Source organism: Schistocerca serialis, chromosome 6, assembly GCF_023864345.2.
Source record: "Schistocerca serialis cubense isolate TAMUIC-IGC-003099 chromosome 6, iqSchSeri2.2, whole genome shotgun sequence".
In the NCBI taxonomy this organism is placed as follows: Eukaryota; Metazoa; Arthropoda; class Insecta; order Orthoptera; family Acrididae; genus Schistocerca; species Schistocerca serialis.
The window spans coordinates 420181004-420325182 of record NC_064643.1 but is presented as its reverse complement, the minus strand read 5'-3'; positions in this window follow the sequence as shown (position 1 = coordinate 420325182).

Sequence of the window (144179 nt, the reverse complement as noted above, 5' to 3'; positions counted from 1 at the left end):
ATCAACACAATTATGTTGTTTGGAAGGTAGGAGACGAGATACTGGCAGAAGTAAAGCTGTGAGGGCCGGGCGTGAGTCGTGCTTCGGTAGCTCAGATGGTAGCACTTGCCCGCGAAAGACAAAGGTCTCGAGTTCGAGTCTCGGTCGGCGCACACAGTTTTAATCTGCCAGGAAGTTTCAACACAATTATGTGTCTATACTTGGGGACCATGACCATCCTACATGCAGGTTGTAATTCCTCATCCTGAAGGCATCTCCCAGAAGGACAATGCAACATGTCACATAGCTCACAGGACAGTGTGTGGTAGGAAAAGAAACAGGATGAGTTTAGCGTTAACCCCTGGCCACCAAAGCCATCGGATTTAAGTACAATCAACAACCTGTGGAAAAGCGTCTATCGTACTGTGTACATCATGGATCCTCAGCCAAGAAACCTAGCGCAGGTGTCCACTTTCCTGTAGGTACCTTCCGGATTATTATTGACTGTCTTCCTTCACATCACGTGCTACAAAACGTGGTTACTCAGGATTTTGAGAGTAGGTCAAATTAATGTGACAGGGGAGGGTAGATAAAATCCAATATTTGCTTATGCAATTTAATTAATGAGCTAGTAATGCAGTTGTTGAAGGTAATTTTTCCTTTAAATACTATACCGCAAGATTTACAGAACGTGGAATAAGATCATGTACTGATTTAATCTCTTTCTGGTAATCATCACCTACAAGTGGTGGCGTAAATACTTCGATTTATTTTTTTGTGCCACGCTTGATTTAAGACAGAACACAGCCCAAAATTATTTATTTTCCTCATCTGTGATTCTTCACAGACACACACATGCATCGAATAACTGATGCTTAAAACATGCTTGCGAATTCTAATGTATGTACTCCAATGCTATTTCCGCGCTTAAATAATTAAATATGACGTGCAAATATAGGAGTTGGTGCTACATGTTAGGACAAAATGATTGATGTTAGCGGAGTTACTACGCTAATCGGGTAAGCATGTAAACAAACAGGCAGTCTGAATCACTGTAAGAAGGTAATTAATTAGGCCTATTCTTGGTGTAAGTCACAATTCAGCCTGAAATTAAATATATCCCATTGTGATTGTTATCAAGCACCATTTTAGGACGGTAAGAGACAGCGCATCATGGTTCAAATGGCTCTGAGCACTATTGGACTTAACATCTGTGGTCATCAGTCCCCTAGAACTTAGAACTACTTAAACCTAACTAACCTAAGGACATCACACACATCCATGCCCGATGCAGTATTCGAAACTGCGACCGTAGCAGTCGCGCGGTTCCGGACTGAGCGCCTAGAACCGCTAGACCACCGCGGACGGCAACGCATCATGTTCCACACAAGAAAAATGTAATCGATCGTACTGAATGACACTTTCTCTTTTGTTACAAATGGCCCAGGCATACAGGAGTTATGTTTCGTAAAAACTTTTAACGGAGGTTAATCTACATCTACATGACTACTCTGCAATTCACATTTAAGTGCTTGGCAGAGGGTTCATCGAACCACAATCATACTATCTCTCTACCATTCCACTCCCGAACAGCGCGCGGGAAAAACGAACACCTCAACCTTTCTGTTCGAGCTCTGATTTCTCTTATTTTGTTCTGATGATCATTCCTACCTATGTAGGTTGCTCTCAACAAAATATTTTCGCATTCGGAAGAGAAAGTTGGTGACTGAAATTTCGTAAATAGATCTCGCCGCGACGAAAAACGTCTTTGCTTTAATGACTTCCATCCCAACTCGCGTATCATATCTGCCACACTCTCTCCCCTGTTACGTGATAATACAAAACGATCAAATATTGATCAGTTGGAACTATAGTTCCAAGGCTCCCTAGGGAGTTTTATATGCTCTATTCCTACCAGCGAGTGAATGACACCAACATTTCATAGAAACACGATGTGTGAAAACACATCATTTTTCGTAATACACAACGAGAACCTCTCCTATGTTTACACAACCAAAGATGAAGACGGAGATGAAACGCCTGTAATGAAGACTCAGGAGTAAGACCATTTTGATAAATCGAAAGTAAACGCTCTGATAAGATTATTATCAATTATGGACTACGAAAATCAAACTAAGGTTGGTTATCATGATATGCAATTAAGATTTCAGATCTCGAAAGTTGTATTATATGTTCGATTTTGAGTACAAAACACACTTTGAGAGAATTGTGAACCGTCAAATTAAATAATTCCACATCTTAATTGTTTGTATTTCTTGATAAAATACATCCAGCTTGCTTACTGGAACTACTGAAATAACTTATAGTTTACTTTACGAGACGAGCATAGTTCAATCTTTGTAGCGTGGATTAACTCATCAAAATATATAAAACGGGATTCCAAAAGACAAATGAGTGCTACTACTGATCTCTAGATTTTTCCTAGCAGGTATTAAGTATATGGATCGAAACCTCCAGAGAACGACGGCCCAGAGAAAGTTGTATTGACTTTTCAGATTTTGCTGAAATCCGTCTCAAAATTTCGTGTTCCAGTGCCACCCGTTATGCAATTTAGATGGTGAAAGCTATTTATTGCTTCAAAACGTATATGTTCCATGATAACTTTCAATTGACACCTCAAGCATATAAAACAAATTGTGGCTTTTGTTTTTCTCTTAGTTTTGAGGTAGACGACATATTTTTAGGACAACTTCATACATTTTTACAGCAAGCCGATACAACTTTTCCTGCTGAAACACAACTTTTATCTTCACATTTTTAAATTATGCATCATCTTGATAACGTCACACTTCCATGGCCCTTTAGCTCATATGACACCACCAACGTTCAAGGTCGTTAATGACATCGTTAAAAAAATGCCTTCATCGGTTGATGAATCAAGAACCTCTGTATCCAAATACAGGGCTCTCTGATGTGCAAGCCAGCACTTGAGTGGTAGGCGGTTGTGCAGGTGCCGTTCATCCTTTTGTCATTTGCCATTTTCCGTTCACCATTTGTCATTTTTCCGTTATTGTTTCCCATATGCTCTACGACATTCACTGACTGTTAACGACTGTTCGAGCATTAATGGTTGCAGATGTTTGACAGCAATGGTCAAATTGTCTACAAGTGTCAAGGTGCGTTTCATTACTACCACAGATCACAGGCAACAACAACTGAAAACCCCCACCAGCCTGCATTCATCGCACGATGTTTGTTTTGAGTAGCCATTCGCTGTTCTTGCTAGCAAGGTTGCAGCTGTTATGCATTATTGTTCACTTAGCACACACACATGTTTCGAGCAGTCATTCTCGTGGATAATGGTTTATCGTGGTGTAGTGGACATGGACTTCGATCTGGCGTTCTCGACCTGGCGTAACAAGAAAAGTGATTCATCCCACTAGGCAACAGATTTTCGCTGACGTACGATTCAAACTTGATTGTCTCATGCCCACTGCAGTCTTAATTGTCGCTGTAATATCATCCGCGCGGGAACACGTAGAGGTCGTCTTTCGTGGAGCGACTTGTTTGTCAATGTGCACTGATCGGTGCAGTCTGAAAAGCTTGTGACTTCACGAGCATTGTACTACATCATTAGGTCAGCCACACCGCTGCCTCTTCTGCATTCCACAACTGGCATTCCTCCGGCTTCCACGTGCTGTCATAAGGCGTGGAAGTCTAGCACCTTGTTGCCGACTTGAACCACTTTTCTTAGGTGCTCCAGGCAGAATCGTGAAAACACCTGTGCTGTTTCTGAGATGCTCATTCTCAGACCCTGTGTCGTAACATTGTGCACCTTTGTCAATTTATTCTTCAATCTGCGGATCTTATGGTTGTGAGAATGATTTTCCTATTCAATTCTGGTCCAATTATACAGGGTGTTACAAAAAGGTGAGGAAACATTCCTCATACACAAAGAAAAAAATGGTTCAAATGGCTCTGAGCACTATGGGACTTAACATCTGTGGTCATCAGTCCCCTAGAACTTTTAACTACTTAAACCTAACTAACCTAAGGACATCACACACATCCATGCCCGAGGCAGGATTCGAACCTGCGACCGTAGCGGTCTCGCGGTTCCAGACTGAAGTGCCTAGATCCGCACAGCCACACCGGCCGGCCTACAAAAAGAAAGAAAATATTTTATGTGGACATGTGTCCGGAAACGCTTACTTTCCATGTTAGAGCTCATTTTATTACTTCTCTTCAAATCACATTAATCATGTAATGGAAACACACAGCAACAGAACGTACCAGCGTGACTTCACTTTGTTACAGGAAATCTTCAAAATGTCCTCCGTTAGCGAGGATACATGTTTCCACCCTCCGTCGCATGGAATCCTTGATGCGCTGATGCAGCCCTGGAGAATGGCGTATTGTATCACAGCCGTCCACAATACGAGTACGAAGTGTCTCTATATTTGGTACCGGGGTTGCGTAGACAAGAGCTTTCAAATGCCCCCATAAATGAAAGTCAAGAGGGTTGAGGAGAGCGTGGAGACCATGGAATTGGTCCGCCTCTACCAATCCATCTGTCATCGAATCTGTTGTTGAGAAGCGTACGAACACTTCGACTGAAATGTGCAGGAGCTCCATCGGGCATGAACCACATGTTGTGTCGTACTTGTAAAGGCACATGTTCTAGCAGCACAGGTAGAGTATCCCGTATGAAATCATGATAACGTGCTCCATTGAGCATAGGTGGACGAAACTAAAATGAACTCTAACATGGAAACTAAGCGTTTCCGGACACATGTCCACATAACTTTTTTTCTTTATTTGTGTGTGAGGAATGTTTCCTGAAAGTTTGGCCGTACCTTTTTGTAACACCCTGTATGTTTTCCTTACCACGGTCACGTGCCAGGAACAGCAACAGGCGCCAGTCCCTCTATCAGGTGCAGTTGCTCGCTCAGCAACTGTTCCAGAGTAAGCATCTCGGCCTACAAGGTCTGAGCATTCACACAAGGTGGGATTACTAGTGATTGGGAGCTCCAAAGTTAGGCGCGTTATGGGACCCCTTTGGGATATGACTGCCAAAGATCGGAAGAAATCCAGTATGCACTGTGCCTGCGTACGGGGAGGATTCATTTCAGACGTGGGAAGATTGCTTCCAGATCCCGTGTGCAGCACTGGTTGCCAATAACTGTAAGTCGTGGCTCATGTCGGTACTAACGACGTGTGTCGCTTTGGATCAGATGAGATTCGGTCTGGCTTCGGGCGACCAGCTGAAGTTTTAAAGGCTGCCTGCCTTGCTTGCGAGGTGAAGGCGTAGCTCACCACCTGTTGAATGTTCGACAGGATCACCTATGGTTCTTTCGTACATAGCCGAGTGGAGGGTCTGAATCAGAGGGGCAGACGGCTCGGTGACCGTGTAGGACGACTTGCACCATAGTGTGGTGGGTTACCTGGTTCCGCTTATTACATTAGGGGTCCAAAGCATACAGGAAGCTGCTAAAGATATAACGCTGTCTTTGAGGAGTGAATTGTTCTGTTTTTTGGGTTAGCGTGTGTCTGGAAACTACAGAGAGGACGTGAGTCTAGAAGTACGCAGGGCGAGTCAAACGCAGGAAGGTAGACCTAGCAACAATCGGTTCTGTAGCTGTAAACTGTACTAGCTGTGCTGGAAAAGAACCAGAGCTCCAGCTGCTAGTGGAAATCATTGAAGCTCAAATCCTTATAGGTACAAAAAAGATAAGTTGAGCTGAAATTGTTACAAATGACTTGATAGTGTTTAGAAAGATAGAGTAAATACAGTTGGTGGTGGACTGTTCACCGCAGTCAGGAGTAGTTTAACTTGTAGCGAAATTGAAGTAGATACTTCTTGTGAGTTTGTATGGGGAAAGGTTATACTTGCCAATCGGAATAAACTAATAACTGGTTTACGGATGCCCCTTCCCCACCCACTCCAAGACTCAGATGATATAGTTTTCGGAGAAAATGTCAGTCTCATCACAAATAGGTACCTCACTAATACAATTACAATTGTTGTTGACTTCAATTTACCCTCGGTATGTTGGTGAAATTACATGCTTAAATTCGGTGATAGGCATACAACGTCGTCCGATATCAAACTGTAAGCTTTCTTGAAAAATTAATTTGAACAATTAGTTCGGGAGCCCACCCCAAGTGTAAACGGTTATGAAAACATACTTGAGCTCTTAGCAACAAATAGTCTTGAGCAAATAGGCAGCGTCATTACCGATACATGGATTAGTGACTACAAGGTTGTTGTAGAGAGACCGAATGCAGTAACATCTAAACCCACCAAACACAAAATCAAAATACAAACAGTTAAAAAGACAGATAAAAGTTCGCCTGACGCCTTCATAAAAGACAATCTCCACTTCTTCCAATCTGACTAAGTAACAATAGATCAGATATAATTTAAATTCAAAGAAATGGTATCGACGGCAATTGAGAGATATATACCAAATAAATCAATAATAAATGATATTGATCTCCCATAGTACAAAAACCAGGACAGAACACTGCTGTAGAAGCAACAAAAAAGCATATCAAATTCAAAAGAACGCAAAACCCGTAAGCTTCACGAGATGCTTTAAACAGTTTCCACAAAGAACCTTTGTCTCGAAAAGTGGCAGAAAACCCTAAGAGTTTCTAGTTGTTGGTAAAATATACCAGCGGCAAGACGCAGACAATACCTTCAGTTCACGATAGCAATTGTTATGTTCCCGACGACAGTGCCACTCAAGCAGAGTTACTAAACAGTTTCCGAATTTCCTTCAGCAAAGAAGATGAAGTAAACATACAGAATTCGCTTCAGGAACAAATGTAAACATAAATAACTCAAAGACAGATATTCCAGGTATAGCGAAGCAGCTCAAATCACTGAGTAAAGCGAGGCCGCCAGTCCGGATTGCACACGACTCGTTTTCCTCTCGGACTAAGCTAATACAACAGCTCCATATTGAGCCACCACATACAACCGCACGTTCGTTGAATGATCTTTACCGAAAGATTGGGAAGTTGCACAAGTTACACCAATACCGAAGAAAAGAAATAGGAGCAATCTGCTGAATTACAGACATCTGCAGTAGGAGTTTGGAGCACGTACAGTACTTGAACATTATGAACTACCGCGAAGAAAACGATTTATTGACAAATAGCCAACAATGATTCAGAAAATATCGTTCTTGTCAAACACAACCTGCTCTTTATTCTCACAAATTAATGAGAGCTGTCGACGAAGGACGTCAAATTGATTTCATATTTTGGATTTCCAGAATGTTTTCCACACCGTTCCTCACAACATACTTTTAATCGCGTGTCTATGTTGTATCGTCTCAGTTTTTCAACTGGATTCGCGACTTTCTGTCAAAAAAGTCACAGTTAGCAGTAACTGACGGGAAGTTATCGTGTAAAACACAAGTAATATCTGGTGTTTCCCTAGGAAGTGTTATAGACCCTCTGCTGTTCATGATCTACATAAACGATTTAGGAGATAATCTGAACAGCCCTCTTAGACTATTCGCTGATGATGCTGTCAATAGATGATAAAAACCAGCTGCAAAATGATTTAGACAAGATATCATGTGAGGTGGGAAAAGTGATAATTGACTGAAAAATGAAACGTGTGAAAGCATTCGCATCAACACTAAAGAAATCCGCTAAATTTCGGCTACACGATAAATCACACAAATCTAAAGGTTGTCAGTTCAGCTAAATACTTACGGATTACAATTAAGAACAATTTAAAGCAGAACTATCACACACATAATATTGTGTTTTTGGTGTTCCCGTATTTTTCCCAACGCCTGCATATAATATGTTTTCTGATCGTATATACTCGTATTTTTACTGTGGATATCTTTACCAGGGCCTACGTCGTTCTCGGTATCTTGTTCACCTCTAAAGCTTGGCGGCACTGTCATAATCCGAGTTTTTAATGGCAACGGCCGTTCAAGTCTACACTCGCATGAATGGGTACGATTGCGTTTTGTGCGGTCTGTTAGGCCCAATCGGATTCAGCAGTTGTGGCGCATAGCGGGTACCAGTACACACTTCTCGTTGCATATGAGCCTGTTGTATCCCTGCACGAAACACTGCCGAGGCAGCGGGTCCTGTCTGACTGTCTGAACCGGAGTATCGCAGTATGAGGAAATTTTATATCGGAGACCTGAAATAAATAAATAAATATAAATAGAAAGAGAAGTCGGTCACTGTCAAAAATAATAAAAATAAAAAGAGAAGTCGGTCACTGAAATTTACTGATATTGACTTTGGCAATTTTAAATGACTCTTGCTTCTTCAAGTTTGCAGGAAAACTGACGCTTCGTTGTTGAAAGCAGATGAGTGGTGTCAATGTTCCCAGCCACATTAGAGAAGAGACTGCTTAGTTCACATACACTCCACTACAATCATTAATTCCGAAGCGCTGATAAAAACACACCTCATTTGATTTTGGATTTTTTCGAACTGTTCTTTCTGAGGAATATAATTTTCAGAGACGTTAATTTAATAGCGCTATTGTCGTCTTTCATTCATTCATCAAAAATTTCTTGCACACTGTTATCATCAACCTCTTCACTGTTCGAATATTATTTTAATATCTGGTCAGGCTTCTTAACTTACTGTGATACCTTGGGCTAAAGAGAGTCTACTATAACTTTCGATTAGGCATAACTTCTTTCACTTTCCATCGAACATATCTTGTTAATGAAAAATTGGATTGTACTACTGAGGTTGGGTGGGAAGGGGAGGGGAACGCTGCAGTCAGCAGAGTATAATCTTAAATATTTTACAATAGTTCTAATTCTAATGTTAATAGATGTTAGGTAATTTCTTGTTCCTTATTAGTATCACGTCTGAGTTTCTTTTAGTTCAATTGACTTATCCGTGGATGGGAGTATAATTATTGTTCAACGACCAGTCAACGAGTAGGGCATCCTGTGTGGCAAGATCGAATAGGACGAGGATGTGAAAGGAAATTGGCTACGTCCACTTTTTTTAAAAAAAAAAAAAAGAAAGACAACCACTGTCTCTACATTCTGCTGTATCTAATTAGTCGAACGAGAGGAAATACACACTGATGAGTGAAAACAATACGATCACTGCTGATCGTGTCCTCTCTGTAGTTTCCTGAGACCCTCTAATGTAAGAAGTGAAAAATCCCCTCCTTACTAACCTCGTGACATGTGTAGCAGCGCCGGCCGGTGTGGCCGAGCGGTTCCAGGCGCTTCAGTCAGGAACCGCGCGACCGCTACGGTCGCAGGTTCGAATCCTACCTCGGATGTGTGTGACGACCTTAGGTTAGTTCTGATAACCTCAGATGTTAAGTCCCATAGTGCTCAGAGCCATTTGTGTAGCAGCTTCCTGTGTGCATTGGAACCCTGACCTATTACATCTCACCAGGTAACTCACCACACTATGGTGCAAGTCGGTCTATATGGTCGCAGACCCCGAACTTGGCCCTGTACGAAAGAATTGTAGTTGGTCCTGTCGAAGATGCTGCAGGTGGTGAGATACGGCTTCATCTCGCAAGCAAGACAGGCAGCCCTTAAAACTTCAGCTAGCTGCCCGAAACCAGACCGAAATTTCCTGATCCAAAGCGACATACATCGTTAGTACCGACATAAGCCACGACCTTCAGTTGGGTGCACCCTGTGCTGTTCGTGGAATAGCTCCTGAAGTCCGTTCAGCTGACAAACTGGGGAGGCACTCCGATCAGCACCATGGAAAATCTTTCGCCGCCTGTCACACCTTAGAACGACCATCCACTTGACCACCGATGAGGGGTCATCTTCAGTGCGTGTCCACCCTGATAGCTGAATGGTCAGCGTGACAGACTGCCACCCTAAGGGGCCTGGGCTCGATTTATTGCTGGGTCGGGGATTTACTCCGCTCAGGGACTGGGTGTTGTGTTGTCTTCATCATTATTTCATCGCCATCCGGCGCGCAGTTGCGCATTAGCAAAAGCCTCAAGCTTTGAAACCAAAGGAAACACCACCTGGAGCTATGAGCGGAAGGTCACCAACTCAGCTTGCATTTGACTCAGCACTACAGACCCTGTTTGTAGGAAAGAGAGCAAAAGTCTAAATTAAACAGTTATTAGACTGGTAGACGATGCCAAGTGAGCATTTACAAGTGCAGGAAATTAAATAACTAAAATAATAACCACACATTTAACTGAAAATAAGTCAGTTTTGTTTGAAGGTCATAAAAATATATAACAAACGAACGTTTTGTCAGCCTTATCAGCAGCTGGAACTCAAGGCTCTCTCTTGCTCATTGTCGAACCAACACTGTATTAGCGAAATGAAATTTCGTCTCACTACCTGACCATCTAACATTTAAGGAAGTCTGTTGCTTGACACACTTCCTCGTCATGATCCTCTGGCAATCATTTTGATGCCTTTTGGACATACAAACCACATGGCGCCTGTTTTTCAAGATTTTATCAATACACTCTGATGCCATGAAGTAATTTACAAAGGTTCAGATTGAAGAATACTGAATACTCAGTGCCAGATATCACGAAAAAATCCACACTCGCACTCATTTACGTATTGTCCTACAAACAAACTGTTTGGTTATATCTACATCTGCATTTACATCTATGGTTTACGGAGAGAGCGATTGGAGACAAGCATCTACGTGAGCATAATTTGTTTTGCGCTGAATGACAATTGTTTATCCCTGCACCAAGCGTCGACCCTCTGGACGCCTTCTTGCATTTTGCTGCAATTTTCAAGCAATCCAGCTTCACTGTATACAGTAGCATCATCCGCGAAAAGGCTCATTTATATATGTAAATTTCCGGGAAAAAATTAGTACACTCTTTTGGAGGTTTCCAATTCAGTCAATATGTATTGTTGCAACAGTGCGTGTGGAATACCTGAAATGATTCCATTTACAGATAAACAGCACAAGCGGTTCTACAGTACCTGATCTATGCTGAAACACCCATATTAGTGTGTGGTGTAGCCTCCACAGGCGGCAGTGCAGGTGCTGACCATGGCATCCAGTCGATTGTACACATGGCGAATACCGCCCTGGGATATAGCCTGCTCCAACTGTTCACGTATTTCTGACGAGTCGCTTCTTGTCCCAACATACCCTACCTGTGCTCGATTGGAAACGAGTCCTGAGATAGTGCTGGCAAATGAAGCTGCTGAATGCCTTGCCGATGACGTTGAGTTCCACGGGCAGTGTGTGGGGCAGCATTATTCTGTTGGAACATCCCATCACATTCCTGTTGCAAGAACCGAAAGAAACGTGTCTAACAACATTCTGCACATATCGAGCGCTGATTAGCGTCACCTCCAGAAACCTAGTAGGTGAACAAGAGTTGTAGCATATCCCATCCCAGACCATAAGGCTTGGGATGGGGCCAGTGTGCCTCGGACGAAAGTACTCTACGAGACAGAGCCCACTAGGTGTACTTCGTATGCCCAAATGGTCATCACTTGCATGTAGGCAGAATCTGCTTTCATGGCGAAGGTCACAGTGCGTTACCAGTCGAGTTGCGCTTGTTGATGCTGTTGCATGAGAGGAAGACAGGCTTGGGGGAGGGGAGGAAGGTGCATGCCCGTAGTCCCACTGCTAATAACCTGTTGGTAACTGTACGATTTGCCACGGTAGCCCTCATAGTACGGCGATCCTGGCGGGTGTCTGTACTGCGTGGACGTCCAGAAACACATTTACGGCTGTATGAATGTTCACGTGACCACTGATACCAGCATAGATGCACAAGTGACGCAGTACGTCTAACCTATGTGGTAATTCTCCGAAAGGACCATCCCACCACTCGAAAGGACGCAATTCGACCCCTTACAAACTCGCTTTGTTGGCTGTAGGAAGCACGAGTACGTCTCTGTGGCATGGTTGACTCCTTGCTTCACACGTTTGCACCACACTGAGCCATCTGGCTGTGAGCATTCCTTATTAATGGGTAGACGCAGATGGTGTTCTAGGAGCTATGGCACTTCACTATCTGCTGGCGGACAGATATCGGTAAATGTACTACACCCCTGGTGGTCCTCATCGGATCAAAATAGAGGCCGTCTTTCTAGTTGTACTATCCTTTTCCAGAACTGTATGTAGTAAAAAGTAATGGTTCTATAGCACTCTCCTCAGGTACTCAGAAATAAGTTTTAAGCCTCAAGATATTCTCTCCCTTGGGAATTACAGGTTGTCGTTTTTACTTTTTACTAGAAATTCTTCAGTGCACTCATATAACTGGCCTGATATTCCGTAATCATTTCCCTATTTCCTTCATTCGACAGCAGCGTGAAATTGTATCAGATGTCTTTGGGAGGTCGTGGAACACGACATCAACCTGGGCTCCGATATCTATTGATTTGTTGCCCTCGTTGACGAGGAGAGCGAGATGTGTTTCACATGAGCTTCCTTTCCAGAAAACACGTATATTCCTACAATGGAGATTTTCTGTCTCTATAAATGTCATGACAGCTTCAGGGCAGTGGGAAAAACAGCCAACCAGTTGCAAAATACAGGTTTAGTAAAACTTGAACACAGTTTCGACAGTTTTAAAACTGTCTGCTTCTGAAGGTATTTCATCTATTAAGAAATGTTACTACACTGTTTGTAGAATACGTATGGCATCGTTACAATAAGCAAAACTACAGGAAATGTTTACAAATAATTTTATAAAAGCTTACTCGCATAGAATCACATTATCTTCAGTGAATTCGAAAGAAAAATTCTATGTACCGACTTGACGGAAAATCCTAGGAAGTTCTGGTCTTACGTTAAATCAGTAAGTGGCTCGAAACAGCATATCCAGACACTCCGGGATGATGGTGGCATTGAAACAGAGGATGACACTCGTAAAGCTGAAATACTAAACACCTTTTTCCAAAGCTGTTTCACAGAGGAAGACCGCATTGCAGTTCGTTCTCTAAATCCTTTCACAAACGAAAATATGGCTGACATCGAAATAAGTGTCCAAGGAATGGAAAAGCAACTGGAATCACTCAACAGAGGAAAGTCCACTGGACCTGACGGGATACCAATTCGATTCTACACAGAGTACGCGAAAGAACTTACCTCCCTTCTAACAGCCGTGTACCACAAGTCTCTAGAGGAACGGAAGGTTCCAAATGATTGGAAAAGAGCACAGGTAGTCCCAGTCTTCAAGAAGGGTCGTCGAGCAGATGCGCAAAACTAAAGACCTAAAACTCTGATGTCGATCTGTTGTAGAATTTTAGAACATGTTTTTTGCTCGCGTATCATGTCGTTTCTGGAAACCCAGAATCTACTCTGTAGGAATCAACATGGATTCCGGAAACAGCGATCGTGTGAGACCCAACTCGCTTTATTTGTTCATGAGACCTAGAAAATATTAGATACAGGCTCCCAGGTAGATGCTATTTTCCTTGACTTCCGGAAGGCGTTCGATACAGTTCCGCAATGTCGCCTGATAAACAAAAGCCTACGGAATATCAGACCAGCTGTGTGGCTGGATTGAAGAGTTTTTAGCAAACAGAACACAGCATGTTGTTCTCAATGGAGAGACGTCTACAGACGTTAAAGTAACCTCTGGCGTGCCACAGGGGAGTGTTATGGGACCATTGCTTTCCACAATATATATAAATGACCTAGTAGATAGTGCCGGAAGTTCCATGCGGATTTTCGCGGATGATGCTGTAGTATTCAGAGAAGTTGCAGCATTAGAAAATTGTACCGAAATGCAGGAAGATCTGCAGCGGATAAGGCAGTTGGTGCAGGGAGTGGCAACTGACCTTTAACGTAGACAAATGTAATGTATTGCGAATACATAGAAAGAAGGATCCTTCATTGTATGATTATATGATAACGGAACAAACACTGGTACCAGATACTTCAGTAAAATATCTGGGAATAAGCGTGCGGAACGATTTGAAGTGGAATGATCATATAAAATTAAATGTTGGTAAGACGGGTACCAGGTTGAGACTCATTGGGAGAGTCCTTAGAAAATGTAGTCCATCAACAAAGGAGGTGCCTTACAAAACACTCGTTCGACCTATACTTGAGTATTGTTCATCAGTGTGGGATCCGTATCAGATCGGTTTGACAGAGGAGATAGAGAAGATCCAAAGACGAGCGGCGCGTTTCGTCAAAGGGTTATTTGGTAACCGTGATAGCGTTACGGAGATGTTTAGCAAACTCAAGTGGCAGACTCTGCAAGAGAGCCGCTCTGCATCGCGGTGTAGCTTGCTGTCCAGGTTTCGAGAGAGTGCGTTTCTCGATGAGGTATTGAATATTTTGCTTCCCCCTATTTGTACCTCCCGAGGAGATCACGAATGTAAAATTAGAGAGATTCGAGGGCGCACGGAGGCTTTCCGGCAGTCGTTCTGCCCGCGAACCATACGCGACTGGAACAGGAAAGGGAGGTAATGACAGTGGCACGTGAAGTGCGCTCCGCCACACACCGTTGTGTGGCTTGCGGAGTGTAAATGTAGATGTAGATGTAGATATCTGTATCTAATGTGGGAGTCGTTGACTCTGTCTAGCACATATGCCTGTGATCCATTTAATCATCATTTAAAGTACAGTATTTAGAAGTAGTAGTAGCTCTCTACTGTAGAACTTTGTCTTAAAACTTTTAAAGTATCACATTTGACATAGGAGATCCAACAACGTGCAGTGCGCCGCTTGACACTTGGCATCGTGTCCTACTGAGCGTAAGTGTGCCACGTACAGAACAAGTTACATGCGCCGATTGGCTGAATAGTAGAGGCACAAGTTTCAGGTCGCCTCTGGTTAGTGGTGCTCTTGCGCGTCCTGTATGTGCGTAGCTGCAATGAGCAGCGTGTGTGATATGACACATATTCATTAATACATTATTGAATAAAATGTTGAAAAGGGGGAGGGAAGGGGGTAAAAAGTTTGTCTTTAAATCATGTGTATAATAGAGAGCCCGGAGGCTAAGGCAAACACTCAGGCAAACACAGCATACTAGTTACAAGATCATAAAAATGCGCGAGAAGCGCTTGTGCGTGAATACGCTACTATAACAAGCGTGAGTGTCAAAGCAGAAACGCTTCCAGGAAATATTATCAGTGTATAAAACGTCCCATACTGACGCACTAACCTGTAAACTTACAATAAGGAATACTGTAGAAGGATAGACTGTGACAGAGAAAGTGGAAATATTAAAAGACAAATACAGATTGGTAGGAGCTTTTCCAGAGGTGATCCCACCACCATCCACTACCCTGTTACCTATAAGCTTTGCCAGTCTCCCTTTCCCATACATATTGAGGTTCAGGCCATGCCCAGTGAAACCCGATCGATTTACAGACCCAGTTGGCAACACTAAAATGTGACCCATGCCTCCGGCCATCAGCGTCCTCTCCAGCCCCATGTTAACGCGCCTAACAGCCGCGTTAACATGAGGCCGATCATGACGCTGAAACAGTTGCACGAAATGCCCGTTAGTGCCACCAGTTCGAGTAACTATCTTTACTAGGTAACTAACTGCATTATATTCCCCGTTCCTGTCGAGACTGTTTCCTATTCCACTCACTATCACTGCCTGATCCTCCTTCGTATAATTCCTATATAGCTCCCCTAAGCTGTCAGTCACCAGAGTCCACCCTGCACTAGGCTTCACAATGCTGGTGACTTGATTCTCACTCCCCAACACATTCTGCAACTGCTGGGCCACACCTCTACCGTGAGAAAATACCTAGCAGCAGAACCTTCTTCTTTCTGTTAGACTTTGCAACTAGGCCTCCTAACTGCTGAGGTCTGCTGCATGTTCCCTAGATCTACAGCAACAAGAGGCTCCTCGCCACTTAACTCTGACGGTTGCTCAAATCTATTGCATATACGCAAATAATAACTGCCTGAATACCTTCTCCTCCTAGCAGCCTTCTTTCTAACTGCCAGTTCCCATTCCCCACCACCCCTCACTCTCCTCTACCTATCTAGTTCTTCCTTTGCGTGTTGTAGCTGCACCTGAAGGGCACAGATCTTGCGCTCCTGATCCTCTATCAACTTACTTTTCTAACTGTAACGGAAGACTCATTTGTTTCAATTTTTATTTTATTTCTACTACAGATTCTGTATTCCCAGAAGGGGGTCTCGCTAGAATGCCCACAGGCTTCCCAACTGCATTCCTCCAATGAAAATACTTTGAACAAATCCCACACCGTAAACCACTACTCACAAACCTATGACAGAGCCCACACTTCTCACTCATGGTAAGATTTAACAGTTACTGAAAGAAAACTGTACGTCTACTTTACCTAAGTTCAGTTACACCAGTAATATTATTTATAGAAATAACAACAGCGGGCTCAAAATTCTTTGTGTACTAAGAAAGCAACTACTTGGATTAATACTACATTACAGGTAAAACCAATACCAATAAAACTTCACAAAACTATTAGCTAAAACCAAAAATTCAAGCGGCCACTATAATACTCCACAAAGTTAATACTCTGAATGAAAATTTTACTGAAATGTTTGACTAGAAACAATAAGAAACGTCAGTTGAAAACTAAAGCAAGAAGTTTACTATACGACTTCAGCGCACAGAATAGTCTAAAAACCACAGCGAGCGAACGTCTCCAAAAGTTTATTAAATCGTTATTTCACCACAAACAGCACAAAACACCGCTGAAAACTGTTAAATTTAGTAACTGTATAACAGTACACAAATAACTTAGTCAGTACTGAGCTTTATAACCGCTACAGCTGCAAATTGGACGCCGCAAAATGTAAACACACTAGTAAGACGTGAGACTTCGACGAAGGACTTAAGCAAGCACACTTACGAACAACAGACCACTCAAGTCAATAACAGAAAGGAAAACTGAGATTAATGAAAATCCACTAATAAGTTGCTTTTACAGCAAGAATTAACATAAATAAACTTTAAAATTAGTAACTGAACATTAAAACATTATAAAATATTGACGAGTATTTTCAACAGCAGTCCAGCACACATGACGTCACATCAAAGATACCACAATTCTTAAAAATTTTAAGACAACGCGTTACGCTAGAGGGCTACTACTTTTAAATTGTGTCTTTTAAATGGTGAACAAGTGGATGACACGCACATCTACGACTCCCACTTTGGATATAGATAATGTGATTCTGTGTGTGTATCCTCCAACAAAATTATTTGTGAGCTTTCCCAGTAATTTTGTTTTTGTAACGATACCATAAGTGTTGTGCACACTGTGTCGTAATATCTTTAACAAGTACAGTGCCTTCGAAAGAAGACAGTTTTAAAACTTTTGCAACCATCGTCTGATATTAACAAACCCATATTTTGCAAATGGATGGTTGTTACTCCCTATCCATTGAAGCGCTTACATGCAAGTTGCTGAGGCGTAGCCACGTTCAGAATCTTAATGTCATGGCACTTGAGCGTAAAAGATGTTACGCAATTGCACGACAGGCTGACGTCATACGTATGGGCCTATAGTTTTCGTCTATTAAACTTCTTTTAAGTACCGTATAGAGTTCTTGGTGTTAAGATTTTAATAAAGGTTATAGCACTTACTATGGGATGAACTGAAGTTGATAGAATTTTTAATATCTTACGCCTGACCGAGTCTCTTCTTGGTCGGTGGCAATGCTTAGCGCCTGCAGCACCGTTCGCTATGCGTCTGCCAGCGGCATCGTGGCTTACGTCAGCACCACCGCCTGCCGCAGCTGACAGCGACTGCCGACGGCGATATCCGAAGAGCAGCGGCCAGCCGGCAGTCTGGAAACCCGTACACGCCGATCATACTGTATCGAATCAGCCGGGACGTCGTGGCTGGCGGCTGACCGCATCTGGCGAGTCGGCTGCCTCGCCGGTCGATGCGGCGATGCCAGCGGCGAGTGACGCTACAAGCCAAGAGTGCTGTTAGGCTGCATAATAACGCAGCAGGGGAACGAAGCGAACAACTGTTTCTATTGCGGACCCTGTATTTGAGTTTGTAGAGAAAGGTCATCCATCAACGAACATGTCCCTGGAACTGGACGTCTATAATGACTTAAGAAGTAAAGGTAACTCGCAATGTGTCAACAGTTCCGCCATTGATTGAAATTTAGCCTTCAGTTTCCGCTGTTGGCTAGTTAGGGTTATTATGGCAGTTTTAAGACATAAGTGATGTTCATTAAGCTATCCAGCCATCAACTTAAGGTGGGCGTGACCATTACCACTTGAAAATACCATAGAACCCAGAACTGGTCAGTAGTAGAAAATGGCGAAAGTGTTGACATAAAAGAAATATTGAACGGATATGGAATTTGACAGAAGGAACGTAATCGAAGTAAGGCAAAAGCCGTGAACTTACTTCTATATTCATATTCATCACACGAGAGGGACGGAAATTAATCATAAATAGGACAGTCGAACGTAGCAGAGGAAAGAACAATATAATGAAGTTACCAATGCCGAGACGGAGGCACATAAAGACACACAGGTCGCGAATAGAACCCATCTAACGAAAATCACTGTCCAAAGTGCCATACTTGATTTCAGGTTAGTGTAAGATTGTAATGGTCTTTAAGCTTAAGTAAGTTTCCTTCCAGCTTTAAAATAAATTTTATGTTATGTAAATCGACTTTCACAGAAAATTCTAGAAGGTCATCAATTCCTGAAATTACGCCAACAAATTATTAACTTGAGACAACTGCTATATAGTGTCGACAACTACAGTACTAAGAATAATTTTTAACTAAAAGGTCAATTTATGTTTTCTGAAATTAGCTGTTAACATACCACATTTGGTACAATTTCATATAGTGTAGAAAAATCAGACCTTTGCTTCCCAATAAATATGCATAAGCTGAAAATAATTTTAATCGTGCTTAGGTATTAGAAAAATAAAAGATTCATGAGACTGCGCCAGTTTACGTCTTCTGCTAAACTTCTTGGAGTCGAAAAACGACGATTTTTTAATTTTTTCAGTTTCTCCCTTAGAATGTGAAAACGATGCACATAATGAAAGATTTCCAAAACACCACAATGGAAGATAATAATGTCTCACATAGAATAACCTACTTAGAAGATCGGGTCAGCCGTTAAACCAGAATCGATAGTCAAATATTGACAATTTTTATCAGCTTCATAGAAAAGTGAGTTATGCTCTTCTTCCAACGCCTGTAACTCAAAAATCGCTACTCCAAATGATAATTTCATGGATGAAAGTTGTACAGTATCAAATTCTGTGTAAAAAGAGCTCATAAATTTTTTAATTCGCGCACGCATATGCAAAGATACAAATAAAAGCAATTAAGTATTTGTATCGATAAGTTCCTCCTACACAGTTTTCATTTGGAATAGCCATTTCCGAGTTACAGGAGGTGGAACAGGAACATAAATTTCTTTCCGTCAAGTTGGTGAAAACTGGCGATTTCTCATGATCGTTTGTCGCTAAACGACTGAACTGATGATTTTTACTTTTAGGAAGGTTAATCTGCGTGAAGGTTTATACTCTTTCAGTGCGGTATTTTGGAAACTTTCCATACAATGTATCGTTTTCGACTTATAAGCGAAAAACTTAAAAATGTCCAAAGTTTCGCGGTTTCTCGGATCTCTAACGTATAGCACAAGCCATAAAGCAACGCAGTTTTATATAAGACTTATTTGTGATGTTTAACATGAATTAAAATTGTTTCCAACTTCTTAATATTTGTTGGCAAGACCGGCCTTTCTTCGAGCTAATTTCCCTGGGCTAATGTGAAAGGCTTATTTAATAAACACTCTGTTCATGTAAAATCAATTTCCATTTTCTGTAGAGCACATTTCCATACTTAATCTTATGTGAAAGCATAATATTTGTTATGAGTTGAATTAGACAGACGTTATAACAATGTCATGTAACTTCTGGACTCATGAACTTTATTGTCTGGCGGCGGAGCCTGCCTGTTATGGCAGTTAGTTGGTTTTCGTTGAGTCGTCAGTCAAGACCGAAATATTTTACTAACATTTCATTATGCAAATATGAAATCAGATTTAAGTGTACATCATTTCATTACCCAGAGCGCTTCATTTACGTTCCTTCATGCGTGATGGATCTCTTGGGAAGGTATTGCGGCGAGGCATTATCATCAATCATCGTATCTGCAACAAAGGAGTTACGGATCATGTTATTACGATTTGCTCCAATATCTTGTGAGATGCTACGAAAATTATTTAGACGCCAAAAACAAAGCTACTTTTCGTTGTTGCACTAAAATATTTTGTAGTAGAATGTTACAATAGCTCCAGATGGAATGAAAAGTGTGGAAATCGAAGATATGACGACCGATAATCTGTAACGTGACCTCCATTAGCATAAAAGGAACGTAAATGAGTCATACAAGGTAACTGTGGCGATCCACCGTCACCATATGCTACAAATCATTGAATACTGTATGCTTTTGTATATGTACCTGCATAACTGACAAAGTGCATAAAAGGAGCGACGGAGCTGATTACTGTCTGAGATGTAAAGAGAGGGTCACTACAACTGAAAAAAACTAATTGTTTTAAAAACACAAAATGCTGCGAAATGACACGGATGAAAAAATCTGATGGAACTAGTAACGGGACGTCATCCTCTAGGATTACTTTTCCTCAACAGTAGTTGTCGACACCAGTATTATTTTGGAAACTTTGGACACGTCGGTATTATCTCAGCTCGTTTTCTGAGATCTTTCATATAATTTTATACACAATATATTATATTTCAAGCTGAAATTTATTAAAAGGAATTATTTTATTTTTTATGTTATAATCGATAAATACAGTTAAAGTTATTTTTTTAGAAACGCTTGAAATTACGAATTATATGGCACTCTTAAGAATGTACTATTAATGACGCAATTTAGTACTGTTTACTACTATATTTCTCGATTCATTTATGAAATAATAAGCGAAATTAATAGAAATTCATTTGTCAAGAAAAATTGTAACCCCTGCGGAATATGGTTATTACCGCAGAGTGAGGTAGCTAGAAGTAAGCATACCTCTGATGTGTTGGGACATATTTTCGTATTTTGGGCGAACAATGTAATTTCGGCTTTGTTAATGTGAAAATTCAGAAGACTGTATGATATACTAAAATGTGATAAGACATAATGTACCACCAAAAATTCTGCTACAACTATCTTCAAATTTATTTAGATCAATTGAACCAGGGGGACCTAAAATGTGAGAATTTCAGCTTCAAGAATCAGACCGCTAGAAAAGAAGAACTAGAGCTAACTCTACACGAAAAGTTAAATAAACTAGAAAGTATACTGTAATCTTCTCTCATCTCAAATTTTTCTTAGAAGACTTTGCTTATTGTGGATAAGAACTGGAATTAGGAAGGAGAAGGAGGGGGGGGGGGGGAGGAGGAGGAGATTACAAACTGAAGAGAGGCCAACCTTTGAATGTTACAGATGTATTCATTGTTCGAAACTTGTGTATATCAGTAGCCGCTCAGATATAAGAGCACAACAAGTAGCCAGTCTAGTAGGAAAGAACTTCAAACAGTAAGTTACACATTACTGTGGCAAGCAAGTAAATGTTATTAGCATGCTGAAACCAACATCAATGTGACACAGATATATGACTTTGTTTCTCAAGTCGCCAAATCTATGTAATCAACGGTCAGAACATTCTGTCAATTGTTTGGTTCCTCGACGATAGAGAAAGGCTCCTTGATTACCGCTCAGTTTCTAGATGGCCTGAACGTTGTCGTCTAAGGTCGCTGACGATGGCATTCCTCCTGACCAGTGTCACCCACGCCTACGCGGAATAGTCAAGTTGTTGACGTCATTTCACAACGGATGGACGCGACATTGCATTTGGTCCACGTACAGCCGGAATTTCGCTGTGAATCTACGTCTAATTTAAAAGTTGTACCCACAAGAATCGTACTCTCCCGTGTACTTCACCTTTGGGGTACGTTTCCAGTTACACTGTCACTCCCACACTGAGACGTTATCCACACCACAGCCGATAACATCTACATGGCACCTATAACAGTACCTTACTTATGACAAAATGTCACTCTCATTGCGCAATAGTCTTAGCGAGGGCCGGCATGTGTAGCTTACTTTTGAAGTCTTCTCGTACAAACAGAATTATAGCGTGTAGAGCTGTAGGTTAGGCAGGCTCCAAGAAACACCTAAAAGACCATCAATTGCATTCAAGAGAAGAAGAATATTTGTCAGAATAACCGTTCTGTGGGAGAAATAGCTTCTAGTGTGAAATAGTACATACACACGAGCTTTTCGTAGCACGTTAGGACAGTGGTGTGGAGAAAATGAGCCTCCAAAATTCAAAATAAAAGAATTTTTTTGAGGATATTTACCTAACGTGTCACTGAAAGAGCTGTTTTCAGCCACAAAAATTTCAAACTACCTCTTCTTTCTTGGGTTACATGGACAGCTTTCGACTGCGATAGTTGCATTAAAAGGCCCGAAAAGCAGTTAGTGCTGAATGATTTATATCAGCAAGTAGTCGATGAAATCAGAAAGAAACAACGGAAAACGTGTCACGATTCCTCAAAATGGCAATACCAGCAACGAGACACGACATAAAACAACTCTTTCAGGGAGAATATAGCAGAATTAATGTCTCTCTGTGAATATCCTCTAGATTTATCGCCTAATTATATTTCTTCCATTTCGTCGCACTCAAGAAGCTTTCTAATCTATCTATAACTACTTTTGAGGAACTAATGGCAGAACGGAAAAATTTGTCCAGAATAGATTCGAAGGTACAAAAAAAGTCGAAATTTTAAAAGCATATTTCTTGAAATACAATAACAAGGTACACACAAAGAAGTTTATTTCTTTTTGCAAAGACCAGAAACGCATCCCTCGTATAAAAAAGCTAAATCCAGACTTCCTTCCAATCTTCTATTTTCTGACCTTTATCCAGTACCTTCACATGCTCGGCACATTAATAACTGTCTTTGGCATTCTTTGTAGTACCGGGTGGCCATATATTCGTCCTGACAGCATCACTTTGCCCTGGAGTGGGATTTGTGTATCTTATCTGTCTGCGTCTCGTGTTTTCCCATATTGTGAAGGTATGCGAACGTTTTCTAAGCCTTTGTGAATAGTGTAACTCACGTAGGACGTGTATAGAGGTCCGATATTCACCTAGTGAAATGAGTGAAACTGCTTCAAAAGAACATCCAGGTTGATCAGTAGGCTGGTCCTCGGCCTTTGTGCCAATCGCGGAAGCGGCGTGTTAACGCGTGTGGCTGTCAGGGAGGATCATGGTCTAAATCAGCTGATTAGTAAATTTCCGAAACAGAAGTTACATGTTATAAAATACAAAAAAAAGGAAACAAGTCTCTTTCACAAGTCAGAGCCTACCAAGCGAGCTTGTTACCACTACAACTCACAAGTTTAGCATCGAAACGGTATATTTTCGTGATTCTGTAATCGAGCTTCGCAGCGATGTGATCCCACTACAAAGTATTACTGTCCATGGAGAGGACGTCTGGAAGAACAAACATTGTATAGCTGCGGGTACATTGCAGGTCGTCTGCGCTTGACCAGCCCTCTGTTGGGCCAAATGAATATCTCCTGGATCCTAGATGATACGACCTCAAAATAGCACGATGGCGCATTCCATATTTTTAAAATTTATATTGAATGGAACATGTTCCATCAGATCATCATCAAGATATTCAACTACTCTGCCCTAGTAAATAGTTCTAATACTGGTTGTGTAGCAGTAAGTTTTAAATTGCACAAATGGACTATGCACGCAACAGTGCAAACACGACTGCGATATTACAGGTATAATATAGTAACTCTCATTTCTTTGAGTACCTCTTTCTTATCTTTCCAATTTGTTAGGAAAACGGGAAATATCATTTACAGAGATTTCCATCTTTCCATTTACCTCTTTCCCGTTTATGGTAAAATTTAATTAGTGAGCTAGCTCAGAAACCTGACATTGCCCAGGTATTCATTTTGGCTCATAAAGTGTCTCTGTGTAGAACGTATGAAGCAGTATTATGGATAATATGAGGAGAGAGTTTGTTTGCGTGCTAACATGGGAGAGATTCACCTAGAGTTGGCTATGTGACAATCAACTGACACTAAGAGCCACGCCTGAAACATGCAGTGTTTGGACTTCTGCTTTGTTTATGGTCATGGCATGACATACGCTCACTGACATTTGTAAACTTTTGAAGCAAAATGGTAAGTTATTTGGAAGAAGTGGGTTCGTGATATAAAGCTTGCTTATTTGCACCACTTTACGTCCAAATTTCCACTTCTATATGCTGCGCTGGAAAGAAGTAATTTAAACCTCTGTTAGTGAATCGATCTAAGGAGCAAGGTAAGGGACGATGCTCTCCATCAGAGTTATATCACATCTCACTTTCGGATGAAGTTGCCAAAGAGCGAATTAAGGCAAAATTTTCTGCAGCTACAGCGAGTCTCACCTAACAATCTCCACTGGATTACTAAGCTTTTATAGCTCTCAGTCTTTTAACAATTCTAGTGTATTCAGAAACATTCGCTTTCTAGGCATTTTTAATGAGAAGCTTAGTAAATTCGTATTTCTTAGCATACACCATAAATAAAACCTTTTCGAAAGAAGAAAGTAGTGCCATTAACATTTTAATGCACAAACTTAAATCAGTAAATTGAGCATATCCTATCCAAGTAAATTCGCAGTTGTTTGTGTTCGTAAAGCTAAGGCTACTGGTTCTTTGGTGTACTGCGCCTTGGTGGTTAAGCATACGAACTGCTAAGCTGAGCAGATGAATTTAGATAAAACTTTAATTCTTCCGTGGTCTGATTTTTATGAAATAAAGCCTACATGTAGCCCTAAGCTACTTTCCAGTTACCTCTGAATATCCCCATGAATATTAGTCTAGTAGTTAAAAGAGAGAGGATCTGTTATCTCAAGTTCACTTTGCCTTCAGGAAATGTAAGGCACAGAGAGTTACTTCTGAGGCTGCGCTTGTTAGTGGAAGCCAGATTTAAGAAAAATGATGACATGTTCATAGCGTCTGTCGACCTAGAAAAATCGTTCGACATTTATAATAGTGCAAGATGTTCCTAACTCTCAATAAAATCCGTGTGAGCTAAAAAGAATGGTGCGTAGTGTACATGTTTTAACATTTTTAAATGTTCGGATAATAAGTTGCCGTCTCTTTATCTAAGAATAGATGATGAATGCAGCTAGCCTCTATCTCTGTGTATTGTCTTGTCTCTATAGTCGTGTATCTGTTGCCTTTAAGATCCCTTCACCTTCACACATAAATCTATACAGTAAGTAAAGTAAGACCCTCTCCGTTCTTGGCTGATCCGTGATAAGACAGGCGAAAAATTAGACTAATGGAGGATTATTAGTATTATCTCTATTTTCATTCGCTCTCTCTCTTTCTCTCCTTTACCTATGTACAGCTTTTAATATAATTTTTCATTACGTGAAATCAGCCAAATGGAATCTTTGGTGGAGTCCTTCTTCTTGGTAATCAGCGGCTGGCTTGCTGTAAGAGATCTTTAAAATTATTATTACTGTTAAACACTGCAGTCAGTCGGAAGAATCAATCGTGTGGACAATTTGTTCCTTTTACGAAAGATTGAGAATTCCAGATATGTACGAAGTCTTTTTGGACGATTTAACACAGACTCAGTGATTGCAGGCTCTCTTCGACACAGCTGAAACTTCCCCACTAACTACAGCGCCAACATGATCATCAAATGATTCAGAAAAAAACTCATTCGTTTATTTACTCCAGAACAAAAAAGTGACAAAGCTTATTTATGGAGGAAATCGTGTATTAAATCCATCTCCATTACATGTCCAGATCTCCGGTGATTCCACGCCTTAATTATTTTCCTTTTACAGTCTCTTTCTCTTCAAACAAACCGCTAGCGGCAAAAATGTTAATTGGCTCGCTCTAGCGAGAAGAAAAGCAGAATATGTATCTCTCAGAAACACGTCAATCGCTCAACAGATACTCCAGAAGCTGTCCTAGTTACCACTCTAACAACCATGGAGAATGCATATATGCATCTCTGTTATTTCAAACAATAAACGCACTAGAAAATACTTTGGCGTCGTCGAGCTGTCGCCGCATATATTACGAGAAAATCAGATCAGGTAACTTTTCCAAAGTGAATGAATGTGGAAGGTTTGATTGAAAATGATTAATTGGTGCTTGGTAGGGGGTATATTCTGTGGGGACATTACAATACCCCTCGCAGCGAGCAAAGTTTGTGAGCCTAATTTTGATTTACCGAAGACACTTGGCGAGCTATCTATTAGTGTGGGTAACCCGGAAGTGATGAGTGTCAGTCCTCCGACTGAAAAAAAATAATTATGTTTAAGACAGACGAAGAAAAGAAACATTGAAAACAGAAGAAATCAAGAGACAGGTACCGAGGCTGTATTGCTTTTACGTGCATCAAGGTGTTATGTCTGCTGTGCACAACCAAGGAAGATGATCTTTCACGAAACTGTTAGCAGGGTGTACCCATTCGGGAACTTTCTTAAGCAGGGAAACCTTGGAAAACCTCTTAAGCCTAGACTCCCAGCCTACGGTAAATAGAAGATAGGAAAGCCTACAGAAGAGAAAAAATAATTTTGAAATTGATCTCTAAAGAAAAGATAGGGATCGATTTATATAACGATTTGGAGAAGAGTGATTTGTGTCTCTAGCTAAAAAAAATTTTACAATAAATAACTCGAGTTTGTTTTTACAATCTTGTTCCCAGGACAATATCTTGCGGTGCTGAAACTCCTCCGGATCTTGCATGTCCCCGATGTCCACATTTGTAGTCGGTATTCTACGCGGCCCACAATGCGAAGAGTAGAAGGGACAGGGATACCAGATTTCACATGCAACATTAATTCCAAAAGAATTAGCAATGACCGAAAGGAAAACTCTTCCTGTAAAAGAACTGGTTAGGTTGCACCGTCCAAAATTCTCCTTTTTGAAAACAAAATCCTTATGGCTTAATGCATCCTTTTTCTTACGATGTACTGCAAGGAATTTAGCCATTGACTTAAGGTTTCCATTTATCCATTGACTAATGCTGTTGCCGAAAACCTCATAATATTTACTCTAGTCTGAATTTTCTTTTGGACTTCGCATCTCCACTTGTGCTTGTAAGTCCAAAAATTCTGACACATTTTCTGTCAATAATTTATTCTTCGTAATTTAAAGGATTCATGCAACTTGCCGTATATTTTGGATTCAAATCATCGAATAATGGAAAGTGTGGTTCATTTTATATAAAGACATAATCCATCATTTCCTTGAAAAGTCGTATCATTAATCTATACTCATAAAAATTTTATCCTAAATACATATATTTGTACGCTTGATTGCTGTAATGTAAAAGTTATTAGTAGTGAGGAATGTGGATTCACTTCTTTCATTTATTCTCTGATTCATCCGGCATTCATACATGCACATTTATATGGAAATGGATTTTCAAACAAAATTCCAAAGTGAACAAGACCCATTAAATAACTACTAATTCTATGAATATTACTTTCTTTTGACATTCAACAATAAATCAAGAACTCTTAACGTATAATTATGACACTTTTTTGAAGTTCAACATCAATCAGTTTCCCCTCGCGTTTGATGCGAGTCTCTTACAAAGCATATCTGTGTCGTCTATACCGATTCTGACTCTCGCGCCGACGTCAATTGTTTTTCGCGGGAAATTATCTTTGCGGCGTTAACCGTCACTCATGATTCACTGCCTAAACGCATCACTTCACACGTTTACACATCTAAGCGTGCACTTGAAATTATATATAAACATTCACTGGGAACCTCTTTTGATTATGCAGCGTCATTTTCGGGAAACATTTCTTTCTTCTTGAAGGTCATTCAGATCCTTTATAATTCTTGATGACATTAGCAATGCTAAAGTTCTGTTTACCCAAACACAGGTGAATCCTATCTCCACTATCTTCTTTGCAGCACTCGGTAGTAATAGTCACTATTTCTACAATCTTTGTCACTGATTAATTATTTCAGTTTAAAGTTTTCTAACACTAAACCCACACAGTTTATTGTTATGTTTTTACGAGCGTTCATCTCTGTCACTCACAACACCATTCCTCCCTATCTTCTAATCTTCATTAAATTTTTTCAAGGTGTTATGGGAAAATAACCCTTTAATTTTGTTAGATCCCGGATAAGCTAACAGATAAGCCCCAGGGTTCGCAATTTGTCTAACGATGTATGGACCAGTATATAATAACTCCCATTTCTTTATACTCTTCTTTATTAAGGATGATTTGGTATGTCTTTTGACTAGTACCTTCTCTCCGACGTGGTACGCCTGTACCCCCTTGATTAATTTGTCACATTGTTGTTTTCTCTGATCAGCCTTTTGCGTCATATTTATGATGGCTTGTCTTATTTTTTCTTCCCAAGGCATCTCAGTTTCCTGAGTTTTGTGCATATGTTCAGCCCAGAAGTTTTCTTCTTTTGCCTCGAACATCAATTCATGAGGTGTATATCCAGTGGAGGATTGGGGCATATTGTTGTATATCTGCTCAAATTCTTCCACATAATTTGCCCACGTAATCTGCTTATTATGGCGATAGGTCCTCAAACTCCATTTCAACATGCGATCTATTTCCTTTTGAACTTGAGCCTTTAACCTCCAGGGAACAGGATAGAAAGTTCTACAATCCGTTTCGTGCGGCTTAGCGTAGAGATGGCATATGTATCCCTCAATAACTCCTGGCCTTTCATCAAAAACGTTTTCATACGTTAATAATAATTCATTGAGCTGCTTCTTCTGATCTCCGATAATGTAGTCGGATTCATTTAACTTTTCAAACACTAATTGACCGAAATCTTCTTTGACTTGGAACTCATTAATTACGTGCTCTTTAGAATTTTGGGCCGTCCTGATTACTTGCACACTGATCCCACAATTATATTTTCTCGTAAGGCTTTTTTTTTTCAAGAACTCCAACTCAATTTCTTGTTTATTAACATTCAACCAAATTTTGCCTGTTTTAAAATCTATTCTGCATCCGTGTTGACGTAGGCTGTCGACTCCGATAATGCAATCTACCACCAAATTTTTCACAACAAGGAATGTGCTTAATATTGCTACATTTCCGAATTCTACACCAAGTAGTGACTGCACCTTTACATTAGCCGATCGAGCCCCAACGGCGCCTATTATTCTGCAATTTTGAACTGGAAATACTGGTACTCGTCTTATATTTCTGATCCTGTTGAATAGTGCCTCCGAAATAACATCTGTCGTTGCAGCTGTGTCTAAAACCGCCACTATAGGTACGGTCTCCATAATGACTTGCACTTCGGCTACTGCCACCTGTTCCTTATCCTCATCTTGTGGTTCTAAGTCCTCGGTCAGTTCATCTGCCAGTAATCGTCCATCATTATACGTTAGCATGGATATACATATCCTGTTGCCCCTCAACCAATTGTTGACCGCTCCTCAGGGGCATGAGTGGGTCCTTACAAGTTTGTTGGATTTTGATTTGTCTGCTGGTTGACATCATCCGTCACTTCGGTAATTACCGGTTGATTCGTAGATGTCTGTCCCCACTGATATTGGCTATTTGAATTCATTCCTCCCGGTTGATTCCAATTTCTATTATTGTTATTATTCCAGGCTTGGGGTCTGAAATTTCTTTCGTTCACCCACACGGGGTTGTATCTTTTCCCGTTCCTGTTGTTCCATGAATCGCCCCTCACAAGACCATTGCCGGGATTACTATTGAGATTTTGACGGGTTTCTCCATTATTTAACGATCTCTGTTCATTCCTTTTAAGTGTCGATTGATCGCCATTGGTATAACCCATACTTCCACCTTGTCTACCGTTTGGCGAAGGTTCTACCTCCCTGTATTGAAATCTGTTATCACGGGCTTTTTGGTTGTTCTCTTCGATAATATCTATATGGTCTAACGTCGTGAGGAACGACTCCAAGTCTTTGCCGTTGCCGTAAATCAATTGATTCCGGATGCTAGTTGGTAGTCTTGCCTTAAGTATGTTTATTATGTCTGGCAAGGGCATTGGTCTGTCCCAGTATCTCGTTTTATTTATATATTTTTCGAAATACCTTCTAAGGCTTCCTTTCGAAAAGGAGAGAGGCTCTGCGTAGAGCACCTCCTGCCTTAGGCGTTCCTGTACCCCTTCTGACCAGAACTTTGCTAAAAACGCCTTCTCAAAATCGTCATATGACGGGCAAACAGAAGTCATGTCCGAGGCCCAGATCGCACCCGAACCTTGTATATATCCTGTAACAAAACTGATCTTCTGCCACTCCGACCAATTTCTGGGTAGCACTCCTCTGAAACTTCGAATAAAAACAATTGGATGGACCCCCCTTTTGCCAGGGTTAAAAATCTGGAATTGCCGATGCTAAATCATTTTTTCTTCGGCATGGCAAAGGCTTTCTTAATCTCCGTTGGATAAGAATTCACGCGAACAACCAGCTTGTGGCAATTTAATGTTTGAATTACTTGCACAAGTCGGTATTGTGTGCGAATGGGCATTAACTGGCTCTATAGTCGCTGCCAACTTCTGCTGCTGCCCTGTATTCATTTGTTCTGAGCTTTGTTGTGAAGCGCGCATCGACTCTTCTATCGTTTGTTTCCAATGCTCCAAATCAGCACCTAACTGCTGTCGCACCTCCTGAAGCCCTTTCGCAAACAAATTCTCTTCCTGTTTGCCAGATAAACTCTGGAATGCTGCCTTAACATTTTGCTCAACGTTTTCACAGATTAGCCTTTTGTTTTCTAATGTGATTTCGGATAATTTACCCGTTAATACGTTAATTTGGTGGTCTCTAACGTCTTGACGCTCTGTCAGATGTTCAACGCTTTCTTTTAGGTTAGTCTGTGTACGTGCCAATTCAGGAAGTTGCGCAATTGCACATGACATGGCGTCTTGCTTTTGTACTAATTGCGGAACCATTTCCACTTGTTCCCGTACAGTATCTATCTTAATAACCACATACTCCTTCATTTCGACACGTACGCGGTGAGTAGATTCCTCACAGAGTGCTTTCACCAATTCTATTTGTGCAGTTAATTTTCGTTCCGTCTCTTCGGCCTGATCTTTGAGTTCCTTGGTCTTCGCCTCTATCCGCTGCTCTAATTCGGCAAAACTGTCTTGTAACTGCTGCTTAATCTCAGTCTGGACTAATTTCATCTCTTCTTGACTTTGAGTGACTATCACAAATTGTGCTGTAATATCGGTTTTCAGATTTTCCTGCCCTTCAGTAACTGAGGCTAATTTCGCGTTCAAATCATTTTGCCCTTCAGTAACTGAGGCATATTTCGCATTAATGTCGGTTTTCAAAGTATTCATGCTGTCGGTTATCATCTGCATCTGTCTCATGATAATTACCAATGGATCTAATCCCTGCTGCGTACTTGCTGTTACACCTCCAGCCGTGTCTACAGGGCGTTCTGTTGCGCTATCTGTAGCCAGCGGTCCTACAAAACTTCTTACTGCTTCATTGTTATCAGTTCTAACAGCTGAAGGCTGATGCGTGCTGCTTTGCTCTGCTTGACTCATCCTAAACATTGCCCTAGTTAAAACCATATAAATGTTCTACTGTCACTATATATAACTCCCTTCTACTGTCACTCCCTTCACACAAGAGTACTTCTGTGTCTACTTTCTTAATGCACATATACAGATAAATGCCACTGGGACATGTGCATCAAAACACTTACTATATCTAACATGAACACTGTAAGTAGGCTGTTTAGGTTTCTTTATTGGTAACGCCACCTCTGTATAAAAATCACTGGCTGTGCTGTGTGCAGTCTGTGTCTAGTTTGCATTGTTGTCTGCCATTGTAGTGTTGGGCAGCGGCAGCAGGATGTGAACAGCGCATAGCGTTACGCAGTTGGAGGTGAGCCGCCAGCAGTGGTGGATGTGGGGAGAGATATGGCGGAGTTTTGTAATTTGTCATGAACTGCTATATATATTATGACTTTTGATGATATTAAGGTAAATACATTGTTTGTTCTCTATTAATATCTTTCATTTGCTAACTATCCCTATCAGTAGTTAGTGCCTTCCATAGTTTGAATCTTTTATTTAGCTGGCAGTAGTGGCGCCCGCTGTATTGCAGTAGTTCGAGTAACCAAGATTTTTGTGAGGTAAGCGATTTGTGAAATGCATAGGTTAATGTTAGTCAGGGCCATTCTTTTGTAGGGATTTCTGAAAGTCAGATTGAGTTGCGCTAAAAATATTGTGTGTCAGGTTAGGCACAGTCCTGTACAATTGTTCAAAGGGGACGTTTCATATGTCGACCCTTAGCCGAGGATACCTCACTGCAATCTTCTGATTTTTTCTTGTAGTTTGTGTAATTAGTGTAGCTTTTGTTTATTGCTAGCGCGTAATTGTAGAGAGAATCTCCTTTGTAGTTGCAGTCTTTCATTGTTGTTGTGGGATGCATGTAGATTTGCACCAAGTATTTCGCAGCTGCGCTTGCAATTAACTAGATATTATTTTCAGTGTTATGTCAATGTGTTCCCCTATTTTTCCTCTTCAAATTGTGTTTTTCTGTGTCGTCGTGTGAAATATTGTGACAATAATGGCGTGTGAAAAACGTAATACTAGGCTCCAAAGTAAACTGAGAAATGACAGTGAAGACGAAAGTAGTGTGTTAGCGCCACCGTGTAATGAATTAACTAATGTTCAACATAGTAATTTGGTAATTGTGCATAAGGAAATGGAGCGGGCGGCAAACAATGGCGTAGGCAGTGAAACAATTAGTGAACAGGGAAGCATTATCGATCGATCGGTCGGCAACAGCTCGCCTCAGAAATCCGAAATGACAGGACACAATCTTGCAAATACTGTAGATTCAGGTTTTGCGTCCTCACCGTTTTCTCAAATAAGTCAAGACACATTTTCTGCTTGTCAAAATGTGAATGTTGCCGGTGCAAATTCACTGCCGAAAAGCACTGAGAAACATGTTTCAGACACCAGTGCATTGTTATTACAATTAATGCAACAAATGGGACAAAAGCTTCAAAAGTTAGACATAATGGAACAAAATCTTCAAAAGTTAGACACAATGGAACAAAATCAGAGACAAACACAGCAAAAGCTTCAAAAGTTAGACACAATGGAACAAAATCTTCGAAAGTTAGACACCACACTTGAACAAACACGTGAAGATTTAACTACTGAGTTACATAAAATCGAATCGAAATGTCAAAAAGTCTGTAACGACGTAAAAACACAAATTTGTGAGCATTTTCAACCTATTTTTTCGCGGCATGAAAATGCATTACAGAATCACGAAGCAGCCATGAAAGAACTGCAAATTATTGTTCATGAAAATCATGAGACCTTGCAAGCTAAAATTAAGTCAGTTGCATCTACCGATTCGGTTACGCAACTTGCAAAAACTCAGGAAAACTTAAAGGACACAGTAGAAAGACACATGGAGGAAATTAGTACATTATCAGAGAAAGTAGTTCAACTTTCGGATCAGGTCACTAACTTATCTACAAAGATAGATGATGCTCTGAATGACACAAGACCTGTAGCCTTCACTGACACAGAAGAGTATGAACAAATTAGAAAATTCAAACAAAATCAAAATCAAATCAATACACAGTACAAAAGAGAAATCCGGGAAGTACAAGATCAGTTGACGCAGGTAATACAAGAATTACATATTTCAGAGGACACTCGCGCTCCAACACGGGAAGAGGGACTTAGAAATACGGAAAAGCCGCAAAATAATAACACAGGGCATTTCGGAAGTTATGAAAGAAATTGGCAATGTGCACCGAATTTTGAGATGGAACGGCCGACACGACCTAACAATGACCGATATGCGACTCGCGGACATGATGATTTTGACTATAAGCTGTTCATTACTACAAGTAAATTCAAAAAATTTAAGAATTCTGGCAATGACATTCATCCACAAGCATGGCTCCATCAATTCTCTCACTGTTTTCCTCCCAACTGGTCGTTAGAACATAAATTAGAATTTATGTGTGGCTACTTAGAGAATGAACCAGCTGTAAGAATGCGATCGGTCATTCACGATTGCCACAGTGAAGGAGAATTTTACCATGCCTTCCTCTCAGCATATTGGTCTCAAGCCACACAAGACCGAGTAAAACATGGCATCATAATGATGAAACATTTCGAACAATCTGAATTTTTCAGTTTTGTGAAATATTTTGAAGACATGTTGCACAAGAATGAGTATCTTTCAAACCCATACAGCCCCTCAGAACTCATCTGCATTTGCTTAATCAAATTATCTGAACATTTACGGCATATTATTTTGACAGGACATTGCAAAGACGATATTGAAGCTTTTCAGTGGCTCTTACAAGAACTGGAAATTGACACTGACATTCGCGGAACGCGAAAACAGGAGCACAACAATTACAGGTCACATCCGCCACAATTCCGTGATGACAGAAATAATAACTGGACGCGACAAGGCTATTCTCACAACACATATCGTGACCAAAACAGACACCACCCGTATGACAACCGTTGGCAGAGTAGTAATAATTACAGGGAAAGATCACCTCTCCGCGGTAGTGACTATCACAGAGACAATCAGAGAAACAGACAATTTGGGAACCAAAATAATTATTATCAAGGGAGACAGAATAACTTCAGATGCAACGGTACAGCGCGCAGTTACGATTCAGGGAGAAATTCTCCACCACATGACCGACAAACAAGAAATTATGTAAACTACCGACAAAACGACAGACGTGAATTTCATCAGAACTGGCGGGATTCTAACAGAGCTGGGCCCTCTTGGCAAGGCGAATTTGTAGAAGTTAGGTCTCCTAATCCCCATGACAACACGCACCAACAAAGAGACAGACAATGACTCGCACCGCAGGCACCCACGTGCGCCGGATGGCTCAGAGAAAAATAACATAGAAGCTAACCTTGAGAAAAATTCCAGTATTCTTCACCGACGTATACTGCATGATAATTGCGTTCAAGCTGAAACTCTGAGTACTTTGAAGAGTAAAAGGTTGTACCACATTTCAAATGTAAAACCGTTTATTGAAAGATAATCTGCTTTTTAACTTTGTCTTTGCCATATAACTTTTTACTTTACATTACTAGTATGTTTTGTCAGACTTAAGAAACTGTTAACATGCAACAATGTTTGAAGTTAAATACCCAGTCAAGAGCCAAGAGAACTTATTTAAACAGAAATTACGAATGCATTGTTATAGTGAACAGAGGACACGGTGTTATTGTGTGTGTACATTCTTGCTTGTTAGTTGCATTATGTAACGACTATAAGGCTTACTTACTTAGAACATGTACTGCTAATGAGGTTTTAATGCAATATTTTGGTTTACTTGAAACGGCATTCTTTATTTGAAGTACTTTCTGTGAGATTAAAGATGACTTAGTATTTGGTTTCTTTGACAGCTACACGATTATATCATGACGCTACTAATGTGTGACACAATTTACATTGTTGCTTTTGTGCTGTATCTGTTTTATATCTGCACAATTTTTCTGAATTCTTCTGGAAAGTAAAACATGTTTTAGTAGTAACTTTTGTGGTATTGCTACAATGAGACAGCCTTTTCCGTAGCACAACAATACTTTACAGTATAGTACTTTCTTCATCACAGTAATAAGCATAATAACTACGATATCTATACGCAAAGCATTTCACTTTTGTTTATGATGAGGTGAGTACATTGACTTCAGCAGAACTTTGCTTACAGAGGACGATAGCTACGACACTTCCACAGAATTATCTTACAGCAAGACGCACATTTAGCGCTACAGGACATGCATTTGAGTGATTAATTTTGTACTTAAAACATTTATTTTTAAAGATTTTTGAATTACAAAGAAAGTTTTCTGTGATACATTTCATTCCATTGCTGTATTCTGTAACACCTGAGGGTATAATTACATTAATCCTCAGGGGGGTACACGCCTACTTTGTGTACCATGTGTTTGGCAAGCACAAGGAGCCCTATCTAATATGGTATTTGCTTATACAACCTTACACATCGGTACCATATTCCTCTACCACATAAATTACACAACTATCTGATGATTTACCTGAGAGAGACAAACATTTATTTTACTACATCAGTGATAGACATTTACGTAATTACACCGTTGGATAACTTCACACTTACGAAATTGTATGTTGTCTGTACTTTGTGAACTGTTCATATTTTTTTGTAACCATTGTGATAGTATGAGAGCTTTGAATGATGTATTTGGTATGGGATCATGATTTTTAAAGTGCGTTTGAGGCAGATGACACTCTTGACATGAGCAGTGAACTTTTTTAGGTTTTGAAATTATTGGAGGAAGCTACGACGATTTCGAGAGTTGACTGAGGTGTTATGATGTTATTATTACGATGACTATGTGTATTATGCTGTTGCGGTATGTTTATGATCAGTAAGCTGATGCTATATGAGTTATTTGATTATGCTACATATCTGTAATGATGAAATATTGAAGAAGTGTCAACAAATAACGTAAGGAATAATGAGTAGTGGTTAGGGACTCTGGTTTGTGAAAAAGGATGTTGTAAACCAAGAATCGTACTTTAAGGGTTATGAAATGTGTGTAAATGCGTGAATGTATCACAATGCCAGCGAAAATTTTTTTTGGACACTGTTATATTCATAAGATTTTGTATCTACACATTTGCAATGCAAATTCTCGACTTCTAAAATTTTTTATATGAGACTGTCACTGTAGTGGAAACTGCTGTCATAAATACACTCCTGGAAATGGAAAAAAGAACACATTGACACCGGTGTGTCAGACCCACCATACTTGCTCCGGACACTGCGAGAGGGCTGTACAAGCAATGATCACACGCACGGCACAGCGGACACGCCAGGAACCGCGGTGTTGGCCGTCGAATGGCGCTAGCTGCGCAGCATTTGTGCACCGCCGCCATCAGTGTCAGCCAGTTTGCCGTGGCATACGGAGCTCCATCGCAGTCTTTAACACTGGTAGCATGCCGCGACAGCGTGGACGTGATTCATATGTGCAGTTGACGGACTTTGAGCGAGGGCTTATAGTGGGCATGCGGGAGGCCGGGTGGACGTACCGCCGAATTGCTCAACACGTGGGGCGTGAGGTCTCCACAGTACATCGATGTTGTCGCCAGTGGTCGGCGGAAGGTGCACGTGCCCGTCGACCTGGGACCGGACCGCAGCGACGCACGGATGCACGCCAAGACCGTAGGATCCTACGCAGTGCCGTAGGGGACCACACCGCCACTTCCCAGCAAATTAGGGACACTGTTGCTCCTGGGGTATCGGCGAGGACCATTCGCAACCGTCTCCATGAAGCTGGGCTACGGTCCCGAACACCGTTAGGCCGTCTTCCACTCACGCCCCAACATCGTGCAGCCCGCCTCCAGTGGTGTCGCGACAGGCGTGAATGGAGGGACGAATGGAGACGTGTCGTCTTCAGCGATGAGAGTCGCTTCTGCCTTGGTGCCAATGATGGTCGTATGCGTGCTTGGCGCCGTGCAGGTGAGCGCCACAATCAGGACTGCATACGACCGAGGCACACAGGGCCAACACCCGGCATCATGGTGTGGGGAGCGATCTCCTACACTGGCGGTACACCAATGGTGATCGTCGAGGGGACACTGAATAGTGCACGGTACATCCAAACCGTCATCGGACCCATCGTTCTACCATTCCTAGACCGGCAAGGGAACTTGCTGTTCCAACATGACAATGCACGTCCGCATGTATCCCGTGCCACCCAACGTGCTCTAGAAGGTGTAAGTCAACTACCCTGGCCAGCAAGATCTCCAGATCTGTCCCCCATTGAGCATGTTTGGGACTGGATGAAGTGTCGTCTCACGCGGTCTGCACGTCCAGCACGAACGCTGGTCCAACTGAGGCGCCAGGTGGAAATGGCATGGCAAGCCATTCCACAGGACTACATCCAGCATCTCTACGATCGTCTCCATGGGAGAATAGCAGCCTGCATTGCTGCGAAAGGTGGATATACACTGTACTAGTGCCGACATTGTGCATGCTCTTTTGCCTGTGTCTATGTGCCTGTGGTTCTGTCAGTGTGATCATGTGATGTATCTGACCCCAGGAATGTGTGAATAAAGTTTCCTCTTCCTGGGACAATGAATTCACGGTGTTCTTATTTCAATTTCCATGAGTGTATTTCAGTAAGAAAGGTAAGTGACCTTGAGGTAATGCGTTTTAGGCGCCCAGCTGAGAGATAGACGTCTGACAAAAGAAAGTCATTAGGTGCAAAAAAAAAAAAAAAAAAGAGGCCATTATCCTCGCTATCGACATTCCTTTGTAGAAAGCATCGTAAATACGACACCCTCAAACTTGAAAACATGATTACACTGTAGAGTTCTTAATTTATGATATTTACTGAAATGAAATGATGAGAAACATTTTATGTCTATTGTCTTGTTAGTTGAAAGATTGTTTACTGCATTATGAAATGCCATATGGCTAGTGAATGACATTTGACGCCTTGCTGTGCCTATTTTTTTTTTAAATATCTAGTTTCTAGCTGTACTGCAGCATTGGTTAAAATAAAATTTTATAGATGTACTAATATAAATATTTTCTGTCTACAGATCGAGTAAATAATAATTTTTTTTCAAAAAAATGAGGGATCACAAAAAGACATTTACCTTCACAGGAACTGCATTCATAATTTTCTTTTCAAGTACGTGGTAATTTCTTTTGTAGAATAAATTGTGATGCATCACTCTAGTGTTAAGATGTGACATAGGTATTAGACATGGCCATTTTTAGTGTACTATTTTTTTCTGCTTGAACTATGTCATGTTTAGATATATGTTTTTTTTTATTTGCTGCTGCTATTTGCCAGGCATAATGTTACTGAATTTGACTTTGTATTACGCTGTTAAGCCAGTTTACTACGCATTAATTTTTCTTGTTTGCTGCACAGTGCCTTATATTAGTGGTAATATTGCAGTTGCTTTGCCAGTTTGAATTTTTTGTCATTGATGTTTGTGTTAATTGTTTTGTGCTGCTGCATTGCCTCATCCCATAGTTTAGCATCTGAGCTCAGTAGATTTAAGTTAGGTTAAGAGGGGGTCTTTTGCTTTTGTATTATTATGCTATGTGTTTGTGTACCCTTGTGTATTTGTTTTCTTCCTGTCTCTGTGTACTGTTTCATAGAATTTTTTTCTCTTCTAATACTAAGCTACATTCACTATGATGAGGAATACTGTTATCCTCAAATATAACTGGCATTAATAATATCTTATTTACTTTGTAAAGATGATAGACATTATTAATTCTGTTTTGTTTTCATGCTCACGTGTGAAGTTGATGTTTCAAAAGTTATTCTGATCTTTTATGTATGTACTCATGTCATAATTCCTGTAACACTGATGTACATGTTATTTCGATTTTTTTGTAAAGCCTGTACTACAAATAGTATCTGTATTGTTATGTTCTTTAATGATGTATTTTGTACCTTTGTTATTCTATTCTTATGTTATAAAATTGTAATTGACACCGGTTCATCAAATTAAGTAACTTGTAACTTACATTTCACTGCACACGTTTCTGTTGGTCATAGTATATGGACAATATGTGAGAAGTAGGGACTGATAGTGTTTGCACGTGTGTTAATAATTCAGCAAGGGACTGGATAACAGCATTGCTGGTTCTCAGGAATATTCCAAAATCTTTGTGAGTGCACAAGTGGTGGTTATTGACTTGCTACATTATCCGCAAGACTCTTCAATGGTGATTGTGTACCTGCACAGTTGCAACAGATGGCTGCTGGCCGTCTCTACAAGGACTGCAGTGGGTCTGCATCTTTGATGGCCCATCGTTACCATTATTTCTACAAAGACTACAGTGGGTCTGCATCTTTGATGGCCCACCAATTCCATACTATCTAACAGGACTACAGTGCGTCTACTCTGTGATGACCTACCTATCAATATTCTTCAAAACTTCGACTGGCTCTGCTGTGGGTTTGCTCTGTTGTGGCCCATTACCTGTCTGCATGTCAAGAGTCAGCACTGTCTTTCCTTTGGAAGGACAACACTACTTCTTCAAGACTGCATGGAAATCCACTACTTCTGTGTGCATTCTCTTTTACTGTTCAGACTTTGAAAAAAAAAGAAAAACACTGTAATTTTACTGTGATGAATCAGGACTGTCTTTATAGACTGTGAGAAAATTTTAGCTTTTGACCAACATTGTATCAATAAGTGTGTGCATTTGATATCTTTGTTATTGTATTTATGAAAAAATTTATCAAATCATTATTGGACACTGCCCAAAACAATTTGTAAAATTTTTTGTGGGGAGCATGGGGGCTATGTAAGTAGGCTGTTTAGGTTTTTTTATTGGTAACGCCACCTCTGTTTAAAAATCACTGGTTGTGCTGTGTGCAGTCTGTGTCTAGTTTGCATTGTTGTCTGCCATTGTAGTGTTGGGCAGCGGCAGCAGGATGTGAACAGCGCATAGCGTTGCGCAGTTGGAGGTGAGCCGCCAGCAGTGGTGGATGTGGGGAGAGATATGGCGGAGTTTTGTAATTTGTCATGAACTGCTATATATATTATGACTTTTGATGATATTAAGGTAAATACATTGTTTGTTCTCTATTAATATCTTTCATTTGCTAACTATCCCTATCAGTAGTTAGTGCCTTCCATAGTTTGAATCTTTTATTTAGCTGGCAGTAGTGGCGCCCGCTATATTGCAGTAGTTCGAGTAACCAAGATTTTTGTGAGGTAAGCGATTTGTGAAATGCATAGGTTAATGTTAGTCAGGGCCATTCTTTTGTAGGGATTTCTGAAAGTCAGATTGCCTTGCGCTAAAAATATTGTGTGTCAGGTTAAGCACAGTCCTGTACAATTGTTCAAAGGGGACGTTTCAAATCAAATAATTAATGTTCGAGTTAGACTATAACACAAAAGCGTATACTTCAACTTCTGAAAGTCAGATTGCGTTGCGCTAAAATTGTTCAAAGGGGACGTATCAACACAAATAATTAATGTTCGAGTTACACTATAACACAAAAGCGTAGTGCCTTCCATAGTTTGAATCTTTTATTTAGCTGGCAGTAGTGGCGCCCGCTGTATTGCAGTAGTTCGAGTAACCAAGATTTTTGTGAGGTAAGCGATTTGTGAAATGCATAGGTTAATGTTAGTCAGGGCCATTCTTTTGTAGGGATTTCTGAAAGTCAGATTGCCTTGCGCTAAAAATATTGTGTGTCAGGTTAAGCACAGTCCTGTACAATTGTTCAAAGGGGACGTTTCAAATCAAATAATTAATGTTCGAGTTAGACTATAACACAAAAGCGTATACTTCAACTTCTGAAAGTCAGATTGCGTTGCGCTAAAATTGTTCAAAGGGGACGTATCAACACAAATAATTAATGTTCGAGTTACACTATAACACAAAAGCGTATACTTCAACTTCTGAAAGTCAGATTGCGTTGCGCTAAAATTGATCAAAGGGGACGTTTCAACACAAATAATTAATGTTCGAGTTACACTATAACACAAAAGCGTATACTTTAACTTTTGAAAGTCAGATTGCGTTGCGCTAAAAATATTGTGTGTCCGGTTAAGCACAGTCCTGTACAATTGTTCAAAGGGGACGTTTCAACACAAATAATTAATGTTCGAGTTACACTATAACACAAAAGCGTATACTTCAACTGTACTAGCAAGCTTTAATAACAATAAATCTGACCTTCCCTCTAGCACCCAGCGAGCTGTCTTTCGGCTTTATTTGTATGTCCAATTATACCACCTGCGAGTCTTTCCTCTCTTTTCCAAGCGTCAGTTAAGTTAGCTCGTCGTAGTTGACATGAAACAGAGCACAAAATTATTTTAGCAACGTCCAAAAACGTGTCCTGTCACGGATTGGCCATTTTAACATTTTTAAATGTCGGAAAATAAGTTGCCGTCTCTTTATCTAAGAATAGATGATGAATGCAGCTAGCCTCTACGTGTATTGTCTTGTCTCTATAGACGTATATCTGTTGCCTTTAAGATCCCTTCACCTTCACACATAAATCTATACAGTAAAGTAAGGCCCTCTCCGTTCTTGGCTGATCCGTGATAAGACAGGCGAAAAATTAGACTAATGGAGGATTATTAGTATTATCTCTATTTTCATTCGCTCTCTCTCTTTCTCTCCTTTATCTATGTACAGCTTTTAATATAATTTTTCATTACGTGAAATCAGCCAAATTGATTCTTTGGTGGAGTCCTTCTTCTTGGTAATCAGCGGCTGGCTTGCTGTAAGAGATCTTTAAAATTATTATTACTGTTAAACACTGCAGTCAGTCGGAAGAATCAATCGTGTGGACAATTTGTTCCTTTTACGAAAGATTGCGAATTCCAGATATGTACGAAGTCTTTTTGGACGATTTAACACAGACTCAGTGATTGCAGGCTCTCTTCGACACAGCTGAAACTTCCCCACTAACTACAGCGCCAACATGATCATCAAATGATTCAGAAAAAAACTCATTCGTTCATTTACTCCAGAACAAAAAAGTGACAAAGCTTATTTATGGAGGAAATCGTGTATTTAATCCATCTCCATAACGTGTCCAGGTCTCCGGTGATTCCACGCCTTAATTATTTTCCTTTTACAGTCTCTTTCTCTTCAAACAAACCGCTAGCGGCACATATGTTAATTGGCTCGCTTTAGCGAGAAGAAAAGCAGAATATGTATCTCTCAGAAACACGTCAATCGCTCAACAGATACTCCAGAAGCTGTCCTTAGTTACCACTCTAACAACCATGGAGAATGCATATATGCATCTCTGTTATTTCAAAGAATAAACGCACTAGAAAATACTTTGGCGTCGTCGAGCTGTCGCCGCATATATTACGAGAAAATCAGATCAGGTAACTTTTCCAAAGTGAATGAATGTGGAAGGTTTGATTGAAAATGATTAATTGGTGCTTGGTAGGGGGTATTTTCTATGGGGACATTACAATGTACAAGATGCAAGAGAGAAAAATAATACTGGAAGACAAAAACGAACTCCTCGGATTAAAAAGAGTGTGAGACAGAGATGCAGGTAGGAGTAAAATACGGGGGGAAATGATATCAACGATAACACTCGTTGAAGACATTTCTACCCTTCGTGAAAGTGAGAACGGATTGTGGGACCTGTTGAGTGGAATGAATAGTCTAACGATCACACATTGTGAATCGGGATTAACCGAATAAAAACGAAAGTAATGAGAAGCAGCTGAAATATGCTAGCGATAAACATCACCTCGAAGTAGATGAAGAAGAATTTCTGCTACCTTGGAAGCCGAATTACACACGGTGAATGAAGCAAGGTAGACCTAACGAGCAGACTAGACGAGACGAAGAGCATATTCGTGGCAAAAAGAAACCTGCTAGTATCAAACAAAGACTTAACGTGAAGATGAAATTTTCGAAAATAGGCCTATAGGTTTGGAGCGTAGCTTTGTATACTGGTGAATCATGCAATGTGGAAAAACCACAGGAGAACTGATCGAAGCATCTGACATGAGGTGCTGTAGAGGGACGTTGAAAATTATGTCGACTAACTGGCTGAGATACGACGTTCTCCCCATAATCGGCGAGGAGGAGAGCATTTGGAAAACACTTGACGAGAAGAAGGGCGGGATGATTGGACATTATTAAGAGATAAATGAATAACTCCATAGTCCTAACCTGCGCAGCACTATAGCATTCACGTCGTTGTATTGTATTTCACCTGGAAGAATCGTCAAAGCAGTTATCATCATCGAAGGATACCCAGCTGCATAAGAACTAAAATAATTAAAGCGCGAAGGTGCGATCTCCGAGGAAAGCAGTGTTAGTATCCCCTCGGCTTTAGAAAAAACACAAAGTAGTGGAGGATGAGAGTGGGCTGAGGTCTGCGTTTTCTTTTCCTATTTTCAGTGGATTCACTACGGAATTAACCTTAAGAAATTCAGGCATATGACGCTAAACATAAATCTCCGTGCATCCACGATTTTGAACCTAACTGCTCACGAATGTCATTTTAGTCTTTTAACCACTTCGTTAACTTGCGTCATAAAGGTAGCCAGCAACTCGAAGTTTCTTGTATTTAGTCTACCTCTTCAAGTAAGGATGTTGCGAAATGTGTTTTTTGTGCTTAATATCCTGCTGCATGAGTAGTATTAAAGGCTTTAACTTCAGGGGGAAATCGTCCAGATATGCAGACGTGTTCCTGCAGCACTGAAGACATTTTTTGTTCTGGCAAGCCTACCTAAGCGGTGTCGAACATACTGCTTGCCATTAGACGCTAGAGCAGCAGCGAGACTGAACGGCTACCGAAGTCTGACGTGATTCATAGAGGAGCGTGGGTTAATGTTGCAAACCTACGTCCGCCGCCCCCCCCCCCCCTCTCCCCCCACGACCGTTAGCCGCGAAATAGATGGGCTGGAGAAGCGTGAACATATTTTGCTGCTCCGAATCACTTCAAATTTCGTCGAACTGTTTTCAGCGGTGTCTAACATCTCTGCCCTCTATACCAGAGCAATTACTGCGGTCGCACTGCCACTCCATAGGAAAGTTCAGATGGATTGTTGCCCCACGATGGCCTCGGAGTGGTATTGAATCACTCAAGGCTTGATACCAGCGTCAGACGTTCTCAAGAACGACTTCCCGTCGCTCATAGTACTGATAACTGTCGTTTTCGACGGCGAAATGTGTGGAAAGAAACGCCAAAAGGGCTTTTGGTTTTTATTCTGAGTAGTGGTGAGTGTGAAATGTTTCCTCGACCACCCACAGGAAAGCTGCGTGATTTCAACGTTGGGTTTTGGTGTCTGGTTTCCGTGCCAGAGGTGTCAAGAGAAGGAGTGAAAATCGGGTAACAGGGGGTGTGACGACTTTCCGATACCGTGACACATCCATGGTGCTGTTGGGAAGAATTGTGGTGTAACTTCGCGCCACTCTGACATCATTAACTCACTGTATACCTCACATGAACTTCTGATCTGTGGCGTCTTTTTCGCGTTTGTTGCTATCTGAAGCGTCTCCGAGACTGACGTCGCAGTGCGTCATCATTCGGCGCTATTACAGATGAAGACTGTAGGCTACTTTGAGCCAAATTTCAGACACCTGTCGCTGTGAGAGACAATAACGGGATCTCGAAAACGTGATCCTTAAATTTTATTTCGCAATGTATAATATATTTCCTTAAGAGAGAAAAGCTTCTTTCTACAAATCACCAGGGATTCAGTATCCATTGCTCTTGCGAAACTCGGCTTCACCTTCTACGGACGATGTCCTGTGAACCGCGGATGACGGAAGATTCCAAATTCTTAAATTTCCGGGAAGCGTTTGACACTGTGCCACACAGTACACTGTTAACGGAAGTCCGAGCATAGACAAGACGTTCTCAATTATGTGAGTGATTGGAAGACTTCTTATGTAATAGAACCGAGTACTTTCTCCTGGATCGGAGGCAAGGGTACTGTCAGGTGTGCCCTAGGGAAGTGTGTCTGTACCGCTGTCGTTCTCTGTATACATAAACGACATGACGGATATGGTGACCAGCATTTCGCGACTGCTCGCTGGTGACGCTGTGGTGTACGTGAAACTGTCTTCTTTGACGGATTGTAGGAGGATAGGAAACCGAGAGAGGTTATATTTGCTGGGATAAATGGCAGCTTGCTATGGCAGCTTTCTTATGAAGAAGACATACAATTATGTAATATTCTAATACAGTATTAGTGTTGTATTGCTTGTCATAGTCACGTCAGTTTAAAATATAGGCGTAACATTGTAAAGCGAAATGTAATGCAAGGAGCACGTAAGATCGATTGCGTGGAACGCGAGTGGTCTACTTCTGTTTACTGGGAAATTTACTACACGGTATGGTACATCAATAAAGGAAACCGCGCAACAAAGAGCTACGCATTCCTAAGTAATGTTCGAGTATTTTCGATTCGCGCCAGGACGGTTTACAGGAAGACATCGCGTGCTGCTAGATTTGTTACCGGTAAGTTCGACCAAAATGCGGGTTTTACGAAAATGTGTTGTGAAGACCAATGACTATCTCTCGAGGGAAGGAGACGTTCTTTTTGGTGAAAAACTGTTGAGATAGGTTAAAAGAGTGGCATTTCTTATGGACCCCACAACCATCCTGTTACCACCAATTTACATCTCCCGTGGCGATCTAGAATACAAGAGAAGCCAAGGCTGGTTCAAATGGTTCAAATGGCTCTAAGCACTATGGGACGTAACATCTGAGGTCATAAGTACCCCAGACTTACAACTACTTAACCCTAACTAACCTAAGGACATCACACACATCCATGCCCTAGGCAGGATTCGAACCTGCGATCGTAGCACGCGCGCGGATCCCGACTGAAGCGCCTAGAACCACTCGGCCACAGCGGACTTCCCAGGGCTTGTACGGAAGCCTGTAATGGTCGTTTTTCCCTAGCTCCATTTGCGAGTGGAACAGGATAGGGAATGGATGGTACTGGCACAAGCTGCATTCCGCCGCTAGTTTTATATATGTTAACATTATACAGCTTAGCTTATGAGTTATTGGTGTGTCATAGTAAACTCATGATGTCTCGTAATTCGCCTACATTTGCCATTAAAACAGCCAAGTTTAAAACCTCTAGTCTGAGCCCCATATCTGTAACTGTTTCTCGTTCGCGCCCTTCCTCTCCGGTAACGACACTCATCTCCTTTCTGCTTGGCGTGTCAGGCCTGGGCCGCAGCATCCCACTTCCCAAAAAGGCATAGAGGAAGCTGGCGCTGTCCTCGTGGTATTCTGCTGCGGGGAAATGTCAGAGGTTGACGAGTACAGCTTTAGATCTCAGGTTAGCTGAGTATATTTAGTTCTGAACAGATGATTGCCAAGGTGTAGGGCGAGCTAACGTCGATCCCAATAGCGGTATGACTGCATGACTCGTATCAACAACTAGAAAGAGCAGCTGTCTCGTAGAACATTTTCGTAGGCTTACAAAAATTCCTGGAATTTCTGAATGGGAGGGAAATGTAACAATCCGTTTCGTTATTTTTTTGTAATAATTTACTGTCAGTAGCCTGTAGTCACCCAGGGTATTACAGTTGTCTGAAAATTTTTGGACTCAACTCATTCTATTTGATCGGTACTACAGCTGATCGACTAACACTGCTTCTTTCCTGCGAATGACATTCCCACCTATCTCCCCATAACATCACATCCTAATGGTGTTTCCACGATCACAATCTCTTAGTTACACTTTCCTTCATGTTTTGGTTCAGCTTGATTAGCAGGTTCTCTGTTTAGCCTCCTTGAAAATGGTAGCAGCAAATTCGGTTCATCCTTTACCCATGTGTCAGACGATATAATAGCAACCTTAAGTCCAAAAAGTTTCTCCTGAAAGAGCGTTACGATGTACCCACAACGTCATTGAAGGATTATTGTCTGTGCAGTTTGGAATTGCACTGCGTAGCTATTTGGATGGAATGTGTAGACAGGCAGCTAATGCCTCACTGACAGTAGATGAGTCAGTGTATTTCTAACTCTATAAGTTTTGATTTGTATGCTATGGAAGTTTCAGTTTTGTCTATTTCGCTATGGACCTTAACTATCCTTACATCATGCTCTTACAACGCCCTCATTGGCAATGTAGCGAGAAGGAAGTACTTCTCTGGGTCTTGCTGGTTCGGTAAGTCCCTCGTCGCACAGTAGTAGCGCTCAGTCGCCAGGTTCCATGTAGGTGGTGATCCTGCTGAAGTGGAGTGTTTAGGGATGCCAGTTGTTAACTGTCAACAACGTTTGTAGTATACTTGTTTTAATACAGAAATTGCTTTGTCACACATGTCACAGAATCAGCATTTGGAATTTGGGCTCTGGACTACGCCGTTTATTCGACCCTTTACACACATTAACGCCGTTTTCTGACTTTACATAACGATAGACACTGCCCACAACACGTGGCGCTCTGATAACCAATAACTTCACTTTCTATCTTGTTAAACAGCTGATATATACACTCGCGACCGTTCTTTTGGAGCCCCCCCGGTTACTCGACCGTGCGTTTTGAGTGACTCCTCGCGACTAACTCACCCTGTCTTCCAGGAGGACAAGAGAGACATCCCCCCCCCCTTTCCCCCTCCAGCCAATAAGGACACTTCTCTAGTTTCCTACATATTTCCAAACCTTCAGCCAATGGGCGTTATGATCGATGTTGCTAGGCGGATCTGACGTCACGTTTGCAGACATTGTGACGGAAGTTTGTCTCGGAACACTGTCTCAGATTGTAAGATCCTACTCCCGAATAGTCCGATCCTGTCCCTACTGAGGTTGCACAACATTGCCTCTTATGATTTCATCACTAATGCTCCTTGCTGACGCTTAATTGTTAAATGTACATGTAGCCTGGCTGCTACTGAGCATTCCCGATCGCATAATTATGCATAATACTTGGCTTAGACACGTGAAGGGAATGCACATATGCATTACAGTCTGTAGCATCTATTTAACAAGTAGATGGTTTCCAGAGTTGGACAGAAGACGTCAGAGTACAGTTTTTGTTTCAGTGTCTGAAACGACAGTCCACAGTGCGCTGACTATTCGAATTTGGCACGTTTGCTTCACGGTGCATTAACTGGAAACGTATGCGTCACAAAGGGTACGAACGGGAATAATATTTTTTTGTTACCACAAGAGCTAAAATTGTTTTAAAGTGGTTGCAGTTGGAATTTTTTTAAGCCCTTTATGTCACCTTCAGTGTGTAAGTTAACTTCTTCCTTCCTCATGGTTGAGGCCATATGAAGGAAGATGAAAATTTACGGTACTCTTAATGTAAGAAGGGAGAGATCCTTGCGAATCAGTGAGGAAAGGAATGTCTGGACATTGCCGACTATAACAAGGCACAGTTTGACTGATGCTTGTACATGCCAGATTTATATTGTACTATGCGTCGTTAAAACTATGCTGAGTCTACATGATCACCTCCCTATAACGCCGTTATGGAAGCAGCGCCGTTACCTGAAATATAGATCTGCAATAAAATACAGGTATTAGTCCGATGCTGACTTTCTTTTCGGCTAGATTACTTTTATAACGTAACAGGATTTTGATACTTTTTCTATAAATCACAACAAACTTTTATGTTTTGCCCTGGAATTACATTTTCACCTTTAGAGGAGTCTAGTGGAAAGCCTTGCAAGCGGCGACGGTTCTCTATTTTGGTATTAATGGCTACGAACAGACCGCAAACTGCATTCTGCTCTCTGCCACAGGATTTAGAAAATGCAGTCAGTAATAATGGCTTGTCGTGGACAAGAGATTTTTTCTGTATTACGTTAGCGCGCTTCCATTTTTCGTTTCAGCTTTTGCTGCGGGAGACAGATTTTCCGCCAAACCGAAGTAATCAGTCTGTAAAAACTTTTACATTGTTTTGTTCTATTATGCAAAAATACTACTTTATTCAAATCGGCAGTTGTTGCCCAGGTAATATTATGGCTGCGAATAACATATACTACAGACCACACAAAGTAAGCTGCCACAAAATTCATTACTGCTTTTAAAGTTATGAATCTGATTCATCCACAGCTTTAATAGCTAACCATGTCTTCTAATATGTCTTTTAATTAATGAGCTTTCCTAACGACCAAACTGAATACTTGCTAGTGTAAAACCTCCTGGCAGATTAAAACTGTGTGCCGGACCGAGACTCGAACTCGGGACCTTTGCCTTTCGCGGGCAAGTGCTCTACCAACTGAGCTACCCAAACACGACTCACGCCCGTCCTCACAGCTTTACTTTTGCCAGTACCTCGTCTCCTACCTTCCGAACTTTGCTAGTGTAAATTTCAGTCGTTATACTTTCGGATGGCCAGAGACTCGCTATTGCAGTTCTTATAATCCCTTACGTTTAAAACAGTTACTACATAATTGCCACATGTATGTTCTGTATCAACAAATAATTTAATTAATCAGATCATTACTGAGCGATACTTCTTTGGTTAACTTCGATCTACCGAACTTGTGTCTAAATCCGGGACCAATGACCTCATCCGTTTGGTTCCATACGAAGGTACCTATCATATAAAACCGGTTACTTCACTCCGTTCATTGTCTTAAAATACAATTTGCTATGGAAAAGCGCACTGAGACACTGGATGTTTTATTTACCCACATCTTATCTATATTCTTCTCAGGTGAAACGGTCGTGAGAACAATAAAACATAAAGAAGCCCTAATTTTGTAAGACCTAATTCCACCAACGAAAATAATACTCCCGCATCAGACGCTACTTTTTTCCCTTCTCCTACCTAACACAAAAAACACAGTAAACATACTCGTATTTCATTCACAGCTTCAGCATATCCCTCTGTTTTCTTTGCCATTTGGGGATGACGTTATCCCTCACTATAACTAGACCAACTAAATAAACACCAATTAAAAATGTAGTGCCTCTCCTCGTAAACAATAATACGTATACAATTACAGTAATGGTTAGTCATTTTTGTCGACCAGTTTCTTCATCTCACACTGTTAAGCAATCAATAGAACTGACGTTTCGCTGGTGGCCGAATGCACGCAAGCTCTACCAGCTTCCTGTGCTGATCACTAGAGAAATCTGCTACCGAACTGGAGCCAATGACAATTTTATCTCACAGCACAGACACGTCTGCCATGACGTTTCTACGACCCGAAATCCCCCTGCGTGCCACTTTGTATCTTTTCAGAAGAATATTTGCGTTGATGCGGAATTGTTAACAATATTTATCTTGAATTTTATTGCTAATCAATTGAATTGTTAAGTGCGAATGCCAGACTTAATTACGACAAGTATAATTCGAAAACCTACTGTATTGTTACAGTCCCTATTGTGTACGAAACGAACATAGAAACCATCAATATTCGTGCGAGATTCCTCGTAGTGTGGTTTTAGACCACTTCTGAACATATTTTCCTGTCTAAATCTGTATCGACGCCCTTTTACAACGCTCAGAAGAGCATTTGAGAAATTAGGAAAGGATTGGCCAAATGCATCTGATATCTGTGGATAAAAATCCTAGGTCCAGATAGCTAAAATATCTTTATTAATTAGTAGTTTTAGCTCATTGACGAGCCGTTTCCAGATCAATAAAAATTATTACTTAATTAAACCGCACTTGATGAACACCTAGTTAAGTAATAATTTTTGACTGGACATGGCTCGTCAGTGTCTTGAAACTAGTAATCAATAAAGTGATTATAGCGATCCTCACGTAGGATTTTTATCCACACATTTTAACATAACATATCCCCTCTCGCCCTATTTGACACTGTCAAATAACGATACAATAATATCTGACTTTTTAGAAGACTGTGATCGGCTTTACGTAGTTTATTCCTGTTTGTGAACACGGTGTGATTTAAAGGTTTAATTATCGATTTATTTCACCATTAGTACGCTTCACATTTCCTCTATGCTACCATATACGAGGATTGTCCAGAAAATAATGCATCGCATTTTTTTCCTCAGCCGAAAACATGCTACGAATGCGAAACGTTATGTATATATTTTTTAAAGTGTCCTGAGTGAGCGCACCAAGTCTCCATCACTTCCGATACATAGCGTAGCTGCAGAAGAGATTCAAAATGGCCTCTGTAGGTGATGTACGTCACAAGCAACGTGCCGTCATTGAATTTCCCACTGCAGAGAAAGAAACTGTGGGAAACATTCACAGAAGCTTGTGCAAAGTCTATGGAGCATCTGCCTCCGATAGAAGTACAGTTAGTCGCTGGGCACGGAGGGTGAGGTCATCAGGAGGCGGTTCGGCGGAGCTCCACGATTTGCAGCGGTCTGGGAGACCATCCAGGGCTGTCACCACTGACACAACAGACCTAGCCCCCTCGGACTTCCATTTGTTTGGGCCATTAAAGGATGCCATTCGTTGAAGAAATTTTGAGGACCGTTAGGAGGTGATTCACACAGTGAAGCAGTGGCTTCGCCACCATGACAAGGAATGGTTCCGACGTGGCATACACGCCCCTGTTTCACGAAGGAGGAAGGCCATAGAATGGGTTGGACATTATGAGGAAAAGTAGAATGTGTAGTTAAAAGAATATTCTTTCGTGTGTGTAATTCTCATTATGTTCAATAAAGAACTGTTGAAGAAAAAGAAGTGTTGCGTTTCTTTCTGGGTAACCCTCGTACCTTCGATTAAAGTAAATTACTAACGTGTTAAATGAATGTAAATGATTCAGTTACTAAATCTCTCTCAGATTCTCCATTTCATTTTCATTATCCATTCATATTCGCACAAGCATGCTCTTTATTCTACGTTGATTGAATCAATCTAAGGTTCACTATGATGTTTATATTATCGTTACAAAAGAAAGGAAACTACATATACAAGTAAAAATGAACAACGCTGGATGTTGCGTATTCGTGAATAATTGTACTTCTGCGTTATGACCGTAGGTGAATTACTTGGAACTTCTGTCAGTCACAGACACACTGACTTTCGACGTACCTGTAAAAAATTCAATGCATCTCCTCTCGTCCGTTGTAACCAGTGCTACCTATTCGCTGTCTGAGAAATTTGCTGACACTGATCAAAAGTGCATGTATAATTTATCACATAATATTCACTGAAGGGAATGCAGCTACCTAAATATTATGTGTCAGTAAATAAATTTATACCACAATATATGCAAGCATGGGAACCTTACATGGACAGTAGTAATTAGTGAAATGTTGTCTTCCTAGGACCCTTATTTTTGTTGGAAATGTTAACAGCTGTATGAACTTACATCCATTACCTTGACCCATGTAATCCATTCCTGAATCCGACACAGTGCATCGCTACGATTTTATGTGAAGGGAAAGGTAAGTATTATTGTTGGGTAAATAGTGAGTACATAACTAAAGACACATATGTCGTTGTCGTATTTCTACTGCCCTCCCTCCACCCAGCCTGATCTGTGGGCGTTAATTTTGGAGTGCTCACCTTTTCAACGTAGAGCCATGATACCTGGACGAATTTAAAAATTTAGAATGCTCGTTAAACATCACTTCAGACATAATGAGATACATATTGATGAATCATTCACCACCATTGTCGGAAGATTTCCTCTAATCTGAATCTCCAATTTTCCCGATGTCTTCTCTGTTCCATGCAAATCATAAATTAATTCCATTTCTGCCCTGAAGTAACGAGTCAGAAGTTTTCATCAGGAAGAGGGGAGAGGGGGTTGAGACAGAGAGCGAGGGCTGATGGGCTAGGCAGGGAGGGAGAGTCAGGAAGTTTGCAGATAGGACTCAGTCGATCGCTTTGCCGGAGAAAGTGGGTCGGCGCTCAGGGCTCGTGCCTACCACGGGCCGTAAATTACCGAGATCAGTATCTGAGGCACTAAACCCGCCACATTACAGAAGTAGAAACGCAATCGTTCCACGAGAAGTGCCACGTATCCGATCGAACGAAAGCCTTGTTCTGAAATGGATCGATGTCCGTGATTCCCATTGCCTTTACAATGCTAGTATACTTTATTAGACCATTTTTTCCAGTAATACAGACAAATCCTAGACTTGCTCCTAACATCAGATCGATAAATCATTTGACAAAAATTGGTGAAGTCAGCAAGCTTTTTCACCTGCTTGTCTGGTGTAGACTATTCGTAGCAAGCTTTACACTACCGGAAAAAGTCATTATAAACTTATTTGATTTTTCATTATTGTTGAATAGTGAAGCTGATTGTTGAAGATCGTAAATAATTTTTCTACTGCCACTTGATGGGTATACATACCTGAATTATGATTATGGTTTCATACCTCGATGTGCAGAAAGTATGTAACTGAATTGGTCATTTCACCTCGGGCGTAATTTTCATAGCACAGAGAGGAAGCAACGATACCTTTTTCTTTTATTTTCTGATTGAAAATGGCCTTCTGTGGTCTCAGTCGATAAAAGGCTCGCTAGCCGTTATAAATTCCAATAGCGAAAGGAATTTTCATCAAAGGAATTTCAATCAGAGCTGGGGGAAGATCTGGCGACGTGCGGTTTTTGGCAGCTAGGTAGGCGGCTCAAGGCGCCGTTCATGGTAATCCGCCCTGTCGGGCAGGAACGTCAGTCTTTGAAATTTTCCATAGGATTCAAATACGTTCTACTGCTGATAGCACCATCTGCTTGTGTTTCGTCTCACACTAATTCATAGTACCACTAATTAAACATCTCCTCAGTCATCTGCTCAACATCGGTCGTCACACAAAGGTAAGAAGATTTGGCTGAACGTGGAGATAGTGGTCACACAGGTATCTACACTCCTAGAATGGTTTCCAGTATCTTTATTATGTGTATTATTCATTGCTTATTAAATCCGTGAATGTTGAATACATGTTACGCTCCAGTCCAGTATAATCAATAATGATATGTACCGCCACTGTAGGGGCTGGTTTCATTCAGACAGAGCGCCAGAACGTTTATCAATTCTCGTATTATTTCATAACCATTTGTGATAACAGAGAACTTTGGATAACCGGTAGGATGTTGTTTGAAAGACAGGTGAAGGATAAATCTTGGCTTCCTGTCACACTCGCTTTTTTCGGTGCCTCTTCTCACAGTAACTAGTATAAGATAGTTACAGTCTACTATTTGTACTGCTCAGGTTAATAACGTAGTCATGAGACACAGGGTGTTTTTTATTTATTATTGTCATAATTCATAGTCGTAACATTGATTTTTAAATACATTTGCCGGTTTTTGTGATGGTGTGATGGTGAACAACGAGTTAATCCGGGTGATGCTGATATAAATATGCCATTGATCGGCCGCCTTTAGAGCAGGTCAATAATAGACTCTGCATTTATATTAAATTTATCGCACAAATTCCGAAAGAATCATTGTATCGCAGAGCCCGTACAGGCTTTTAATTTGCTAGTAATCAAATAATTAATATTTTATTTGAACCGAAAGAAGAATGGCGAAACCGTGACATGACTTGCAGATATTTTACATTGTCTATTTTTATCTTTGACCTTCAACCCATTCATGGAAAAAAGACAGAATGGCTTAAACATTAAAGAATAATCAGATGGAAGAGAGAATCATTAGAAGAAAATATTTACACGGGAGAAAAGAGACTTAGTATCCAGAATCCAGATTATTTCATTACTCTCGGTAAGGAGAACAGTACATATTCGCCTATCTTTCATGTGCATACAGCCTGTAACACTAAATCCTTAGTGTTAAAGGCTGTATGCCTATCTAAGTAGAAGTTGTTTTATTTTTCATATACAATAATTTTCAGCCACCGTTCTAGTAACGTATAGTGCTTAATGGCGTAGTTACGCCACATTGTCGTATGCACAACATTTATTCATTAATGCAGATACGTGTGAAGCTGAAGTACTACTGTGAGGTGGATGCTTTCTTAGGTCATAAGTCATTCAAAATTCTTTTAATCATTTTACTTAAATTTTGTCTTATGGTAAAATAGGATTAGTAACATGACTATGGAAGAAAATCGTAGCACTGTGCTTTACGTACAACAAAGCGAATTCACAAATACAAATTTGAAAATTCACGAATTTCAGGACGTTATACAGACTCGCACTCTGAGAGCCATACAAGTACCGTAATTGATGATCTTTTATATGAAGCTTATTTTCACATATAAAACCCTTTAGGTAATGTAGCTGACAAGCCTGATCACGTTTAATGTGAAATCAATGTTCCAATGGTCGACGCTTTACGTGAATCGAAAGTACAAATAATTCACCAGCCAAGCCAGTTGATCTATTTATGCAACTATCACCAGGTTTTCAGGTAGTGAAATAAAATATAGACGTCTTAAAATTGAGTAACAAACATACCTTAGCAACATCAATGCTGTCAGAAAGACAATCGGATGACTTAACAAAATTTGCCTCTAATTATAACAATTTCTCAGTGCAGTGTAATGCAGTAACAGATGAAATTGCACGGCTAAAAACTGTCTACAAAGGTCTTCCAGAAACTACATGTTCTATATACAAGGATCAAAAACAATTAAAACATACTTCACAAAAAAATAGGAGACAAATTTTATACTATTGTGGAAAGCATGGGACTGAAGTAGAAAAACAAATGACGATCTGCGCAAACGGATTGTTTATGACGTTTCATGGTTTTCGTACAGCGACATTGAACTTAGTAAAAAACTAAATTCATAATTATAATGTGCAGTAAGTGAATCTACAGTAGCCTCAAGGCATGATAGGGACAATTGCACTGAATCAGTGAAGTCAGGATTACCACAGATAATGTCTACTTCAAGCAAAGATTTATCGGAAGGGCGCGGCATAGATACAGTTCTAATCAAAATCGTGCAACAGGAATTTTCTGAGGTTAGACGAGTAGTTTAAGGCATCCCTCCAAATGCTAATAGGACTTGTGATTGGTACAATAGTCCTGTTTACGTTTGGTAACAAAGTGAATTCCGGTGATTTACCGCAAAACCACAAGCCATACGAAGTAGGGGCTGCACCTTCATTACCTTCTATCCTGAGGAAAGCCCTCCAATGACGATAACTTCACAGGATGAGACATTCAAGGAAATCAATTTAACCTGTTCAGATGTAATGATGGGAATCGCTATAGGAGATGAAATGCGCATGGATCGACACGTGTGTCCTAATAACCTACAAGTATTAGTTGCAGCTTCAATTAATGCCATAGTTTGGACAATTCCTGATTCAATTGATCTAACCACAAGTGCCTGTGTTAGTACTGAAAGTCTCTTTGGGTTTGCTGCTGGATTCTGAAATCAACTCGATTCAATATTTCGGCGATCTAACTGTTCGCAATCTTCAGGAGAACGCTGCTTCTGCTGGTGAGTCCCGCTGTCGCCGTTGGTGATTTTTTCTTCTGGTGTGGCAAGGTGTAAGAAATGGTTTCACTTTATTGTGTATTCGCTTGCAAAGGGGTTTGGGCTCTCTGTAGCTCCTTGAGTCCTTTGAGGGTGTTGGGTAGGTAGTCGTACGAGTGATGGACATTAACTACACCGAATCACTGAAGATTGCGTCTTCTTTGATGGTCCTCTGGGGTGCAATAATGGCTTGAGGCACCTTGTATTTGTGCCATTGTTATGGTAGGGCCTGGAGTACATTTTCAAGTTGGCGGACATTTCCTCGACACTCGTCTAATGTGTGATAAAGACTAGTTGCCTGGTCTTTTATCTTCCCAGCGATGTATTTTTCTCCAGCCAGCTCTTGTATTTCTCGTCCTGTCCCACCGTGGGGCGTCTGGACTCTGCTTCAAACATCTGTTTTTTAATGGTTGATAACATCGTATATTAGAGTCACATGTTGTTCCCCAGGACGTCGAGCCGTACAGCAGCGAGGGTTGTACCGTTGCTTTGTAAAGCTTTCATTTCGTTGACGAGTTTAATTTCTTCTTCTTGAAAAACAGCTTGAGTGCCCGCATCACCTACATAGTATTCAGTTTTCTATCTTGTATGTGTAAAGTAAAAGTCATCCCTTTTTCCAGTATCACTTCCAGGTATTTCGTCGTCGTAGTCCAGGTACTGGCTGACCGTTGATGGCAAGTCGCGTCCTCAGTTGCGGCCGTTTCTTCGTAAACAGTATTGCTGCAGTTTTCGTAGGGTTTTCGGTGATTTTATTGCTCTTTGTCCATTTTTCGGTGGCGACAACTTGTCGCTGCATCCTGTTGCCAAGTTGTTCGATGTTCTTTCCAGAGGTTAGGAAAGTCCTGTCATCGGCGTACCGACTGGCGGTGACCTGTTGAATGCTGGGAATGTCGTTAGTATGCCAATTAAACAGCGATGGCGATATCACCACTCTGAAGCCAGTAGGCAAATCGACATCCTGTATAGGCCTCCGTGCCGCGCACGGCGCATGCGCCGCCCATCACGGATGCTGTCCTCCAGTATTGGGCAGGTGGCACCGCCCTTAGTAGAACAAGGGCGGAAACGATATCATGCATCCAGAGACGATTTTCGAACACTGGGACTGGCCGCACCGAAGAACGTTCCGTTTTGATGCGGGTTACTATAGGATTCAAAGCCTAGCTAAGGATTAAGCGCAAAACACTTCCTTTCACTTTTGAAAAAGAGCTCTTTGTCCGAGGATTTACGTAAGAAACTTCATACTGGTGTTGCCGTTCCGCCTAGGTTGTATGGTCTGCCTGAGCTGCATTAGGAAGAGGTTCCTCTACGCCCTATTGTTAGTAATCTGGGTGCACCCACTTATAACCTGGCGAAGTATTTTTCATCTGTTCTCAGTCCATATGTTGGCAGGTGTTAACACCATATCTCCAATTCGGTGGATTTTATTCAACTATTGAAATCGTGGAGGCTGGGTCCTACAGATTTATTAATGAGTGTTGATGTGTTGAAACGTTCCCTTAGAAAAATTCATGAATTACTGTGCTGATAAACCTCTTACATTATTTGAATTTCAAACAGCTGAGCAAAACTGAACGTACTCACACATTTCTCTCTTTACTTATTCTGATCAAAATATTTTTAGCGCAACGCAATCTGACTTTCAAAATTCCCTACAAGACAATGATCCTGACTAACAATAACCTATACCTTTCATAAATCACTTACCTCACGAAAATATTCGTTACTCGAATTACTGCAATACAGCAAGCGCCAATACTGTCAGCTAAATAAAAGATTCAAACTACTGAAGCACTAACTACTGATAGGCATAGTTAGCAAATGAAAGATTTTGATAGAGAACAAACAATGCATTTACCTTAATAGTGTTCAAAAGTCATAATATATATCAGTTCATGACATCCAGTCTTACAAATTTACTGTCTCTGATAGACACACGTCGAGATCATCCGCTCTCAAAACTCCGCCATCTCTCTCCCCACATCCACCACTGCTGGTGGCTCACCTCCAACTGCGCAGCGCTACGCACTGTTAACAGCCCACTGCCCAACACTACAATAGCAAAATTCCAACAATGCCAACCAGCCACAGACTTCACACAGCACAGTCATTGATTTTCATATAGGGCGCTACGTGGCGTTACCATCATAGAAACCTAAACAGCCTACTTACATAGCCCCCATGCTCCCCACAAAAAGTTTTACAAAATTGTTTTGGGCACTGGCCAATACACATTAGTTATAAAATTTATACTAACGCTAAAAATTTATATTAACGCTAACAAATATATCAAATGCACACACGTATCGATACAATGTTGGTCAAAAGCTAAAATTTTCTCACAGTCCATAAAGACAGTCCTGATCATACATCACAGTATTAATAACAATTTTACGCACAAAGTCTGAGCAGTAGAAGAAAATGCACACGGAAGTAGTGGATTTCCATGCAGTCTTGAAGAAGTAGTGTTGTCCTTCCAACGGATGACAGAGCTGACTCTTGACATGCAGACAGGTAATGGGCCACAACAGACGAAACCCACACCAGAGTCAGTCGAAGTTTTGAAGAATATTGGTAGGTAGGTCATCACAGAGCAGACCCACTGTAGTCCTGGTAGAGATTATGGTATTGGTGGGCCATCAAAGGTACAGACCCACTGCAGTCCTTGTAGAGACAGCCAGCAGCCATCTGTTGCGACTGTGCAGGTGCTCAATCACCACTGAAGAGTCTTGCGGATAATATAGCAATTCCATGAACCATCGCTTGTGCACTACAAAAATTTTTTTTGAAATGTCGTTAGAAAAAGCAATGCTGTTAACCAGTCCCTTGCTGAATTATCAACACACGTGCGAGCACTAACAGTCCTCTTTTTTCACATACTGTGCATATACTATGACCAACAGAAATGAATGCTTACAAGTTACTTAATTTGATGAACTGGTGTCAATTACAATTTTATAACATGAGAATACAATAACAAAGGTACAAAACACATCATTAAAGAACATAACAATACAGATAACATTTGTAGTAATACGGGCTTTACAAAAGAATAGAAATAACATATACATCAGAGTTACAGGAATTATGACATAAGTACATACATAAAGGATCAGAATAACTTTTGAAACATCAACTTCACACATGAGCATTAAAACAAAACAGCATAAATAATGTCTAAACGTCTTTACAAAGTAAATAACATATTATTAGAAAAATTCTACAACATTACTCTTATCAGCCAAACACATAAAGACAGGAGAAACACACATACACTAGAGTACACAAACACATAGCGGAATAACACCAAAGGAAGGGACAGGATTTGTTTTCAGTGTGACATTTGGTACTGCAGTCCAACCCAAAACTTCATTCCATAGATCTTTTCTCTTATTTCAACATTTGTGTCCACCAAAAAACTCCTATCCAAGCATGCATTCTGTATTAATATGTTCACTTATTTCTTATCTCATTATTTATTTTCCATTATCTTACCTAATAATTTATTTCCAAGAAAATCCTATCTAAACCTGTCGTCCCTAAACCCTACTGTTTGGTTCATATCCTCTTTCAAAATAATTATTTCTCATTGTACAATACACATTTTAGCCCTAATCTTTTTCATATAACTTCTCAATGCATTGTTTCCCTATTCTCCATAGTTAGTTTCGTATATAGTATCGCCCCCCTCTTAAGCTAACTTAAATCAAGGAATATATCTAACAAACTTTGTTGAAAGACAAGGTATACTAAGGGACTAGGCAATGCAGCAACACACAACAAATTAACACAAACAGCAATGACAAAAGATGCAAATTGGCAAAGCAAGCAGCAGTATGTCTAAATTAGCAAAGCAAATGCAACATTACAACTAATATGAGCCATATGCAGCAACAAGAAAAATAAATCAGTAGTAAAACTGGCTTAACAGAGTAATACAAAGTGAAATTCAGTAGCACTATACCTGGCAAACAGCAGCAGCAAATGCAATAACCTATATCGAAACATCACAAAGCTCAAGCAGAAAAAACATTACAGTAAAGATAGGAAATGTCTTAAAATATGTCACATCTTAACACTAGAGTGATGCATCACCTTGACGTACTCTACAAAACAAGTTACCCAGGCATTGACAAAAATTATGTATGCAATTCCTGTGAAAGGAAATGTCTTTTTGTGCTCTATCTTTTTTTGGGAAGTAGATCATAAAATTATTATTTACTGGATCTGTAGGCATAAACTAGAAACTAGATATTAAACAGAATAGGCAAATATATACATAAAGCAAGGCATGAAATGTCATTCACTAGCCATATGGAATTCCATAAGGCAGTAAAATATCTTTCAACTAGAAAGACATTAGTAGAAAAATGTTCATTTCATTAGACACTTCAGTAAATATCAGAAAGTACAAGCTCCAAAATGTAATCATATGATTCCAAGTATGAGCGTGTCGTATTTGCAATGCTTTCTACGAAGGAATGTCAATAGCGAGGATAATGGCCTCTTTTTTTCTCCACCTCATAGCTATCGCTCAGCTGGGCGCCCACAACGCATTACGTCAAGGTCTGTTAGGTTTATTATCGAAATATTTACGACAGCAGTGACAGTCTGATATAAAAAAAATATCGCAGGGCGAGAATTTGCGTTACAAATGTGTAGAAACAAAATTCTATAAATATAACAGCGTCCAAAAAATTTTCGGTGGTCTTGTGATACATTCACACATGTACACACATTTCATAACTCTTAAAGTATGATTCTTGGTTGTCGTATTTGCGATGCTTTCTACGAAGGAATGTCAATAGCAAGGATAATGGCCTCTTTTTTTCTCCACCTCATAGCTATCGCTCAGCTGGGCGCCCACAATGCATTACGTCAAGGTCTGTTAGCTTTATTATCGAAATATTTACGACAGCAGTGACAGTCTGATATAAAAAAAATATCGCAGGGCGAGAATTTGCGTTACAAATGTGTAGAAACAAAATCCTATAAATATAACAGCGTCCAAAAAATTTTCGGTGGCCTTGTGATACATTCACACATGTACACACATTTCATAACTCTTAAAGTACGATTCTTGGTTTCCAACATCCTTTTTCACATATCGGAGACCCTAACCACTATTCATTACTCTGTACCTTATTACACATATACATATTCGTCGACACTTCTTCAATATTTCAACATAATAAATATGTAGCATAATCAAATTCATATAGCATCAGCTTATTGATCATAAACATACCTCAACAGCATAATACACATCGTCATCGTAATAATAATATCATAACACCTAAGTCAAATCCCAAAAACGTCGTAGCTTTCTGCAATAATTTCAAAACATAAAAATAATTCTCTGCTCATTTCAATAGTGTCATCTACCTCAAACGTACATTAAAAATCGTGATCCCATACCAAATACATCATTCAATGCTCTCATAGTATCACAATCGTTCCGAAAAAATATAAACACTTCACAAAGTACAGATAAAATACAATTTCATAAGTGTGAGGTTATCCAACTGTGTAATTGCGTAAACATGTGTCATTGACATAGTAAAAAAATGTTTGTTTCTCTGCTAAACAATCAGATAGCTGTGTAATTCCGTGCTACACAAATATGGTACCAATGAGTAAAGTTGTATAAGCAAATACCATGTTAGCTAGGGATCCTTGTGCTTGCCTCACACATGGTACACAAAGTAATCATGTAGCCCCCTGAGGATTAATGTAATTATACCCTCAGGTGTTATAGATTACAGCAATGGAATGAAATGTATCACGGAAAACCTTTGTATCTTTGTAATTCAAAAATCTTTAAAAATAAATTTTTAAGTACAAAATTAAATACTCAAATACGTGTACTGCAGCACTAAACTTTACGTATTGTTGTAACATAATGTCTATCATTATTTAAGGGTAAAAAACGTGCCAAGTGTCGTAATTATCGTCGTCCGTAAGCAACATTCTGTGGCAGTCAATGTACTTTCCTCGTAATAAACAAAAGCGAAATGCTATCGGTATAGATATCGTAGTTATTACGTACAGTACCGTGATCAACAAAGTACAACACTGTAACGTATTGTCGTGCTACGAAAAAGACTGTCTCATTGTGGCTATACCACAAAAGTTACTACTAAAACATGTTTTAGTTTCCAGAAGAATTCAGAAAAACTGTGCAGATATAAGACAGATACAGCGCAAAAGCAATAATATAATTGTGTCACTAATTAGTAGCGTCGTGATTTTATGGTTCCGAAGCATGCGTGACCAAACACCAGACCTGAATTGCGGTCCGTTATCTGAAATGACTTTACTAACGTGTCCAACTTCACGTAAGATATTTTTAACAAAGGCGTTGGATACAGACCGTCCAGTGGCTTTACGTAACAGAGTGAAAGAAACAAATTTTGAAGTAAGTTCAACAGCGACTAGAACGTACGATAATCCATTCGCTGTTCTGACAAGGGATCCCAAGAGATCAACAGCAGCCAATTCTTTTAATTTAGAAGGAATGATACGAAACAACAGAGCACGATGTGAGATAGTAGATGGTTTAGCCTTTTGAAAAAGTTTACAAATAGACAAGACTCTTCTAATTCTCTTTCCCATATTGTTAAAATAACAAGTCGTTCGAAGAATATAATAACATTTTCGTGGACCAAAATGTGCGTAGCTGAAATGAATGTACCAAATGAGCTTATTAACAAAATCGTCTGGAATGCACAGTACCCATAGCTTGTCATCAACAGTGCAGCGTTTCAAGAGTATGTTGTTTCTAACCAGATAATAATGCCAAATCTGAGTGTGTGTCTTTTCATGCCATTTACTTTTAATGTCTTTCCAAATCGGATATTTATCTTGTTCATGAGCAATTTCCTTTGAAGATGTGGTGATGAAGTTTTCAAAGGCGACTTTCTGAATGTAAAGAATACTGAAATTTTTCTCGAGGTTGCCTTCTGTGTTACTTTTCTCAAGTCCAGCCGGTGCACGTGACGGTGCGTCCGCAACCACGTTTTCCTTGCCGGGAATGTAGACTATTGTGAAGTGGAATTACTGCAGAAACAATGCCCAACGTTTTAACTTGTCATCATTTAATTTTGAAGACATAAGAAATTGTAATGCACGATGATCACAGTATACTTTTACGTGCTTACCAGGAAGAAAGAAACGGAATTTGATAAATGCCCAAACGATAGCTAAAGCTTCTAATTCAGTAATGGAATTTTTTTCAGATTTTGTTAGCAGTCGGCTAGCAAAAGCAATCGTTTTCTGAACAGTAGTATCATTTTCTATGCCTTCTTGAAATAAATGGGCACTAAGACCGACTTTAGAATAATCCGTGCTAAGACAGAAATCTTGTGATAGATCTGGATGAGCTAGTATTGGCGCATTAAGTAGCGTTCTTTCAAAGAATTGAATTCCAACTGTGCTTGTTCGTCCTAGTTCCAAATAGTATTTTTTTCCAGTGAGAGAACAAAGTTTTGGTGTAACTAGAATTTGCAAATTCAGAAAACGACGGTAAAAATTTACGAGACCTAGAAAACTGCGGACTTTTTTTTGTGGATGGAATTGGAATGGCTCTGACTGCTTCTAACTTTTCAGCATCCGGCTGAATGTCTTCAGAAGAAATAACATGTCCCAAAAACTTCACCTTTGTCCTACTGAATTCAGACCTTTCCAAGTTAACAGTAATTCCAGATACTGCAAAAATACGTAACAAACTGTTGATGATGCGATTATTTTGTTCCCATGAGGCTTCTGCTATTAGAATATCGTCCACATATAAGGTGATGTGACGTTTTAAGAACTCAGGTAATATGGAATTTAGCCCGCGAATGAATGCTGCCGAAGAAATGTTCAAACCAAAAGTAAGTTTCCGAAACTCATAACAAAAGCCGAAACAAAGGAAGGCTGTGTATTTTCTACATTCTGGATGAAGCTCGATCTGATAAAAGCTGCATCTGAGATCAATAGAAGACAACACTTTTACACCATTAAAATTTTGAAGAAGTTCTTCCAACGTTTGCGAACTGTCTGTTTCAGGAATGATGATAGTATTGTAGAATGAAATTTTCACTCTACAGCGTAGTGTGCGCTAATATGAAACTTCCTGGCAGATTAAAACTGTGTGGTGGACCGAGACTCGAACTCGGGACCCTTGGCTTTCACGGACAAGTGCTCTACCAACTGAGCTACCCAAAGCTACCTAAAGCTGTGAGGAGAGGGCGTGAGTCGTGCTTGATTAGCTCAGTTGGTAGAGCACTTGCCGGCGAAAGGCAAACGTCCCGAGTTCGAGTCTCGGTCCGGCACGCAGTTTTAATATGCCAGGAAGTTTCTGTACAGACTTTCAGCACTTACAATGCCGAGAAAGCCTACGAAGTAGTGCACTACGTAATTAATTCAACAATGTTAAGGAGGTAAACAAAGTGCTAACCTAGTCAGTAGAAAACTGCCTTTTAACCACAGTGGTGGGTGTAAAATCCCCACTTGTCAAGTGGCAGACACAGGCAATTTTTAGCATAGGAACTGGAGGTACACCTGTTCTTAATCTGGAGGGATCTTGTAGTCCAATGTTTACTTGGCATGGAGTTTTTCTCCAGAAGAAGACATAGAATCAGCTTTCTTTGGGAGCATTTATTGTGCACCGAGGGCAAAGAGATTGTGGTTCACTGAATACGTGACACATTTTGCAGAAAATCTTACACCAATTTGTGGGCAAAACGAAAGTGTGTTCCCTGAGAAGTGAAACGACTGCTTCATCGGAAAGTCGTTCACCCATCTCAGTGTCCATATCGTAATCCATTATTAACAGTGGATAATCCGAATTATCAGATTCGTTTGGTTCTCTATGCGTGTGCCATTAACAAAATAACTGTGCCAGTCCGTATACAGCTTGCACGTGTGGAGGATCTATTGCAAAAATTTCATTATGTACGCTTTCTAACTAGCATCAGTCTCAGAGCGCTCTACTAGCAATTCCTATTGTCTACTGAATACAGGAAGTAGACGCTCTAGCTCGTGGTAAAAGAAGTTACCAATTTTGTGATTTGTCATTTGGACTCAATCTAAGTTCAAGATGGCTTATTTTTACACCAAATACAGTTTTAGGACCCGAAATGTTAGACACAGTAACACTGTATGCAGATGATATCTCTACTGCTTTTCTGTCTGGGAGGAACACCTTTATTTATTTGATAGAATATTATGAAAATTTTCACATGATGGAGTGACAGACAACCTACAGAAATCGAAGTTCGGTCAGGAAGAACTTTAATATCAAGGATACATTACATCTGTTCCATGAATATCACCTGATCCTAGTAAAGAAGTGCCGGAAAGAATTATTCAGCTTCCAGAACAAAGCGGCAGCTGAAGACATTAACCGCTCTCTGTTCCTTTGTCGTCGTTTTGTTCTTAATGGATAGCTAAGCACTCTTAAGTCTACTAAATAGAAACGCAGTCTCGTGTTGTATGGGATGTGTCAGTCAGATTTCGTTACTATAAAAGTGTTTGCTAATTTCTGAGACAATGTCATCCCAACATGAATTGGGAGTTTTATACTGCGACAGATATATCTTTTCCTGGACTTGGAAACTGTCTATTTTAGATGCCTGAGGAAAACAATAGATTTCAAATCAACATGATTAGCTTTGTAAATCTAATGCTTGAAGAATGCGAGCATGTATAGTTATTGAGCTGGAATATCTAGCCCATAAGTTGGCATTCAAGAAATTGAACTACTACATTTACAGTAAGGACGTTAAATAATTTAGTGAGTATCAGGTTCTGAGTTGATTATGAACCTGCAAGTTACTTCATGCTAAATTCACAAAGTGAACAGCATTCCCTTAGTAGTTTTGAAGTAATAGACATGAAAGGTGAAGTTGCATCTACCACAATGTCTAATTCATCTTAAGGTCTTGTCGGAAATCACTGACTTATGTATCCTATGTATCCTCTTAATGAAAGACACCCAGTACAGGCAATACTATCTAGATATTGGTCTAACGTAGTTATATTATGAGATGCAAATCCTAGATGGAACAAAATAAGGACACAAAATAAAGACAAAAAATTCATCGCAGAAAATCCTAAAACACTGATAGTTACTGAATAACTTATTGTTCTATAGGTGTAATGGTCAAAACAATAACTGCTATGTGTGTATCCCAAAAGCTTGCAGAGAGTCTTGAATTTAGCATTATGTTTTGGGGACAATAAGGTGCTACAAAATGTCTGTGAAAGCTAAATCTTTCTGTTATTTTCCAAATATGTGAAGATATGTAGAACAGCTGTTATAAACTCTTTTGACCAGTTGAAAACTGAAACCCACAAATGAATTTTGCCACACAAAAATTACATTCTATATTCCCAACATAATCTTTACAAATGGTATCCATAGATGTTGCCAATCCAGTACCCTCTGCACAAGGTGGAGTTGAGTATTTGATTGCTCTTTATGTTCTTTTGTAGAAATAGGTGAAGCTATGTGGCATAAAGCCGACAGCCGCCTCTGCAATAATCAGAAGAATTCTTACACACTACATACCGATAGTTGCAAACCTGTTTTGCTCTTAACCGATAATGAGTCAACCCTTACGTCCAAAAGATGGGAAGACTTCCTGCAAGACATTTCCCACAGAACAGAAATACTACAAGGCTTCTAATATATACATGAGTATATGAGATCATCTGGATCCCAAATCCAGGTTTTGATCCTTTTGGCTTTTCAAGAAACAAATAAAATTTAAGGACACTGCCATCACCAAGATTTGAAAAACTATATGACAGATAGTAGTGATGATTTCATTACCCAAATCTAGAAAACGGGAAAGGTATATATATTTATCTGTAATTCACCTGGAATCCTGCTCTAAGTAAATACCTATGTAAAGAAAAGAAAAATGCTAAACCGGTTTTTCAAATTTTTCTGATAATTGTGCTGAATTATCAAGTGTTTATAAAAATTCTAGGACGTAAATCAGTATCTGAGTAGTTTTACTATAATATATCAATATTTTTAAGTACAATGCATCATAGTGCACAACATTCTGAAGTGTTTAATCAGAACAAAGTGTAGAAATATATTCCTGCGTAGTAGTTTGAGTCTGGAACAGAAAAACAATGTACTGCAAGAAGAGGCAGCATGTTTACAGAACATCAGCATGTGACACTAATGAACATCTATCATAGAGAAGTAGTTTAGTAAAAAAACTAAAATTTTGCCTACAAAGAGTTTCTTACTTTTCTTTCATGGAGGTTAAAGAAATAGCTTCATCTTCAGCGTAACCACTATCCTTCTTACAGTTAAATGAAAAGACAGTTTCTTTATGTTTATATATTAGTCTCTACGTTTCATTGTGCATAATGAATGGTTATTTGACCATGACACGGAAATGACTGATGTATTGTAAGTAGGCTGTTTAGGTTTTTTTATTGGTAACGCCACCTCTGTATGAAAATCACTGGCTGTGCTGTGTGCAGTCTGTGGCTGCTTTGCATTGTTGTAATACTCGCCATTGTAGTGTTAGGCAGCTGGCTGTGAACAGCGCGTAGCGTTGCGCAGTTGGAGGTGAGCCGCCAGCAGTGGTGGATGTGGGGAGAGAGATGGCGGAGTTTTGAAATTTGTCATGAACTGCTATATTTATATATGATGATATCAAGGTAAATACATTGTTTGTTCTCTATTAATATCTTTCATTTGCTAACTATCCCTATCAGTAGTTAGTGCCTTCAGTAGTTTGAATCTTTTATTTAGCTGGCAGTAGTGGCGCTCGCTGTATTGCAGTAGCTTGAGTAGCGAAGATTTTTGTGAGGTAAGTGATTTGTGAAAGGTATAGTTTACTGTTAGTCAGGGCCCATTCTTTTGTAGGGATTATTGAAAGTCAGATTGCGTTGCGCTAACAAAATATTGTGTGTCAGTTTAAGCACAGTCATTTGTATGTCATTTGTATAATTCTTCAAAGGGGACGTTTCAGTATATATGAAAATTGACATATTTCTTAGTAAATTAATGGTTTAGATATGTCTGTGCTGTATTTCAGCAGTAGATTCATTAGCTTGAATGCGGCAAACTTGTAGTACATTAACCTTAAATAGATAAGAAAATCTAGATAATTGATGGACGAATATTTTAATGAGAAATTATGCATATAATAAGACATGATGCCCCTTTGGCTGAGCCTACTTTGGAACCTGCAGTCTCATTTGCGTGTATTTTGCATTGTCGTTATTCTTCTACGAACAAATGAAATTTGTTTGTGGAATAGGAAAAAATCTGTCATCCGAGTTTTGAATAGTTCTGAACAGGTATAGTAGGAAATTCTTGAAATGGTATCAGCCAAATGATTACCTAAGCTGTGGTTCGCCAGTATAAAGTTACCGTCATACAATGTCAGCATTTCTGTAAAGGACGAGGAAAGAATATAAAGTGGTATGTAATATTGCGTATATGAGGTGAAAGAATTTTTCCGTTCTAGGAGATCCATAGGGACGACCTTGTAATGTGTCTAAAGCAGTATGCGCGCCCACACTCAGAGGCAATGGGGAACTGCAGACTGCTCTATCTCTCCGGAAAAGGAAAAAAATACAGTGTGGTCAGGTGGTTTTTCTTTCAAGAAATGATTACACAGGTTTTCAACTTGGTCGGAGCTAGAATTTTTTTATGGCTCGTTACAAATCACAGTTCGTCTTCCTAATTATTTAAGATACTCAATAACGCAAGGCTTCCCCTTCCTCCTCACCCTTCAAGTTATTGTATGGGCCCTCTTGCTATCGAAAATAAGTGACGAGACTCTAATGTGGATACCTGTGTTCAGGCTGTTGTGAAATCTGGCCATTAAGCATTTGCGTCTGGAATTAGGGCATTTGCAGACAGCGTAACGTATGAGTGAAAGATTGTGTAGTGTAACTGGACAATTTCGCCAGAACAGACGCTTCGAAAAGACTGAAGATTTACCTGGGTTCAGTCCCATGACAGATGGTTGCTCGTGGCTCGATGTGAAGAAGAGGAATGTCCTTCTGCACATCAGTGAGGCATGCTGTACACAGTACCCAATATGCAGCTTCACCAACTGATTGTTAACGCTGCTCACACATGGACATGACCACAATAAGTGGGAAGTAAGTTTAATAAGGACAGTTGATATGCCTGCAATGAACATTAGTGATGAGTGAGGCTGACTGAACACACGCCGCGGTGCAGAAAAATTAAAGCACGTCTTGAAACAAAAAAATCATCATAAAAAATTAAACCATAAAACCATGGCCCCTGATGATAGCGGACGAATCTTCTAGCTTCGTGTGTTTTTCTCATAAGATCTGTATCTAACTTGGATAGAAAGACAGACTTTGTATCTTTGTAAAAAGAGCTTTTATTTTCAGCTGAGTTATTATGAGTTGTGCAAGAACCTTTCTAACTCCGGTGCACGATTGTTCCATTAATCCTGACCCATGCTGAATGCCTAATGCCTGCACGAGTGGAACCCGGTTGGTTTGAGACACCTTTACCGGTCCAGCGATGTAACTCGTCACCTGTGCCGCATTCTTCATCTTGGTATCATCCGACAACCACTGATCTTATCTGCCACCTGTCCATGGGTCTACTCCGCGTTCTTCAAATACGATGTAAGCCTATATCTCACTAATGAACACTAAATTCAGAGTAACATACATGGCAGCAATCAGGTTTATGAACTCTTTGAAGAAATTTCACTATGTAGGTGTAACTTTCTACTTTCTTTTATTTATTTCTACGAGTCAAATCCATTCAGTACATCAAATAAAAGAAAGTTACACCTACATAGTAAAATTTCTTCAAGGAGTTCATTAACCTGATTGAATGTACTAACTGATTCCAATCAAGAAGTATGGAAGTGACAATATTTGAAATTCATTTGAAAAGCTATTGTAGCTTCAATTGACTGGAAATAACAGGCCACCAGTTGCAGAACACAGGTTTATTAAACCTTGACCAAGGTTTCTCCTGTTTGAAACTGTCCTCTTCAGAAGGTATTGTACATAAAATGACGTATTAGTTATAGCTAATGTGGGAGTAGTGGACTCTGTCTAGCAAATGTGTGCGTCATCCACTTAATCACCACTCAAAATATATGATCTGAAAAGAGCGGCTGTCATCATGTGTTTTATATACCGATTAAGTGGACGACGCTCACATTTACTAGACACAGTCAACAACACTCACGTCGGATATAGATAATGTATGATTCTACTTGCAATAGCTTCTGAAGAAGACTGTTTTAATACCATGCACAGTTGCTGAAGCGCAGCTGTGTTCAGAATCTTGAACTATGGCAATGACAAAAAAATGGCTCTGAGCACTATGGGACTCAACTGCTGTAGTCATCAGTTCCCTAGAACTTAGAACTACTTAAACCTAACTAACCTAAGGACATCACACACATCCATGCCCGAGGCAGGATCCGAACCTGCGACCGTAGCAGTCACGCGGTTCCGGACTGCGCGCCTAGAACCGCTAGACCACCGCGGCCGGCTGGCAATGACAGTCAGTGAGTAGAAGAACCTAAGTGAGCGTCTGCAACCAGTGGCGATTAGTTGAATGGCGTTGTCAAGTTGTATTACGAATTGTGCCAACGCCATTCAAGAGGCTGTGTAATAGAACCGACACAGCCTTATGAACGCTCAGACAGTGTTATGAAAACGTCTGAAGAGAGGTAACTTTTTATAACGTTTGGAAATTTGTTTAAGAGAAAAGTGATTGTTAAAACATAGCTTCCAGTATCACTCTCTAACGGCTAATGTAAGGTGGTTAAATTCTAGCTTTTGTAATTCTTATATTAATAACATAATCTTGAGAGAGGTGATGTCTTCTACTTAATATTATCCTGATTCCTTGACCTAAAAGTAATTTTTAAATACTTTTGCTTCTTTTTGTGACGATGAACAGCGAGTCAAGCTGGACGATCCTTGTATGGCGATGCCACCGGTCGGCCGCCAATTCAGCAGCATGAAATGCATGACGCATGATCAGTAATAGAACTTGCTTTTATTCTAAATGTATCACACCAAGCCCAATACCGTATGAAGAATCACTGCACTGAACCGATTCACGGTCATGAAATCAGTCTCTTAGCAACGAATCAGTGATCACTGATTGCATTGATTTCTTCCTTAGCTCACGTCATTAATGTAATTCCGCTTTCTCATCTTTTTAGTAATAAAAGATTAACCTTCGATCTTTTATTCGAAATTAAAGAGGAATTACAGGTTCCAGACCTGCAGCTAACACGCATTATGTCCAAACTACACTAACGAGTGTGTAAACGACTGTATTAGGTTATTCCACAGACACCAACAATTCGACAAATATGGACGTTCAGAGCCAGTACTTCACTACCGAAAAAGAAATAGTCAAATAAACAACGCATCGACCAAAGCAAAAGAAGTTCATTATACACTGCATGAAAGAAATCTAAGAAAACAGAAAAAGGGTAAACCTATAGCTTAGCTGATTACGTCACTTTAGACGATACTGACAATGTAAAATAAAGATCATGTGTCAGATCCAAATTACATGTCTACTGATGACTTGTTCAGAGGGATCACTTAAAAGCTGTGCATATTTCATTGGCTAGGAATCACCCTCGCTGCCTCTAATGGGATCCCAGGTTCAATTCTCCCCCAGGTCGCAGAATTTCTTCAGTGTTGGCGTTGTGCTCATTTAATCTGGTGATTTAAGGCGCAGGAGAACCTGAGACTAAACCCCCAGGCAATAATGCATAAAAGCATTTCACTTCCCAAAATACTATATTTCCTTCTCCTTCTGCCACGTCTTCTGAAGTTGTGGAATTTTGGCAATTGACTGTAAGCATATTTTCTCCGTACTTTTATACAGTTTACTGGGTTACTGGAAGAGGAAGTAGTTCCTGAAATCCTCTCAAGTGCTGTTTTAATCAGATTTTTGGTTCCTCATCTGCCTTGAAAGCGTTCAAATGGCTCTGAGCACCACGGGACTTAACTGCTGAGGTCATCAGTCCCCTAGAACTTAGAACCACTTAAACCTAACTAACGTAAGGACATCACACACATTCATGCCCAAGGCAGGATTAGAACCTGCGGTCGCGCGGATCCAGACTGTAGCGCCACTCCGGCCGGCTCATCTGCCTTCTCCGACAAGACTATACTGACACTGTATATGGCTAAATGGTTCTGGTTATGAAGACCTACCCTTGCACTTATGGTGGGTGAACACTGGTGAGTAGTAAGGAGATGAGAAAGAGAACGCAGGTCGGTAAGCAAAAGGCAAATGAGACGACCTCCCGACCTCCCCTTCACAACTTCACGATGAAATCGCCCATCGCTCGGAACGAGAACGTGTTTCTGCGAGGGTGTCACGTTTTTGCACGACCTCTGTATCATCAATAGTTATGAGGAACATTTTGGTATTACTCTTAAATTCTATGAGATATCTTCTCCACAATTTTGTTATTCTAATATGCATTAACGCATTTTCAGTTTGCTCTTATACACTTCTGGAAATTGAAATAAGAACACCGTGAATTCATAGTCCCAGGAAGGGGAAACTTTATTGACACATTCCTGGGGTCAGATACATCACATGATCACACTGACAGAACCACAGGCACATAGACACAGGAGACAGAGCATGCACAATGTCGGCACTAGTACAGTGTATATCACCCTTTCGCAGCAATGCAGGCTGCTATTCTCCCATGGAGACGATCGTAGAGATGCTGGATGTAGTCCTGTGGAACGGCTTGCCATGCCATTTCCACCTGGAGCCTCAGTTGGACCAGCGTTCGTGCTGGACGTGCAGACCGCGTGAGACGACGCTTCATCCAGTCCCAAACATGCTCAATGGGGGACAGATCCGGAGATCTTGCTGGCCAGGGTAGTTGACTTACACATTCTAGAGCACGTTTGGTGGCACGGGATACATGCGGACGTGCATTGTCCTGTTGGAACAGCAAGTCCCCTTGCCGGTCTAGGAATGGTAGAACGATGGGTTCGATGACGGTTTGGATGTACCGTGCACTATTCAGTGTCCCCTCGACGATCACCAGTGGTGTACGGCCAGTGTAGGAGATCGCTCCCCACACCATGATGCCGGGTGTTGGCCCTGTGTGCCTCGGTCGTATGCAGTCCTGATTGTGGCGCTCACCTGCACGGCGCCAAACACGCATACGACCATCATTGGAACCAAGGCAGAAGCGACTCTCATCGCTGAAGACGACACGTCTCCATTCGTCCCTCCATTCACGCCTGTCGCGACACCACTGGAGGCGGGCTGCACGATGTTGGGGCGTGAGCGGAAGACGGCCTAACGGTGTGCCGGACCGTAGCGCAGCTTCATGGAGACGGTTGCGAATGGTCCTCGCCGATACCCCAGGAGCAACAGTGTCCCTAATTTGCTGGGAAGTGGCGGTGCGGTCCCCTACGGCACTGCGTAGGATCCTACGGTCTTGGCGTGCATCCGTGCGTCGCTGCGGTCCGGTCCCAGGTCGACGGGCACGTGCCCCTTCCGCCGACCACTGGCGACAACATCGATGTACTGTGGAGACCTCACGCCCCACGTGTTGAGCAATTCGGCGGTACGTCCACCCGGCCTCCCGCATGCCCACTATACGCCCTCTCTCAAAGTCCGTCAACTGCACATACGGTTCACGTCCACGTTGTCGCGGCATGCTACCAGTTTTAAAGACTGCGATGGAGCTCCGTATGCCACGGCAAACTGGCTGACACTGACGGCGGCGGTGCACAAATGCTGCGCAGCTAGCGCCATTCGACGGCCAACACCGCGGTTCCTGGTGTGTCCGCTGTGCCGTGCGTGTGATCATTGCTTGTACAGCCCTCTCGCAGTGTCCGGAGCAAGTATGGTGGGTCTGACACACCGGTGTCAATGTGTTCTTTTTTCCATTTCCAGGAGTGTATGTTGTTAAGTAATGTTGAATAGATATCTGTACCCATTTGAGCAAGATTCTACTTATTCATAATAATGACATTATATATTTTTCTTTGATAATGACATGTAAGACATATTTTAATAATAAAGCTGTGGTCAAGACATCGCCAAGTATTTAAAGGGGTCTAGTTTATGAATAAGTGTCATAAAATCGATTTGTATCAAAAAATTCTTCACAGTTTCCTGAACAAGAAAAAGTTTGATTCGAGGAAATGGTACCGAAGGGATCCCCGATCTTAGAAGAATTTATAGTGCCTGTACACACGCCCCCTACCACGCAAACAGCTCTGTCAAAAACAGAATTTTGTCCTCACTAGTCTGTTTTTAATGACTTACAGATAAAGAATTTTTACAGAAGTTACATGGTAGGACTCAAAACCTAAACGCAAATTTTTAACATCTGTATACGGGAACTTATACCAACAACGTTTCTTGAAGGACTAAATACTTTGAAAAAGTGCTCGATTCTCTTATATGGTTCAGTGATGGTGCAGTGTCAAGGTTTAACGTTAGTAAATTGATGGGAGTCCCTGGTAGACTAAATATGTAAGGAACTTTAATTGCTGCTGAACCCACGAGACTCGTCGGAGCACAGAAAGCCACCAAACAATCAAGAATAAGAAAAAGTTTTAAAATGGAAAAGGGAGGTAGATCAACACCAGAAAGAAGATGAATATGGACCTGGAATGCATTAGCGATTTGAAGGGCAGATATTGAAATGATCTTTAACTTGAAGTCCCTGAGGCAGAGTTTTTGATTAAAGATAGATGACTGGAATGATGCATACTGTCTTAAAACACACTTACCTAAAAAGCTGCCTATCTGTATGACTTAAATTTGAAAATCAATCACTTTTTCCAGGAATAACAATGAGTTCATTATGAATTATATTATAATCACTATTAAAAAAATTTTGAACCATAATTGATGACAGCAACATCTTCTTAAAAATATGCTTCAAAGTTTATTGTGGAAAGAACTTCAGGAAGAAATGAAGCTTCTACTCTCTTCCATTTCGAGATATTTGTGCCTATACTGTAAATAAAAAACTAACATTCTTTATTTCACATGCAACAAAAAATACAATGTAGGAAAAAGTGTGAGACCAAAAGATATGTTGATACAAGAAATTTTTCCCAAAAGATCCCTTATAAGGTGGTAAGCGTTACCTGGGCCTACAAGTCTTATTCTTTGTGCTACACTACTTAGAAAACTGACAAATTTTTCAATACTTCCCCTTGTGTTAACGAATGACTCCCGTTAACTGCATCCAGTGGCCACTTTGTGTCACAATGCTTTTATTCATATTTTAGCTGATACTACTCGGTGTACTTTTATTACTTACTCCAACATCCGCTCAAATGTTTGATAATGTCGTTCAATGAGAAAGAACCGAAAGAGCTACCAGAGAAACTTCGTTTGTAACATGAAATAAATTTTTATAAAAGTCCATTTATTATTTACCAACTATTATGTCACGTTCGGTAGTGTTACACAACAGCGAACTTTGAAGGATCCCAACAAATGTAGTGTGCAGTAACATAACATAGTGTTTTGCGGCAGGTAACTGTGAATAGAAAACAGGAGGACACCAGAAACAAAGAGGGAAAGAGAGTTTTAATGCCGAAAGAAGTATGCCGTTATCAAAAGTTGGCTTCAATCTGAGGTGTGTATTTTTGAGAATGTAAGTTTGGAGCTCAGCGTTGTGTGGATGTGAATAATAGATTGCGGGACAACAGAAAAAAAACCAACTGGAAGCAGCTGAGATGAAGCATCACGGAAGGATGCCGAAAATGATGTGAACTTGCAGGACAAGAAATGAGTTTCTCTATGTAATGGACGAGGAGGGGAATATATGATAAACATCGACTAGACAGGCGACATACGACATACAGGGGTGGGACAAAATTTGGAAATGCTGCGAGAAATGCATGCCTGAACGTTAATGCAAAATGTGTGTGTGAATTCCTAAGCGACTAAACTGCTGAGGTCATCGTTCCCTAGACCTACACACTACTTATGCTAATTACAACACACACCCATGCCCGAGACAGAACTCGAACCTCCGGCGGGAGGGGCCGCGCAATCCGTCACAGGGAGCCTTAGACCACTCGGCTACTCCGCGCGGCACATAAATGCAGATGCTAGTAAGGCCTGCAGGTTGTTTTGGTGTATTTCACCACGAACGGCTCATCTACGCTTTGGCCCAATAAGTTGGAAACGTCAGTCGTGTTAGAACAGTGTTATGTTTAGTTGCAAGTGCTTTACGTCGGAGGTAAGTGAATTCGAACGTGGGTAAATTGTTGGTGACCCTAGGGTAGATGCTTCCGTAAAACAGTGTAGCCGAAGTGTTTTGGTGCTTCAACAGCCACCGTATTGAAGATTTAGACTGCATATGGGGTAAGCGAAAAAATATCATCCGCTAAGTCACAACTGGGACGAATATACGTGACAGTTGGTCACTGAAGAGTATTATGACGAAAACTAAAAGGACGATATCGGTTAATGTCTGTAGAACTGAATGTCGTATTTGCGAACCTGTCAGTACCAAAACACCACGAAGGGCGCCCCTAAAAATGGAAATTGCAGGGCGAGCTGTAAGTCCAAAACCACACTTTAGTGATATGGAATGCCCGTAAGAAGAATACATAGTGCCGATACCATAAAATCTGGACTAGGGAGGATGGAAGAAAATCATTTGGTCGTATGAGTCTATTTTCGCACTGTTTCCAATATCTTGCCGAGTTTACGACTGGGTTTCGCCGTCCCAGACCTACGACGCAGAATACTTGCTACCGACTGTTAAATATGGCGGGGGTGATCGGAATGATTCCCTCAGCCACATCGTGATATCCCATGGACCCCTATGTTTTCTCTGCAAAGTCGCGTTACTGCCAAGGACTGTGATACCATTTTGGCCGATTAGGTCAATCCAGTAGCGCATTACTTGTCCCTTAATGGTGATGTAGTGTTCCAAGATGACAGTACTCCTCTTAACGCAGCTCGCATCATCCAGGACAGGTTTCGTGAGCACTAGGGTGATTTTTCGCATCTCTCCTGTCCACCACAGTCGCCGAACCACATTATTATTGAGAATTTGTGGCGTGCTTTCGAGAGAAGGGTGCGGTGATTGCTATCCACTTCCACCGTCCTCAGCTGAACTTTCTACTATTTTGCAGGAACAATGGTGCGATTTCCTTAACCATGCCGGATCTGCATTTATCCACTCCAAAATGACTGCAAGCAGTTTGGAATGCCTACAGGTTTTCTACATCGCGTTAGGCGCGACAATGTGTTCTGTTTTTGGTGTTTCTATATTTTTGCCCACCAACTTAGCATTATGATATCATGGAATAACTAATATAGTATTCGAGGAAGTATTTAAATTTTCTTTTCTGATTGATGAATTCTGACGGAGTCGTACATGGATAAATGCTAGTGAGCCCAACTTATTAAAATAATTGAGTAATTTTTTCGATAAAGAATTTTTGTTAATTCATTTTTCTTATTTAGCGCGGTTCACATTGACCATGTGTGTAAGGTCCATTCTGATACTTTTACTCGACCGTGGATATTCCTTCAGACGGAAACTTCTTCTATCGGACTTCTAAAACATTTATTCACCGAAGAAATCGTGCGTACTCGATTATATATGTGTATTTAAAGAACACGGAACCTTTCGCCATGTCAAGACGCAGTATAGCTGAGGATGAGTTTTAACTGAAAATGAAAAAAGTATTATCTAATGTCACTACATTCGGTTATCACACATAAACAATAAGTTTACAACTGGTTTTACATGAAGCAAATTTAAATGATAATGGCGGTGTGCCGCATAAATCTGCCGTAATCACAGAGCACAGAAAAGCGTCCGTCTTCGATCTCTTCTATCCCATAGTCGATACAACCGTTCATAGCACTTAATTTTTTGTTGATGCTTTATTTATTACATTTCAAAATTTTTGTACGTAAAATCCGCTCTTCCCGCAGATGAGTATTTAATTTGCCCCCAGAACTGCGAGACCTAAGGACGCACCTGCAGGCGAGCAGTTCACCCTAAAGCACATCATTATGTATATTTACAAAGTCATCACATTCAATTCACGGTACACGAAGTTGAAACAGTCGGAGGCGGGTGCGCCAGACACATTTCAATGGTCATAGCAACTGCCGTACACATGCGCAATCATGTATTCTCAAGTGCGACTATGAGCCGTTGCAGTACTAGTCCGTCTCGCAACACGCTGTTGACAATTTATTAGCAGTTCCGTTTGTGCGTGAGCGGAAATCATCACAGTGACAGAACATGACATGGAATATTCAGAAGAAAATTTGCACTTACATCCGTAACAGGTAAAACAATCTTAAAACTCTTACATCTGTTTATACAAGTACAGTTTGTTTTCATTGGTTGGCTCCTTTACAAAGTTTATTGATTTTAGTGTGTCTTTGGTTGCAGATTTTCAGCCTATGTATGACGAGTCGTCGTTCAGTATTCATACAACAATAACGCAGAGGTAAGCATTCTTTACAGTATTTTTTGTTATGCAAACGTTGTTGCACATCGACGTGATTGTCGACTGTTTGATATCAGATATTTGACTTTGATCACACGTTGCAGTGTTTATTTACACTGGTCTTCATTGTTTTCCTAAGCCATGCGTCTCGTGGATGAAGACGAGCGAATAAGCATTTCACAATATTTTGTTTGGTGAAGGCGTAGATATGAGACTTCGGACGGCAGTATTCTGGCATCGATCGACGATTAATCCAGGTGAGAGATTGTCTCGTTCTGACAACATTTCATTCCCTGAAATCCCATCCAAAAGACCTCCACACTTACAGTTGTCTTCAGTGATTATGCGTCTCGACCGTAAGTCCAGTAGTTTACACGTTAATATTTTGAGTACTGTTCTATCGTGCTAAGCGATGTACAAAAATGTCATTGCACTTTCATATATACTATTCCATCGCGATTACAGCCATTGCTATGTAGGAAAATGTTCCTCCACCTTTTTTTTTACATTAGTCTTGTGCTTTTACCCATGTTTCTTTCACATTACAAATTTTGATTATTATTGCAATCCATATAATCATTATATTTTGCTTTACACTCATTCATTCACAAATATTTTCTCAAACAAACTTTGTATTATCAAAAGATGTCACCTGAAACTAGAAAGATTAGACACGATACTTTGATATCATCAGCAACAGGCTCAAGCGCACGTATACTACTAGACAAATGTCTTACGAAACAAATAATAGTTCAAAACTACAGAGATTTCGCGTTTTGGGTGTGTGGAGTTTATGTATGTGCCATTGCCTTGACGTGGACATAATTTATTCTACACGATGTGCACTTAATCTGCTACTAGGTTGAAATGTTTGATTGTCATCTCGTTCAGTGTACATGTCTATCAGTCATGAACTGACGCCGTTCGACGGTACAGTTTGTCAGTTTCATTGTCTCATTTATATTTTCCGCATTGCTTATGCATAAATATCGTCGTGACATTTGCATTAAGATTCCTTCGTGATAATAGTCGCATATATATATATATATATATATATATATATATATATATATATATATATGTGTGTGTGTGTGTGTGTGTGTGTGTGTGTGTGTGTGTGTGTGTACGTATGTATATTTATTTCCTTTCTGCTGCAGGCTGTTTCTGCTGATAACAGACTTTTTACGCTATCTGCATTTCTTACTGATGGGTGTGCAGTGCCTATAGCACGCTGGTATTCTGTTAACTTACCGGTTACAGACAAAGTTGTGCTTCGTACATGGAATGAAATACTCGCAAATCTCTGTGAGCGTAAGGTACAGTGAGTTTGTTTGTTTACTTGTGTTACAATAGGTATGCACCAGGATGCGTTGTATAAACGATTACATATGAGCCTTCGTACAGCAGACGCCACTATGCGTTGCGCCGCTTCAGTGGAGTAGATTTCTGGTGAGTAGGCAATGATACCTGCATGTCGACTTTGAATTCTTGCCTTCTCTTTACTGAATTAGCGAAAATCGGTTTCTATCATTAGCATTCTGTATCACGTCATAATAACTACCCTTATCTTTTCGTTATACGACACTGGTTAATTTGGAAATTCCGGCAACGGCCTGCACCATTCATTAGATTCCTTTTGGTCATACATTAGTTCATTAGGAGTGTACGTAGTATTGTATATGTTGAGATTATTGTGCACATTTTCCAAACGAGTAAACAGCTTACCCAATTAGAATGTTGTGTAAGTATATATGTTCTCACAAATCTGTTCAGATCCCTGAAAATCAGTTCTGGTGATTAGACTGACGGCTAAGTTTCGATGTATACACTGTATAGTTTGGTTTTCCCAAGTGAGTAAAGTAATCTTATGATAGTGTTTGCAGTCTGTTATGCCGTAAAGGTTACCATGCTTAGAAAATATTTTTGCTCCACCGCTACTTGTTGGATGCGATCCACTGATACGTGTAGTGACAATTTCCATATGTTTACTGAGTAGTACGGAATGTAAATCTGTCTTTGATGATTCTGTGGTTTAGCTTCCTGACAAGATATTCAAGTTTTGAGTATGTTATGAACCTTTCTCCTCATGTTGGTAAAATAATAATACCTGTTGAGTTTCGTTAGATTCTTCCGCGACCCACAATGTCTCCAAACTAACTACGTGTGTCTAATTAAGTTGTGTTCTGAGTCCTTCGGTATACATACACACCAGGTAGAGCTATTTGGACGTCGACGATAGAATAACACATCTTGATATATCCTATAACGGCAAGGTCTTGATCCAGTGCAGATCTGACTTTTACATCTGCCATGTTTTTACACAAACCTATGTGGTATTGGTAATATCCTGCATTAAAAGAATTCTACAGCCGTTCTCATATTCTAGATTTACTATCATTCAAATCTTGTGGAAGACGAGACGAAACACCAGCAATGTAACTGTGTTTTCCCTTAATATAAACAATCTCAAATGAGTAATTCTGCAACGACAAAGCCCAGCGTGGTAATCTTGGCTGAACTAACTTCAGGTTAACAAAAATGTCAGGGTTTGGTGATCAGTATAGATTTTCGTGTGTTTGCCGTACATATTGCAACGGCCGAATTGTACGGCCGTAGCGGACAGCGCCAGAACCGCCGCCCTGTGCGCTTATCACGCGGAATGCCGACGGGAAATGCAATCTGAGTCGCGCGCCGTGGCGTGTACACAGCCACCGGCTACGAAGAGCACTCTCAGACCGCCCAGTTGAGAACATGTATCGCTCTCGACACAGTGATGACGGGTTACCAGACGCGCGTAATGCATTGTCGTACCGTCTTTATTAATTAATGGTAAAACTAAGTTTTCCGTGCTCCACATTCTGCACTACCCGGAACTACCGCCCCCGCATCCCATCCTAACAGCAAATGGACGCAATAACATTTTACTCGGCCGTCCAAAAGACCCCATTAGAATATAATAACTAAACTTTTAAAAGTCCAGTAAATTAAAAGAGTTTCTAATTCAGTTGACTAATATGTTCGCTTACATTCACTTAAGGTTCGGCTTGCAAATCCAGTGATTCTTACCTGTTCCTATTTTTCGTCCTTAACCACCTGAAATAGACAAGATCCTAAGCCAATGCATGACACGTCACATCTCATACAAAGTCTACACTAAAATCTGCACAGTTTAAAACTTTTGAATTTATTAATGCTTTTTTCACGTTTTTAAAGTCTTGAAGACACTGCTCTGTCCACATCAATACATGATTTTTCGTAAGTAAAGCTACAAGGTGTTTACTGTTTAATAGTTGCTGTGGCAGGAAACGTCAGAAGAAAGAATAGAGTCCTAGAAGCGACTTCAATTGTTTTTTAGTAAGTGGACTAGAAAATTTTTAATTGCATCTAACTTCTGCTAATCAGGACGTATACTTTCTGCATTAATTATGTGCCCCAGATACCTTATCTCACTACATGCAGATTTAGATTTCTTAAATGTTACACCAACTTGTGCAAATTTGTACACAATTTTTTCAAGTATTTTGTGTCATTCTTTCCACGTCTTTGTGGCCATCTGAATGTCTTCTACGTAAATGTGTCACACTTTCTACCAGCTCGTCTAAAAGCAATGTATCCAAAGCAGTTATGAATAAACCTGAACTGTCTTGCGGCCCGAAAGGTAGAACGCAGAATTGATATGTTCGTCCCATGAATACAAAAGCAATATATTTGCTGGAATCAGGAGTGATTTCCGCTTGCTGAAACGAGTTTGTCGTGTCAATGGTGGAAAATATAATCTCATTTATAGCTCGGGCACCTAGTACCAGTATAATGTTTCCTTTAGGCTTCGTCACAAGTAACGGTCTACAGTAAGGAGCTGTAGAGGCTTATATAATCTTCCACTGCAACATCTGTTCGATTTCATGCCACACAGCAGGTCGTTGAAATAATGGTACATTGAAAGACTTATGAAAGAGAATCTGGTGAGGCTTGACTTCAGTTTTGTAGTTATACGTCTTAATGAGATCCAGCCGTTTCGTAAAAGTTTGTACATACCTTGGTCATAGTTAAAAAAGTTCATCACTTTAATCTTCAGTAGCAGTAGCTGTTTCTTCTAACTTATGACTAATAAGTATTCTTACATCATTACACTCTTCATCTGATACAAGTGTTTGTGTGTCTGTTTTGTCGCCATCTTGTATTAAAAGGATTTTGTATTCAGTATAATACACGTCGTGTTTCAGTGTCCAGGTCTCTAAATCAATAGTGATTTCACTGTTCCCATGTCTAATGAAACACGTTTCGAGAAGTTAGTGATACAGTCCTTCGAACATGACATTTCTAAACCTATTATTCAATTAGCAGATACATTTTGGAGCACTAGTAATGGCCATTGTACTGTTCCATTACGCACCTTGATAGTCACAGAAACTTTTTTTGCAACTTTACTTGACTTATTACCTACGGCAGTCGAAATCTTACATTTTATACAGGAGACTCAGGTACTGGGTCAAATTCTATTTTTTCTTATAAAATTTGTGCGGTAAAACACTTACAGCAGCTCCTGTATCCAAGAAAATACTGGTTAGGATTCCTCCTACTATACCAATAGTTGTAGGTAAAACTATTTCATTGGTAGATGAACGACACTGCATGTTTTCCTCCAACAGTTCAGTGGATACATTCTCATCGTGATTATAGCGTACGAACAGTGGTGGTTTTTGCTAAAAATTATTTACAATATCATCATTGTATGGTTCTTTTGTGGATGTAGTAAACAACTATTCAACAGCGAAGTCGCCCCCCAAACTTCCATCAGCCACGACCTGGGGCTCAATTGTGACTATTATTAGTTTGTCGACATTGTATTCGGTGTCGGAGAAGGTGCTGTTTCACCTGATAGTTCAATTATACAGGGTGGTCCATTGTTCGTGACCGGGCCAAATATATCACAAAAAAGGCGTCAAACGAAAAAACTACAAAGAACTAAACTCGTCTAGCTTGAAGGGGGAAACCAGATGGCGCTATGGTTGGCCCGCTAGGTCAAACGGATAGTAACTGCGTTTTTTAAAATAGGAACCCCCATTTTTTATTACATATTCGTGTAGTACGTAAAGAAATAAATAGAACGCGTGCAAAAAATCTGTCATCATCCCGTAATTTCTCTTGTGCCCAGTGGCAGAACTGTACACGACGTTCAAAGTCGTCGCCATGCAATTCCTGGTGCATAGAAATATTGTACTTGTGCAATCGATGTTGATGTAGCATTCTCAGCACCGACGTTTTTAGATTCCCGATTCTCGCGCAATTTGTCTGCTACTGAGATGCGGATTAGCCGCGACAGCAGCTAAAACACCTACTTGGGCATCATCATTTGTTGCAGGTCGTGGTTGACGTTTCACATGTGGCTGAACACTTCCTGTTTCCTTAAATAACGTAACTATCCGGAGAACGACACACGATATCGACCTTTTCTGAAATTGGTAAACGGTCCATTTTGAAACACGTAATGTATCACGAAGCAAACACCGTCCACACTGGCGGAATGTTACGTGATACCACGTACTTGTATGTTTGTGACTATTACAGCGCCATCTATCACAAAGCGAAAAAAGTGGTCCAACTAAAACATTCATATTTCCTTACGTACTACACGAATATGTAATAAAAATTTTGGTTCCTATTTAAAAAATCGCAGTTGATATCCGTTTGACCTAACGGGCCAACCATAGCGCCATCTGGTTTCTCCCTTCAAGTTAGACGAGTTTCGTTCTTTGTAGTTTTTTCGTATGATGCTTATTTCGTGATGTATTTGGCCCGGTCACTATCAATGGATCACCCTGTATACTCGTTAGTCTACTGACGATTCCATTGTCCAGTTTTCGTGGCCGAAAATCGTGACTTACGGATTAGTAGGCAAAATCGTGTTTTGTTTTTGCACCGATTGTGGCGGCACTTGCCGCAGACTTGTGTTGTTGTTGTTGTATTGTGTTGATGGACCACTACTTTGGTACGCAGTTCCGTAATTAGTATTTGGCTCATATGTGTCTGTTGATTTTATAAGGAAACTGGTTTGCGGCCGGCCGCGGTGGTCTAGCGGTTCTAGGCGCTCAGTCCGGAACCGCGCGACTGCTACGGTCGCAGGTTCGAATCCTGCCTCGGGCATGGATGTGTGTGATGTCCTTAGGTTAGTTAGGTTTAAGTAGTTCTAAGTTCTAGGGGACTGATGACCACAGATGTTAAGTCCCATAGTGCTCAGAGCCATTTTTGAACTGGTTTGCGGAAGCAGGCTGTGGGTTCTGCTGCGCTACGTAACCGAACGCAGCTGGCGCGGCAGGATTATGTTGCCTAACCTGCGTCCCGTTCATACCACTCATGCAAACGTTGCGATTAGTAGAATGAGATTTCCACTCTGCAGCGGAGTGTGCTCTGATCTGAAACTTCATGGCAGATTAAAACTGTGGCCAGACTGAGACAAAGTTCCCGAGTTCGTGTCTCGGTCTGGTACACAGTTTTAATCTGCCAGGAAGTTTCATTGTGGTTACTGTTTTGCCACCTGTACCGCTTATCTTCTTACAGAAAATAAATTTAATCCAGCACTGTCAAAAAATATTCCTCATCGTTGTCGGGAATGTGCAGTAGTTTCTCTTTGTTATAGAATGGTAGTCCAGCTTTTAGTAGTCGGAGCATATCACGCGTAGCGAGTATTTCATCTAGAAAATGCGCCATGTTTAGAGATTTCTCAAAATATCTTCGTAAATTAGCATATTTGACATTGAAACGCTCTGGTTCCATGATCTGTTTTCTGAGACACTCGTGAACAGTTTGAGACCAAAATTTGGCTATGAAAGCTGTTTCGAATTGTTCGTAAGTTACGCATTTGTCGGCTACGTTGTATGCCCAGGTAGCTGGGTCTCCCAGGATGCAATATCACACATATCAAATTCTTTTGCCGTCTTTCCATGATCTGGGGAACGCATTTCTCTATGCTAAGAGAAAAACCACAGGGTGTACACTACGGTTTTCCGAAGTAAACGTTTGAAACTGGCGATGCTTGGTTAGGCTTTCTTCCTCTTTAGCACCGTAATACCTCTTTCCTTCACTGTAATTTTTGTAGTGCTCACTTGCTGAATGCAAGGAAACATATTGTCCATTGATATCACTATTACGATTTGGTGATGTGTATGGTGGTGTGTTTTGTTGACAATGTGGTGTTTATAGTGTGTACATGGGATACGTGTCATTCGCGTATTGACTTTCATTTCCATATTGACCACTTTGACTGTGACCGTTTGTACAGTCCGGTTCCGTATACTTATTAAACTGTTTTTTGGTGTGGTGCCCTACGTTGTGTTGCACCAGCTATGATGTGTTTTATATTTTTAACAAATTACGTCACGGTGTAATGCACAACTGTCTGTAATTTTTCATCTCAGCATTGATCTAAATAATTGTTCTTGTTGTCAATCCAATTGTGAAATTCTTCGTTTATGTTTGCGAAATGGTTGTCTGTGTTTAAATGAGGCTTGTCTGTTAATTGTTTGGTCAAGTTCTTCAGTTTGTATAACCAGTATAGTTACTGATTAATGTATTGACGGGCAAGATTTCACTTCAGGCGCAACATCTTCGCACGTGGCGTTCAACTGTTTGACTTCATTCTGAATATTTATTACGTCCTTCGCGTTTATTTCCTATTGTAAATTTAGTTTGGGATTTTTTTTATCAAGTTCAGTGACTTGTCCGCGCAGTCTCGCGTTTATTTCGTATAAAGTATCTTTTAAGACAGTCATATCTTTTTGTATGTCTGCTCGTAGTGCGTCGATACACACGTCAGTGTGTTTCTTATTTTTGGCCATATAATTTTGAATATTTTTAGGTAGTATTATTTTGCATTCATATCATGCGTGTATCATTGTCTTTTTTTATTTTCTGTCCTTTGATGGATTATCATGTTAAGCACATTATCAATATTTGCCAATTGAAACTGCTTTTCCCCGCCAGGCCATTTGTCATGACGTTACGGTCAAGAATTGGTTCAGAGGTGGCTTTTAATAATTGACTAGTGGTCGCGAAGTTAACAAAACTGCCGTCACTAGGCATTTAAACTACTGACGGCTCATTAACATCTGTGTCAACAGAGTTATTATCAATATTCCGTTCATTGTCCATGTTAGGTTCTGTTTGTGTTTGCTGTATAGCGTGCTCCACTTTCGCAAACTGTACATGTGTTATTACCATGAAATACGTAATGTATTATGGAAGGAAAGAATCTTTAAACTGGTGAGAAATTAAATTCGTGAAAATTAATTTTGTCAAATTCAGTATAGTAACAATGCTGGTTTTACTGAGCAAGAATTTCCCTCGATTTTTCCTTGTAGGATGCGTTGAAGCAGCTCATATGTTTTTTTGATTCCTCGTGAAGTGGCCAAGGTATTGTAGTTTGCGACACTTGATGACGTTGATCAGCTCTGGGCTATTGTTAAGTCGACGTTGAACCTCGATGATTGTAACTTTTTCAGTCCGTGATATTCTCAACATCCTTCTGCAAAGCCAGAGTTCAAAGGCTTGGAGCCTAGCAATGGTTGCCTTTGTAGCGGTCTACGTTTTCACACCGTATAAGAGAACTGAGGACTCATAGCACCTGAGGAGCCGCATTTTGTGTTCGTGGTGAGATCGTGGCTCTTGAAGGATGAGCTCTTTTTTTTGTTGGTCTTCAGTCTACTGACTGATTTGATGCGGCCCGCCACGAATCACGAATTCCTTTCCTGTGCTAACCTCTTCATCTCAGAGTAGTACTTGCAACCTACGTCCTCAATTATTTGCTTCACGTATTCCAATCTCTGTCTTCCTCTACAGTTTTTGCCCTCTACAGCTCCCTCTAGTACCATGGAAGTCATTCCCTCATGTCTTAGCAGATGTCCTATCATCCTGTCCCTTCTCCTTATCAGTGTTTTCCACATATTCCTTTCCTCTCCGATTCTGCGTAAAACCTCCTCATTCCTTACCTTATCAGTCCACCTAATTTTCAACATTCGTCTATAGCACCACATCTCAAATGCTTCGATTCTCTTCTGTTCCGGTTTTCCCACAGTCCATGTTTCACTACCATACAATGCTGCACTCCAGACGTACATCCTCAGAAATTTCTTCCTCAAATTAAGGCCGGTATTTGATATTAGTAGACTTCTCTTGGCCAGAAATGCCTTTTTTGCCATAGCGAGTCTGCTTTTGATGTCCTCCTTGCTCCGTCCGTCATTGGTTATTTTACTGCCTAGGTAGCAGAATTCCTTAACTTCATTGACTTCGTGGCCATCAATCCTGATGTTAATTTTCTCGCTGTTCTCATTTCTACTACTTTTCATTACCTTCGTGTTTCTCCGATTTACTCTCAAACCATACTGTGTACTCATTAGACTGTTCATTCCGTTCAGCAGATCATTTAATTCTTCTTCACTTCCACTCAGGATAGCAATGTCATCAGCGAATCGTATCATTGATATCCTTTCACCTTCTATTTTAATTCCACTCCTGAACCTTTCTTTTATTTCCATCATTGCTTCCTCGATGTACAGATTGAAGAGTAGGGGCGAAAGGCTACAGCCTTGTCTTACACCCTTCTTAATACGAGCACTTCGTTCTTGATCGTCCACTCTTATTATTGCCTCTTGGTTGTTGTACATATTGTATACGACCCGTCTCTCCCTATAGCTTACCCCTACTTTTTCAGAATCTCGAACAGCTTGCACTATTTTATATTGTCGAACGCTTTTTCCAGGTCGACAAATCTTATGAAAGTGTCTTGATTTTTCTTTAGTCTTGCTTCCATTATTAGCCGTAACGTCAGAATTGCCTCTCTCGTCCCTTTACTTTTCCTAAAGCGAAACTGATAGTCGAGTTGAAAACACTCCTCGCCTTCCCGATGAGACACTTTATCTCCTGCTAGTTGTCCCACGCTTCGTTAATGACAGTGTCCAGATATGGGTACTATTAAACTCGGTCTATGCTTGTGCCGTTAATGTACTGATTCACACTTCGAATCTTCTTCCTGCTGATGATCATAAATTTTGTTTTGTTTGTGTTGATGTCCAAGCCGTATTTCTTGCTTGTGTCAGAAATTTAGTTTATCAGCTTCTGCAGCCCTAACATTGTATCCGCAAACACCGCGGTGTCACCAGCATAACGAAAATTGTTGAGTGTGACCCCATTCACTGGGGTTCCTTGTTCCATGTAAAGTAAGGCTTCTTTGAATATGTGTTCTGAATACAGGTTAAAGAGTATCGGTGGTATTATACAGCCCTGCCTGGGCCACGTCGTATTCTCACTTGTTCTGATTGGTCTTGATCTATTCTCATGACTGCATATTGGTTCCAGTATAGAGTAGCTATTATTCTTAGATCTTTCCCATCAATTCCTGTTGCCATTAGTACTATCATTTGTTCATGCTTCACATGATCAAATGCCTTCTGATAATCAACGAGACAGGCAAATACATCACAATTGATGTACCTACATCTTTGGAACAAAACTTGTACACTATATGCTGCTTCTTTTGTGCCTTCTTCATGTGGAAACCCGAAGTGATTGAGCGCTATTTGGTCTTCTCAAATCTTGTACATCCGCTTGTGGATCACATTAAGGAACAATTTTAACAGTTGTCACATTAAACTGATGGTACAGTAGTACCCACATACTTGGGCATTCGGTTTCTTAGGTAGCCATTTTGGAGGTATTTTGTCCGAGGAATAAATGTGGTTGAATATTTCTGTGAAAATTTCTACTTTTTCTTTATTGAGTAGTTTGAGGAATTCTGCTTGTATGCCATCTGGCCCAGCTGCTTTCCCTTCCTTCATTTGATGTATGGCCGCTCCCACTTCTCTTACTAGGCTATCTGGTCCCTCTGTGTCAAATAAAAAATGGTTCAAATGGCTCGGAGCACTATGGGACTTAACTGCTGAGGTCATCAGTCCCCTAGAACTTAGAACTACTTAAACCTAACTAACCTAAGGACATCACACACACCCATCCCCGAGACAGGATTCGAACCTGCGACCGTAGCAGTCGCGCTGTTCCAGACAGTAGCGCTTAGAACCGCTCGGCCACTCCAGCCGGCTCTGTGTCCAATACCTCTGTTCTTGCCTCCTCTCGTCATCTTTGAATAACTGTTCTAGATATTTCTCACACTCTGTCTTTTTTTCCTTCCTTGTTGATTATGAGATTGCCACTGTCATCTACTAGCTTCCCACTGTTTGATTTGCAATATTTTTCTGCTGCCTCTCTGTCCTTCCGACGCACGTTAAAATCATCATGTCTACCCTGATGAAGCTCAGTTCCTGCACATAATCAGTTTTTTCCTTCTGTTTGGCTTATCTGATTTTCTTTCTGATAGTATTCTGTATCGCTTTGTATTTCACTAAATTACCTTTTTTCTTCCTCTGTTCTTCCATGAGGTCCAGAATCTCACTTGTCATCTACTGCCCAACAGAAAATGAGATGCAGAAGGGAAGGGAGAAACAAAATGAAACTCAACGGTTTGACAAGATATGTGGTTATATTTTAGTGATTACAATATTGTGTCAAATCTATAAATAACTTGGCAGTATGAACCCACATAACACTATCTGGTTGCACTCCCTCTGGCCTGGATGCCTACACTGATTCGGTTGGGAAGGATGTCATAAAGGCGTTTATCCCCTGCTTAGGCAAACTGGCCAGCTATTGTTGTAACTAGCGCTGATAACACAGGCAGCTAGCACAGGGACCGTCTTCACGCCCGAGCTGGTCCCATTCATGTGCTGGAGGACAGTTCTCCGGATCTTGCTGGCCTTGGCAGTACCTCAGATTCATGTAGACGGATCGTAGAGCAATGCCCTGTATCGTGAGTGGTAGCACGTGAGGGACCAAGCATGGGACGATAATTCACTAGTCTCGCTGCTGCTACTCTCCAACGAGTGGTGCGGAAAGATACAGAACGTTGCAGAGTGGCTATTCCTTGTTCTCGGATGCCAGTCGCAGATGTAAAGAGGGAGATTAAAACTGTGTGCCAGACCGAGACTCGAACTTGGGACCTTTACATTTCGCTCGCAATTGCTCTACTAACTGAGTCGTGATCGGATATCTCAGTTGGTAGAGCACTTGCCCACGAAAGGGAAATGCCCCGAGATTGAGGCTCGATCCAGCACACAGTTTTAATCCACCAGGAAGTTTCACATCAGCGCACACTCCACTGCAGAGTGAAAATTTCCTTCTAGAGTATGATACGCTTGGTGCAAAATGAGGACATCCTCTCACATGCCAGCCAGATGTGGCTGACCGAACTGCAGTATGCTGTGCCTCAAGTGTCCATTACGTTTACTACCCGTTTGGCAATAGTCTGTGTATATGTTTAACTGCTGATCCAGTAAAGACAAAAGTGAAGAGTACGTATTGTCTATAGCGGGCGGCTAATTTTCTGTTGTTCCGTCGGTTTTGATAACTTCGGAAACGAGGAAATATGGATACGGATTTCGCTCTTAACTTACGAAAAAAGGGACGTAGTATTGCAATGTTATTGAGCTACCTGTAGAAAGCCTACGCACATTCTCAAGAATTACTGCTATAATCGGTAAATGAAAAAATACCAACTATATATAGAGGCCGGTGATTTAGCCGAAATTCCCAGACAAAAAGTATAGTTACAAGCCAGACTGTGGAATCGCACGGGACTTTAGCCAACGAAAAACTCCAATTACGAAAATCATAGGTGGGTTTACCTGACGCTATCTTCAAGTATGTGTGCTGAAGCTAGCCTAGGAGTCACTGTCAGATACAATCAACCAGCTGTCTGAAGACGACTCATATCTTTATACTGAGCAAAATAAAAGACTTTGTGATCAGTTTGTGCTACAAAAGACTCAATTTTATGGTGATTTTGCATCATGGGCCGCTACCAGGAATGCTTAATAAGATAAAAATACTAACGAAAAGTGCATTCCGTTGTTACACAAATTTACGCAACTCAATAGAGAAAGTGGGCTTGGACATAGTTGCTGAACACAAGTTGTATAATTTCAGCGAACAGATTGGGAATGACTTCTGTGAATGGTGCAATATTTTTACTGAGTAGATAGCATAGATAAACAAGAAACTGACTGAAGTTCAGGGGATGGTGCAAAATGACCATTCACGCAGTCATAAATCAGATCAGTGTCAGCTCCAATATCTGATAGCACACATACAGATCAGTCGATTTAGTTGAGAATATTCCACCTCATTCACCTGTTGCGCTTGGGGCGACTTATACGGATACAGTGATGCTTTTCGGGGAAAACATGCTTTAGCATAGCCAATTCTAAGAGTACCCTGAAAAGGAGGGAAGTCATTTTTTACTGTTCATTCAGGGATTTCAAGGTTTAATTTCAAAATGATGCACAGAAGATGAGATTTTTGAGAGCTTACATCCATAGTGACGGAACTTTGTGGGACACCGAGGCAATCGAATCTTGCCATACGCTGACTTTGAAAGAGCCTTTCTCGCAAAATATTAGTTAATTGAAGTTCAAGAACGATTAATAAAAGAAGTGTAGAATCTTTTCCGAAATATGATCCTACACAAGTATTTTGGAATGTAAACAAAACACGGTTTTGGGCTGATCGTATGTCGCATTATGATATTTAAAGAATCCTGGAGGCCAGGTGGCCAACAGAAATCTGCAAGAAAATGATTCATATATTTGAGATCAAGCTGAAGGAGCTCATGTCGACAGTCAATCAACTTGATACTAGAAGATTCGAAGGAAAACATAGGACAGACTAAGTATCAAGCCGGGTTACCCAGCACAAGCAGACCGAGAGGCTATACCCAACCTAATGACAGCTGTGCTGTGCCACATAATTTGCAAAATGAGCCCCAAAATCCACAGAGGGAAAATGAAATGGCAATCACAATAATAACAACACCACAAACAAAAACGTCGTGAGTAAAGTTTTAATCCTCCATCTATTAGTGATCAGTTGTGTCAGCGACAAAGTAACAGTGTGCAACAGCACCATAATGATGACTGGCAGAACCATCTGCAAGATCATCATCAACAACCCCAACCCAATGACGATTTGAGAAAATAGCCAGAAATTGTTACAAAAGTAGATAACTAGGATAGCCATTGGATGGAATCCAGACTGTAAAATTATACCAGACGAAATCGCGTCCTGAATTGTTAGTTAGGATATGGGATAGGGGCCATGTTAGTAATGTTAACAAGTTTCGATATAATAATGGAAATGGCGGCTGGGAAGAGCTATGTCCAGATAAAAACCACTGTATGTGCCACAGGTCAAAGCCTTGCGTACCAATATCATTCTGGATACTAGGACAGATTTTAATGGTCTCTCAGACAAATCTTATAAGGGAATTTGTGAAGTACTAGACATACCTACATTTCTCATCAGTAACTGATCTGTAGCCACCTACTCAAAGAATGTAAAAAAAAGAAAAAAAGCATATTCGTCCACAAATAGCAACAAAACGCAGTTTTGCAGTTGTAAATGGATTGCTGGTGGACTGTGTTATGAGACTTTCTCTGAGAAAAGGACACCAAAATTGACTTTTCTCAGTTAAGTATTACCTGAACATCAATGGTGTGCAAGTTTTTCTAAATTCAGTTAAATAGAAAGGTTTTCATGGAATGTACGAGGAACTAACTTCACTCGATAAATCATGAGAGTAGCACAGCCAGCGAGCAGAACCCAGATCCAATTACAATTCCAAAATATACAGAAACAGATAGAACCAAAACTTAAGAAATTTAACAGAAGACCGTCACAATGAATTATTTAACCTATTACTTAAATATTTTCATGTATTTTAACACAAGCACAGTGTGATCACTTAAAGGCAACGCCACACAACACCTTTTATCATAGCTTGTACACCATTCCATGACTGAAGAGGCCTGCTTTAAACAGGGAGTCTGCTACAATGGAACATTATAGAACCACGCCTAGCCGTTATTGTAGTCGCTTACTGCGAGTAACGAAATTATGAACAAAAGTCAGACCTGTGTTAAATACTAGAAAAATTAACCAGATAATTGTGCCAGTTAGAACATATCCTGAGAGGACTGATAAAGGTTCGATGGCATACAGTACCTTAGTGGCACCAGTTCACATGGCTAGTTCCTTTCGTTGCTGAATCATGCAAGTACTCTGCTTTTATTTACTCTGGAAGAAGGTACCTGTTCAAAAAGATGTCCTCCAACCGATAGTTACTTCTGGAGTATTCATTTCCATATGGTATACAGTACTTGTACCTGAGTTTTGGGGTATTTATTCCTGCATAGGATACGGTACTTGTACCTGAGCTCCGTGACCATCTTAGTTCCTGGGACACCTAATTACTTCGAAAGTGACATTACCTGACAACAAGATAATAAGAGCCACTGCACATTTCCCAATACCTCGAATGTGAAAGAAATTAAGAGGATACCTCAGACTGACTTATTTCATCAGAAGATTCACACCTGCTTAGTTATTGAACTCACAACCATTCCTCCACTTATTAAGACAGATTTACAGTGGTATTGGTCTGAAGAATGTGAGACGGCTTTTAAGAATATTAAGTAAGAATTAGTACACTCACATTAATATACTAATCGAAATGTCGTTGTAATTCCCTTTGATTACAGATGCATCTTCAGTTGGCTTTGTTGCTTGTTCCATCCAAATCAGGAATATTGAAGGAGCTTCCACCTTTTGTACAATGGCTGGATTACACTATACTATGAAAGAGCCTATACTACCATCAAACAGGGAGCGCTTGGTGTTCTGTTCTGCAAATTGCATTGTTACCTCTATTGAACACATATGACGCTGTACTGATGTCACCAAGCTTCATCTTCCTAGAGAGCTGTAAATTAATCCATCCCTGCTTGCTCTCAGGTCGCTTCCTCTTCAGTATTACATTTCTGAAATCTTTAATTTGCCTCATAGACCCAATGGGTCCCACTTCCCCCAAAGGATTAAATGAAACCTTTGAGATGGAGTACCAATCTTCAGATTTCTTGGTTCTTGTTATAACGGAACACACAGAAGATATTATCCGGATGCTTGTAGGAACATGTCATGGTTGCAAAATGCCGATCTAGATGTGTCAGAAAATGACAACAGCTACTACAAGCCGACATTTATTTCACCGCCGCGATCTTCAGTCTGAGTAATAGTGTGCCTACATATCGGTATATTATGAAAACAAGTTAATCTCGTATACACATTGCTCATGGGGACACTTCGGTGTAACTAAAGGTGCGAGGAAGGTAAATACCTACTGTTATCAAATTCTTGTCGGGTTTCCAGCCGGATCAAACTATCATCTGAGCACAATATTTCAGCGGTCCACCTGGTCCCTATCTTCAGGTGAGAGAAGCTACGCTGCTCTCGCCGATACATAGTCACACCCACTGCCATTTCGCAAAATTCGACAGTGAATTGGCCAGGGAGACAGGTGTTTGGCGAGCGATTAGGCTTCACCGTCAAATTAACATCATTCACACAATAACAATTATACATGGAACAAGCACTGACCTCATTAAGTAACAAGATACAAAAGTTCACAAGACAATTACAAATGTCAGCAAGTGTCGAGTCACCTTCATTCTACAGTGAATTGAATGTGGCCAGCATTCAAGACCAGTGAGCCGTGCGTGGCTGGTGTTGCTGCCATCATATATTTTACACCCTGTTTTTAACGTACTTCCACCTCACTACGTTAATTTAAATTACTACTGTCACTGAGTTGCTCCTTTCCCTGACCGTAAGCGGCGTTAGCAGCGCGTATCGGTATACACCCTCTCTTAGTATCTTTGCTTGACTGCTATTAATTCCCGGTCGTTGTCTGTCGTAGAGCAGGTCGTTTGGAGTTCGGGTCGCGAGTTCGGGTCTGCCAGTGAGTTGGAACGTGTTCGGAGCGCAGTCCGGACCTGTCAGTCGGGGAGTTGAAATGCGGCACTAGTGCAGTCGGTTGGAGCAGCAGTGAGGTTTGCGTCGACATGGCTCGCCCGACCATTGCCGCTACGCATCACTTGAGCCGAGCCACGGTCTTGGTGGATCGTCGGTCGCTCGACCTACCGGACGACACGTTTTGAATCGCCAATCGTTCATGAGTCGGCTGTGTGTGTGTGTGTGTGTGTGTGTGTGTGTGTGTGTGTGTCAGTGTGTGTCTGTGTGGGTGTTTCTGTGTGTGCATCGACTCTCGATTTGTCTTCGTGCGTGCTTAGTTACTATTATGTATCGTTCAGGTATTTGTGCAAGTGTTTGTCTGTTTGTGTGTGTAGTTGGCGTGATTTCCTTTGACAAGTTATTTTAAATGTTGTCGGCATACTAGCTCTGAGAGGTCTGTCGTCTCATCATGGTTCTCCGAGCGCTTCCGGGCCCCTTCAGTTTTCATCTTGTGGTCCATCCTGGTGCAGAGATGTAGTTTAGCCAGTTGGCATGTTTCCTCTGCATGGTTGGGTCAGAGCCAGTATTTCCGCCGTCGCGTGTCTGGAAGTGAGCGGGAGACGCACCAGCAGTGCAGTCGCGACAGAGCAGCAGTCGCGGACGGACCAGCGGGCAGTAGGTCGGTTGATGCGGACCAGGGAAGATATCACATTTCTCCGCGCGGTGCACTCGCTGGGTCCGCTGCCGGTCCCTGCGCAGTGTCGGAGCGTGTGTGGAGCTGTCCGATCGCTACGAGCTTCGTGGTTCACCGACCCAGGACGTCAAAGTTGAGTGGTGTTTTAAGTATCGAAACCTCGTCGATTCATGTTGTGGTTCGTTTCGGTGGTTCGCTGTTGGGGAGATTTCCTGTGAGCAACACCGAGTGTTTGTACATATTTGATTGTGGATAATTACGTTCGTAACCTTTGGTGCTTGAGTTCTCATGTATCGATTGGTGACAAGCAAGTCGTTTTGTCAGGCGGTCCGTGGCTGTCCCCTGGTTGGGTTCCGACGGATCAAGTGTAGTTGGGTTCACCACCTGCCTCACCTAAGTGAACGGGGGCAGACCGACCTCCCTGGAGGCGTCTGAGTGCCGTTGTCTTTATTGTCTTTTCCACTGGTGTTTAATTATCTGTTTTCAGCTACTTAAAATTTAAGGCTTATGAATATTTTTCTTTTTTTCTTAAAAATTTTGCAAAATTAACTATGGGGATTCAGTCTTGCAACCTTACCCTTAAAATTGTCTTTCCAGCTTAAACATTGCGGCCTTCTGCCTTTAAAAGATTATGGAAATATATATTAATGTTTTGAAATTTAATTGTGTCCTTCAGCCATTTGTATTGCACCTTGCATATGTTTGTTCTATCTGCTTTGCCTTGAGGGTCTCCACCTAGCTCTGATGCATGTTTTTCTTTTTTTTTATTATTATTTTATTTCCTACTCTAAGTGGATTTTTATCTTGTTGATATTTAAGATTTCTTGTTTAGAGGCCTTCAGCCGTGAAAGAGTTGCATTTGGTAAAGGTTCGGCTATGTGCCGCTTTGGTTGTAAATGTGTTATTAAATTACAATAAATTACAATTAGAAGGTGAAACTGACCCCAATCTTATTTGGCCCTTTCCACAATCCTAATTACCTGTTCTGCCCAGCGGGTTTAGCGAGCGTATCACCCAGCACCAGTTTTTTTTCTATTTTTTATTTATAGGCTCTCGGGACGTGGACACACAGTCAACTCAATAGTGTAATTTCACTTATGACTTTACGAACGTAAGGACAGCACAACACCCAGCCCCGAGCGAAAACAATCTCCAACCTGGCCAGGTAAGCAGCTCGCCTCTCTCCACCAGTGGCCGTTAATACCTCTGACACTCAGTGCAGAATATTACATGAAAAAGGAAATGCACTGACTGTACTAACCGATGCAATAATTAAAGACTTATTCATGTTTATGCTGCGTGAAGCCATTGTTGGGTAACAGCCGAAGAACGTAATCACTCGCAGTATCAATTAAACCATACAAAGCTCTCTTCAAGACCTATGTGATGTGACAAAGGGCAAAACCGTCACATTAAGGGGCTAGAAGGAACCTAAATGTTAAATTAATGGAAACACTAGTGTCAATTGACACCTGTGATCGACTGTTCTGAGCATGTGGTGATAGTAAGTAATTAACGGAATTCTGTACCTACTTTACTTTACTTTTAGCCAACTAAAGCTGCTTCATGTGTACTGATCATCAGGAGACTGCTGGACAGTTAAATCCTGCTTGCTGGTAAGACACTCGATCTGCTTTCAGATAAGGTACCTAATTTCATCTGCTACCTGTAATATCCATACAAGTATATTTTCATACATCAGTGCATATACAAACAGAGCGTCGTGTATAAAATGAAAAAAAAAGAAAAGATTTCGCTGATCTCTACGATAAATCCAGAGACACAACGATCATTTCAAGATTATCTAAGAGTATGTAACTTTATTGCAATAATTCGATCATTCCAAATACAATGGCACCATCGATTTTGCTCTGTCTTCTCCCAGAACTCATAGACTAAGGATGTAATTTATCAATGTGCACACCAGCTTAGTTGTATTATTCTTAATACACTGAAGCGCCAAAGAAACTGGTAGAGGCAACCGCATTCAAATACAGAGATATGTAAAGAGCCAGAATACGGCGCTGCGGTATTATATAAGACAAAATGTCTTGTCTGGCGCAGTTGTTACATCGGTTACTGCTGCTACAATGACTGGTTATCGAGATTTAAGTGAATTTGAACGTGGTGTTGTAGTCAGCGCAAGAGCGATGGGATACAGCATGTCCGAGGAAGCGATAAAGTGGGGATTTTCCCGCACGAACATTTCGCGAGAGTACCGTGAATATCAGGAATACGGAAAATCATCAGATCTCCGAATCGCTGCCGCCAGAAAAAGGTCCTGCGAGAACGGGAGCAATGACGACTGAAGAGAATCATTCAACGTGACAGAAATGCAACCCTTCCACAAATTGCTGCAGATTTCAATGCTGGGTCATCAACAAGTCTCAGTGTGCGAACCATTCAACGAAACATCATCGATATGGGCTTTCTGAGCTGAAGGCCCATTCGTGTATCTTTGATGACTGCACGACACTAAGCTTTACGCCTCGCCTGGGCCCATCAGCACCGACATTGGACTGTTGATGACTGGAAATAAGTTGCCTGTTCGGACGAGTCTCGTTTCAAATTTTACCGAGCAGATGGACGTGTACGGGTATAGAGACAACATCATGAACCCATGGGCCCCACATGTCAGCAGAGGACTGTTGAAGCTGGTGGAGCCTCTGTAATAGTATGGGGCGTGTGCAGTTGGAGTGATATGGGATACGCATACGCGTCGCTACGACTCTGACAGGTGCCACGTACGTAAGCATCCTGTCTGATCACCTGCATCCATTCATGTCCACTGCGCATTCCAACGGACTTTGGCAATTCCAGCAGGACACTGCGACACCCCACACGTCTTGAATTGCTACAGAGGGACTCAAGGAACACTCCTCTGAGCTTAAACACTTTTCCAGACTCTCCAGACATGAACATTATTGAACATATCTGGAGTGCCTTGCAACGTGCTGTTCAGAAGAGACCTCCACCCCCTCGTACTCTTACGGATTTATAGATGGCCCTGCAGGATTCATGGTATTGGTTCCCTGCAGCACAACTTCAGACATTAGTAGAGTCCACGTCAAGTCGAGTTCCAGCACTTCTCCGTGCTCGCGGGGCCCTACACGGTATTATGCAGGTGTACCTGTTTCTTTGGCTCTTCATTGTACTGTTAATCATGTGCTGAATAATAATAATTCGATCGTCTTGAATTTTAGCATTAATCATTTGTAATAATGTGTTTCATTTTTCCAATAGCCGCAACTCAAAGAGAATTACGGTCTACAAGCTGCTATTACATAATTGCTCAGTGATTTATGTGATGGTTAAGAGATCGATCTCTTGCAGCACCTCCCATAAAAAAAAGCCTGTGCACTGCTTTGTGGCGTCGTCACACATAATACGAAGCTGGCTCTCCAAACTCAGCTGAGTCCATCCGGAAAAGAGAATCGAAAGTCAGAACTAGATTAATAAATCGATTAGTACTCTCTGATGATTTGTGGAATGGCAACATTTCCCTTTGAAATAACTCTTTTAGTTATAAGTTATTGCCTGGTACCTCTGAATAGCTTCCAAGCAAAATGGTCAGTATGTTTGTTTTCAGGGTGATCTTAAGCAACAGATGTTACATATAAACTATTATTCTTTTTCCGTATTAAGATTACTGTAATTTAAGGTAATGTTCTCACCAGATGCGTTTTGGTTTCAATTAAAAATTTAAATCCATTGTTTTGTCCGATGTTAAGTTACTGCAATTGAAAAGTAGTTTCCCACCAGAAACGTTTCTCATATATTTATAAAGGATCAGTAGTTACTGGTGTCTCTTTAGCTTGTTTACACGTTCTGATGTCCACTGTTTTTTCGTCGTTGATATCAGAGGTTGGAGTCGGAAAGAAAACATGTTTTCGCAAGTGCTGAGCAGACTACTGTTCGATTTTTATGATAACACCTCTTGTGAAGTTTACACAATTGAAGCAAAGTGCAAAAATTGCAAATGCCACAAAAGAAAAAGCTAGTTTGTGAAAGCCAAGAAGTCGAGAAATGTAAATGTTTTTTCGTCTCCAACCTCCACTAACATCACCGGTAAAAGCAATGAACTTCAAAACATGTAAACAAGAGGGGGAAAAAAACACAGAAGCAGCTTTGAAAATACAAGTAAACACTTCTGGTGAAGATCTTTCAAATTGCGTAAGCATAAGACGGGAAACAAAATAACAACTTAAAACGATGAAATGATTTTCCTTCACAAGTCATAAAGCTCGTCCATTCAAATGGCCCACGTGTTCAAGATGATTATATAGTTTATGACAGACTGACTTTATAAATTTCCTGGAATTCGCTTTTGTCCGTAAGCTATCTGTATTTCAGTCAATAATTTTCAATGTTCTCATGCATAAAATTACGGGTTATCAAGAAAAGTTGCACTGGCCTAGCTCGGATAATTATGAAGAGAGAATGTTTTCTTTTACTTAATGCTCTTATTATCAAAAATAAGAGAAATAATTGGTAGACTTACGGTGTCGTTATTTTAGTTGTAATGTATATTTTGCTTACATATAATATCTGGAGCAAACAATCTTCATTCAATGTCTTCTCCTTTATTGAAACACGTTTCACACTATGGGCAGTCAAGTAATCACGTGTCTCTTACAAGCCACGGTGAATGAGAAGTTGTAGTTTTCACGATAACAACTTTACAGGAATCCAGCTGCGATTTCAGTCACAATTAGGTCACAAGTAGCAACTACAAATAGTATTTGGTCATTGTATTATTCAACTCCATGTACCATCTATCGACCGACGTTCGAACGTCGTTTTTAGAATTTTTTAGCATGGGCTATGATTGTATAATCTACCAATGCTTGAAGAAATGGTCCAAAAAGGTAATTTGTTTTGGGAAGAATTTTACTCTTGATGGTATACCAGGCAACATCCATGATATCTTTCGCTAGAATGTGAGAGTAATACTGGATCCCCCACTCTCAAATCTTGGTTGTGTAACGTAGCTCAAGATGTATATTACGTTGAAAGATTATAATTTGGTCGATAGTTGCTGAACTCCAAATAAAAGTTGTAGTCATAGATTGGTCTACAACATACCCTAATATTAATGTTCGCAAGACATTTAAACACACTTTATACAATTTTCATCATAAAAACTAAAACTCATATGAAACTTCAGAATACGTTTATTAGATAATAGACAAAAAATGCGTCTGTCTTCCTTCACTAACGATGCTAACCTAAGGTGCACTACAATGCTTTTTTGAAAATACATACAAATTGTGATATTTGGTGGTGTAATTTAATTGCTAATAGGGTGTAGTCACCGTCAACATAAATCACAAAAGACAGACTGAAGATGTTTTTCTTGGAAATAGTTGGGTATCCACATATGCAATTTCTACTGCAGTTTTGTGGAAGGAAGTGGTCCATAAAAATAACAATTTATTTCAGAGAGGGTCATAAACGTCACCATAGGCAGCTATAAATTGCTATGGACGTTATAAAGCCAGTTTTCATGCTTCTGTCTGACAGAGAGTTTTTACAGAGGTGCCTGTATTGTAGAACACCCATGGTCCAGTCATATTCGTGTGACCACCTGTCAACAGCCTGAATAACCACCTTCAGCAACACAGACGTGAAGGAAGAGAGTGAACGAGGTCCTGGAAGGTACTAATGGAGACATAATGTCGACTCCAGTGCTGTGACCAGCTAAACTAGATTTCACGGATCAGTAGCCATAGCGCGAACAGCCTGATCGAAGTGGTCCCATAGATTCGACTGGATTTAAATCTGGGAAAGTTGGTGGCCAGAAGAGTGTGGTAAACCCATCCTCTTGCTCTTTCAACCATGCGTGTTCGCTGCGAGTTGTACGACATATTCCATTGTCCTGCTGGTAGAAGCCATTGTGCCTTGGAAAGAGAAACTGTATCTAGGATTTATGAGGATCCACTGGGCCTTCCAGGATGACAAGATCACCTAAAGAATACCAAAACAAAAACGATCTCCAGACCATAACGTCCTTCCTGTGGCTTAGAACCTTCCGACAATTGTTACAGTCACGCACAAGCCAAAGACCACCTGCCAGCTGGGACAAAAAACGTGATTCTTGCGAGAAGTCGATCTGTTGTCACTCAGTGAGCGTCCAGTTGAGGTACTGTCGTGTACATTCTAGACATCAACAATGATGAACAGAATCCAGCATGGGAGTGTAAACCTGGTGCCTGATGCGGGGGCACATACGCAGCCACGTCCATTAAACAGTCGTTGGGGAGACACTGTTGGTGGCCCCTTTGTTCACCTGGGCGTTCAGTTGCTTAAAAGTAGCACGATTGTTTTCCAAACACATCTCCACAGCCGTCGCTCACTCGTGTCTTCTATGGCCCGTGGTTCACCAGAGTTGCCCCAGCGGAGGTTTAGGATAGCTCCATTTTCTGTATACAGTATATCTTAACCACGATGGCTCGCGAAAAGTTTAAATAATTGACCGTTTCGGGAATGCTTCCAGCCTTTCCCCACAAGCCAACGATCATGCCCTTTTGAACATCAGATAAATCGGTCCTTTTCCGCATTAAACAACTACTGCATTGTTTTACGCTTCCTCCAGAAACATTGTATATACCTTTCACTGCTACGGCTACCACCTGTCGTCCATGAGTAGTTATTGTACGTTGACGTTCAACATAGCCTGTGATGTTATGAATGTGATTTGACCGTGCAGAATAAAAATTGAAGTTGGAGTTGGGTTGTTTGGGGAAGGAGACCAGACAGCGAGGTCATCGGTCTCATCGGATTAAGGAAGGACGGGGAAGGAAGACAGCCCTGCCCTTTCAAAGGAACCATCCCGGCATTTACCTGGAGCGATTTAGGGAAATCACGGAAAACCTAAATGGCCGAACGCGAGATTGAACCGTAGTCCTCCCGAATGCGAGTCCCGTGTGCTAGCCACTGCGCCACCTCGCTCGGTGCAAAAATAGAAGTGTAAGTAACGCAATGTAAGACCATTTTATTCTGCGTTCATACGTCAGTATTTTTCCCAGTGCCAGGGATGACAATGTATCGAGACAGGTCACGCAAATCAAGAAATAAGCGAGAATGTAACGTTGGGGAGGAGGGGGGGGGGGATATATCTGGTGACTCTGAAAACCCAGCACATGAACAGAATTATATTAACTATAAAGTAAAAACTTCGGTGCTCAGTTATATTGCATTTGTTTTTTGTATGTGTGAGCAGCTTTTCTCAAAAATATAAAAGTTAAAGATTTTAGTTTTTTGTATATGGTGCTTATATAATGTCTAAAAGTAATTTATAACATAGCTATTTTTACCTTGTCATTTAAAACTGCAAGGTACTATAAAAGAGATAGTTTAAGTTTGTTTTCACTAATAATACATTCAAAGTTGTTAAACAGTTTGATTCAAAATATGAAAATGAAACCAACAGTCAAGCATCAGATGTAAATACTCGTACTTTTTCTTTCCTTATTGTCTAGCATAAACCAATGTAAAATGAAAGCCTGCATGTGGGTAAGTGTGTAGGCAGGAAATATTAAAACTGAAATTATGGTTTACTTATCAATCTGTTCCAGTTACATACAAGAAGTACCTGCTATCCTGCAATAAAATACACTTATAAGACAAAACATTATAGCCACTGCCCACTGTGACGTTGTATTCTGCCTGGTGGCGTTGCGGGCACCTGATGCGGTAGTAAAAGTATGTACGCGGAAAGGGACACGGACGGGGGATCACCTTAGCGAAAATATGGGCTACAAAAGGGGAAATCTATTAAGACAAGCGATTTTGACAAAGGACAGATTATTATTACGCAAAGCCTGTAAACGAGTACCTCGGAGACGGCGAGGCTGGTCGAATCTCCACGTTCCACTGTGGTAAGTGTCTACGAAAATAGGTAGAAGGACAGTGAAACCACCAACAGGTGATAAACGATTGGACGTCAACGAATCTTCACAGAACGATGTGGGTTTCGGAGGCTTTTCTGCTCTGTAAAGTAGCATAGATTGTGATCTGTGGCGTCTCTGCCGAAATATGACACTGCTAGAGCACGCACAAATATTTCGCAGCACACCATTAATGGTGCACTGTAGATTACGGAGCGCCGCTGCAGATCACCCCTACGTGTTCACAAGTTGACCCAACGACATCGTCAGTTACGATTGCAGCGGGCTTGGGGCGATCGGAATTCGACTGCCGATCAATGGAGACGTGTCGTCTCTTCAGGTGAACCACATTTTTGCTACATTAAGTTGATGGTCGTCTACTCAAAAGCAGTCATCGAGGTGAACGGCTGCTCAAAACGTGCAGCGCGCCACGGACGCCGGCTGGTGGGAGCAGTATTCTGCTAAGGGAGAATTCTCCTACGCTTGCATGGGACCTGTGGTAGTTATCGAAGAGACGCTGATAGTTTGGAATCACCTGCATCCCTTCATGACTGATGTCTTGGCGACGGAGATGTCATCTTTCAACTGTCCGGGTCTCGGAGCCAGAACAGAGCTTCAGTGGTTTGAGGAACATTATAGGGAACTTACACTGATGTCTCGCCTGATGTAAATCCTATGAAACCCATCAGGGTTACTATTGGGTGCCACCACCGGTACTAAAATCATCAGCCACTTATTTACACGAGTTACATGATCTGTGCGTAGACATCTAATGTCACATACCTCCACAAATCTGGAGTCAAACTGTTGGACCGCTGATACGCAGGATTAGTGATGCATTTCGTTCCAAAGAGGGACAAATAGTCCATTAAGCATGTGCTCATAGTATTTTGGGTCATCAGTATCTGTTTCATTGCTACAGAACTCAAGCTGAAAGCACCATCATAATATTTTTGATTAGATTATACTAAAATCCTGCTATTGGATGTTTATTTTCAATTCTTCGCTTTTCCTTCTTGAGCCTTCACGTCTGCTCTCTTTCCTTTAAAAGTAAGAAAGACAGTCTTGGAATAACAGTTGAACTGACCTGGCTTCAAGCGTGGTTTCTGTAGGGGGCATATAATGATTATTCTGCCTTTTCGTCCTAAATTTGTGTTTCCCGAAGAACATCATCCGTCTGAAAGTGAAATTTGACATAACTAGAAATAAAAAACAATAATTAATTGTAACTGCACAACCAGGTATTTTACGCGAGGTTTTTATTCTTCTTAACAGATTAATCAGAACACCGTAAGAGTTATGGAATTATAATGAAATCCTTTTCTTCTGATATTAGTATTGTGACTGTGTAATTGCTCTCTCTCTCTCTCTCTCTCTCTCTCTCTCTCTATATATATATATATATATATATATATATATATATATATATATATATATATATATATATATATACTGTTCTAAAGTAAGAACTCAAGACTCTCAGCTAAGAGACAGCTACTCAAATGTGGAACGTGGGGAAAGAACAGTCACCCCGTGACACTATGCAACTTTACAAACTGCCGTGATTTATCAAAATGCATCATGGCAATAAACTATCCTGTTTAAATATGAACTGTTTTAAATGATAATTTTCTTTTCCCGTATGTCTGTGAGGTCCTTTTGCATACCTGTGTTTCAACTATTCTTTCATAATCAATATCTTAATCCATACAAAAAAACTGGAAATGTTAACAAAGTTAAAACATTGCAACTTACGGGCTGAATATTAGCACATTGTTATTTTCGAACCATTTTATGTACTATGGTGGGGGTGTAGAGCGCTTACTTGCATATCGCACTTCATTCTTATTATTAGCAACAAATGTTAAAGAGGAAATGTAATTCCATGTAAATGTAAAGAAGCTAATTTTCTTGAAGAAAACGCTCCATGACATTCTGTTGCCAGATTTACACAAATTTTTAACGCCTCTGTCTGCCGAATAACGAATTTACATAACGTTAAGAAGCTGATACGGGGAGTCGTTACGACAAGAAAAAGAATCGTAGTAAACTGTACTCTTCGTCGTTAAAATAAACCTATTTTAAAAATTTAACCCAAACGAAAACTGCTGCTCGAGCTTGAAGAAGGAGTAAAGTTATTCCTGAGGATACCCATTTCTTCCCACTAATTTATCCTCCAAAAACTAAAGTATAGTACGTCTCTGGCCTCCGTCAGTAATTTCTGCTATACTTCGACACGGTTTTCCTACAGTCCACGGTTCACTACCATACAATGCTGTGCACCAAACTTACATTCTCAGAAATTTATTCCTTAGATTAAGGCCTATGTTTGATACTAGTAGACATCTCTTGGCCAGGAATACACTTTTTGCCGGTGCTAGTCTGCTTTTGATGTTATCCATGCTCCGTCCGTCATTGGTTATTTTGCTGCCTAGGTCGCAGAATCCCTTAAATTCATCTACTTCGTGACCATCAATCCCAATGTTAAGCTTCTCGCCTCATTTCTGCTACTTCTCATTATTTTCGTCTTTCTGCGATTTAGTCTGCCCATATTTTGTACTCACTACATTCTTCATTCCATTCAGCTGATCTCGTAATTCTTCTTCAGTTTCACTCAGGATAGCAACGTATTGGCAAATCGTATGCTTGATATCTTTTCACATTTAATACCTTCCTTCAGTTTTTTATTCCACTCTTGAACCATTCCTTTATTTCGAGCATCGCTTCTTCGATGTACAGATTGAAAACGGTTGGCGAGGGGGGGGGGGGGGCAAGACTACATCCCTGTCTTACACTATTTTTAATACGAGCTCTTCGTTCTTGATCGTCCATTCTTATTATTACCTTTTTGCTCTTGTACGTGATGTATATTAGCTCTCTCTCTCTCTCTCTACAGCTTACCCCTACTTTTCTCAGAATTTCTAACATCTTGGACGATTTTACATTGTCGAACGCTTTTTCCAGATCGACGAATCTTATGAACCTGTCTTGATTTTTCTTTAGTCTTGCTTCAATTATCAACCACAACCCAAGTATTGCCTCCCTGAAATCCCCTGAAAATGTTTGTACTTCCTTTTCATATCGATCAGCTGAAATATTTCTTCTCTTACCCATGGTTTCTTATCAGTTACCTTCTTTGTACCTATGTTGTTCTTTCCAACTTCTGTGATGCCTTTTGTAGAGATGTCCACTCCTCTTCAACTCTACTGCCTACTGAGCTATTCCTTATTGCTGAATCTATAACCTTAGAGATCTTCAAGCATGTCTCGTCACCCCTTGGTATCTCTGTATCCCACTTATTTGCGTATTGATTCTTGCTGATTAATGTCTTAAACTTCAGCCTTCTCTTCATCCCTACTACATTCTGATCTGACCATAAGTCTGCTCCGGGATACACCTTACAATCCAGTATCTGATTTCGAAATTTCTGACCATGATGAAAACTAAGTGACATTTTCCCGTATCACACGGTCTCTTCCGAGTATACCTTCTCCTCTTGTGATTCTTGAGCAGAGTGTCTGCTATTACTAGCTGAAATTTATTACACATCTCAGTTGCTCTTTCTCCTCTCTGATTTCTTGTCCCAAGCCCATATTCTCCTGTAACCTTTCTTCTACTTCTTTCTCTACAATTGCATTCCAGTTCCCCATGACTATTAGATTTTCACCTCCCATTACATACTGTGTTACCCTTTCAGATACTCTCATACTTTTTCTATCTCTTCATCTTCAACTTGGCATGTATACCTGAACTGTCGCTGTCGGTGTTGGTTTGCTGTCGCTTCTGATAAAAGACCCCAATGGGGGACCATTCCCGAATCTTTTGCCACTGGAGAGATCATTATGACACTTCTTCAATCACATGACACATGTCCTGTAGATGTATGTTACGTGTCATTAACACAGTGCTTTCCACTGCCTTCTGCATCCTCATATCGTTGATAGTTGCTGATTCTTCCGCCTTTAGGGGCAGTTCCCACCCAAAGGAGGAGAGAGTTCCCTGAACCTCTGTCCACTATTCCGTCCTCTTTGACAAGGATGTTGGCAGAATGAGGGTGACTTCTTACGCCGGAAGTCTCCAGCCGCAAATGTTGATTACTAATCAAAATTTAGGTTGTGGTGGCTTTAAAACCCGGGACCGAGGGCGCTTTGATTACTAATTTACTTGACAACAAGCATAAATATTAATGGAATTGGTAGCATTTGTATGTCCAGTTTCATTTTGTGATTTGAGTGGAGGAGGTTGTTGCACTGAACATAGTTTCAAAGGACAGAACAGCCAGTACAATTATTCTTTATTCGACGATCTCGAGGTGAAGGTGACTTCCACATGGCGTCAGCAAGGAGATCAGAAGGTATGATATTGATGTATTTGTGGTGATGGACTTCCTTGTTATCGGTCAAGTGTGTGTGATACTGGGTGCTGGCAGGACCATCAGAGAAGCAGAAGGACGGACTGTGGGAGCACTATTCAGGAGTAGTGGACATATAACATTCATAAGTACTGAATTTAAACAAATTATTTTTGAAAAGAAACGGATGAAGAACCTGAAGACACGGATATTGTAGCAGCGGTATAGTAAACTCATCCCAATGAAATCGTAAATGCTCCAAGAACTTGGATTTGATTCCAAACATGAGACGTTAACATAGATATTTTCCACGAATCTCTCTCTCTCCTTCCCCCCCCCCCCCCCCCTCCCGCTCCACTCAAGGTGCCAGATTGACTTCTGATTTTTCCGAATTTCTCAACGAAAACTGTTTAGGAATTCATAAGCAAACTCACATTGTGTCTCTGCCAAAACACTGCATAGAATTATCCACATTATTTTAAATCAAGTAACTCAGTCATTCCTGTACTGCTTCACGAATAATGTCCAGGATGCAGTATTTATCAAGCTACAATTTATCGACGGAGGTCCACAGTTCGTACGCACTGAACTGGTAAACTTCTCATGACACTTACAAATGAGTGTTCATGAATGTAAGTCATTTCCTGAATTCTAGAGTCAAGCGTCACACTCACGTACAAATAAATCAAGAATCATTACGTGCTGTAGTCTTATTTGTAGTTCATCAAAATTTTAACTTCCATTCACAAAACTTTCAACATCTGAATCACTTCTCTCGATGACACCGAAGGAGAAGATAGTTTCTTGTAATATAAAATGTCACTATCATCAAATTATATAATCTTCCATAAATTACAATTGGATTGATGCTAAGCCTATATCACCCAGAATTTCAGCTTGTGTGTTTGAACATTAATCACAAGGATCTATTATGAATAATAAACTAAGACTCTACAACTCAGACTCGAAACCTCTGCCACAGGCGAAGACAACTACTGTACATTCATACTCTCCTCAGGCTGGATATACCTGACATGGTGACAATATCTCGTACCCAGCCCAACAGGACAGCTTATACCTGTACCAAGCTCAGTAAGCTAAATAACATGATAAACACAATCCAGTAATAAAATGACTAATGAAGACTGGCATAGAAGGTGGTAGAACTAGTTATACGAACACCATTCGAATAGTGGCTCTTATCACATTGTATGAATGGTAGCTGCATGCAAAGTGAATTCAGTCTCATTATAGTTTGATTACCTTGTTATAGTCTACTGAGACATGTCCTAACAGAACTAACAAGAAAAGCTTCCAACTATAGTAAGATCCAATAGAGTACAAGGTACTACTAAAGCTGTTAGAAACAGGAATCCGTATATTCTGTACCTTAAAATAAACTCATACATTAAATAAACAACTGCAAACAAGTGCTCAAATAATCATTCGCAAGGCATCACATTCTTAAGAAATGTACCTGCTCAGTGAAATTACGTATCATTTAACACACACGATATAGCGTCACAAATTCTCTTAAAAGCACGTAATATCTGCTTATATATACATCTACTTAGGTTCCCAAAAATATTGTAACTGATCATGAAGTATTTCTTCAGATCTTGATGAGTAACATTTAAGCTTGTTACTCTATGGATAGGCCAATAAACAAGGTCCTCGTTTGGGAATCCTTACTACACTGAATGGGCCTGTATATAGAAGTAGCACTTCTTATTAAGGAAGGACGATTGAGGAAAGTTCCATATAAAGAGCATATCACTAGTTTCGTATTTCTGTATCTTGCTCAACTTCTGCCAGAGTTGCGTTTCCTCTTGATCAGTTTGTCTGTCAGGTTGACTAATGACTGACAAACCTTTGTTCTCAGTCATTCACACAGTTTTAATCTACCAGGAAGTTTCAACTACACGTATTGCTGATAACTGTGAAATGACATTGTTATCAAATGATGAAGGTTCGATTGTGGTAACAAAATGATTAACGTCATTGCCGATTTAGTCTCCCATGGGAATAAACACATTTTAAATGAATGATGAATACGTCCATACCAACACCAACAAAATTCCAGATCGTCGTCAGCAGGCGCCACATAACTCTGACTCGTGCTCACGTCCAACAGCAGTGCATGCATTTGGCTCTGAGCACTATGCGACTTAACTTCTGAGGTCATCAGTCGCCTAGAACTTAGAACTAATTAAACCTAACTAATCTAAGGACATCACACACATCCATGCCCGAGGCAGGATTCGAACCTGCGATCGTAGCGGTCGCTCGGCTCCAGACTGTAGCGCCCAGAACCGCACGGCCACTCCGGCCGGCGCATGCATTTCGCTCAAGTGTGATTTACATAATAATACAAGGTTCGCGTACACGAATACTTCTGCACCACACACACACACAAGGATTCCATTTCATATCTTCATGATTTCGGTTAAAGGTAAGTAAGAAATCACAGATCTAGACACTTGTGAATTAAGCTTAGCGTTTATGTCATCACCCACACTGTTTCGCCAAAATAAATGACTCGTGCAGTTACATATGTCAGTCTTGCAACCCAGTCTTTTCACACATTGCTCGTAACACAGCAGTTTTTATATCATAACGTTTCAAGACTGTCAAAATCGATCAAGTACTTATTTACACAATGGACGATCAGGAGTATGAAAATAACACAAATAACACTACCGGTTACCACTACAGTAACAAGTAACAAATTACGTTGCTGTTATGTTAGGAGTTTAGCTTCCACCGTGATCGTGTGCCAAAATTCAAGATATTTGGCTATTTTTCTTTACTCGAAAGATTACTCTGATAGGGAGCAGCAGCTGAGCTAGCGGAAATCAAATAAGTGTTATGGTAGCAAAGAATAGAGGTCCCCAGCCTAATTAAGCAAGTACTCAGTTCATCATGAAAGTTAAATACTGTACGTGGCTTTTCTTGTTAGTAAAATCGATTTTTCAGATAGGACACGAAACAGGAGCATAGTCTAGGAAACGTAGGAAAAGTAGTTTTTCATGAGCAGTACAGATATAAGAATGAAATACTCTGGCAATAAACTGCCTCTCACTTACATATACTGTCTGTATTCAAAGAAAGAAATCTAATGTCCATTGCAAAATTCAATTATTAAGAGAGGAGCACAACTAACTGGGCCGTGAAGAGGTATTACCTATCAACTATTGAAAAACAGTGACACAGTAATAATCTTTGAATTTTTGTACTGACAGAGATCATTATAATTTGTTTTGAAATGGTGCACATTCTTCTTTCAATTAAGTATAGCATAAGTGAAGCATGGGGCCCCTGAATGTATTGTGGTCTGAAGAAGTTGTAACCAATTAATCTTCCAAGAACACAAAATCTGTAACAATCATTAATGCATTTTATAAGCACTTTCACTTTAATAATGACTGTAATACTGGCTTAGCACTTAGTATGGGCATATGGAAACTGTTAAAGCTATTAGCAGGAATCAGAAATAAACATGAAACTTCCTGGCAGATTAAAACTGTGTGCCCGACCGAGACTCGAACTCGGGACCTTTGCCTTTCGCGGGCAAGTGCTCTACCATCTGAGTTACCGAAGCACGACTCAGGCCCGGTACTCACAGCTTCACTTCTGCCAGTATCTCGTCTCCTACCTTCCAGACTTTAGAGAAGTTGTGAGTACCGGGCGTGAGTCGTGCTTCGGTAGCTCAGATGGTAGAGCACTTGTCCGCGAAAGGCAAAGGTCCAGTGTTCGAGTCTCGGTCGGGTACACAGTTTTAATCGGCCACGAAGTTTCATATTAGCGCACACTCCGCTGCAGAGTGAAAATCTCATTATAGAAATAAACATATCTGGTACGACATATTAAGGATACACATCTAAACAAAAATATATGAACAATAACACTTTTGCAAACCAGTAAAAGAGGCTTTCCTCTTGCTGGTGCTTTAATGGTTAATAATCACTCTTTGTGATGACTATTTTATTTAGCTGCTGTGAATACAAATTTAAGATTTCAGCAAGAATGAAATTTGAGCGAAATAATTAGCTTTTTTTCTTGCATTCACACTTTTACAAAAAATATAACTATTCAACAATGCATGTGGAGTATTTCAGAAACAAAAATGACTGCCCTTAAGAAATTTCCTACTCCACCAAAGATAAATAGTTTTATTGGAGTAATAAATTCTCCGCAGTTCAGTAATTATGGCACCCCAACATATTGCATTACGGGACACAGTTTAACCCCCCCCCCCTCCTTATACACACTAACAGACTTGGCATCAAAACTAAACTTGAGCAATATTAATATACTATAGTGGCCTTTCTGCCTGCCACAGGGGATTGCAACTTATATCATTTACATAACAGCTGTGGATTTTGTGACTGAGGGGAAAAAAACCAGATAGCCAACAAAAACTATACTTAATTGAGACTAAGAAACAAAATACAACTGCTACTCCAGACGTGAGTCTGCACTACCCAGTCCAGTTTAGCTTATCAGTGACGCCCTAGAAAGTACAAAAGCGTAAGCCCTGACGTTACTGTGGTGTGTCCTGGGAGGTTATCAGTAACACTGCATGTGGGTGTTTGCGGGTGGACGAAGTCCATGGTGATAGTGCCCTTTGAGACGGTGAGCTTGGAGGCGAGTTGGAGACATAGTCCCACAAAGCAATAAACTAAGATGGACCCCGATGAAGGGAGCAATCTGCGCGGCTGGCGTAGAGCATGGTATGTATGGTATGTAGAGGTTGCTTGGCGGAAGATCTCCGACTGATGTATTACAAAGTATGGCCGGATTAGACCCTAGGGCGTAGAGTGTACTCAGTAAAAGAACTCCGATAGAGGAACAGATAGGCGCGATAGGCATAAAGCACATAATGTTAACTGACTGCGGTAACCAAGCAGTGACCTAAATCCACGTCCAGTGAAAGAGTCCTGGTGTAGCTACGTGACTCACAGAAGCGAGATATACCCGTAATGGCTAATGGCGGCACTGTTTGCGGCGATGCTTCTGCCTCTGGCGGCGCCTCGCAGTACCATGGCTGCTGCTGGAGGTTTGGTTCTAAACAACTTTATGATTAGTGGATGAAGTGGATGATTAGTGGCTTTGTCGCTAGGGAATACACCATTTCTTCCCCCCCCCCCCCCCCCGCCCCAAACTAGGAACCGATTGTAAAGTGAAACTAGGTCTTAAGGACAACAGACTAAGAAAGTATTGACAATGAACACTGAATGACTTTGTAGAATATGAGGGTAGAAAAATATGTAAATGTGTTTAGGAAATTCCTAAGCTACCAACATATTTGCACACTACACGTGGTGTAGAACCCCCAGAATACGGGAAATATCTGCACAAAGAAAAACGTATATACCGAAAGTAATATTGAAAGAAGTTCGTTAAATGGCAATTTGACAAATTAAAATAGTCCAGAGATAACAGCACTGAGCGAGGTGGCGCAGTGGTTGGCACACTGGACTCGCATTGTGGAGGACGACGGTTCAGTCCCGTGTCCGGCCATCCTGATTTAGGTTTTCCGGCATTTCCCTAAATCGCTCCAGGCAAATGCCGGGATGTTTCCTTCGAAAGGGAACGGCCGACTTCCTTCGTTAAGGCGATGAAACCGATGCCCTCGCTGTTGGGTCTCCTTTCCCAAACAACCCAACCGAAACCTAGGGAAAGCGGCTTGGGTTACTTATGAAAATGCTGTTCGTCCTGGGTTAGATCCCCGCCACTACGTAAGCCTTGGATAAAAATTGTCAGCAGTGGCGGCATAAGAAATCACCCTCATCCTGCGAACGGTCTTGTCAAAGAAAGCGGAGGAGCGGACAGACGTTCAGCGCACTCTCTTGCAACTTAGGTCTGAAACTTTCCGTAAAAGAGGAAGCAATCAGCAACGATCAACGGCATGAGGATGTCGAAGGCAACGGAAACCTCTGAGTTAAAGAGGAATGATGTGTAACCACAGGACATGTGGCCTGTTATTAAAAGTGACGTTATGATCTTTAGTTCCTTTAGTTCTCAAAAGATTCCGGAATAGCCCCCATTCGGATCTCGGGGGAGGGTTGCAAGAGGCAGGTGACCATGAGAAAAAGACTGAGTAATCAGCGAAAAGAGTACGTTCTATGAGACGGGGCGTAAAATATGAAAAGTTTGAACCTTGTAGGGAAGCTAGAAAATCAGAAAAGGGCAATGCTTAGGCTTAACCTAGACACAGTGGGACTCAGCGAATTGAAATGGATATAAATCAAGGATCTCGGGTCAGATGTGCATAGAGTAATATCAACAGCGGCAGAAAGTGATAGAAAGGAGTGATAGAAAGTGAGGTACGGTGAACAGTCCAATTGTAACGTTATTCTCATCGGAATCAGCACCAAACCAACAGCGAGAACGATGGATAAGCTACACTTGCCGACGTCGCAAGCCGAAGATGAAGTGATAGTGAAAGTATGTAAAGATTTTAACGAGACATTCAGTGTCTAAAGGCAGATCAAAATAGAATAGTTGTGGGGTACTGAAATGCGGTTGTAGATGAAGGAGTCGATGAAACGGTTACGGGTGAATGTTGTCTTGGTAGTAGGAATGAGAGAGGAGAGAGACTAATTGAATTCAGCAATAAATCTCAGCAAGTAACAGCGAATACTGTATTTACGAATCACAAGAGAAGGAGGTACACTTGAAAAACGCCACAAGGTGATATCAGTTAGATTATATCATAGTCAGGTAGAGATTCCCAAGTCAGATAGTGTATTGCAAGGCGTACTCTGGTGCAGATGTAGAGTCAGCGTACAATTTAGTGGTGATGAAGGGTAGCTCAGATTTAAGAGACTAATCGAGAGGAATCGGTGAGCAAGTAGGTGGGGTACGGAATGGAGAGGTGCGCTTGAAGTTCTCTAAGTCTGTCGACACTGCCATAATGAATATCTCAGTATCTGATCAGCAGAAGGGGAATGGACAACTCTAAAAAATGCGATCACAGAAGTTGGAGAGGAAAACGTATGTTCAAGGAAGGTAAGTTTGAAGAGACCACGGGCAAGAGAAGAAATACTTCAGTTGATCGATGAAAGAAGGAGGTGCAAAAATGTTCCTGGAAAATCAGGAATACAGAAATACAATCAGTTACGAATAAAATGAACAGGAAGTGCAGGGACGCCAAGGTAAAATGGCAATATGTAGAACTTGGAGAAATCGAAAACGAAATTATTCTTGGAACGACTGAATCAGTATACAAAATAGCCAAAACGACTTTCGGCGATATTATAAGCATGGCGGAAATATGAAGGGTAAAATCTTAATTCCACTGTTGAATTCAGAGAAGAGAGCGGATAGGTGGAAAGAGGACACTGAGGGCCTCTATAAGCGGAAGAAATGAACTGCCGAACTGCCGACCTGAAAGAAGAGGAAGCAGGAGGCGATAAGGGAAAGAGAGGGGTCAATTATTAGAATAAGAATTTAGAAGATTCCTGCAAGACTTAAATGAAATAAGGTAGAAGGCATAGAAAAAATTCCATCAGAATTCCTACTATCATTGTATAATGTGGCAACAAAACGATTATTCACCTAGATGTGTAGAATTTATGAGACTTTCGTAAAAACATCATCTACGCATTTCCGAAGTCAGCAACAGTCGAAAAGAGTGAGAATTATCGCACAATGAGCTTACCGGTCATTTACTCAAGCTGTTGAGAAGAATGGTACGCAGAAAAATGGAAAAAGAATATTGAGAATTTGTTAGATGAGGATCCGTTTGGGTTTAGGTAAGATAAAGGCATTTCTGATGATGCGATTGATAATGGAAGCAAGACTGAAAAAAAATCATAACACGTTCATCAGACTGATCTACCTGGAAAAGGCTCTCCACAATGTAAGACTGTGCAAGATGTTAGAAATTCTTAGAAAAATAGTAATATACAATACGTACAAGAACCCAGGGAGAACAATTAGAGTGGAAGACGAAGAAGGAAGTGCACGGATTATAAACGGTGTGAAACAGGGCTGAAGTCTTTTTCCCTCTTCCATTCAGTCTATATCTCGGTGAGGCAAATAAGGGCAATAAAAGAAAGATTCAAGAGCAGGATTAAAATATAAAGTGAAAGGATATCTATGTTAAGATTCGCTATGACATTGCGATCATCACTGAAAGTGAAGAGGAGTTACAGTATCTGTTGAATGGAATGAAAAGTCTAGTGGGTACTGATTATGGACTGAGAGTAAATCAGAAAAGACGAAAGTAATAACATATGACGGACGGAGGAAGAGGACTACACTGGTAAAAAGCGCATTCCTGACGAAGAGAAGTTTACTATTATCAAACATAGCTCTTAAATCGAGGAAGAAATTTCTGAGAATATACGTTTACATTAAAGCATTGAATGATAGTGACACATGGTCCCGTAACCTTTTGATCGACTCCTTCATCTACAAACGCATTTCAGTCCCCCACAACTATTATATTCGCCTTTAGACACTGAGTGACCCGTTATAATCTTCACATACTTTCACTATCACTTCATCTTCGGCTTACCCCATCAAACCATCCACTTTCCGTGATTCTTCTGCAGCACCAGAACAGAAGAAAATAGAAGCTTCTGAGATCTTTGTCATTTGAAGACAAATGTTGATGGTGTTGAGACAGCAACCAGCCACAAATTTATTTTAAGTTCCTTTATTCAAAAGGTACCGGTTCCAGTTTCGAAGCATTCTACTCATCGTCAGACGGTCTCTATGCTTTCACTAGAACATGTCGTAAATTTTTTACTGATTAGTTGCCCCAAAATATAAATAATAAATAATTATAAGCATGTCACACAGATGGTTGCGTTACAGGTTTGCATGGGATGTAACTCACGTGAAATGCCGGTTTGGGGTGCTTGGTTTCATAGTTTTCATCCAGCAGAAACACTGAGGAAAGTACACTCGCATACAAGGCAAATAAACCGATAATGAAACAACTACAAACAAATAACACCCACCAAAACACTGAACTTAAAGATTTGAAAAATATTAACAGCTAACTATTTGAAAGTAAAGCAGTCATAGTAAAGGCCGACAAAGGAAATTCTATAATCATAATGCATGAAAGAGAATACATATAGAAAACCTTACTTTTTCCATAGCAACAATATTACCGAAAAAAAGTGAGATTGTACAATAAAATTCGAAACTAAACTCTGTAAGCTACTACAAAACTGTAACTTGTTACTGAACGAATATGAAGTACATAACTATATGACAATGAATCCCTCAGCACCAAAACTGTGTGCACAACCAGAGTTTCATAAAGAAAATTGTCCCATTTGCCCAGTTGTTAACTCAAGAAACAGTCCTGCATATTTCATAAGCTGTAAACTTAAAGACCTCATTACCAAATGCTATACATTTGAAAATAACTACACCATACATAACTCACATGAACTCATAAACTTAATCAAAAACATCCACATCCCACCAACAGCTAAATTAGTGTCACTAGATGTAGTCAATCCATACACGAACATCAATGTCCAGGAGACTTTTAACATCATAAGAAACATTCAGCTTAAATATAAGAAAATTAGTATTGCAGAGATCTATAAATTCATAGAAATACTTTCACTTATTCTGGAGCCTAATTACTTCAGCTTCAACAACAAGCTGTACCAACAATATGAAAGTTTGGCCATGGGAAGTAACTTTGCTGGGATATTGGTTGATATTTACATCAACCATATAGAGCAAAAATTCTGCTCAACCAACCAGAAAATCTCAAACAAAATAATCTACTACAGAAAATATGTTGATGATACAATCTTGCTTTTTGATGGTACAAACAATGAAATTGATACATTAGCAGCAGATCTAAGCAAAATGCAAAAAAAATTAAATAAAAATATTAAATTCACAGTTGAATGTGAAACTAATAAAGGTATTAACTTTCTTTACCTGAGGACTTGTAATAGTAAACATTAACCTCAATTTATATTTACAGAAAACCTACCACCATAGATGTCATTATTTATAACTCATCTTGTCACACCTGCCAACAAAAATGGCATATTTCAGAGCCATGGTAAACCGAATTAAAAAAGGACCAATGAGTGAGACAGACCAACAAAATTAAATCAATATAATTAAGACAGTTGGTCATAATAATGTACATAAACCCATAATAATAGAAAATTTCCACAACAAAATGCGAACAAAAACCACAGATCCTCTTGACAGCACTCCACATAACATGCACTCCAAGCCAAATCGGTGTGCCATGGAAGCCAAATCTAAATATGCTGCTCTCCCACATATAGGCCCATATCACACCAAATAGCAAACTTATTTAAAAAGAAAATTATCACAATCAGCTTTTCCACAAATAATAAATTACAACAAAAAGTGTTCCATGATGTAAACACCTCCAAGAGGCCCCACAGTGAGTCAGGAATATACAAGATCAAATCTGAAGCATGCCCAAAATTCAACATTGGACAAACAGGCAGAACTTTTGAAATTAGATGCAAAGAACACAGTGATGCTTCAAGGCTTGGCAACTTTAACAAATATGCATTTGCAGCCCATATTGATGAAGAAAACCATTCAGTGAGAAACACTGAGAACAACTTAAAAATTTTGCATCTAGCAGAAAAGGGAACCACTATAAATACATTGGAAGAAATAGAAATACACACAATACAGTACCCAAGACTATATCCTTAATGAACAAACTGAGTTGGGTAACACCCCTGTCCTGAAAAATTTCCTAAAATTATTTTCCACCCTCTAAAGCAAATTGTATTCCTAGACCTATCTGCAATCAAGTAGCAAATTTATACGTTATTACAACTCTCATGATGCTAAATGTAAATAAATAATGTACTGTTTTACACATATACATACAATAAAAAAATTCTTCACATGAAATATCCTTCTAATTAGTATAGCAGTATTTGTTATAATATTCACAAAATCAATGTCTCTCTATACTGGTGTAAAAGGAGTTTCAGTTACACAAGTGAATATATGATCTTTTTCCAAACATGGAGCATTTTTATAATGTTACGATATTTCATAGCATCCTTGACACTCATTTGTTTGTAAACACTTTGTATATGTCAGAACATGCGGTGCATGTTAGAAGTCTGTTCTGTGACTAATATGAAGCACTCAGCGACACAAATTTGCGTGTGCAACGGTAGGAATGTGGTGGCGATGTGTTCAATGACAAATATATAAATGCTCAATTATACATATTTATGGGTGTGATGATGGGAAAGTGACGAAAACCACGCACGCCGTCTGCTGGATGAAAGCAAGTACTCCAAACCGGCATTTCACGTGAGTCACATCCGAACGCAAACCTGTAACGCAACCATCTGTGTCACGTGCTTATAACTGTGTGTTATTTATATTTTAGGACAACTAATCAATAAAAAATGCGTCACATGTTCTAATGAAAGGATGAAAGCTGTCTGACGATGAATTGTAATGATTGCAAACCGGTAACGGTACCTTTTGAATAAAGCAACTTACAATAAATTTATGGCTGGTTGCTGTCTCAACACCATCAATATTCGTTACGAGATCAGCGTATAACTTCCATAGTACTAGAGGTGGCTGTAGAGGGAAAAACTTCAGAAGTAGGCAGAGATGGTGGAATGAGGGGTGGGGGGGGGCGGAGGCACATCGAGCAAATAATTTAGAATGTAGGTTGCAAATGCTACACTGTGACGGAAGGATTGACACAAGAGAGGAGTTAGTAGCAAGCCGCATCAAACCAGAAAAAGCCTGGTGAAACGAAAAGAAAAAAAAATCGGGTGGATCAGTAGGAACCTAATTCTGTACCTTGTCCGAAAACAGTCCACCATACAGAGCCACTTGGGTAGCCTCTCAACAGAGAAAATCTGAAACATTGTCGATTTCACCATGTCAAGCCTTGGAATACGAAACAAAATATAGATAAGCGTTAATAACACGATGTCAGCGACTGAATGGCAGACTCTGATTTCGCTATGAAACAGCTTACCACACTTCTGCACCGCGCACCCCTCCATCCCCTCGACTCTCTCTCTCTCTCTCTCTCTCTCTCTCTCTCTCCCCCTCTAAGACTAACGCATTTCTTCATTCACACGAACTAAACTCCTCGCGTTCCTTTCTCATTGGCCAGCCAGTTGCACTATTGAACGTGCCAAGGACAGAAATACTTTTAAAAGATCGATAGCTCGGTACATAACACACATGTGCACTGTACCGACTATTTAACAACGCGCTGAATAGCTCATTATTGAAAGTGAGATTGGCACACAGGACTTAAAATGCCTTTCTGCACAGCCTTTTCATCTTCCAACATGATGTCTGAACCACAAGACCAAAATCCTGCTACAGCGCTTTCAGGGGGACGGTAGTGAACTTTCGTTATCGGCTTGTTCACCAAATTCGCCAGATGTGAACTTGATGGAACACATCGCTGATGCGTTAGTTTAATATCTCCGCGCCCTCAAACCACCACCCTCTGACTTACGGGACTTGCGAGAACTTTTACTATGAGTGGTGTACTGTAGTTTACCTTTTGCATACGTCTGTATTATATGTCTGTATACGGCTTTGCTTAAGTACGATACGTTTTCCCTTGACGATAGATATTAAGTAAGATTAGTCTGTAAGTTGTTGTTTTTTCTTAATATGTAACTTATATGTGTATGTTTCTTTATTTCTGGCTTCTCCAATGGCAAGTATCCTCGTGAAATGAAATGTCGTTTGGCTCGTTTCACAAGTGTGAAAGACAGCTTTTGGCCATTACAGCAGTAGCGCAATATGTTTCTTTCTGCGCAAGTACACGAAATACGTACACGAGGTTTGTTGCAAATGAGCTGTGTCTGTTGGCATTTGTTTAGTTTATTCATGTTCATTTATGAGAAATGAGTGAGACTATTTGGATGATGTATTATATACAATTAATATTTTGTACTTTGTGTCTTTTACTTTTTAGCAGCCTATGTTATAATGGATAGGTTAAAGTTAGATATAGTGGAAATTAGCGACGTTCGGTGGCAGGGGGAAGAAGACTTTTGGTCAGGCGAATACAGGGTTATAAATACAAAATCAAATAGGGGTAATGCAGGAGTAGGTTTAATAATGAATAAAAAAATAGGAGTGCGGGTAAGCTACTACAAACAGCATAGGGAACGCATTATCGTGGCCAAGATAGATACGAAGCCCACGCCTATTACAATAGTACAAGTTTATATGCCAACTAGCTCTGCAGATGACGAAGAAATTGAAGAAATGTGTGATGAGATAAAAGAAATTATTCAGATAGTGAAGGGAGACGAAAATTTGATAGTCATGGGTGACTGGAATTCGATATCAGGAAAAGGAAGCGAAAAAAACGTAGTAGGTGAATATGGATTGGGGCTAAAAATGAAAGAGGAAGCCGCCTGGTAGAATTTTGCACAGAGCATAATTTAATCGTAGCTAACACTTGGTTCAAGAATCATGAGATAAGGTTGTATACATGGAAGAAGCCTGGAGATACTGACAGGTTTCAGATAGATTATATGATGTTAAGACAGAGATTTAGGAACCAGGTTTTAAATTGTAAGACATTTCGAGGGTTTGATGTGGACTCTGACCACAATCTATTGGTTATGAACTGTTGATTAAAACTGAAGAAACTGCAAAAAGATGAGAAATTAAGGAGATGGGACCTGGATAAACTGACTAAAACAGAGGTTGTACAGAGTTCTGGAAGAGCATAAGGGAACAATTGACAAGAATGGAGGAAATAAATTCAGTAGAAGAAGAATGGGTAGCTTTGAGGGATGAAGTAGTGAACGCAGCAGAGGATAAAGTAGGTAAAAGACGAGGGCTAGTAGAAATCCTTAGGTAACAAAATAAATATTGAATTTAATTGATGAAAGGAGAAAATATAAAAATGTAGTAAATCAAACAGACAAAAAGGAATACAAGCGTCTAAAAAATGAGATCGACAGGAACTGCAAAGTGGCTAAGCAGGCATGGCTCGAGGACTAATGTAAGGATGTAGAGGCTTATCTCATTAGGGGTAAGATAGATACTGCCTAGAGGAAAGTTAAAGAGACCTTCGGAGAAATGAGAACCAATTGTACGAATATCAAGAGCTCAGATGGAAATCCAGTTCTAAGCAAAGAAGGGAAAGCAGAAAGGTGGAACGAGTATATAGAGGGTCTATACAAGGGCAATGCAATGAGGACAATATTGTGGAAATGGAAGAGGATGTACATGAAGATGAAATGGGAGATACGATACTGCCTGAACATTTTGACAGAGTACTGAGAGACCTGAGTGGAAACAAGGGCCCAGGAGTAGACAACATTCCATTAGAACTACTGACAGTGTTGGGACAAAACTCTACCATCTGGTGAGCAAAATGTATGAGACAGGCGAAATACCCTCAGACTTCAAGAAGAATATAATAATTCCAATCCCAAAGAAAGCAGGTGTTGACAGATGTGAAAATAACCGAACTATCAGTTTAATAAGTCACGGCTGCAAAATACTAACGCGAGTTCTTTACAGACGAATGGAATAACTGGTAGAAGCCGACCTCGGGGAAGATCAGTTTGGATTCCGTAGAAATGTTGGAACACGTGAGGCAATACTGACCCTACGACTTATCGTAGAAGCTAGATTAAGAAAAGGCAAACATACGTTTCTACCATTTGTAGACTTTGAGAAAGCTTTTGACAATGTTGACTGGAATACTCTCTTTCAAATTCTGAAGGTGGCATGGGTAAAATACAGGGAGCGAAAGGCTATTTACAATTTGTACAGAAACCAGATAGCTGTTATAAGAGTCGAATGACATGACAGTGAAGCAGTGGTTGGGAAGGGAGTGAGAGAGGGTTGTAGCCTCTCCCCGATGTTATTCAATCTGTATATTGAGCAAGCAATAATGGAAACAAAAGAAAAATTCGGAGTAGGTATTAAAATCCATGGTGAAGAAACAAAAACTTTGAGGTTCGCCGATGACAGTGTAATTCTGTCAGAGACAGGAAAGGACTTGGAGGAGCAGCTGAACGGAATGGACAGTGTCTTGAATGGGGGATATAAGATGAACATCAACAGAAACAAAACGAGGATAATGGAATGTAGTCGGTTAACTCGGGTGATGCTGAGGGAATTAGATTAGGGAATGAGACACTTAAAGTAGTAAGGGAGTTTTGCTATTTGGGAAGCAAAATAACTGATGATGGTCGAAGTAGAGAGGATATAAAATGTAGACTGGCAATGGCAAGGAAAGCGTTTCGGAAGAAAGAGAAATTTGTTAACATCGAATATAGATTTAAGTGTCAGGAAGTCGTTTCTGAAAGTATTTTTTTATAGAGTGTGGCCATGTATGGAAGTGAAACATGGACGATAAAAAGTTTGGACATGCAGAGAATAGAAGCCTTCGAAATGTGGTGCTACAGAAGAGTGCGGAAGATTAGATGGGTAGATCATATAACTAATGAGGAGGTTTTGAATAGAATTGGGGAGAAGAGGGGTTTGTGGCACTACTTGACAAGAAGAAGCGATCGGTTGGTAGGAAATTTTCTGAGGCATTAAGGGATCACCAATTTAGTATTGGAGGGTAGCGTGGAAGGTAAAAATAGTAGAGGGAGACCAAGTGATGAATACACTAATCAGATTCAGAAGGATGTAGGTTGCAATAGGTACTTGGAGATGAAGAAGGTTGCACAGGCTACAGTAGCATGGAGAGCTGCATCAAACCAGTCTCAGGACTGAGAACCACAAAAACAACAACATGTTATTATAAAAGAAGAACTAACATCATATTTTCTTATTAGCATTGTAATACTATCTACCTTAGCTACTAGTACAATGGCTTAATTTTGTATGTGAATACACCTTTTTATGTTTAATGTGCACCAAATTTTCATTGTTTTCGTGCAACAACTGGTCAAAATTGTTAACACTTTTATGTTACTATACACTGACTTGATGTGGATCTGTGGGATCGAAACTGATTATCTGCATCTACATCTGCATGGATACTCTGCAAATCTCACTTAAATGCCCAGCAGAGGATTCATCGAACCACCTATATATTGATTCACTATTATTCTACGCTCGAACAGGCGCTAACAACGAACACCTACATCTTTCCGCGTGAGCTATGATTTCCCATATTTTATTATGATGATTGTTTTTCCCTATGTAGGTCGGCGTCAGCAAAATATTTTCGCTTAGGAGAGAGAAAGTTAGTGATTGAAATTTCGTGAGAATAATCCGCCGTAACGAAAAACGCCTTTGTTTTAGTGGTGTCCATTTCAAATCCTGTATCATGTCCGTGACACTCCCCCCCTCCCCCCCCCCCCCCCCAATCTCGCGATAATACAAAACGGGCTGGTATTCTTCGAACTTTCTCGACTTACACCGTTACTCTTATCTGGTAAGGATCTCAGAACGCGCAGCAGCACTCCAAAAGAAGATGAATAAGCTTAGTGTAGGCTATCTCCTTAGTAGATCTGTTACATTTTCGAAGTGTTCTATCAATGAAACACAATCTTTGGTTTGCCTTCCCCACAACATTTTCTACGTGTTCTTTCTAATTTAAATAGTTCTTAACCGTAATTCCTAGGTATTTTGTTTCATTTACGGTCTTTAGCTTCACTGATTCACCGTGTAACCGAAGTTTAATGGATTCCTTTTAGCACTTATGTCGATGACCTCACACTTTTCGTCATTTAGGGTCACTTGCCAATTTATGTACCACTCGGATATCTTTCCTAAATATTTTTGCAATTAGTTTTGATCTTCTGATGAATTTATTAGACGATAAACGAAAGCATCATCTGCAACCAATCTAAGACGGCTGCTCAGATTGTCTCCTACATCGTCTATATAGGTAAGTAACAGCACATGGCCTATAGCACTACCTTGGGGAACGCCATAAATCATTTATGTTTTACTTGATGACTAACCGTCAGTTACTATGAATTGTTACCCATCTGAAAGGAAATCAGGATTCACATAACTGAGACAACATTCCTCAAGCAAGTAACTTCACTACAAGCCGCTTATATGGTACAGTATCAAAAGTGTAGAAATACGGACTCGATCTGAAATCCCTTGTCAGTAGCACTCAACACTTCGTGTGTGTAAAGAGCTAGTTGTGTTCCACAAGAACGGTGTTTTCTAAAGCCATGATCTCTCTGTGTCGATAGACCGCTCTCTCCGAGGTAATTGATAATGTTCCAGCGCAACATATGTTCCAAAATCCTGCTGCATATCGAAGTTAATGATATGGACCTGTAATTTCATGGATTACTCCTGGTACCATTCTTGAATATTGATGTGACCTGTGCAACTTTCCGGTGTTTGAGTGCTGATCTTTCGTCGAGTGGGCGGTTTATATGATTGTTAAGCGTGGAGCCATTACATCAGCACACTCTGAAAGGTACCTAATTGCTATAGAGTTTGGACCAAAAGACTTACTTTTATTAAGTGATTTCAGTTCCTTCACTACTCCGAGAATATCTGCTCCTACGTTATTCATGATGGCAGCTGTTCTTACAACTCTGAAATACTTACTTCGTCTTGTTTGGTGAAGAAATTTCGAAAGGCTGTGTTTAGTAACTCAGCTTTCGCAGCACTGTCGTGTATAGTATTTCTATCGCTATCGCCCAGAAAAGGGATTAACTGTGTCTTGCCGGTAGCATACTTTACATACGACCTGAATGTCTTTGTATTTTCTGCCAGGTTTCGAGATAAAGTATATTTGTGGAAACTATTACAAGCATCTCGCATTGAAGTCCGCGATAAACTTGAAGCTTCTGTAAAACATCGTCAGTCTTGAAAATTTTGCGTTCGTTTAGATTTGGTATGCTTTATTCGGTGTTTCTGATATAGTGTACTGACCCGCAATCTCTCAATTGCTGTCGATACTATTTCTTTGAATTCATCTTTACTACATTTACATTGTTAATGTTGAAGGAGTGGGGACTGTCTCTCATGAAGGCGTCAACTGAATTTTTATCTGTTTTTTGTTAACAGATGTATGTGTCGTTTATTTTCGAAGGACATGTGGTGTGCAATATTCAGTGTCGCTACGGCAACTCTGTGTTCACTAATCCTTTTATCCATTATGTTGCTCGTTGTTAGCTCAGGTTTATTTGTTGCTTATTTAACACGTCAGCCGTGTTTTCACAACCGTTTACTATTCGCATGGGTTCAGGAATTAGTTGCTCGCATTAATTTTCAGAGAATGTGTTTAGCATACTTTCGGGTGATGTTTTATGCATACTTCCGTGTTTAAACATGTATTTTCACTAACATATCGAGGATAAATTAAAGTCACCACGAACTATAATTGTATGAATCGGGTACGTGTTTGAAACAGAAATTTTATGTTCAAACAGTAGCACAGCGTGTAAATCATCCCCTTCTTTAAATATCAGCCGAAACAAGGAGCAACGTGGCGTCTGATTCATGTCTATAAGCATCGTGACGCAAGAGTGTGTGGAATACGGAATCCGGTTCTACTAACGGACCATTGACATACTTTTCCGCTATGACACTGCGTAGGAGACCAGTCTAATTTTTTGCTCGTCCTAAAGAACCGGAAGACACAAAGTGAGTCAATAAATCAGTATCGCTCGCGGCCATTTCAAACAAGCGCCGCATTTGCTGAGTATACTCCCAACTTTGTCAGCTCGTAACCTGTGATAGAGCTTGTTACGCCGTCAGAGAGTTTCGCTTTGTAAGACTGAATCACAAACAGTCGCTGTATGTATTCATGGAATAGGTTAACTATATACAGACGGCGAGGGATAAAGATAGACCTTAACTCGTTTCCGAGAAGTTAACGATCGAACACAGTACAGGGGACGGAGCAGCCTACCACAAATGCAAACAGCCCTCATTTCTGTCGGTAATCCCCATCACAACCTGTACCGAACTCAGGGTCTCCAGAAGCATTTTATATCAATACCTTTGAAGGCTTACAGCATTACTGAGTTTTTGCTTCCCAATCACTGATAAACAATACATATATTTTGGATGGGGTCCGCCTGTTTGTATACACGTAATTATTAGTTTTTAAATCGTAATTACAGGTATTTGAAAAAAAAAACACATATATTATGAATTCTTACCTTTTTACAAAATAGTGTGGTTTTTCTGATGTGTTTCTACAGTGACAGTTTTGATCCACAGTTTGTCATCTGCAATCACTTACACGTTAAAGTAGATACATTGTTTAAGTTAAAATTACGATTTGAAATTGTTATCTCATGGCATGAAATTAAATTAATTCTATGTGTGTGTGTGTGTGTGTGTGTGTGTGTGTGTGTCTATTTACTGTTTCACTGCTTACCAGCCATAAAAACAAACTCAATATATAATGTTTGACAGTGATGAGGATGTGGAAAAAGAAAACGTGACACATTATGTAAATAGACACACACATACAAACACACACACACACAAGCACAATTAATTTAATTTGAGGCATAGAAATAACAATTTCAAACTGTAGTTTTGGCTTCAATAATTTATCTACTTTAAGTGTAAGTGGTTGCAGATGACGAACTATGGAACAAAACAGTCACTGTAGAAACACACCACATCAGAAAAACCACACTATGTGGTAAAAAGGTACGAATTCATAATTTATGTATTTTTTTCAAATATCTGTAATTACTACTTAAAAATTAATATGTACATGTATACAAACAATAAAGAACATTATTTTTCTTTAACAGATAAGAAGTAAAAGCCCACTGAAGATGCTGCAACTGCTGTGAAATATGTTTGGGTTAAAAAACAAAATTGTGTTTTGCTGAAGGTGGACCCTATCCAAAATCATACACATTGTTAATGCAAAGAGCAAGAGCTTCAACCCGAAGATGATTACGCTGATAAACAATTTATGCTGCACATATCCATGAGGATCCTTGCTGAAATTTAAAGCCCAAACCAAAGATAGAAGTTCAACCCCTCAATTACTGAATATGTCCTGTGCTTCATCGACACTGCAGATGACAAATGGACACACTTTATTCCATTGCAGGGTGATACTTTTCTGGGAATCTGTCTCAATGTCTGGCAGATCATCCTCACAAACAGCACGGAAGTCTGGTGGAATAAAAGAAACGCTTAAAATTGTGGGGGCTTCTAAGTTACAGAGAGATGCTTTATGGGGAATCGAGCTCGCGTGTTGGCAGGTGGTCCTCACAAACAAGCACGGCAGACCGGAATAAAAGAATCGCTGAAACAGATCCGTCCAATTGATCCAAAGTGCCTCCCTCCTGCTTCTCCCCCCTCCCCCTCTCCATGTAGCGCTTACTGACGCCTATCAAAAAAGGGCGTATCGCGAAGAGTGGAGTCAACATACGGCCATGTCCCTGAAAGTGTGAATGTTCCAGATGCTCAGCCCATTTCCTGAAGAATGAATTTCTGCTGCCAGGACATGCAGTATGCTGAACCGTCTCATATAACATGGAGTGCAAGAAACTATGATTGGTCAGAGCTCAGAATAACAGCCAGATAGGTAATCAGGGCGGCCTTTTTCCAAGAGATCGAAGACAGAGTTTACTCACATTGGTCACACTTTTCGAAAGTGGTAGTATGTAACGAATTATTAACTTTTTGTTTAAACCTGCCAAATTTAGATACTGACTGGAAAATTAACAAAGCATCTTGCTCAGGGTGGAAGATCCTCTTAAAATTTTCTATGTTTACGATTTAAAATTTGGGCTTCCACACTTATGCAAAACACTGTTTCTTTTTATTCATGCAGACCTGTTTCGGCACATAATGTATTATCTTCAGTGGGTAAAATTTATATCTGTAAATGAAAATAGAAATTTGATAATTCTTCACCCAAAGAAAGTGTAAAAAGTGTAACTTCACGATTTATTTCGATTGCTGACCAGATAGGTTTTTAAGTACTTTACAACTATTTTCCACAAAAAGGGACTTGAGCAGATACTTGTACGTCCATATTCACTACAAGATGCGCTGTTGTTTTCACTGCTCACTTGTTCATCAATTGTCATTTGGCCTTTGTGTAACGAGTAAATAATTTGTGATATCCCTGTGCCATGATGCTGTGTGTGCGGGGATGTGTGTGTGTGTGTGTGTGTGTGTGTGTGTGTGTGTGTGTGTGTGTGTGTGTGTGTGTTTGTGTGTGTTTGTGCAAGTGCAAATTAAGAGAGAGAGAAACAGAGAGACAGGGTCGAGGGGAGTGGCATTGAAAAATACAGGCAGATGTCTTTGGATATTTGAGAGCATTCAGTTGTTATATTTTATATGGGCAAGTGTCTTCATACAGTTCATGGGGTGTTTGAAAGAGCGTTTTGCGTAATGTGGACATCAAGAAAAGCCTAAAAACCGAAATTTTAAATCACAAACACGGAAAAACTTCAAGAGTAGTTTCCAAACTAAGTAGTATTATTCTCTCAAAGCCAAACCGGACATTTCTCACCAAGCTGTAAAACAAATGCAAGAGTACAAGAGCAGAGTTGTACAAAAATGTACTGAACATCAGGTTTACAAAATCTAACTATAAACATAATTCGTTGTTTTGTAGAAGTCATTGTAAACATCACCTGCAGCACAACTAGCCATAAGGAAAACAATAAATTATTTGGTTAGAAGAGGATATTAGTTTTCTGTATGCCAAAGAAAACGTAGCTGAGTGTACAGTTACGTAAAAGATATCTTGAATTATCTAATCTTATAAAAGCATCAGCTCATTTCGACGACATCACACAAGGCAAGAAATCTTACACAGAAATGCTAATGAAAACTAACAGAGAAACACAAATCGAAAAACTGGAACACATCAGAAGAGCCACCACACCAAGGAATAAAGATAACAGAATGAGTGCCCTATACCGGTTCAATGACGGACTTGCCACTTTAATTGACATGGAATAATCAAAGCAAGAAAGAGAATTACTTGAAAAGGAGCCTAAATACAACGTAAATGTGAACAAGTCGCACAAAATAATAGAAAACCTGATCACAGAGAGAGAGTACATATTAAAACAAGAGGAAAAGTTGGAAAACCCAAACTTCAATACCAACTTGATAAGTAAGCTGGTAACGGCAGAGATACAATAACCAAAGGGAATAAGCCCGACATCAACACAAAAACAAAACCAACAGAATAAAACCCGTCCAGAAAATTAAAAAGAAAATTACAAGAATGCAATTTAATCATCACGAAGATGGGTAAATGGTGTACCCTTGTCCTTATGAGGAAAGCAGAATACATAAATAACAGAAGAATCATAGAAAGGAACAATGTCAATAACTTAATCAGTGATCCCATGATGAGATACCAAACAAAGGTACAGAAACTTCTAAAAACCTGCAGAACAACCATTACAAAAGCTCAAGCCAAATTCATGACACAGAGGAATACCAAAGCGCCAATCTAAATTGTATACCAAAGTTGTATAAACATAACTGTCCAATTAGACTTAGCTAGAGACTGAAATCCAATACTACAGAAACTGTACACTTTCACAAACAAGTAGATATCTGAGTGAAGTGTTGGCAGAAGAGCCAACACCATGTTGCTAGAGGAGGCCGAAATGCACGCTTTTAAGCTCACGCAGATAGGCGTGAGGTCTGGAACAGTTAAGGGAATTAATAGTAGCAAATAAAGTGCATAGTTGATGTAATACTTAACTTTAATCCATAATTGGTGAACATGGGTCTGACGGTACAGGCATCACAAGTTAAATATCTATTGATAATGGCGCCTTGCTAGGTCGTAGCAAATGACGTAGCAGAAGGCTATGCTAACTATCGTCTCGGCAAATGAGAGCGTATTTGTCAGTGAACCTTTCCTAGCAAAGTCGGCTGTACAACTGGGGCGAGTGCTAGGACGTCTCTCTAGACCTGCCGTGTGGCGGCGCTCGGTCTGCAATCACTGACAGTGGCGACACGCGGGTCCGGTGTACACTAATGGACCGCGGCCGATTTAAAGGCTACCACCTATCAAGTGTGGTGTCTGGCGGTGACACCACATTCCTCCCCCGCAAATCGGTGAACGGTTGTGTTATAAGGCTTCCACCCGCCGTGGGGAGGACCCCATGTTGACGTATGCGACGAGGTGGGGAGCCTAACAACAGGCGAGGCTGTGCCACCCGCACCCGGCCATTCGGTCCCAGGGGAGCTAGGAAACGCCTGAAAACCTAGTCCAGGGTGCACGCCAACATGCGGTGTATGCGCCCGTAGCGAGACAGGAGGGGCCGAAGGGTCGACCTCCATCGGGGTGGGGCAGCCGACGGGCGAAGACGACATCTGGTCCGGAGCGGGCAAGAGTTCCATGTCGGAGGACAGCTGGTCACGGGAAGCGATCGGCGGCGCGTGACCCAGGGTGGCGCCCGGCGGTTGCAGCGACGCGTCCACTGTGGCGGTTCCGGCGGGAGAACAGGCGGCGGCGGCGGCGCGTCGCCACGGGGCAAAATGGAAGGCAGCGTCGGTAACACCTGGGGATGAGGCGAGCCAGTAGATGGGTCCCCAGGGCGCTGACCGGGCGGCACCGTCGCTGAAAGCAGACGGGGAGCGGCAGAACCCGTGCGACGACAGAGGCGCAGCTGATTGAGATGCCGACGCACCTCACCAGAGGCCCCCAAAACCAGATACATAGCGCGGCCGAGGCAGCGAAGAATGCGCCCTGCGAGCCAACGCCGTGAACCTCGATAGTTGCGATAGTAGACAACGTCGCCTGGAGCAAAAGCAGGCGTCTGCCGCTGCACAGGAACCTGATGCGGCGGATGCAGCAAAGACGTCAAGGTTCGAGGAGGACGACCGTGGAGCAACTCAGCCGGCGAGCGACCATCTGGGGGCTGAGAGCGATACGAAGACAAAAAGAGCAACAACGCGTCCTCCCGAGAATGCGATTCTGTCAACTTCAACATCTGTGACTTGAAAGTCCGAACCAATCGTTCAGCGGCACCGTTTGAGTGAGGCGAAAACGGCGCGGATGTCAGATGTTGAATACCATTGGCCTTGCAGAATGACTGAAATTCTGCGGACATTAATTGTGGGCCATTGTCGGAAAAAATAGTCTGTGGAAGACCTTCTATGCAAAAGATAGCGGATAACGCTTGGATGGTGGCAGATGACGTCGTGGAAGACATCCGGACAACAAAAGGAAAATTACTGAATGAATCTACTACAACCAACCATCGAGCATTCCAGAATGGACCAGCAAAATCGATGTGTAAGCGGTGCCAAGGGAAAGTGGTTTTCGGCCATGCAAAGAATTTCCGCGGTGGTGCGGATTGTTGTTCGGCACACGCCATGCAAGAAGAGCACATATTCTTAATCGCTGCATCGATTCCGAACCAAGTACAGTGCTGACGAGCAAGTTGTTTCGTTCGCACTATACCCCAATGTCCTTGGTGGAGAAGCCGTAAGACAGAGGACTGTAACGAACGTGGGACCACGACTCTGGACTGATCATTATCAGAACGCAACAGCAAGACATCACGTCGAACAAAAAGTCTCTCCTTGTGAGCAAAAAATCGGGGCACCAACGGATCCTCGACCCGTGACTTTGACAAGGGCCATTGCGTAGCAACAAAACGCAGAACGGTAGCAAGGACAGGGTCAGCAGCTGTGGCTGTAGCTACACGACGAAAATCAATCGGAAACGATTCTACCACGTCATCGGTTTCCGCATCAATGAAAATGCAAGCAAGTTCGGAAGAATCGAATGCTCTATCCTCAGCAACAGGCAAACGGGACAACGCATCGGCGTTTCCGTGCTTACCAGTGGACCGATACAAGATATCGTAGCGGTACTGCGAGAGGAAAATAGACCAGCGAATGAATTTCTGCGCTGTACGTGGAGGTACAGGCTTGTTCGGATGAAAAAGTGACGTCAAAAGTTTCTGGTATGTGATGATGGTAAAGTGACGACCATACAAGAAATCATGAAACTTAGTAACACCAAATACGAGAGCCAAAGCTTCTTTCTCGATCTGTGAATAATTTCTTTGCGCAGACGAGAGCAATTTGGACGCAAAGGCAATAGGGCGATCATGCGAGCCATCTTTGTGGGCAAACACAGCACCGATCCCGAAATCCGATGCATCTACCATCAACAAAAGGGGTTTCTGGGGATCGAATGGCGTAAGGCAAGTATTGGAAAGCAACGCCGATTTCAACTGGCGAATGGCGCGTTCGCATTCCGTCGTCCAGACGAACGGAACACCTTTACGGCGTAAACGATGAAGCGGAGCTGAAATGGAAGAGGCATTGCGCACATATCTGTGGTAATAATTAATTTTTCCCAGCACACTCTGTAGCTGCTTCAAATTCTGCGGCGAAGGCAAGTCTTGTATGGCACGGAGGTGCTCGGGACTGGGATGTATGCCTTGGGCATTGGTTACATGTCCCAAATAGGGTAAGTCACGAGCAAAAAACACACATTTGTCCTTCCGCAATCGAAGACCATTTTGTCGCAAGACCTGAAATAATGTTCGGAGATTGGCTAAATGTTCTTCTTCTGTCGGTCCGGAGATCACAATATCGTCCAGATAGTTAGCTGCAGTAGGAACCGAGGCACAAACGGTTTGCAGATATTGCTGAAACAATGCAGGGGCGGATGCACACCCGAATTGCAGTCGTTTGAATCGATACAAACCAAGATGCGTGTTTACCACCAAAACGCGCTGGGTTTCTTCGTCCACCGGTATTTGCAAGTACGTATCTGCTAGGTCCAACTTCGAAAAATATTTACCCGGGCACAGTGTGTCAAAAAGATCTTCCGGGCGGGGTAAAGGAAGAGTAGCAATCACTAGTTGTGGATTCACTGTCGCCTTGAAGTCCACACAAAGTCTCAATTTTCTGGAAAGTTTTGGCAAAATTACCAAGGATGTTGCCCAGAGAGAAGCCTGCACACGTTCAAATACACCTTGTGATTCCAAATCGTTTAATGTTCTTGCGACCTCATCACGCAATGCGTGGGGAACATTGTGGGCTCTGAAAAAGTTCGGTAGCGCGTTTACTTTCAGTTCCAAATGTGCTTTATAGTTCTTAGCGCAACCAAGGCCCGGTGCAAAAATGTCTGCAAATTCTTCACATAGACGAGAAACACTGCCTGAAGGCACAGTCTGTTTCACTGATAGGACCTGATTGACTATAGACAAGTTAAACAACTGAAATAAATCTAAACCAAACAAGTTCACTGCAGAAGAAGAACGAAGTACGTAAAATGACACAAGTTTTGTTTGTCCCTTGTATGTTGCAAGAAGGCTGCACTGTCCTAACACAGGGATATTCTGACCGGAATAGCTAGTTAACCTAACATTTGCACACAACGGAGATGTGCCCAGTTGTTTGTACATGTCTTTATTGATTAGTGAAACTGCAGCTCCGGTATCGAGCTGGAATGGTATCACATGGCCATGAATGTCCAAATCTACAAAAAGTTTATTGTCTTGCTGACGACAAGAGTGACTGTCTCGTGCAACGTGAACTGACACTGGTACAAAATCACTTGCGACTTGATGGGATTTCCTGCGATGTCGACGCACACTATTTGTGGGAGGAACACAGTCACTGTTAGAGAGAGTGGCACTGGGCAGAGTGGAATGAACTGCATGAATGTCCATGGGTGAAGGCTCACGAGCCTGAGTATTCGTGGTTCGAATCCGATTCCGGCGCAAAGCAAAGGGCCTGGAATGGTTGTGAGTGTCCGATCTGAGCTTTTTCTGGCAAATGCTAGGAACATGTCCTTTTTTATTACAGAAAAAGCAAATAGCTTGGCGTGACGGGCAATTCTCACGCGAATGTCTAGTTGCACACAGCGGGCATGATTTTAGCACTGCATTTGCTTGATTGCGTGGCACACATAACGGAGAGCTTGCACGGACGGGCGCGAGGGCTGTTTACCGTTCCATGCAGATCGCCCAACGGGCCGGTTAATGTGACACACGGCTGGCGAAGTTTCAAATGATTCCTGAACAAAGTCAAGTGTGTCTTGCCTATCCAAGATGTCCATCACTTGTTGAAGGTAGGGATTGCCTAGTTTCAAAATCTGTTCCCTAATACGAACATCAGAAACGTTCTGTGCAATGGCATTACGCACCATAGTATCTCAATAAGGGAGTCCACATTCACACTCAAAAGCACAATCCCTAGTAAGGCCTTGCAAAGTGGCAACCTACTCCTGATTAGTTTGACCGGCCGTACGTTTTGTATGAAAGAAGGCATACCTTTTCGCAACTATATTGACTGATTCTTTGAAATAGGCATCTAATGCAGACAAAATTTCGTCGTAGGACAGAGTTGCAACTTCGGGAAATAATTTCACTATCACTCGGTACGTGGACACGCCGACGCACGCAAGTAAAAAAGGCTTCCGCTCATTGCCTTGAATTCTGTAGACGGCGAGATGGAATCCAAATTGGCGTGACCACTCCGTCCTGCTTTCCAGTGCCGCATCAAAAGGACGAAAAGGTGGTGCAACTGTGTGTTGTGGCTGCGGGAGCGGCGAAGCGGTGGCTGCCGCATCATTTTGCATCGCACGTTGACCCTGTACAAGCTGTCCAAGGGCATCCAATAAGGCCTGCGTCTGCTGATTCTGCAAGCGATAAAATTCGGGCAGTACATCTGGAGATTGTGGGGAAGCCATGACACAATGAAATTTAAGCAAGTATAAAGAAGAAGAACCTTTTGAGACTCGTCGCCATATGAAGTGTTGGCAGAAGAGCCAACACCGTGTCGCTAGAGGAGGCCGAAATGCACGCTTTTAAGCTCACGCAGATAGGCGTGAGGTCTGGAACAGTTAAGGGAATTAATAGTAGCAAATAAAGTACGTAGTTGATGCAATACTTAACTTTAATCCAAAATTGGTGAACATGGGTCTGACGTTACAGGCATCACAAGTTAAATATCTATTGATAATGGTGCCTTGCTAGGTCGTAGCAAATGACGTAGCTGGAGGCTATGCTAACTATCGTCTCGGCAAATGAGAGCGTATTTGTCAGTGAACCTTTCTTAGCAAAGTCTGCTGTACAACTGGGGCGACGTCTCTCTAGACCTGCCGTGTGGCGGCGCTCGGTCTGCAATCACTGACAGTGGCGACAAGCGGGTCCGGCGTATACTAATGGACCGCGGCCGATTTAAAGGCTACCACCCAGCAAGTGTGGTGTCTGGCGGTGACACCACACTGAGAGACACCAATGAACTTATAGAAAAGACAAGATATATAAATATACCATCAACATCAAACCCGATATCTTTTCACATTACATCCATGTACACAAATGTGCCAGTAGAAGAAACATTCAGCATTACAGAAGAGCAACTGCAGAAATGAGGGAAGGCAAAAAATGTACACATAGACGAAACTGAAGCCCTTTTAAACATTATAACAGTATAGAAGTACCGAACTAGCAACAAAAAGTTGGAATACCAATTGGTTGACCCATGAGTAGTCTACCTCAAACATATTTTTGAACCACATTGGAAAAAATAGGTTCAAATGGCTCTGAGCACTATAGGACTTAACATCTGAGGTCATCAGTCTCCGAGAACTTAGAACTAATTAAACCTAACTAACCTATGGACATCACACACATCTATGCTCAAGGCAGGATTCGAACCTGCGACCGTAGCCGTCGCGCGGTTCCAGACTGAAGCGCCTAGAGCCGCTCGGCCACAACGGCCGGCCCCACTGAAAACAAAATACCGTATTCAGAGAAGTTACACAAGGTTGTATACTGATACTGGTACGTGGGCGACATCATTTGCTTCATAGACGAAGGATACGACCAAATAAAATAACTAGACTATGTGTAAAATTGGGTCATCAAAAAGTAAAATTCACCTTTGACACAGAAACATACATGAAACCTAATTTCTTAGACACAACTTTACAAAGAATCAAAAACAACCATAATTTCGGAATATTTAGAAAATTTGCAGCAAGAAGTACAATTATCACAACCATTCCAGTCACACCAAGGCACACAAACTCTCAGACAAGAGATATATGGTGCACAGGCTAGAGAGAATTCCACTGGACAAATTTAGCTACACACAGAAACTAAAAGCGATATACCACATAACCACAGAGAATGGGTGCAACACACAAACAATGAACAAGCTGAACAACAACATAGAAATGCAAATTAAGACCGAATAAACCATGAACAAATCACCAGACACAACAGAGGACCAGGAACATAAACAGAAACACTTGACAAACGCAGGGAACATGGAATATCTTAAAAAGAACACAGTGTGGTGCATGATAATGCACATATCGTGAAGAAACAAGGACTACAAGTATCGTTCTACACAAACAACGCAACATAGAAAAACAGGAACACTAACAATACCCCCACAGACAAATTGTCCGGAGCAGGAAACTATCTGTTAAACTGAAGCTTATGCCAATTTATGGGCCTAACATGCAGAAATTTCTTAACGAGATATTCTCAAAACTTCAGGACATTAATAAGTGACAGTACAAACTTCATTTTTGCTGATCATCTGATACAAGAAAGCCACCACCAAAACAACACTCAGACTAATCTTAGATCCTCAGAGAAAGCAAAAGTCTCTATTTCAAGGAGAGCTATCACATACAAAAAGCAATGATAGAATGAAAGGAAGTCTTGAATGAAAGAACAACAATGTGCAACAAAACACTGTATGGAACACACAAAGATACTTCTCTGTGTAAAACACAATAATTAGACACCCTCAGATATCCAAACACACTGGTTTTCTCAATCCTATTCCAACTCAACTCTGTTTTTCATTTGTCTCTTGTCTTTCTCTCTCTGTCTCTCTCTCTCTCTCTCTCTACCTCTCTCATAAACGTGCACACACACACACACACACACACACACACACACACACATACACACACACACACACACACACACACACCGGAGTGATTACGTTACCAAAGTTCTCCCCTAGGAGAGACAATACAATAGTTCTCATGAACCATTCAAAATTAGCATCGAGTTAAAGAAAAGGTAAACGATCAACAAGTAAGCAGTGACAAAAGTACAGCACCTCTCAACGAATATGGAGGCAGAAGTGTATGCTCAGATCATATTTTGTGGGAAATACATCTAGATTATACGTGAAAATGAATTTACATTATAAACGGTGTGACAGCATTATACGTACTAGTATCAGAAAGAGATATCCACCAGAGATACTCAACAGGACGAAAAATGTAAGTTTAAAATCATACATAACCACTATGAACGAAAAAGTACTTCAAAAATGCACAAAGATTCTCCATGACTACTTTGTAGATTACATGTTTTCAAAATGACAGTACAATGGCATAAAAATCGATGTGTAAAAATGCCGTTTCACTAGCAGTTTAATTTTAACGTGACGTGAGTAATCGAAATAAACTAAACAAAATGCTCATGTTATAATTTTTAGACCTACAATAGATGCACAGTTGTAAATTTTGTATTATACTTTGCAGAAATAAATTTGACCCACAGAATACGGCCCAAAGGTATCGAAATATGTCTCGGTAAAAAAAAAAAAAAAAGCAGTAACTATCTTATCGGAACAGAAGGGGCAAGATTGTTACGCAACATCTCATATCTTTGCGGACTGACTACCAGTTTTTAAGTAGAAATACGACAGTGCAATAGAAGGAGCTTTGCTACCTGTCATACATTTTATTCTATTGGGCAATTTCTGTTCCTACATATTGAACTTCTTTCTGGTCCACTGATGGCTTTAATAATGGGTAACAAAGGTCATCTTCCTCTACTGCTGTAGCTACGGGCGTCACCCTTCTTCTCAAATGGTGATGGATTATTTGCGAAGGTTAGCGAATAGATGTATTGTGACGGTGCCGTTAAAATGACTAGCTACTTGAAGAGATGCCTCGAAAACTGGCAGGTCCATTTTGACTGACGTGCTTTCCTAATTGTAAGCACTACGGGGTTTCCATATCGATATTCTCGCGATGTATGTTTGATCTGACAGTGATTTTATACTTTGACGGTCGGTATTTAGTTTCCCTAAACAGTGGATGACGGATCCTTCCTTTATTTGATTTTTATTTCCTTGGTCTGTTTTGATGCTGCTATGCAGAAGGAAGCACGTTACCATGAGGTGTTTCGATGGAAGAGGGCTGGGCGGGTATTCGGAGAAGCATAGGTCGTCCGTACAGTAGGTGAGGTAGAACGGCTCTCTCACTGAAAGCGGGCCTTACACAAGCAGAGAGAGAGTCAATAGCTTGGCCGAGCAGGACTTTCGCGGCCGCTGTGAGCACTGGCCTGCTCCATTGTCAGATAGTCTGCCAGCGTCCGTAGCCGGCATCAGGGGTCGCGCCTAACACCTGGGAGGCTACTTCCAAAACGTTCTGTGCTGGACGGTGACTGTTTACAGACGCCCTTTTTACCTGCAGGCTGAATGGATCAGCGCCTCGCTTCAGAGATCCGTATCTGTAGACCTTTTGTTCCAAATAAATGCTGGATGCACACAACTTGATTGCCAACAGAGTGTCGCGCATGTAGACAGCATTTTTTTTCTCTCATGCCTACTGATTTCGCGAATGCTCAGCAAGCGAGAATTTTGATTGGAAATCAGATGTTGCATCAAAAGACGTAACTAAACACCTCTAACTTTTTGGTGGGAGAGCTACTTCCGCCTGTCTGCGGGAGGGAGAGAAACTGGGCATATTTGTTTATATGATGGCGTGGAAATATACCGCTGCCTGCTATTGGTTGATGTATGTTTTTGGCGGTGTCCACGTGGAGTAACTTTGGTGCGCAAAGCACTCGATGATGTGAGTTTTTTGGGAGCCGGTCGCGAGCAGCTGAGGCGGGAGTCGGCAGCGCCGGCAGAATCCGACGTTCGTGACCCAGTGCAGATGGCCCTTGTCGCAGATTTGCAGCTAATCGTAGCGCTGAGCACCTACTCTACAGGACAACAACGGTCTTTTGCAGTGGCGGCTCGTGACCAAAGAAGATGGTGGTGCACTTTGCTCACGAAGGAAAACATCAACAAAATAGAGAAAATTAGTACACTGCTCATGTTTTTGTAACGCCTGATATAAACAGACTGCTCGCTCGTGTCACTCCTGCATCTACTGGTAATTAAAATCAACTGCAGCTCTATATACTCAAAAAGTGGTAGGCATGCCTTACTAACCTAACAGGACTCATGCTAACGCCGCTCAATTTTATCTCTCAATTTGGAAGTGGTCGTGATCACTTGTACAGGAACTCTATTCTTCCTTCCTTCATATTTGCAAATCTTTCAAATACTCTTTGATTGAAGTCTGCAATTACTAAAACGAGGTCTCGTTCAATAGAGTGCATCGCGAGTGCTGATAAGTCTTTTTTGGTTCATAGTATTCCGCAAGAAGGTTTTGATGCGTTTCAGCGAAGAAAAACAACGTTCTGCTTCTGATGTGGTCATTGGAATTGTAATCTTCGCTTTCAGGAGCTTCACAGATCCGCTCAGTGTATCACAAACATTACTGTCTGTTATGTAATCCAGAAAGCTCAAAGCTCCACACATGCTTTTGAATTCCTCTCTTCCATAAATAACAGAGAGTTATGTTCGAAGTTTCTTTGCTTCCAAAAAAGAGTAGCATTCAATAGTAGCTCTGAAAGAAGTTTCTGGAAAACTGGAAGAGTAAGTAGCGAATTTGGTAGAAAGAGAGAGGCTGCAACCAGGTGTCCAGTGAACTTAAATCTTTCTTTTGCCTCGTAACTTATGACATCACATACTTCTTTGCCTCCTGCAGTAGATTACACATCGCTGCGCCATCTTCAGTTCTTCCTCTTTTATGGTACTCGTGTAAACCTGTTGAATTTTCACTCACTCCTTCCCTAATGATCGCAAAGTCACTCTCAAAAGTTGTCAATTGATTTTGTGCTTATGTTGGGTCAATATCCCTTTTTTGTAGTTGGTTATACAAAATATCCACTTGGATCATCATTTTATGAAAAAATGATAGCCAAAAAATTAAGTTTTCATCCTCCTAAATTGTTACTAAGACACAGGCATGCAGGATGGTGTTCTCATTACACAGTTTTTCTCCCTGGTTCATATTATTCATGCACGTGACAATATCTTCCCTACATTCGAAAACGGTATTGACGCTCCCTGACGGAAAATTCCAACGAGTAGGCACCGAACGTAGCAGTCATTTTCGTACTATTTCGTCGAGAACTGCTGTTCTTTGAGGAGATGCTGAAAAGAAGCTGCAAAGTCCCTGGAGTTTAGTGAAGAATATTCGCACATTTTTATTAGTGGAAGCGGCTTTAAGCCTAATGAGATTCAACTGCTGGGCATAACAATGAATGTATGAAGCATTGGGAAACTTTTCCTTAACAAGAGCCTCCACACCACGTGACGAAACACTCATGACTGCTGCACCATCATATGTTTGCGCTATTAGCTTATGTGGGCAGTTCGCCAAATGATTATTTATCTGTTCGCTGATGGACGTTGTCAAAGACTGGGCATCATGCTCTTCTGGTGCTACAAAGTCCCAAAATATTTCAACTGGTTTTCCGTTGATGATGTACCTACATACTATAACCATATGGAAAACACAGCCTACGTCACTGCTTTTGTCAGCTATTATGGCCAAAAACTCGGCACCCTTAATTTGCTTTCTAATTTCCTCTTGGCAGACTTGAAGCATGCACTGGAGGAGTTCATTCTGCATGGTTTCTGAGGTTTCTTTGAAAACTGTAGCTTTCTCTAAATGCGATTTTAGTGCAGAGTCTAATTCTGCACTTAAATTAATCAAAGAACGAAAAACACCAGGATTGGAAGATGATTCAGTCTCATCATGTCTTCTAAGGTCAATTTCCAACGCGCCACAGAAACGAATACAGTTAATAATTCGATTCAATATGTACCTATTATCGATAACTTTTTGGTTGTGTAATGCCACAGACCTTCTGTACCTACTATCTAATTGGGTAGCTATATGTACATTGCCTAGATTTGCCATATTCAAAACGTTATTTACATGGACTGAAGAAAGTTCGTGTTTTATGATTTTGTCATGGAAGTGTTGAATGTCACATACTCTGTGTTTAGACCATGAATGATCTCCTCGAAATAATAAACAAGGAAAAGAAAATAAGGCATTTCTCGTGTCACAACCACACAGCCATTCATGCTTGTTGTACAATTATGAGTTAAATTTCTTATTGAATTGGCGATTTTTCGTTTTAACGCTTTGCGAAATTGTTAAAGCAGGAGTCAGCCTACCTACCCTCTTGATTTCTAATTTTGCTTCAAACTTCCATGAACTTAAGGGTTCAGAGAGCAATGAAATTACCTGATTCATTATTTTACGTATTCACGTGTCACTAGAGCCTCAAAATTCACTGTAGCACACGTTAAAATAACTAACACAACGCACGCTCGCAGCTATACCTGAACTGGTAAGGTGGCTCGAGAATCCTGCTTTGTTCGAAGATCCGATAGTTCCGTTTCCCTTCAGAAGAGTTCGTGCCCTCTTCCAGTGGCTGGCAGGGTGGCCCGGGTGAGGCGTTTATACACACAAGGCCCACAGACGAGTACAGTGTTGCCAAGAGTTGCACCCGCGCCCCGCACCCCCTCTGAGACAGACAAGTCCACGTTTTCAGCCACAGTGCAACCCCCAGTCGCCGACGGCACATTCCGTCCAATTCCGCTGCGTTCGGCGTTTGGAGCGCGGGCTTTTCCAAAGACATAAACGGAGCGCTATTTCTCCACTAGTGTAGGACGCTCAGAAGGCGAAGACAATTGAACAAAATTATTCCTTGGGGGTAGCGCTAACCTGCAAACCTATACAGGAGCCGCCCCTGATCTGTTGTAAATACTCTTGCGGTTCCAGCATTCAGGGAACTGTGCAGTTTTGATCTTTACACTCAATGTAGCAAGTTTCCAATTTAGAGGCAGCAGCCCATCAGTTTTTCTTGTACTGCAGCCAGTAACTTTTGCAGTCCCCAATCACTGTTTTGCAGAGTAAAACTAGTCAGACAGTGTTACCAGAAAAGTTACTCACAGTAGGTGATACAGCATAGTGCATTCAAACAGGAGCCATTTTTATATGAGCATTGCCAATTGAACACTTAAGCTCATATTAATGTGATTCATTGATCTCAACTAAATTTGTATTACTTTTCTCACATGTTTAAATATGATTAAATC